Source organism: Lepidochelys olivacea (genome assembly GCF_965140295.1).
Source record: "Lepidochelys olivacea isolate rLepOli2 genome assembly, chromosome: 25".
Taxonomy (NCBI): domain Eukaryota; kingdom Metazoa; phylum Chordata; order Testudines; family Cheloniidae; genus Lepidochelys; species Lepidochelys olivacea.
The window spans coordinates 13063871-13204335 of record NC_140435.1 but is presented as its reverse complement, the minus strand read 5'-3'; the positions used below and the strand labels follow the sequence as shown (position 1 = coordinate 13204335).

The following is a 140465-nucleotide window of genomic DNA, read 5'->3' as shown; positions in this document are numbered from 1 at the left end:
GAGGTATGGGTTCCAGTTCTTTCATCATTCTCCTGGATCTTTGGTGCACCATCTTCCGTTGATCAACATCTGTCTTGACTTCTGGACACTATAACTGGACATGGTATTCCAGCAACGATCACACCGGTGCCAAATACTAAGGTAATAACCTCTCTACAAAGACGTGATATTCCCTTGTTTATACACCCAAGGTTTGCATTAGCCCTTTTGGCCACTGGATCGCACTGGGTGCTCATGTTCAGCTGAGTAGCTACCGTGACTCCCACATCTTTTCAAGTCACTGCTTCCCAGGACAGAGTCCCCCATCCTGTAAGTGTGGGTGATGGTCTTTGTTCCTAAGTGTATGATCTTATATTTGGCCATATCAAAACATGCATAGTTCGCCTGCGCCCCTGCTTACAGGGCGATTCAGATTGTCTGTGTCGGTGATCTCACTTCATTATTTCCCACTCCCCTAATCTCTGCAACAGCGATAAACTGGATCAGCAAGGATTTTACGTTTTCTGCCAGGTCATTGACAAAAATAAATAGCAGAGGGCCAAGAACTGGTCCCTGTGGGATCCCACTAGAAATCGACCTGTTCCACAATGGTTCCCCGTTTACGACTACTTTCTGGCATCTGTCAGGAGCCAGACTATAATCCATGTAATGTTGATGATTGAGTGACAGATCGATAACATATCTGTCGATTGTAGACAGATCCAATCCAGCACTTTTCACGAGCATCTTTACTACCGCCCTTCCCACCCCCCAATTTTTAAATCTCTACATTTTTACAACACCGTTTCCTTGGTGAGGTTTTATTCTCAGTTGTCTCATCAGCCGCTCCTTGCTCGGGGAGGTGGGTGGAAACGGAAGCTCCTAGTGCCAAGAGCGGGATTTCCTTGCAAGTTTCCACACCGTGGCTGACATGTTGCACAGCACCAGCGTGGCTTGCGTGAGGCAGAAGCAACTAAGTGGGAACACAGGAGCCCTGGGTTGGCCTTGACATGAGGGGGTTTCCCTTCTCAGAGGTGCAGGGGGCCAGGTGGCACAGCTGTGAGTCAGTAACTGAGAAGAATGAGATGCAAATCAACCTGTATTGAGCAAGCAGCGAGAGAAGGACCCAGCTGAGTTTAGCCCGTTTGCCTGCAGAAAGCCCCAGCAGGAGCGAATGGGTCCCTGATGGGACAGCCCCTTCCACGCCCCCTTGTAATGCTTGGGACTCCTCTCCCGTCAGGCGTGTCATGTTGGAACGGCGCGGAGTGGGAGGGTTTCCTAGGCCTGCTTGCAGGCTCAGGGCCTTGGCAGGAAAGGTGCCAGCAGAGTCAGTCTGGGAAGAGCACAAAGCCGGGTGAGATATGCCTCTCTGCCTTACGGGAGGGCTGCGATTTCGCTGTGGCCAGCGGTACCTGCCGGGGGCAGAAGGTGGCCCCTGTCCTTTCAACGCATGGCCTGCAGCTCCGCCCCAGGCCATCTCCATTCTCCTGCCCAGCTGCTGGTGCCAGCGGGATTCTGCGGCTCTCAGCACTGGGACCGCTCTGCCACTGGGTGAGTTGACTGCAAGCCGGCGAGTGCCCCAGCTGGGCATGACTGAGCAAGGTGCTTGGGCACTGCCTGATTCTCAGCCCATGACCAATCGTCTTATTTGTGGCCAGCGGCCTCCTCAAAGAATCCCCGTTACAGTCAGGGGACCTGGGTCCTGGGTCTCTTCTAGCTCATGGCAGACCCCCCCATGCCTCTTACTACTTGTGACAGGCCTGATCCCGCAGGCATTACTCTGGAAGAACTCCCCTGACACGGGGAGAGACCCCCCTGCTGGTACCGGGACACTTCTGCCTTTCAGCCCATGCCGAGAACCTCGATCTTCCCTGGGCCATGCAGACACCGGAGCAGCCCCGCCCCACGGCCCTATCCGAATCCAGCTCTAGAACGGCATGGGGTGAACTTCCTAACTGCCCTGCCCCATGCTTGGGCTCAGCTCCACCTCCTGGTCTCTTGTCCATATACGGACTGGCGAGAGGGTGTGGTGTTGGTGGGGGAGATGCATTGTGAGGGTGGGGTGGGAATGGGACGTCTGCAGGGAGGCAGGAGGGCGATGCAGGTGCCTAAGGCATAAATTGATTCATAAATGATCTGGAGGATGGTGTGGATTGCACTCTCAGCAAATTTGCGGATGATACTAAACTGGGAGGAGTGGTAGATACGCTGGAGGGGAGGGATAGGATACAGAAGGACCTAGACAAATTGGAGGATTGGGCCAAAAGAAATCTGATGAGGTTCAATAAGGATAAGTGCAGGGTCCTGCACTTAGGACGGAAGAACCCAATGCACAGCTACAGACTAGGGACCGAATGGCTAGGCAGCAGTTCTGCGGAAAAGGACCTAGGGGTGACAGTGGACGAGAAGCTGGATATGAGTCAGCAGTGTGCCCTTGTTGCCAAGAAGGCCAATGGCATTTTGGGATGTATAAGTAGGGGCATAGCGAGCAGATCGAGGGACGTGATCGTTCCCCTCTATTCAACATTGGTGAAGCCTCATCTGGAGTACTGTGTCCAGTTTTGGGCCCCACACTTCAAGAAGGATGTGGATAAATTGGAGAGAGTCCAGTGAAGGGCAACAAAAATGATTAGGGGACTGGAACACGTGAGTTATGAGGAGAGGCTGAGGGAGCTGGGATTGTTTAGCCTGCAGAAGAGAAGAATGAGGGGGGATTTGATAGCTGCTTTCAACTACCTGAAAGGGGGTTCCGAAGAGGATGGCTCTAGACTGTTCTCAATGGTAGCAGATGACAGAACGAGGAGTAATGGTCTCAAGTTGCAGTGGGAGAGGTTTAGATTGGATATTAGGAAAAACTTTTTCACTAAGAGGGTGGTGAAACACTGGAATGTGTTACCTAGGGAGGTGGTAGAATCTCCTTCCTTAGAGGTTTTTAAGGTCAGGCTTGACAAAGCCCTGGCTGGGATGATTTAACTGGGAATTGGTCCTGCTTCGAGCAGGGGGTTGGACTAGATGACCTTCTGGGGTCCCTTCCAACCCTGATATTCTATGATTCTATGATTCAAGGGCAGGGAGAAGGGAGTGCAGAGAACCAGACAGGGCCTGTAACTTTGCACTGGACCCTGCAAAAGCCACTGCCATCCCTGCAGCATGGGGAGCTTTGTATTCTCCTCTTGTGCCCAGGATGTCTCCCGCCGTGGGTGCGTCTCCGCCAACAGCCTTTGCACCTCGGTCCGTGGCTTGCTGGCAAGAGCGGCCCTTGCTGTCCGTGGGGAAATGCTGCTGCTCTTCACCTGGAGCCTGCAGAGCAGCTAACCCCGCCCCCGGCCTGTCGCGAAGAGCTCCAGGACCATGAGCATCAGGGGAGAGCAGGGAGGCCTGCCGCTGAACTCGAAGATGCCCTCGGTTGTTTTGCGCTTCCTCCACCCACCTCTCAGCTGCGCTGGGTGGGTCCATCCTGCTAAAAATGCGGTTAGTTCTCGGCGTGTTGCAACTTCCCCTTTTCTTTCTCTTCTGCTAGGTACAAGTGCCACGCACCCTGCACGAGCAGCCCTCACTGCCACCTCTGCCAGGACCTCCTGCTGAGAGCCAGCCTCGCATCCAGGCTCGGCAGCAGAGCCTCCAGACCCTGCCTTCCAGGTGAGTCCAGCCAGAGCTTCATGGGGGTAGTGGGTGGTGAGGGGTGGGGGGCTGTTCCCAATCCAGACCTTCCTTGGTTTCAAAAGCAGGTCACGCATTAATACCAGCATTGCAATGTGGCCAGGACTCCTGGGTTCTATTCGTGGCTCCCTGTGGGTCCTCGGGCAAGCCACAGCCCCTTTCTGTTCCTCAGTTTCCCTGCCTGTGAAATGCGGGTGATGTGACTCATCTTTGTAAGGTGCTTTCAGAGCCTCCTATGGCAGAAGCAATGTCCGTGCTCAGTATTAATGCAAGGTTTTCCAGCAGACTCTGGGCTCCATCCTCGCCTTAGACCTGCAGGTACCCACGGCTAGTGCACCTTGAAAGGGTTCTGTACCTTAGGATGCCCAGACAGCAAATGTGAAAAATCGGGAGAGGGGGTGGGGGGTAATAGGAGCCTATATAAGAAAAAGACCCAAATATTGGGACTGTTCCTACAAAATCGGGACATCTGGTCACCCCACTGCACCTCTACGTGTCCGTGCACAAAGAAGCACGTTGCGCCAAGCACCCCCAGAAATGAGCTAATGTATCTGAGACCATACGGAGACTGGAGGGCTTCTCCTTGATGGATGCAAGGAGGGTGTCTGGGCACTGGTGGCCGAGGGAGGCTGGAGATTAGGGAACAAGCTCTCCATGCAAGGCCAGGCATTGGGAACACTTTAACAGAAACGCTGAGATCCCAAAGTAGAGGACTTTGTGTAGGTGCAGGAATGGCAGTGCCCCCTTGCCCCCTTGGCTAAGGAGCTTTCCCTCAGCCCGGAGCGACACCATCCAACCAGGTTAGCTAGAGTCACCATCAAGCCAGCTGTGGGAGCAGAAAAGCCGGGCTATTGCTACATCCATGTTCTATCCGCACGTGTTCCCGTTTACCAATGAACCGGCGGACAGTAGCTCAGCCCTCACTGCTGAGAAATGATTTCAGCTGAACTGGGCAGTGGTGATGCTTTCACTCACAACAGGAAACCCTCTTGAACAACAGGAAGCCTTCACTATCATGCCCATACAACTGTGAGCATTTCAAAACATCTCACGTTTACTCTCTTGCAGAATCCCGGGCTGCCAGACGGGGGCGCCGGCTCTGACCTCTGCTCCATCGGCTGGACGCGGGGCCAGCTCCTGTCCTGTTTTCATGCCTTCTCTAGCTCTGGGCTTTGTCCTTCCCCAGGGCTTGCCGGTTCCTCAGAAGATGCCTGCTCCAGGGCTAAGCCGTTCAGTAGATCCCTCTTTTCCTCCTCTCCTAACTGTCAGTCCCGAGGCCAGGGTGAGCCTGCTGTACAGCGTGGACTCCTGTCTGCAGCTGGCAGCCAGGCAGAACATCAACCTCATCCTGCAGCACTACAATTACACGGGGAAGCTGGGCAGCCGGCGGCCCCAGGAGGACAGGATGGGCCTCCTCAAGGTGGCCTTCATCACCATTAGCTGCCTCATCGTGGTGGAGAACTTGCTGGTGCTGATGGCCATCGTGAGGGGCCTGCATGTCCGCCGGTGGGTCTACTCCTGCATTGCTAGCATCACGGTGAGCGACCTGCTGGCCGGGGTGGCCTATATCTGCAACATCTGCCTGTCGGGCAGCAGAACCTTCCAGCTGACGCCTGAGCTGTGGTTCCTCCGGGAGGGCGTCCTCTTCATCGCCCTGGCCGCCTCCACCTTCAGCCTGCTGGTGACGGCCATCGAGCGCTACAGCACCATGGTGAGACCCATTGCCGAGAGCGAGGCCAGTAAGACCATACGCCTGCGTGGTCTCATCGTGTCCTGCTGGGCCTTGGCCATCCTCATTGGGATGCTGCCTTTGCTGGGCTGGAACTGCCTGTGCGACTTCCGCAGCTGCTCCACCCTGCTGCCCCTCTACTCCAAGAACTACATCCTCTTCTGCGTGGTCATGTTCAGTATGATCCTTCTGGGCATCACCGGCCTCTACGCCTCCATCTACCACCTGGTCCGGGCCAGCTCCCAGCAGGTCATCACCCGCCACAGCCGCAAGAGGTCCCTGCGGCTGCTCAAGACCGTCCTGATGATCCTGGGGGCCTTCATTCTCTGCTGGAGCCCGCTCTTCGCCTTGCTGCTCCTCGACGTCTTCTGCGAGTCCCAGACCTGCAAGCTCCTGAAGGGCATGGACTGGGCCCTGGCCCTGGCCTTGCTCAACTCAGCCATCAACCCCCTCATCTACTCCTTCCGCAGCCTGGAGGTGCGCCGGGCCGTGCTGTGCTTCGTCTGCTGCTGCTGCATCCGCCTCGGGCTCCGTGGGCCCGGGGACTGCTTGCTCATGGCCGATATCAACTCGGGATCCTCGACTGAGAGCTCCCTGCGGGCTCGCGAGAGCTTCCACCGCTCCATGGTGCTCAAACCCCAGACCCGGTCTAGGGAACCTCTCTCCAGCAACTCCAGCATGGTGAGCAACCTTACCAGTAACTGAGGGGACAGCGGCAGGCTCCAGGAGGGGGCCTGCCCCTGGGGACGTGCCCTCTTGGCCAGGACTGGGTGTCAGGAATAAGGCCCGGCAGCTGCTCCTGCTCAGGTTCCTCATGGGAACAGCTGGGCTGCATGACCGCCCCACCTGACTGGCTGAAGCAGCTGGCAGGCTTGCTCTTAAGCCCAGAAGCAGCAGCAGAAATTATGCTGGCTGCTCAAAGCATTTGCAACGGCTTCTGACCTGCCGCCCTCACTCCAGATAACCTGGTTCTGACCCTCGGCTCTGATTCCCGACTTCTGACTCTAGTTCCGATCCTGGGCTCTGACTCCAGCTGTGATCCTTGGTTCTGCCCTCTGGCCTCTGACTTCAGCTGATCTAACCACTAGACATGGCTGCCCATATCCTGGTCCCTGACACTGGGCACCTGCTTTCAGAAGGGGTGGGGGGAGGCATAAATGAGACGACTGCAGAGAACTAGATGTCGGTGGATCCGGTGCCGGAAGGAGTATGACACCCCTAAGACTTGGGCTCCGCACAGCCTAAGGCTGTCAGCAAGAACCGGCTGAGCTATAGTTTCAGTGTGTCTGGACTGTGCATGTAATTATGGGCTGGACACTGCGTCTAGGTGTAGGCTGTGCCCACAGTTATAGGGTGGGCACTGCTCCAGGCTCTGGTGCACCCAGGGCTGAGGGCAGCTTGCTTGCTCACAGATTATGGCGAGCAGTGACTCTCCCTCCCTGCGATGCAGCTGATAAATTGGGGAGCGAAGCCATCCAGCGATTTCCCATCTGTCTCGCCAGGCCGATGCAGCCCCGCAGTGAGAACCCGGCCGCCTGGCAGGGCGCTTGAATGCAATGGATCAGCCATGTAGGTGCAGCCCTCAGATTCATGGCGAGCAGCCAGTGAATCTGCGAGTGTGATGGGGTTAACCACCCCTGGCGGGGGCATAGCTGCAGCTGCTGGCCTGATTCCACGCCTGTGGGCCTGGGGCTGTGCCAGGGCATACGGTGCATGTGTCACAGTCTTGGCAGCAGTGACTTACAGGCCTGCAGCGCCTCTGTCCCACGGCGTATGGTGCATCTGCAGTTAGGGGCCAGACAGTGTTCCAGGCTGGATGGGCTGCCCACCACACTGGATGGGAGACCAGTGACAGCCCTGGCACCGATCCGGGGGGTGGGTGCAGCTGTCACTTGAAAGGTCCAGCTCGGGACGTGCCCCTTTAGCGAGGTCGGGCGCTCTTCCAGCACACCTGCCAGCCTGGCACCCGCTCAGCTATACCCAACTATACTCAGCTAGGCAAAGGACTAGCCCTGGTCACAGCAGAGGAGCTGGCTCCGGGTGCTGAACTGCGGATGTGTGAGCTGCAATGGACGAGCAGGGCACTTATTCCCCGGGAGTTCCGTGGGCTTTGGGTTGGGCCCTTAGGGACGTGGCTCCATTTCCCCTTCCTCTCCAACCTGGAATGGAAATGACAGCGAGTGCCACGCTGCGTCTTTCCAGGAACCTTTTGCAAACAGGGTTTTGCAACAGGCAACTTACAAGACTCGGTGCAATGGCCTGGAGCAGAGTTCGCCGCACCATTGCACCAAGGGACCGTGTGCGTGTGTGTGTGTGTGTGTGTGTGTGTGTGTGTGTGTGAGAGAATCTGTGCCCCAAACGTTGCGATACATTGTGTAGGGCGAAAGAGAGAGGCATTTATGGGCCCAATCCTGAGGACTTTACTCAACCCTCTGCCTCCCCTGAAGTCAATGGGAATTTGCCTGAAAGAAGCAGTACAAGATTTGCTCAGGTAATGAAGGCCAGTCCCCAACCTACAGAGGGGAAACTGAGGCTCCAGGGCAGGGGTGGGCAAACAATGGCCCGCATGCCGGATCCGGCCCACCAGCCATTTTAAGCCAGCTCTGGAGCTCCCGCTGGGGAGCGGGATCTGGGGCTTGTTCCGCTCTGGTGCTCCAGTTGGGGAGCAAGGTCGGAGGCTGCTCCACGTAGCTCCTGGAAGCCTCAACATGGCCCCCCTCCGGCGCTTCAATGAGAGCTGCAGGGCAGCGCCTACAGATGGGGCAGCGCGCAGAGTTGCCTGGCCACGCCTCCATGTAGGAGCCAGAGGGGAGACATGCCGCTGCTTCTGGGAGCCGCTTGAGATAAGCCCTGCCTGGAGCCAGCACCCCTGAGCCCCTCCCCATGCCCCAAACCTCTGCCCCAGCCCTGATCCCCCTCCTGCCCTCTGAACCCCTCGGTCCCAGCCTAGAGCACCCTTCTGCACCCCCAACCCCCTCATCCCCAGCCCCACGCCAGGGTCCACACCCCCAGCTGGAGCCCTCACCCCGCCCCTGCACGCCATTCCCCCGCCCCAGCCCGGAGCCCCCTCCCACACTCTGGCTGCTTGCAGCAGGGGTCCATCATGCCAAGCGGACATGCTGAAGGACACCACAGGGGGTGTTTCCCCCCTGTTGGCAGCTGAGCATGGTGGTGTCGGTGGTGCTGATGGGGGAGAGGGTTCTGGGGTAGGAAAGCAAGTCTCTGGTGTGGTACTAGTGGGCAGAGAGCTCTGTTCTGCATTGCTCCAGCAAAGCAAGGTGGGACTGTGCCTTCTTGTAGCTACTATGAGAAGCAATGTGCGGAGGGTGGGGGGGATGCATTTCTTCGGGGGAGACCTGTCTTTCTTACTTTCCATTCCCTGTTGCAAATGAAAGAGGAACCAGCCAACCTTGTTCGACCGTAGAGGCTGAGAGCATCCCCGCTGCCAAAGAAGGACAAGTTCCTGCAGCATGAAAACCAGGGTCTCCTCCTTGCGTGTGACTTGATACACTGCTCTGAGGGCTGCTCTCAAGAGACTCCAGCTGGCCTGAGCAGCCTCTAATGAAAGCGGGGCAGGGGTTTTGTAAGTCCACTTCTTCTGCAATAAACTTTTTTACAAGAAAGTCACTCATTTGGCAACACCTCCTTCTGTTCTCCTCCCATCAATTGAGCAGCACATCCCACAGGAGAGGTTCTGACCTAGGAGGGGGAAGTGAACTTGGTGCTGGTGAAAGGTGCCACTGACTTCCCGTGTCACCATGGGCAAGTCACCGAAGGGGGGGGCATTTCCAAAGAGTTCCTGGGCAGATTTTCAAGTGCCCTCAGGAGGGACTGGGTTTTCAACCCCCCTCCACTACCACCTCCAGGCTCCCCCTGTGATGTCCATGGGCAGTTTTTCAAAGAGTTTGGTGCTCAGCTTGCTTTTGAAAATTTGGTCACTTATTTTGGTGCCTAAATGAGAGCTGAGCCCATCTGAAAATTGAGGCCCCTACGGGCTATCTTCAGAAATACTTCGCATCAATCTAATTCAGGCGAGTGCTGGGCCCTTTGGAAAACACACTCCTGACTCTCTCTGGGTCTCAGTTTCCCATCTGTAAAATGGGGATCAGACTCCTTCCTTTTTCCCACCCTTTGTTTGCCTTCTCTATTTCGGCTGCAAGCTGTTTTTGGCTGACACCATTCCTTCTTATGTGTCTGCACAGGCTCAAGGAGGAGTAATGGTCTCAAGTTGCAGTGGGGGAGGTTTAGGTTGGATATTAGAAAAAACTTTTTCACTAGGAGGGTGGTGAAACACTGGAATGCGTTACCTAGGGAGGTGGTGGAATCTCTTTCCTTAGAAGTTTTTAAGGTCAGGCTTGACAAAGCCCTGGCTGGGATGATTTAGTTGGGGATTGGTCCTGCTTTGAGCAGGGGGTTGGACTAGATGACCTCCTGAGGTCCCTTCCATCTCTAATATTCCATGATTCTATGATTCTTAGGGGACCCTGATCTCCACTGGACTCTAGAGGTGCTACTGTGATGCAAAGAATAATCCCTCCTGCAATAACACATTCATGTATCTATGAAGCATCCCCGATGCAGAACATGAAGGAGCTACCCTACCCTACCTTTCCCTAATGTCTTTCATCTGAGGCATCAGTTAAGCCTCACAAGCCCCCTGCACTGCAGGGAAGTATTAAACCCCATTCTACAGAGAAACCGAGGCAGAGAGAGAGGCGCGAAATTTACGGTCACACAGAGAATCAGTGGCAGAACCCAGGACTCCTGACAGCCTCTCACTAAGCATTAGACGAGATGGCCTCTCATGGGACAAATCCTCCAGTGCCCTGGGCTATAGAAGGACGAGGGATTATCCTATTGCTAATTGAGCTGGGAAAGGCCTTGGGTCTGGTCCTGAGCTAACACAATGTTCCCAGCCAAACCACCTAAAACTCACCTGGTTCTGGCTTCTGTTGCAAACTTGGAGCTCTGGAAAGAGTCACCAAAGCCCAGGGATCATTCGGGGAAATCTGGGGTGGTTTTACGGCTTCCCGTGCAAACCACATGATGGCTTCGTGAGTTTCGCTTTGAAAAACCAGCACCTGAAACGTCGAAGGGTGGGACGCCAACCTGGCAGCACTGCTGTTCCCACCCCACCTCCCTTGAGGTGCTGCTCAGATCTGGCCTTTGGCTGAGGAGTCAAACACACCATGTGGATTGTAAGGGCAGGAGAGGAACCACCGTCCGTACATCATATTCCTCAGCATGTTGGAGAGCCTAAATTTTCAACTTTGAGGCTCAGTGGCCTTTGGTGCCCCCTTGTGGGTTTGGTATGGAATCATCGAACTGTCGGGCTGGACGGGACCGTGAGAAGTCATCACCCCCAGTCCCCTGTGCTGAGGCAGGACCAAGTAAACCTAGACCGTCCCTGACAGGTGTTTGTCCAACCTGCTCTTAAAAACCTCCCATGACGGGGATTCCTCAACCGCCCTGCTCCAGAGCTTAACTACCCTAAAATAGAGCTAGAAAGCTTTTCCTAAGATCTAACCTAAATCTCCCTTGCTGCAGAATCAGATTAAGCCCATTACTTCTTGTCCTACCTTCAGACATGGAGAATAATTGATCACCAGCCTTCTAACAATCTTTAACATCTGAAGACTGTTAGCAGCTGCCCTCTCATTCTTCTTTTCTCAAGACTAAACGTGCCCACTTTTAACCTTTCCTTATAGGTAGGGTGACCAGATAGCAACTGTGAAAAAACGGGACAGGGGGTGGGGTGTATATAAGAAAAAGTCCCAAACAATGGGACTGTCCCTTTAAAAACGGGACGGATGGTCACCCTACTTATAGGTCCGGTTTTCTAAACCTTTGATCACTTTCGTAGCTCTCCTCTGGACACTCTCCAATTTGTCCACATCTTTCTTAAAGTGCGGTGTCCAGAACAGGATAACTCCCCCTCGTGTCTTATATGCAGCCCTTTTCATAACCACATCACATTGTTGACTCATCTGCTTTTTGCGATCCACCGTAACCCCCAGATCCTTTTCAGCAGCAGGATCACGTGGACAGTTATTTCCCATTTCGTAGGTGTGCATTTGATTTTTTTTCCCCTTTTTTTCTCCATTGCGGGTTAGGTTGGCAGAGCTGTTTCTCTCAGGGCTGTGCATTTTTCACACCTCTGAGCGACGTAGTTAAGCCAATGTAATTTTCTAATGGAGACCAGGCCTCATATAGTCCCTCTGGAAGCTCCCTAAACTCTCTTCTGGTTCTAAAGCTCTGTGGAGTGGCAGTTCTGGGGCCCGGGCACCTGCAAGGCTGGTGGCCCCCCAGCTGCATAGCCACACTCAGTCTGCTCTTTCAGAGGACAAAGGACTGGGAGGGTCACTGAGCCCAGTCCCAGTTATTGCAGGCAACCCCTTCGTATAATCCCGTTCAAAAACGTATCAAGCTCCACTTTTAAACTACGCAGGTTGTTTGCCCCCACTACCCTACTGGAAGGCTATGCCAAAGCCTCCCTCCTCTGATGGGTGGAAATCTTCTTCGCACACACACCTGGGCAGGAATAGAGCTCAGATTCTCTTTTTCCAACTGACATTCCCCCTCCCCAGCTTGCAGTAAAGGAGAGAATCTCCATTCAGCCCTTAGCAGTCTAGGGCACGTGGCATGCAGTTGGGCAGTTCTGATCCCACCCAGTAGTGGGCTGGTGCTGGGGGGGTCTGTGTCCCAGAAGCGAGAGGGGAAGGTCTGGTTACTCTTGGTTGTCTGATGCTCTGAGTTATTTTCTGTGCCATGGTAAGTGGTGTCATTCTGAATCACTGGCAAAGCCAGCAGGTGAAAACTGAATGAGCATCAAGGCTAGCCATGTTTGTATGACAGGGTGTCTCAGGAACAGCTCTGGATCTGGATCAGGGCCGTGAGAACGGAACTCTCAGTTTCACTTCAAAAGGATCTGTAAGTGGGAGCCCTGCAATGGAAACAGAGGGGGCCTCAATAATAATACAGACTCTCTCTGCCTGTCTGATGCACCACTGCCCTCTACAGGGTAGAATCAGAACTGCCTTCCTGTGTTTCATAGGCTCTACACTGCTACAGCTGAGGGAGATTTTCTATTTGCTCAGGTGGAGGGCTGTCTTTTGCAGAAGGGGGCTTTGGAGTTCCATCTGTGGTGTCACTGGTATGTTCTCAGAGGTTGGGGCACACAGCGTAGTCACAGCCATGGACTCAAGGCATGGCAATGAACTTGTACCACATTACACAGCGATGAAACCATTCATTGCTCATCCATCTTATTAACCGGAAAAATAACAAAACAGCAACCACTCTGTGAAGACCGAGTGTGGGTCTGTTTCGATGCCCTGGGTGGCTCTCACCCATTTCCTAGTGGACAGGCACAAAGACCCTCACCACTGTTGGCCTCTTTGGTGGTATTATAGGCAGAGTAGCCAACATGTGATAATAACAGTTACCTCTTTTTGCCATAGACTCCAAAGCACTTTACAAAGGCCAATCCCATTATCCCCATTTCACAGATGGGGAAAGTAAGGCACTGAGAGGGAAAGCAACTTGTCCAAGTTTAGGGTGGAAGCAGAGTCAGGAATAGAATCCAGATCTCCTCAATCCCAACCTGCTGCCCTATCCACTAGGTCACACTACCAATGGGTCATTGAAACTGAGCTCCCCACTTACACGAGAGTTGGGAGGGTCCCTCCAGATCAGGACTGGAGCAGGCAGGCAGTGTGTGTGGGAAGTCTTCCCTGGATTTGGCACCCTTTCTCAGTCATACTTTCTATTAGGGTTCCATATATAAAGGACTATGAAATGATCAATAGCTGTTACAAGCATGTGCAGGTCATATGTATTCTAGATAATAAGCCCATCAGCAGAAGGTGTTAAAGATGCTTCTAAACTGTGCTTGTAAGTAACCTATTGGACTCTATAACAATCTATAACAGTGGATTAACCATTTATGAAAGCTGCTATTAATCCTCCATTAACTATTTATAAAGTGTGACTTATTCCTCCAGCTGCAAATGCACACGAGAAAGTGACCAATAAATAAATAAAGCTGTTTCCTTTCTTCCCGTCTCAATGCACAGAGGTCACCTCTGCCGCTTGGATGGATCAAGCTCCACAACACGAGATACCCACAGTAGGCACAATTACAGCAGCCGGATTGTTGAGCTAGTCAGTACTGTGGCTGGCTGAGCTGACCCCCAGGGCTTTATCATACCCATTGTATGGCTGGTGCATGAGAAGTGGTCTCCTGTTGCTTTATATACCTTGGACCCCTTACAAACCCAGATTATCTTGTCACCTATTGCTGTTTTAGATTCCCCCTCTTTAAAATGGGGACCTCTCACAGGGATGTTGGGAGACTAAATTCATTAAAGGGGTCAAGTCTTGAGTTTTTGACTCAGACAAACTACAGTTGACTTTCACCTAGGCTAAGAATTAGTAACTGGTGATCTGTTTTGTTTTTCTAATCAGATTACATTAGCAGCTGGGATCCCCAGAAAGAAACTACAGCAAAATCTGATTTGAGTGACTACTCAACGGACTGACAAAAATCAGCTGTTTAAATAAAATTGGCCAGTTAAATCTCTCTCTGTCGCAGGGTTTTGTATTTAATACCCATCGCGATCTGATCATTACTTTAAAGGGGGGTGGCAGAATGATCCTTAGTGTGTTTTGGAACTACTCTTTAGACAGGTGGCAGTTTACTGAGTGTTTTCTTTCATGAGTTTCACTGTGTATAACCTCCACGAATTATCATAGGCACAGCTGCCCAAACAGAGGATGGGATGACTCAGGGGACTGGGAGACAGAGCCCTTCCCTGTTGGGTCACTGGTCAAAACCGGCCCAGCTTGTAAATGGACAATCCCTGCCATCTGATGGCTGTTTGCCACTTGTGTGAAATGAGTATTTAGTGGGTACTAGTGTGATGGACTGGTGCTCCCATTGCTAAAAACACACCTCCACTAACTAGTCCTCATTGTAAGCTGCCACTAACTGGTCCATGCGGACTAATGATTCAGCCTTGGCCCTGGAGCTGGTCTCTGTGAAAGAGAGGTGAGGCCTAGAGATAGACAGGCCATTTGTCCGGTTTGAAACTGGACAGTTCTGCTGTTTGTCCCCTGTCTGATACTCAGCCAAAACTGGCTGTAGTTTTGTCCGGTGTCAAATGGGGGACGCCATAGTGAAGAGCATCCCTCCGCCGGTGTGACCTTGCACATGCCATCCATGCCAGGTCATTCCAGCAGGGCTGTCTTCAAAAGGGCACCCCTTCCGTGTGGCGTGACCTCATACACACCCTGTGTGAGATCAGAACAATGAGGTGGGGTCAGGCCGAGGCTGTTCCTGGAGATACTGGAATGTGTGAGTGGCCACCCTCCCTATTGGCAAGTTGGTGCATTGTGCGTGTCATGCAACTGAGGCGGGGTGACTGAGTGGTTGAGGCACTTGACTATGCTCCTGAAGGTTGTGAGTTTAACAATCTCATACTGAAAGGCCACCTCAGTCCACCCCGCTGTGAAACGGGTACCCGATCCATTGGGTTAGGGCAGCCAAAGGGGGACGGATGGGATGCTGACCACATCACACTCTCCTGTGCTGTTGGCTATGAACTGATGGTGGCTTAATGAACTGAGCCAGTGGGTGGGGGGAAACTTTGATCGCATAGAAACTAGAGAAGAACATTAAACAGAGAAGGTTGTGAGAGGACTCAGCGGCCCTTGCAACAGATCCTGGAAATACTACAACTCCCAGCAGCCTTTGCAGCTCTCTATAAATATTTTATTAAAGCTAATGTTAAAAAATTAAGAAGCAGACAAGTTAAGAAACGAGTGTCTGTACATCTGGGTAGAGTGCTTAGATTATCCACAAATACAAAGTTCATTTTTAAAATCATAAGATGCATATAGTGAATAATCAGCAATAACTCAAATTTAGGTGAATACATTTAAGAATACAGTTTGGATATGAGCATCCAAGTTTTCGGGTACATCACTCATGAAAAGTGATATGGAGAGTTGGTTGTTGGAAAGCAAATATAGCAACGAGTGGAGATTGTCCCTCAGGGATTGCGACGTTATGGCAGGTTTCAGAGCAGCAGCCATGTTAGTCTGTATTCGCAAAAAGAACAGGAGGACTTGTGGCACCTGAGAGACTAACAAATGTATTTGAGCATGAGCTTTCGAATAAATGTGTTAGTCTCTAAGGTGCCACAAGTCCTCCCGTTCTTTTGGCGTTATGGTAGCTTGTCCCTTCAGAAAATACAATCCATGAGGGAAGTATTTCAGCTACAGGTTTCAGAGTAGCAGCCGCAAAAAGGACAGGAGTACTTGGGGCTCTGAATTTGTTCGTCCCTAAATAATGACAGGTTTCAGAGTAACAGCCGTGTTAGTCTGTATTCGCAAAAAGAAAAGGAGTACTTGTGGCACCTTAGAGACTAACCAATTTATTAGAGCATAAGCTTTCGTGAGCTACAGCTCACTTCATCAGATGCATATCGTGGAAACTGCAGCAGACTTTATATATACACAGAGAATATGAAACAATACCTCCTCCCACCCCACTGTCCTGCTGGTAATAGCTTATCTAAAGTGATCATCAGGTGGGCCATTTCCAGCACAAATCCAGGTTTTCTCACATCCCCCCCACCCCCATACACACACAAACTCACTCTCCTGCTGGTAATAGCTCATCCAAACTGACCACTCTTCAAGTTTAAATCCAAGTTAAACCAGAACATCTCGGGGGGGGGGGGGTAGGAAAAAACAAGAGGAAACAGGCTACCTTGCATAAAAGGTACCATGCAAGGTAGCCTGTTTCCTCTTGTTTTTTCCTACCCCCCCCCCCCAGATGTTCTGGTTTAACTTGGATTTAAACTTGAAGAGTGGTCAGTTTGGATGAGCTATTACCAGCAGGAGAGTGAGTTTGTGTGTGTATGGGGGTGGGGGGGATGTGAGAAAACCTGGATTTGTGCTGGAAATGGCCCAACTTGATTGTCATGCACATTGTGTAAAGAGTTGTCACTTTGGATGGGCTATCACCAGCAGGAGAGTGAATTTGTGTGTGGGGGGGGGTGGAGGGTGAGAAAACCTGGATTTGTGCTGGAAATGGCCCACCTGATGATCACTTTAGATAAGCTATTACCAGCAGGACAGTGGGGTGGGAGGAGGTATTGTTTCATATTCTCTGTGTATATATAAAGTCTGCTGCAGTTTCCACAATATGCATCCGATGAAGTGGGCTGTAGCTCACGAAAGCTTATGCTCAAATAAATTGGTTAGTCTCTAAGGTGCCACAAGTCCTCCTTTTCTTCGTCCCTAAAGGTGCCCCAAGTACTCCTGCTCTTATTTCAACTACAACTCCCAGCAGCCCTGGCAACGAACGCGCCTCCAGAGGACTACACCTCCCAGCAGCCCCCGGGGCGAGGCCTCCAGCCCCCCCCATCCGGGCCCCGCCCCCCTGGCAGGACTCCATCTCCCGTGAGCGCTTGCGGGCGAGGCCCCCCCCCGCCCCGTGCCGGGCTGTCCGAGCGGTGCCTGCAGGCTGCGGCGGGTGGCCGGGTGCGAGGCAGCCGGGGCGATGCTGGAAGAGGCGGGCGAGGTGCTGGAGTCGGTGCTGAAGGCCTCGTGCCTGCCGCTCAGCTTCCTGCTCTTCCTGCCGGCCGTGCTGCTGCTGCTGGGGCCGCCGCCCGCCGCCGAGGCCGCCCACGAGTTCACGGTCTATCGCATGCAGCAGTACGAGCTGGGCGGGCAGCCCTACGGTGAGTGGGTGGCTGAGCCCCGGGCCGGGCCGGGCCTGGCTTCCCCCCCCTCCCCCCCACAGCCCCGGGGCAGCCCTACGGTGAGTGGGTGGCTGAGCGCCGGGCCGGGCCTGGCTTCCCCCCCCTCCCTCCCCGCCACAGCCCCGGGGCAGCCCTACGGTGAGTGGGTGGCTGAGCCCCGGGCCGAGCCGGGCCTGGCGTCCCTCTCCCGGGCCCGGCCTGGCTCCCCCCTCAACCTGCCTGGCCTGGCTTAACCCCCTTCCCCTCCCGCAGCCCCGGGGCGGCCCTACGGTGAGTGAGCGAGCGAGCGCCGGGCCGGGCCGGGCCTGGCCTGGCTTCGACCGCTTTCCCCCGGGCCGGGCCTGGCCTGGCTTCGCGCCCCCTCCCCCAGCCTCGGGGCGGCCCTGTGGTGAGTGAGCGTCAGTTCCGCCCCCCTCCCCCCCCCACGGGGCCCGGCTTGCGGGGTTCTCTGCGCCCCCAGCCCGCCCTAGGGTGAATCTGGCCCGGCCTCCGTCCACCCAAGGCTGCGCTTCCCACTGATCTCCGAGGCCCCCCCGCCAGACTGACTGGGGGCTGGCGTCTCCCATCCCCAGGCCTGTCCAGGTTGTGCAAGTGGGGTGGCCTGCGCTCCCCGCCAGGGGCCGGACCCAGCTCTGCTCCCTGCACCGGGCCGGTGGGTGCAGGGCCTGGGGCGGGCGACACCCCACCAGGTGCTGGGCGACGCTGGCCCGGACCTACATCTCAGAGACAGTGCTGTGGCCTGCACCCCCGCTGCCTGCGTGCTCCTTGTCAGGGCACCTTGGCCTGCGGCTCCCTGGAGCCCTGCCCCGCCTCCTCACTGCCCCCTGATCTGTCTGTCCTAGCCGTGCCCCGAGGCCCACCCGGCCTGTCACCATGGTATCTGCCTTGGCACATCCTGCTGCTCCCCAGGCTGGGGATCCAGAGCCAGGTCTCATCCCATGGCAGCCTTGCTGCACCTGGAGCTCCGTCACTTTTTCAGTTGACTGCATTGGCCTAATGAAACGAACAGGTGTCCCTGGGCATAGAGGGCTCTGTCAGAGGACGGGGCAGTACTTCAAGCACCAGCTTCTGGACATGGCTTTGCGTTCTAGTGGCTGTGGCCCAGGCAGGAAACCCCTTGTTTGGCAATATTCTCTCCAGTGAGCACATGTGGGGGCTTCTCTCTTCCCTGCATCCACCACCCATGGGCTTTAATCGCTGTCGCACATCAGCTGACGTCCTGTCTGTGCTGCTAACTTTATTTAGCTGAGGAACCCAGCTTAGATTTAGCATCTGGTTTCCAGTGAGGTTTTTACTTTTCACTCAGATTTATAACTGCTTTCACAGAAGCCGGGAGAAGGGTTAAGGGCATCTCCGGAGGTCACCGAGAAAGTGAGCGCAGGCTGCATGGCCACAACTGAAGTTTCCTGTAATGCTGCACCAGGGTGCTTCTTGCACAACACTTCAGTGTTGCAGTTAGCTCAGTTCTGTGATTACAAAGTTCTTCTCCCGCTCCTAGGGCTAAATCCAGCCCGGATCTGGCTTCAGTAGAGTTGCAGTCTCTTACGTTGGAGAATTTGGCATCTAAATTGTTCTGTTCATGTATGCCTTTGACTTTTCCTCTCCTTTCTGTTCAGAGGTCAACTTTCCTCCTTCCTGAGCTATTCCGTTTTCACTTTTTCCTTCCTCCTGACATATGCATCACTGCTCCCTGGTCTGAAAGTTCTAGTCCCTTCTCCAATCTATTCCCCAGCCCTTTCTTCACATTACATTTCCCTCATCTTTCTCTTAGTCCTGATGTTCTTGAACTTTACGTTCTTATTGGTTGCTCAACATCTTGTCTTGAGTCAGAAATATAATATCCGGCATGAATTTCTTAAATGTTATAACCTTTCCCCTTCTCATATGCTTATTAACACGGCACCAAGTATGGTTTCTAAGGGCTCTGTTCCTAGCCAAATTAGGGTTTATATTCTGCTCCTGTGTGGATCTTACAATTTTTTGTCATTGTGCAGTAGTCTTCACTGGCAGGTTTAATAATTGCCAGTGTTCAAACCTCCATTCTTGAGAACTTCATTAGCTCGTAGCTGTATTCTCTCATGGAGTTACCGAGCTAGATCTCTTCAGACTGCAGTAGTCTTCACTGGCAGGTTTAATAGGAGGCACTGTGCACAAATTTCAGTTGGCCTTGACTTCAGCTATAAGAATATTAAATCCAAGCAAGTGTTCACAACAGCTCTCTCTGATTCCAAGTTCTTGGACTCTTAGAAAAGCAGCATATTGATTTTTTAGATGCTTGCGATTAACTTTTAATGCTGTTTCTTTTTCTGGTTACCTAAGTGAATTGTGTATTCTCTTTATCCCTTGCTAAATGCTTTGGGTAGCTAATGTTCCCATTCTGTGTGTGTTCTGAGGCCAGATGTCCTTTGGGGCAAAAGCTTTTTGTTGTTCCAAACTCTCAAATTCCTTTCCAATGGGATCAATTAGGTTTTTTAAAAGATGGAGCCTGAAGCAGGTTAAGAACAGAGTTTGATTTGTTTCTAATTCTATTAAAATAGAGTCCTTCAGATTATGAATAACGATATACATATTTAATTTGTCTGAGAAATTATAAAAAGTAGCTCTTTCTTGTAGTATCAACAGAAAACAATGTTGAGCTCACTCTCCAGCAGCATCTAAATTGAGGTCCATGCTGGGAACAGAATATGCTAGTTACAAGCCTGTAAACAGTCATTGCTCTTGGGATTGTTGCATGGTTTTCCCGATGAGTGTAGGCAGATGTTTGTCTGGGAGGTATATTCTAGATATAGGCCCCTCTGATCATGCAATCTGATCCACTGGTGTAGATCCCTGTGTCTGTGTAGGGGCAGAGATCTGTACTAGTTGGGCTCAAGCAGGGGTAACTTGTGTTATATGGAAGCCCAAACTAGATGATCCTTCTGACCATAAACTCTATGGATCTGATTGCGGGACTGAGGCTGCATTACACACTACACTGCGTACCTTCATGCAGTGGGGCACGAAGTGCAGCTCTCGGGAAGAATGAAAATTCGTGTTCCCGCTGCTCAGGGAAACTGTGGCAGAACTCCACTAACAAAGACCATGTTTAAACACTGTTGTGTAAAGGTCTAATGTGGTTCCTGGATGTGCTGCTGTCATTGGGGCCTAAACAGTAAAAAACAAAAAACCCTGTGCTTACATTGTAAAGAGGTTTGGCCTTTCCTCTGTAAACAAGTAACCATGTAAGCCGGGCTAGCCCTGACCTTCATGATCCATGCAGGCAAGACTAATGTGAATTGGGGTACTGCCACGTTCAAGCATGTTGACTGACTTAAAAATACATTCTCCCATCCTATAAGAATGGCCTACATTCTTTGTTCTTAGATGTATACATTTACCCATACTAAAACCCATTGTTTGCTTGCACCCAGTGTACCAGATGATCCAGATAGCTTTGAATCAGTTAACTGTCCTCTTTGTTATTTACCACTTCTCCAATTTTTGTGTCGTTTGTAAATTTTATCAGTGATGATTTTTTTTTCCTTCCAGGCCACTGATAAAAATGTTAAATAGCATAGGGACAAGAAATGGTCCCTGTTGGACCCCACTGGAAACACACCCACTTGATGGCAATTCCCTGTTTACAATTAATTTTGAAACCTATTTGTTAGCCAGTTTTTAATCCATTTAATGTGTGTCACGTTAATTTTATATCGTTCTAGTTTTTTAATCAAAATGTAATGTGGTACCAAGTCAAATGCCTTAGAGAAGTCTAGATATATTATATCAACACTGTTATCTTTGTCAATCAAAACACTGTCAATCAAACTTGTAATCACATCAAGAAAAGATATCAGGTCAGTTTGACAGGATCTGTTTTCCTAAACCTATGTTGATTTGCATTAATGATATTATCCTCCTTTAATTCTTCATTACTCAAGTCCCATATTAGCCACTCCATTATCTTTGTCTAGGATCAAAGTCAGGCTGACAGGCCTATAATTTCCTGGGTCATCTCGTTTACCCTTTTTAAAAATTGGCACATTAGCTTTCTTCCAGTTTTCTTGAACTTCCCCAGTGCATCGAGACTTATTGAAAATCAACATTAATGGCCCCACGAGCTCTTCAGACAGCTTTTTAAAAAACTTTTGGATGCAGTTTATCTGGACCTGCTGCTTTAAAAATGTCTCACTTTAGTAGCTTCTGTTTAACATCCTCCAGAGATACTAATGGAATGGAAAGTGCTATCATTTCCATATGATGAGACTGGATTATGTTTTTCCCCAAATACAGAATAGAAATATTTATTGAACACTTCTGCCTTCCTGTATTTTTATTGACAATTCTATCAATTCCATCTAGTAATGGACCAACGCCACTGTCAGGATTCTTTTTGTTCCTACTACAGTTAAAGAACTCCGTTTTGTCCTTAACTCTGCTGGCCATATATTTCTCCTTGTGTCCCTTTGTTTCGCTTATCAATTTTCCACAATTTCAAATTTCTGATTTTATATTCTGAATAAGTTATGCATGTATAACCAACACCTTTTCATATATTATCTCAGACTGCTGTCTATTAGCATTTCAGTTCAGCTTGAGCCCTGTGCTCTCAGGGAAGCTATTTGCAAAGCCAGAGGATGCAGCTGCCTGAACAACCTGCTGCCCAGATTTTCCCAGAAAGCACTGATACAGACATAGGTGGTAGATGCAGAGTAGCAAACAGATCTCATGTATCGTTGTGCTGTGTGGGTTTGACTGTACTATATCAGTAATGGGGTCAGGTGAGCATGTCAGAATATGGTTCCACAAATGTGGTTGTAACCGATGTAGATGAGTGCACAGTGACTGTCTCTAACGTGCCCATCATGGGCTTAGGAACCCAGGGGCAGATGATTAGTGTATCCCACAGGGGAAAGGGGGGAAAACTGAGGGTGCCCAAAAGGAATGGGAAGGGAGAAAGGAATAACTTAAGTGATTACAAATACCTGTCTCTGCTGATGACTGTGGAAATAGTCAAGGCTGTTTAGCATGGAGAGTGTTCTGGGAACCGGATGCTGGTATTGACGAGATCTAGCCGATGGTCTTGTCCTCTCCTTCCCTGCAGGCACCAGGAATGCAGTGTTAAACACAGAGGCCCGCACTGTAGAGGCGGACGTGTTGAGCCGCCGCTGCGTGATGATGCGGCTAGTGGATTTCTCGTATGAGCAGTACCAGAAGGCTCTCCGCCAGTCAGCTGGGGCCGTGGTGATCATCTTGCCCAAGGCCATGTCAGCAGTGCCGCAGGATGTTGTCAGGGTAAATATCGCTCCAGACAGAGAGATGATGTTATTGGAGAAAGGGAGCAAAGATTCAGGTACAATATAGTGACTGAAACTCCCAGTTGTGGTTTGATGGGGTTTTTACTCTGTCAAGGTTAAGTTTAAAACTTTGATTTATGCCCCTCTGCTTTGGCCATTAGTATGCCTGTCTTCTTGCAAGTTCAATGGAGCCTAAGTGTGCCCCTCTCCTTCTAAATTCTCAGCAATTCATGGAGATAGAGCCAGAAATGCTGGCCATGGAAACCATTGTGCCGGTCTATTTTGCAGTAGAGGATGAAGAGCTGCTCTCCATCTATGAACAAACACGGGTTGCTTCTACATCACAGGGTTCGGCTTCAGCTGCTGAAGGTGAGTTGCAGCAAAAGGGGGGTTTAAAAGGAAGAAAACTAGCCATAATAATGTTCCTCAGTCAGGTGTCTCTAAGAATGGTAGGCAAAGGTTTCCACAAAATTCTGGAGATGCAGTGTGATCTAGTGGCTAGGGTGGTAGACCCCAGGAGTCCTGAGTTTTCTGCCCAAGTGACACATTAGGTGAGCTGGGAACATCACTTAATCTTTCCTTGCCTCACTTTCCCCATCTGCAAATTGGAGATAATGATCTGTGGACGAACAGGCTATATAAGGGCTAAGTTATTATTTTACTTGGAGTGACATGATTTAGGAATATAGTTCCATAGAAATCCTTATTTCTGTTTCATCTCATTTGCAACAGCCTAGGGGCCAAATTCAGTAAAATTTGGTGGAAAGTTGTTTTTTCTAAGTGGTTATAGCGGGTTACTGAGTCTCACAACTCTTTGGCCCTATTCCTGGCTCGGCCACTAATCACTGTGTTTGGGCAAGTAACTTAAACACTTAGTGCCTCAGTTTACTCCACTGTAAATGGCTTTAATATTTACCTATCTGTCAAGAGTGTTGGGCTTAGTAGTTTGTAACATCTTTTGGATCCTGGGGTGAAAGTTTCTGTAGAAGTTCAAAGTATTCAGATTTTTGTACAAAATTAAAATGCTTTGTCACTAGATGTGGAAATTTAAACAGTGAGGCAGAGAAGTTATGGGCTTATTTGACAAAGCTAGACTCTTTGTGAATCAGCTATCAAGGGAATTAAAGGGACAAGATTTTTTTCCTCCCAGTATATTTCTTTTTTTCTAGTTCTGCTGCACACAGCGACTGCCAACGGCTTCCAGATGGTTACGAGTGGGGCTCAGAGCAAAGCTGTCAGTGACTGGCTCATAACCAGCCTGGAGGTGAGTTCTAGATGGATCAGAACTGGGATCTGGGCTGGTAATGTTTATAGGAAAGCCCAGGAATTCACTGAGTGGTGCGTTGCTAAAGACTGGAAGTTAAAGCCTCTTCAGAGGAAATCAGAGATTTTTCAGCCATGTTGGAGAGGCAGCTTTTCTACCTTTCTGGATTCAGAAACCAGAAAGCAGGTTAAGGGCTCAATACTGGAAGTCAGTGGGAGTATGATTCAGCACTGGGGCTGTTAGAAATTGACTGGGTGATGGTTAGGAGTGGTCTGTTGTGCTCCTGTACTCCAGGCAATAGAGTGATGCAGGAGGGGATGCTAGGTAATGCTCCTGTGTGTTCCATCCCTAGGGGAGGCTGACTGGTCTGGGAGGAGAGGATCTGCCCACCATTGTAATAGTTGCCCATTATGATTCTTTCGGTGTGGCCCCAGTAAGTATTATTTTTTCCTGCAGCTCTCTGTTTCTGTTAATGGGTTACTTCCTGGGACCTGTATCCCTGTCTCTTCTCCACCCTCTTGCTAGTGGGGTGCTTTCCACAGGAGCCTGTAAAGTCAGTGTGTTGCAACGGAAGTTGTTCTCTGTGGGGTGGGCGAGCGCTGTCACGTAGGCTTGTCTTTACATCTCCCGTTCTCTTCCTGCAGTGGCTGTCTCATGGTGCAGACTCCAACGGCAGTGGCATCTCTGGGCTACTGGAGCTAGCCAGGCTCTTTTCTCGACTCTACACCTACAAACGTACCCATGCTGGGTAAGAAGCTGCTCTCTCCACTGGAGAGCATGGGCGGGAGTGGGCACGTGGAAGGGGTTTTGGCTGTAAGAGGGACTCGTGAACAATCCTGCACCTGTGAAGTGTTATACGTGCAAAGTCCCTTAGCACAGTGACAGGGCTGGCAGGGTGAAACCAGGCTGCCTGTATGCTGTTGTCACAAGCTCTGTTATGAAATAAAACTAAAATTTCATCTTTTTTCCTACACATCTGCTGTTCATGAATTATCATGCTTTTTCCTTTCTTCTCCTTGGAGTGGCTTATCAGTTTATGCTTTGTGCAAGGCAGAGGCTGCATGATCTAGTGGACCTGAGGGTAGGATAAGAGCCAGGAATTCTTGTGCTCTGATCCCTGCTCTGCCACTGTCTTACTGCATGGCCCGTGGCAAGTTCCTTAACTTGTGTGTCTGGGTTTCCCCATCAGCAAAGTGAGGCTAGAGATACAAGGCGATTGGGAGAAGGGATTGGTTAATGTGTGTAGAGTGCCTTGGAAATGTAAAGTACAGAAGTGCCAAATATTCAGTAAGAACTGTGTGTTCCAGCAGGCATTTCCTTGCCTTCTGTTAGTATGTGGATTCTGTCATATTCCTGTATAGATGTTGCAGTCAAGTGCATATGGTATATAAAGGAAAAGCGCTCATGATTTTACTGAGGGATACAGCTCATAGTAACGAGCAAAAGTTAGTCTTTGGGCAGAGTTCGACTTGGATTCTATGCTCTGTCCTTCTTTACTTCTCCCAAGGCTGGGCATGCTGCCGCCACAGCCAAGGAGTCAATTCTGCTAACTATATTTTCCCTGTTTCTTGGTGGGCAGGTATAATATGTTGTTCTTTGCATCTGGAGGCGGTAAATTTAACTATCAAGGAACCAAGAGGTGGTTAGAAGACAACTTGGATCACACAGGTGAGACAGACACCTAGGATGGGAACAGTTTACTGCAAGCTTAGCTGGGTGGAGCAACTTCAGCCGTGAAAACATCCGCTATCTGTGTTGTGATAAGTTAGGATAGGGAGTGGGGTGGTAAACTAACTTCAGTGGCTGTGATGCCATTTGCAGGCCAAAGATTAGATCACTGTATGTGTTCTGTGCTCTCTGGAGGGAATGTGATTCTCTTGGGGCTGTTTGGTTGAGGAACATGTCGGGGACATGAGAAGTATGTGCGTCAGGACTAGGAAAATGGACCTGCAGTGAACTCCTCCAGCAAATGTACATTCCAGAGAGAAACTGTTATCTTCTGTGCGTATGCACAAAGGAATCCCAGACTAGTGTTTAGAGCATGACTTGGGACTGGGAGATCATTCTCTTCCTGACTGTCACTGACTCGCTGTGTGACGTTGGATGGGTCACTTAACTTCTCTGCTTCCGTTTTCCCCTCTAAAATCAAGATAATGTTACTGATGTATCCCTACAGGATTATGGGGATTAATATTTGGGTAAGGTACTTTGAGATCCTCAGACGGAAGATATCCGTTATTGCCTGTGTGCATGTTCTGTTTGGTTGGATGGGCTTTTAATATCAGCTGAATCCATACTGACCCACTATAATAAGGTATATATTGTAAAGTGTCTTCCATGCTATTTGTATTGCAGCTGTTGTAAGAGGAGTTATAGGGTGCATACTGGCCTCCTTACTGTGCATCTGTCATATCTGACCATGCTGGGAGATCTCCTCTCCATATGTCCTGCACATGTGTCTAGCCCCGAAAGCGTGGGGTGGAGTTTCATGGGTTTGGATGCATCTGTTTCAGATTCCAGTTTGCTGCAGGATAATGTGGCGTTTGTTCTGTGCCTTGACACCCTGGGCAGAGGGAACAGTCTTCACCTCCACGTCTCAAAACCTCCTAAGGAGGGGACCCTGCAGCATGCTTTTCTGAGGGAGCTGGAAATGGTAATGAAAAACGTCAACTTCATTGGGCATGTTGGGGAGGGTGGGTCGTGCACGTGCTCATGGATGGGCATTTGGGGGTGAGTTGCTATGGGGAGCTCTTCTGCTTCTATAAAGGATAGAGGGTGTGAAATTAACGTGGCTAAAAGTGATGAGGGGAGGAAGCCCTGATATCATCCAAGCCTCATTTCTGGTGGCCTTGATTTGGTGCAAGGAGTTATCTATCATTTGGGAATCCCCCTTTCCTTAAAACAATGGCTTCTTTTAGAGCTTCTTGCTTGTACCAACTGACTAGCCAGCTCCTGCCGCAGACGGCTGCCTTGGCAGCTTGGGGACTGTAGAATGTTGCTTTAATATTGTAAGCCAGGTTTTCAGGGTTGCTACATATTTTCTGGATGCATCTGACTTAACCAGCCCTTCCTGAAGGACGTTGGCAGAAACATACCCTTGCTGGAATACGCCCGGGGGAGGGAAGGTGTGACCATCTATAACACTAGAACTCCAGCCTGGGTTTTGAGAAGGAAGGATGGGGAATGTGTTCTAAAGTGATGGGATCTGTTCCGTGACCTCCGGGTCACCCTTTTCCTGGGCTGCTTGGCTTCTCCCACAGGTGGTCGCAAGCCAGTTTCCAGAAGTGAAATTCTCCATGGTGCACAAGAAGATAAACCTGGCTGAGGATATGCTCGCATGGGAGCATGAACGCTTTGCAATCCGCCGCCTGCCTGCATTCACCATTTCCCACCTGGAGAGCCACCGGGATGGCCCACGCAACAGCATCATGGACATGAGGTCAGTGGCTCTGAGGGGAAGGCGCCAGCAGATCAGTTGTCGAATGGACATGTGGGCTAGAGACACTTACAAACATGGTTGTTCCGGTGTCTTAACTTTTTCAAGTCGTTAACACCACATCAGGAACACTGAGAAATCAAGACCAAGAGCTGGGAGTGTTGGGTCTATAACTGTGTCTTGATTGGGCAGCCTCTTCTTCCTCCTTTATGGATGAAGTTTCACCATAGTTGTATGCAGTGAAAAGGGCTTTCCTGAGAGAAAGCTGTTACCATAGCCAGATTTACACCTCCCTTCTCTTGTAGGTCACGAGTTGACTCTAAGACTCTAACCCGTAACACCAGGATCATTGCTGAGGCATTGACTCGGGTCATCTACAACCTAACTGAGAAGGTAAGACTGTCCCCCCACGTGCACCCGCTGCCCGTTGTCCAGGCTTTTCGGTTCTCCTACACCACCATGCCTACTTTTGCAACTGCGTCCCTTTTCTCTCTTCACAGGGAGCGCCTGCTGACCTGCAGATCTTCACAGAGCAGATGGTAAGGGAGCAGGGGGGCATAGATGTAGCCTGGGGGGAGAGGGCTCTGGAGACCTTTGATCAGCAGCATAAGTTTGTCATCTTCTCTCTCTGGCGTCCTCTTTCTGCAGCAGATTCAGCAGGAGCAGCTGGAGTCTGTGATGGACTGGCTGACCAGTCAGCCCAGAGCAGCCCAGCTTGTAGATAAAGACAGCACCTTCCTCAACACCTTAGAATATTACATGAGCCGCTATCTGAAGGATGTCAAGCAGCATCATGTGAAGGCAGATAAACGGTAAGCGAGGCAGGTGAATGGGGAGAGGGAGAAAATGTGGTATGTTCCTGACATGCTTAAACTGACTTCCCCCTTATTGCGTTCCTGTCTCCAAGAGTAACAGTTTCTCAGATGTTCTCCTCAGTGTGTGAGGTGCCTAAACCCCCCATTTCCTGCTGCACCTGTACAGTCTGGTCACATGTTTTTTACACTCTTAACAGGACGTTCTGCCTTCTTTAAGGAACTCCCAAGAATTCCAGTGGGCATAATTACAAGTCGTATCTTCATCAGTGAGAAGAGGGAGGGCTTGTTTTTTCACTGTTCAGCCCCCTCCTTCCCCAGAAGTCCACCTTGTTAAATACTGCGGTACCCTGTCTGAAGGCAGTGAGAGAGGAGCAGCAGTCTTCTGGCACCAGGAGAGCATTGCCTGCTTTTAAAACAAAGGCAGTCTCTCATCCTGATTTAGCTGCTTGGCATGAAGATGCTTGTGAGCCCAGTGAGGTGTCTCCAGGGCACCGGCTCTTTGAGACAGCTGAACATTTGTGTGGAAATGGAGGACAAATGGTCTTGTTCTTGTGTGTAAATAAACAGCATTTTGCCCCACCCCGGGAATGGGGTTCAGCTTTCCAAGGTTTCCTCTCTGGTTGGGATAGGAGATGAGTACTAGTTTATCCGGGTACCTGCTGAGAGCTGTAAACTGGTTTAAAGGGGTATGTGAGGCTGTCAAGCTTGCCTGTCGCTGGTTGATTGCTTGTGTGACGAGGGGGACAGGAGATGAGTGAGTTCTGGGGCTGTTTTTATTTCCTCTGGAACCAGCGCCCGGAAATGTTGCACCATCTGAAGAGCTCATTCTTTCCACAGGGACCCTGAGTTTGTTTTCTATGACCAGTTGAAGCAGGTGATGAACGCATACAGGTATATATTAAGGCAGGGGTTGGATATTTCATCTTTCTCTAGGGTTGTAACTCCTTTGGTGACCTCACCCTTTGTTGATCCATTTCAGGGTGAAGCCAGCAATCTTTGACCTGCTCCTGGCTCTCTGTATAGCAGTCTACCTCGGAGTTGCCTATGTTGCAGTCCAGGTGAGGAAAAAAGGAGCGATCCTTCTATTCCTTCACTTCCTCTTTAAGCTATAAGAATGTATGAGCCAATTATGCTCTGCTGGCATTCATGTCAAATTCAGAGTGTGAGAGAGAGAGACTCTTCTCTGGATGAGAGAGGACCCATGATTTTTGAGACCCATTAACTCTTCTGGTGCTGGTGTTTTCACCTCCATGGGTGTCTTCACAGTGTTATCAGGCTCATAATTCAGCCCCCTCCCGCAATGTGGAGAGGAATATACAACAGCTTTCTGCCCCGAGTTATGACTCCCACAGACGGAGTGGGAAAACAAGTTTTTTAACTACAAAAGTCAGATTTTAAGTGATTATAAGGCATAGCAAACGCATCAAAGCAGATTACCTAGCATATAAACGAAACATGCAAACTGAGCTTAACATACTACGTAGATCCAATATGAATAGCAAATCCTCACCCTAAGTGATGATACAAGCAGGCTGCAGATTCTGAAGGGGCAAGCTGCACTTGTTTATAGCTTGGAATCCCCAGGTGTTCAATTCACAGGCTAAAAATCCCTTTAGTGGGTCCAGCACCCCCCCCCCCCCAGTCCAGTCTTTGTTCCTCAGGTGTTTCCAGGGGTCTCTTTGGGTGAGGAGTCAGCAAAGAACCAAGATGATATCACTTCCCTGCCTTAAATAGTTTTTGCATATGGCAGGAACCCTTTGTTTCAAAGCTTGGTTCCTACACCAGTCAGTGGAAAAGCACTGATACCCCAAGATGGAGTTCAGCACCAGGTGACCTGGTCAAATGTCCCTGTAGGGTCACAGCAGCCATGAGTCGGAGTCTGTCTGCAGCGTCCTCAGGAAGGCTCCCAGGTGGGAGATAAGCTTCTTCTAAGGCCTGTTGTTTTCGCTAATGGCCCTTCCCCACTCAGGTTTTCAGAATGAAAGCATCTTGACTAGTGGGCATTCCCCAGGTGTAAACACATTTGTAATACTGATACATAGTCAGTATTTCTAGCTTCAGATACAAAAATGATACGTGCATGCAAATAAGATAATCATATTCAGTAAATCATAACCTTTCCAATATCTCACATGACCTATCTTGCATAAAATACATCATAATTATGCCATAATCGTATAATATCACCATGAAGAATATGTGGTGCTGTGTCACAGAGACCATTGTGAGTCTGGCTCCTGATCTTGGGTTAAATGCTCAATAAAAGGTAACCATGTTGGGTCACAGTCCTCTTGTTTCATAACAAGCTTTTTCTTTTTTTAAGTTAGATGCTTCAGGAAATGCCCACCATTTGATGAATGTCTTTTATATATTAACAATAATATTAAATAGAAAGAAAAGCACAAAATACTGTTGTATAATTTAAATGGTCCTGTCCACCCATTTATTTCTTATTAGTTAGCTAGATTGATGAGGGGTCATTTGGAGGCTGCTGTTAAGGTTGGGGTTTGTAACCAGGGTTTGTTGAATATCTGCAGAGATCATTTAAAAGAAAATAGGAATCACATGGGTTTTTCAATGATTTTAAAACAGCAAAAAATAAGACCAGTGTTAAAGGATTAGCGGTTGGCCTTAATCTGTGGTTTTACCTGTTTTGCAATCCCCAAATCACTACAAGCCAAATGTTACTATCAGTGGGCCAGATCATGTGCACTGAAGTCAGTGGGAGTTTTGCCATCCATTTCAATTGGAGCAGGTTCCAAAAGTACTGATTGCAGATCAACAGCAAATACTTATGGCAATTCTCCATGAAAACAGGAGTTGATAATGGTACTGCGGGCAGGCCCAGTGAGTGTTTCTGTAGGTAATTCATTGTTCTTTCCTCATAACCCTGGCTTCACTTGCTGTACTGTAACAACTGAGCCTAGTTTGCCAAGCCCCAGAAGGAGGCAGAGTTCTCCTTAGGGTAGGGATATGAGTGTGAACTCAGCCCTGAGTCAGATATTGCATTTATATGCTAGCACTGCCTCCAGCCTCCTAATGAGCTGCTTCTTCCCTGTGAGCAGAGAAGAACACACATTGCCAGTTTGCTAGCACTGTCATGGACTCACTACTCTTTCCCCCCTCCCTTTTCTAGCACTTTGGTATCCTTTACAAGACGGTACAGAGATTATCCCTTAAATCCAAGCAGCAGTGAAGTGGCAAATCACCAACCCATCGAGCAGCACTGAGCCATCGGTGAGCCCGGCAGGAGCTTCTGCCTTCCACCGGCTCCTGCCATTTCTCCCTCTCTCCTCTAACCATCCTGGAGGAAAGCAGAGATTAACTGAACTTTCAACTCTTGTGCACTGTTTTTTGGGTCTCCCCCCAACTTGTCCATTTTCCTTCATTTTGTGGCGAGGGAGATGCGCAGAGACTCAGTCAATCCCTGCAGATTGTTTAAACACTGAATGGCTGATGCAAAGTTCCCTCCGAACAAGAAGTTTCTGTAAGTGTGAAGGTGCTGAACCTGGTTTCACAGGCATGTGCCATACAGCCAACTTGGAGGCTGAATCCACGGGGCAAGCGGATGGACAGCTCGGCCCAGCCAACTGGACTCAGAGCACTCGTTTTTTAAAAAATGTGCACATGTAAATTAAAAGATAATTATTAGCGCGTTTCATACTGCACCTCTTCCTTCTGCTCCCTCCCTGGAACCAGGAAGGGAGCACTCAGCAAGCAGTGTCTCCAGCAAACCGCTTATTGTATTTTCTTTGGACAGTGCAATAACCGGTTCTCCTTTTGGAAGTGCACTGTAAACGATCTTGACTGTTAATCTGATTGGGAAATGAGAAAGGATCATTAACTGGTTGCCACAGTAGGATTCCTTCCATAGCATGTTTTGCTCCCTCAGCTGGAGGCTGCATTCCGCTGTGCCCAGGTTCCTTTGAGGTTGATATCCCTCAGTTTGATGCTGTTGCCACGCTGTGCTTAACTCTCACTGGTGTGTGCAGGTGTGTGGTGTTCGTTTTTTTTTTTTAAGGGGTTCCTAAGTTTATAGTTGCTGCCGGATCAGGTCTCAAGCCATTCTGTATATTTAAACACTTCGATGGTTAGATTAATAATATAAGCAGGAGCGACCTAGTTCCTGCCATGATCTCTGGTCAGTAATCCATTTGCTTCCATTCCTGTCTCTTTCCACTTGCAGTTGGGCAGATTTTAGTCCTGTTCACTTTCATCTCAGGGTCTTGTTTAGCATTTCTCATCACTATTCTTTATAAAACACTGGTCCTAGCCTAATAGTATTGGTAACTTGCCAAGGCTCTGTTGTTGCTTCCTTTACATGCACCCTGTGGTGTGTTTGGAGGGAGGTGGGATGTTAGTAGTGATTTTTAAGAAGGTTTTATGAAAATGTCATTAAACGTTACTGTTTTCAGATTGTAGCTAAGAGCACGTGTTACAGCTGGAGCTCACCTGTTCTCCAGTACTTTTTTTCTCAAGCAAGATCTTACTTCTTCTGTTTGCTAATACATTACGTTGGGGAAATTACACTGTTGCCCAAAACTGTTGTTAATGCATGTGCAGAGGCCTGGGAATTTTCCAGTCTAGACAGACAAATGCCAAAGTGTGCTCTCTCTCCATTTTTAAACCCCTCTGAATTTCACAGCCTCAGGTAAGTGGAACACTGTGTCTTGCAATCATTTTCTGATGATTCCCCAGGCTGCTTAGCAGAGTAGGTGCATCAGTGTGGTAACCACCATGTTCCTACATGGAAACCTCTCAAGACCTTTCCCAAAAGTTGTAAGTTAATGGCATCTGTAGATGGCACTTTAAAGACCCAAATCTCCTGCAGGCAACAGCAATCTAACATTTAAAATACTTTCTGTAGTTACTGACTTCCATGCATAGATCTGGTACTTCTACAAGCCAAGATGACTCTCTTTATTTAAAATACCACTTTCCATTTGAGGCTGAATTTCGATCTTTTGTGGCTTGGAGTTGAACTATCCACCTTCCTGTAAGCAAGAAAAACATTAGCTGAGTGTCCTCATTTGCATTATTCACTGAACATGGATTAGCTAGGAAAAAGTGGTGGATTGTGGCCAGGTGCCCTTAGTAGTATTGTCCTTTGGATAGGGATTGAAACCCTTATTTTTCAACCATCTTTTTTTTAAAAAGCAAGAGAAAATGCACCTTGCCCAAGGCTCTTCATGCTATTGCCAAGCTTTCCAATCCACAATGGCTCACTCTGACGGGCCTGATTAGCAGAAGCGCTTGCTGAGTTACTGCAGCTCCCAGTGACATTCGATTGGTATCATAGGTGCCCAGTGCTTCTGAAAATCAGGCCCTCGAGAGACGTGCCTTTTGCTAGCTCTTGGGTGCTTCCTTAAAATAGGTTCCACTGTGCGTTTGGTGGTTTTAGCATCACCTCTGGACAAGCCCTTCCTAATGGATTTGAAGCCTGTTTCCTTCTTGCTTTGGAATAGTTGGAGGAAAAATTTGCCTGCCCTTAGCTTTTATGCCTTGTAACATTTTATGCCCTGCGTGCAGCAGCTGGGAGGAGCAATTGCACGGAGAGTCCTGCTCAGCCTTAGGATGGAGCATGCCCATTACAGATAGTCTGACAGGTAGATGCTCCTAAGATTGTAAACCCTTACTGAGCATGTGCAAACGAAGACGGTTCAGAGGCTTATAACTGTGTTGCAACTTGCTAGTGCTCTACACCCCAAGGAATGTCTCCTTTAACCCATCCCAGCTCATTACTGAACCAGGCTTGCTGGGACACCGTTACTCCATTTAGAACAGCTAATACGAAGTAAGTTATGAGCAATCCTGCTTTAATTCACTTTAATATAAGTAATATTTACTAATAGTGGGCAGAAGCGAACAGAGCCAGCGTACTCGCATACGCACTGAAAAGCCCATTCTGGCGTCTTCAAGACAAGAAGAGACTGAAGCTCATAGGTGCTGGAATTAGGAGTACGGGGGTGCCACAGCTTGAAGTGGTTTCCATCATATTCAGGGTTTACAGTTCGGTTCAGTGGCGCTCAGCAGCCTGCCTATACAAGTTGTTCCAGCATCTGCTGAAGCCTGAGAGTAACAAACATCTCCTCCACCAGCGTGAACAATTGATTGCAGCTCTGATCCCTTCAAGGTTGTAGTATTAAACCAACTGTTTACAGCTCCTTACATGGTGGGAAATCAATACCAGAAGTTCCTGATAATGTGAAATAACATAGTGGCAGTTATCTTAAACCAAGGAGGGTAGGGCCACATGGTTACAATGCATATTCAAAGGCGTTGGTGGAACAATGACCTGTTCTCTCCAGAGTCAAAGCAATTTACCCTGTTATCTCATTTAGGCATGCCTAGCCCTATCCTGTCACTATAGAAAGTAAGTTCAGCTCATGGTAATTATTGCAGCTAGGGGCATTGCATTGCTGATCAAAGTGTTCCTGCTGATACCAAAGCATTCATATATTCCTCAATGTGCGATAGCAGAATTACAGCCTCCTCACAGCTGAAGCAGAAAGTGGCTGCCACTTATTGATCTATTTAAATCAGGTGTAAACGTTTAACAGAGAGGGTAATGAACCCCTGGAACAATTTACCAAGGGTTGTGGTGGATTTCCCATGACCACTTTAAAATCAAGATGGGATGTTTGTCTAAAGATCTGCTCTAGGAATTATTTTGGGGACGTTCTCCGGCTGTATACAGAAGATCAGGTTAGGTGATTGCGGTGGTCCCATCTGGCCTTGGAATCTATCAGTGTATGAATGCAGTCTTGTACTCTCATCCCACTATTGCAGGTCGCTGAAATTAGAATGTCTTATTGCTGGGAATTGTCAGTTTTGCTGGGTTCCCCTTGCAAAGTCAAACTGGAAACTTCCAGCCAATCCGTGTGCCGTCCCTTGCGTTGTTTTGTAACAACGAAAAGTGATGATGCTGCACCAGGCAGTTTCAGATTTCACAGTATCTGCTTAATCTTCCCAACCATAAAATACCATACAGGAAGAAATCCAGCCAGCGTTTGTCTGAACGTAATAGATTCCAAGGCCGGAAGGGACCACTGTGATCTCTCAGGTATTTCTGCAGGGCATGGGCCATGGCTTACCCTTAGCCTGCCCATGTGCCCTGTCTCTGCTTTTGGTTTGCAAGGATTTTGGTTTGCCTGGCAGAAGTAATAATTAAAATAGGTAACCAAGTTCATGCATGTGGGACAAGATTATGCCTTAGCTAAAATGCAGCTATGGGACAGTGCTGCTAGCATCCTTCTCAACCTTCCCTGCTATCGTAAGGCTATGAAACTCAGCACTTACTTACGCTTTCCAAACAGGCTTTGTCTATTGCCACCATTTTTCAGTCTCTCCACTCACACAGACTGCTGGGGAGGCTATACGCATGTAACTTGCTCCCGTGCAGCCTGTGTTACTACATTTAAGAATTTTTTTATTTTAACTTCCCTATTTTGCACACAAGAGAATCAGTCCAGAGTGATTAGGTTTGAGGAGGATAGATTCCTTGAACAATAGTGATTGATTTTTGCCAGTAGAATTAGTAATCCCCACACTGTTTTTGAGTTTATAATCTCTGCAAGAAGGGAAGAAACTCTAGAAGTTATCACCGCAGCTCTGTCCTGTGGAGTCTGGTGTATAATAATTGCGGTAGAAAAGGTTTACATATAATGGGCCAAATTTTGCAATCTTGAATTGAAACTCAGACAGCAATGCATTAAGATTTAACTAATCCCTTTAAGCAAACTCCCCTTGAATTCAGTAAGAATTTTGCTTGACTTAAGGATGGCAGAATTTGGCCAGGCAAGAGAGTTTACTGTGCTGAAAAGCTGGCTATCTTGAGAACCTGCCACATACACACTACCTCCAATACTTAATCCTATGCTTGTTCCTTCTAGTGTTACCAAACTTAATACTCTGCACGTGCAAAAAGGACTTTTCAAACACTGAGCTTGGTTATATTTAGGTGCAAATTGAAAGGGGGTTCTATTCATTGAGGATGAGCCAGTATGAACATTTTAAATTGTAGATTTCTGCTACTTTTTAGGGAGAGGGGGTGAGCAAAACAACCCAAACAAACCACCAACAAAAAACAAACAGAAAATCGATAACACGCACCAAAACAAATGGGCTTAAAATGAGCAGTGCATGCTTTTTTTTCAGCTACCCATAACACAAAAGAATCTGGATACATTTTTGCTTATAAATTCCAAAACGGTCTCATCTGTGTTGTGATGAAGAATGGATAATTTCAGCTGAATTTATCTTTTGAGCATGTAAAAATGAGGTTTAAATTAAAGTCTTGATGGTTGCCTCAACTTACTTGGCTCATTACTATAATTCTTTTTTAGGCTTTGAGCAATTCACTGGCTTTTCTGGCTTCCTAAATGAAGCCCCCAGAACTCATTCATTTAGGATAACCCAACTACTGGCCGAGTCATCAATTGCATAAAGACTTCTTCCATCTAGCAGATCCAGCACATTACCTGAAAGGCCAAAAAGAATGCTTAAAGGTGTTAGTTAAATCTTAATGCCGTTCTGTTTGAGTCCTGGGGCTAGCCACAATGTATTTTGAGTGCTTAACTTTCTGTTGTGGCTTTGCCGGTTGCTTTTAAAAGTAAGCCTCTCAGCTACCCGTTGGACGTGGGTCTTCCAGCCTCCAACCGAAAGCTGCATGTTGTTTGCCCCATATAATTCAGTAATTGAAGATCCTGTCCCTGCTTGTGAAAACCCTGAGCAACACCCTGATTTTTCTAACATCCTACATCTATTAACGCTTAATCTGTATCTACCAATTTGCCAGTTCAGGAGTAACCAACATAACCTTCCACCACCTCACCTTGGCTGTCTTGGAGCAGCTGTCAGTGTGCCACGGGAGGCATTGCTCTCTTCCTGTCAAGGCATGATTAGAGGCACACTAACATTCTTAGCCCCCTATAACCTGCAAACCCAAATCTGGATTTCTTTGCACATAAATGGAAAAGGTGCTAGGCCACCGGCCTGCTTCTCTGCAAGTGCAGAGCACTAGCTCTAGTTCATCAGACTATTCCTGTGCTACCACTACTAGGCTACAGAGCTGTTCCACAGTAACACTAATCCTGCATTTTTTGTGTGAGCCGGTTTTCATGATAACGGTTCTTCTAGACTTGTGCATCTGTTGTTGGTTGGCAGGTACCACTCAGTTCTGGCCATTCTCCATTGGAGGAAGGAGTACAATCAATACACATAGGCACAATGGTGAATTTTTATTTTCACTGCCAGAGATGTTTTTTAATTTACTGCAGAGACTTGTTGGGTTTTTTGTGTCTCTTTCCGGAATCACTCAATGCATTTAATTAGGGGACATGCATTATGGAGAGAAAATGTTCTGGAAAAGAAAAATAAAATCATTATCAGTAGACATGTCTGTTTACTCTTTGTGTGCCTAAGGGGTGAGCCTGTTGCCTGTGGCAATGTCTGGTATGGTGAAACAACCAACGAGCAGGAGGTGGTTGTAACCAAAATGGATAGCAGACCAGTGCAGTCAGCATATGAAACTTTTTGCCAAAAGGCTACAAAGAGGAGCAGCTGCAACTTTCCATTTCTGCTGCTGTAGTGTGTATATGAGCTGAGGACTTTAACTCTGCTACAGCAGCAAGCCTCTGAGTTTATATGGCAATAAGGCTTCTGGGGTTCATTGAAGTCAATGTGAGTCTTTCTATTGACTTTAGTGAGCTTGTGTGTTTTGGGCACTATAGGAGTGCTAGATGTCTTTAACCACCAGTTTACTTTTTAATATAGTGGAGAAACAGAGACCATGCAGCTGGAGTAGAAGCAGTGCAGTCCCTGAGGTTAATTCTCCTTCCTCCTAAGGCCCATCGGTCATGCATCTGGGTACCCAGTACAAAAAATATTTTACAGCATGGCCCTCCCTGGGCTTCCACTGTAAGGAGACACACACATAAACACCCGCCGCCAGCAATATGCTGCTCTAGTAAGATGGGCTGTGCACCATGTGCTGAAGATCAGTATAAACTGGTTTACTGGGCCCAGTATAAACTGGGGGTTAGTGGGTACTGGTTTTGCATAGAAAGACTGAGCAAAAGTGTCTTAATTGTCCTGATGATGCCTGGTTTGTTAGGTTAGGAACTCCCTGAGTTGTGTTTCCAGTTCTGCCACTTTCTTATTCTCTAGTTTTGGGCAAGTCATGTAAGTGTGTGAATGCCTCCGTTTCCCCCTTTGTAAAACAGGGATGTTAAAACCTTCTTGGGAGATTCTCTACATGAGATTATTATTTATATTCCCCTAGCACCCCTAATGTCACAGGCACAGTCCAGAGAGAATCAGACTGTCCTTGCCCTGAGAAGCTTATAATTGGATGTCCCCAAACTGCTATATAACTAGCAGATATTACAATGGTGGGACCCAAAGGGTGTCTGTATAGTCTGCCAATCTTAGTTTCTTTTGGATTGGGGCCACAATCTACACTTCCAGCTGTAGAGAATGTGCCACAAACAGGAATGCTTATCACCTGTGTTTGAGACAATTTTTCAACCCACAAACTTTTACCACTGGTGCCAGTGGATATTTGCAGATTTCTACCTACCTGATTTTAACATTGGCACTGAACACTGCAGCTACATGAGCCAAAAATCTTCAGTGTGGAACTTTCAGAGCAATCTTTGTCAAGCCAAATATTTTTTATAAGTCTTAAACATATAACCTCCCTGGTGGTTATAGACTTTGGTCACCTGGGGTGTTGTAACATCTTCCATTGCTATAGTGTCTTACACACCAAATATTTGAGAGAGAAGGTGGGTGAAGTAATATTTTATTGGACCAACTTCTGTTGGTGAAAGACACAAGCTTTTGAGTTTACAAACTTGAAAGCTCATCTCTTTCACCAACAGAGGTTGGTCCAATAAAAGATACTACCTCACCCACCTTGTCTCTCTAATATCCTGGGACCACCACAGCAACCCTGCAATACCAAATAGCTGTATGTTGTTTACATACAGCGTTCCTGAAATGCAACCCCTTCTGGGGTGACAGCCAGCTGTCACATGGACAAACACTGCACAAATCAGAGTGGGGATTACAGATGCTTGTCTATACAAGGAAATTAATTTGGGTTAAAATAGGGTGTGAAAAGGAGCACCTTATTCCAAATCCACAAAGCTAATTTGTCATAAAACATTCTTATTCCAGAATAAAAGCATCCACACAAGGAGTTAATCAGGAACAGCTATTCTGGAATAACTCTCCATGTAGACAAGCTCTTCCTCATGAAAAATACCATGGGAGCTTTGATGTCCATGTGGAGTGGAGGTCCTTGGTTTTGAAGGCCTCACCCTACAGCTTTACCCTACCGGATTTATCTATCATCAGGGCCCTACCAAATTCATGGCCATGAAAAACACGTCACAGATCATGAAATCTGGTGTCCCCACGTGAAATCTGGTCTTTTGTGTGCTTTTACTCTGTACTATACAGATTTCACAACGGACACCAGCATTTCTCTTACTGGGGGTCCTAACTCAAAAGGGAGTTGCAGGAGGGTCACAAAGTTATTTTAGGGGGGTTGCAGTACTGCCACCCTTGCCTCTGCGCTGCCTTCAGATCTGGCTGGCTGTAGAGCAGTGGATGTGAGCGGGGCGCCCAGCTCTGAAGGCAAAACCCCATCAGGCCACCATGACTTCTGTGCTGCTGCTGGCAGCAGCTCTGTCTTCAGAGCTGGGCTCCTGGCCAGCAGCCGCCGCTCTCCGGCTGCCCAGCTCTGAATGCCACAACCTCCCCCCCCAACTCCTTTTTGGGTCAGGACCCCTACAATTACACCACCATGAAATTTCAGATTTAAATAGCCGAAATCATGAAATTTACCATTCTTTATACCCTACAACCGTGGAATTGACCAGAATGGACCCTGAATTTGGTAGGGCCCTACCTAGCATGGCTGCAGGGCGGTGCTGACCCAGGGCCTGCAGGCCACCCAGGAGTTTCACCCCCGAGTCAGCCGTCCCCTCCAGTCAGGCTGGCCAGGAGCCCTGGTCTCTAATCCCCGGACTCTGCCCCTCGACTGGAAGGAGAAATGGGTCCCAGGGATGCTGTAGCCCACCCGGGGGCTCCCCCCTCGCTGGAAATGGAACCCAGGAGTCCTGGGTCTGCTGCTCTGATCCTCTGGGCAGGTGCCCCTCCCAGGGAAGGGGAGGAACCCAGGAGTCCGAGCTTTTCCTGCTTCTATCAGCTCATGCCCACCCCTTGCCCAGCTGGGGGGGGGGGGGGGGACCTGACCGACGTCCCAGCGATTGGCTCGGTTGTGGGCGGGACGGGTTTGGTGGAATCGGGCCCAGCGATTGGCTCGCGGGGCGCGGTGATTGGCAGGAGCCGGCGCTAGGAGGGAGTCGCGGGCGCCGTGGGCGGGGCCCAGCGCTCGGAGTCGGAGAGTCTCGCTCGCGCCGTTCCCCGCCAGGTACGGGGGGGGCTCGTGCCTCTGACCCCCCCCCTCCCGGCCTCGGCTCTCGTGCCTCTGACCCCCCTCCCCACAGCCCCTATCTCCCTCACCCCCCCACAGCCCCTCGTGCCTCTGACCCCCCCACAGCCCCTCGTGCCTCTGACCCCCCCATCCCCATTTCCCCCAGACCCCCCCAACAGCCCCGCGTGCCTCTGACCCCCCGACAGCCCCTATCTCCCTCAGACCCCCCCAGCCCCTCGTGCCTCTGACCCCCCCATCCCCATCTCCCCCAGTCCCCCCCCACAGCCCCGCGTGCCTCTGACCCCCCCACAGCCCCTCGTGCCTCTGACCCCCCCATCCCCATCTCCCCCAGACACCCCCCCACAGCCCCGCGTGCCTCTGACCCCCCCCAGCCCCTATCTCCCTCAACCCCCCCAGCCCCTCGTGCCTCTGACCCCCCCCACATCCCCATCTCCCCCAGACCCCCCCCAACAGCCCTGCGTGCCTCTGACCCCCCCACAGCCCCTATGTCCCTCAACCCCCCCAGCCCCTCGTGCCTCTGGACCCCCCCCACAGCCCCTGTCTTCCCCCAGACCCTTCCCACAGTCCCTCGTGCCTCTGGACCCCCCCCCCAACAGTCCCTATCTCCCCAGACCCCCCCCCAACAGCCCCTCATGCCTCTGACCCCCCCAACAGCCACTATCTCCCCTAGAGCCCCCCCCAACAGCCCCTCATGCCTCCCCACAGCCCCATCTCCCCCAGACCCTCCCCACAGCCCTCGTGCCTGTGACCCCCCCGCAACGGCCCCTCGTGCCTCTGACCCCCCCAACAGCCCTAGCTCCCCCAGACCCTCCCACAGCCCCTCGTGCCTCTGACCCCCCCCAACAGCCTTGGCCCTCCTGCCTCTGACCCCTCCCCAACAGTCCCTATCTCCCCCAGACATGCCCCCCCAACAGCCCCTCCTGCCTCTGACCCTCTCCCACAGCCTTGGCCCTCATGCCTCTGACCCCCCTCCCAACAGCCCCTCGTGCCTCTGACCCTCCCCCACGGCCTTGGCCCTCATGCCTCTGATCCCCCCCAACAGCCCCTCGTGCCTCTGACCCCCCCAACAGTCCCTATCTCCCCCAGACACCCCCCCACAGCCCCTCGTGCCTCTGACCCTCCCCCACGGCCTTGGCCCTCGTGCCTCTGATCCCCCCCAACAGCCCCTCGTGCCTCTGACCCCCCCAACAGTCCCTATCTCCCCCAGACACCCCCCCACAGCCCCTCGTGCCTCTGACCCCCCCCACGGCCTTGGCCCTTGTGCCTCTGACCCCCCCTAACAGCCCCTATCTCCCCCAGACCCCTCCCCAACAACCCCTCGTGCCTCTGACTCCCCTCAACAGCCCCCGTCTCCATATCTCCCCCAGATCCACCCCAACAACCTCCCGCCCCTCGTGCTTCTGACCCCCTCCCAACAGCCCCTCGTGCTTCTGACCCCCTCCCAACAGCCCCTCGTGCCTCTGACCCTCCTCCACAGCCTTGGCCCTCTTGCCTCTGACCCCCCCCCACAGCCCTATCTCCCCCAGATGCCGGGGCCCTCCTGCCTCTGAACCCCCCTCCCCCCAACAGCCCCTCGTGCATCTGACCCCCCACCATGGCCTCGGCCCTCCTGACTCTGACCCTCCCCAACAGCCCCCTCCCCTTGGGTCTCCTGCCTCTGACCCCCCCCAACAGCCCCAGCCCCCATCTCCCCAGCCCCCAACCCTCCTGCCTCTGACCCCCCTCAACAGCACCCCAACTCCCCTGCCCTGGACCCCTCCATGTCTGCCCACCTCCCTCAGTGCTCCCACTGTGTCCCCTGTCTCTTCTGCCTCAGACCCCCCAATATTCCTCCCCTGGCCCACAATCCCTCGAGGCTGAGATGCTGCCTGTCATGCCCCAGGCTCCTGGGGATCGCTAGGCGTTGTGTAGGAAGGGGCTGTGTGCCCTACCCCTCATACAGGGACCTCCTCCCAATGCTAACATGGTCCCTTCTGGGGACCCCTGGCCTTTTGGGATCCCAGCCTCTGTCCTTTTCTGCTGCTTGCTCCCTTTGGGAGGATGGGCAAGGCTTGCTGAAGGGCAGCAGAGTTTTCAGTCCCCACCTTCTCCTCCTGCTGCCTCTCTCCTTTCTGGGGGTGCTCCCATGGTTGTCCCATCCACCTTGTACCCTGAAGCGACCATTTGGTCGCTGCTGCTCACAGCTTCGGAGACAGTGTTCACCCCCTCAAAGAGCAGCTTTGGGGACCTGCTTTAATATCCCCCTCCCAATGAAACCACACTGCTCATCCTCTTACTTACTGGATCTGATTTGGGCATGGGGATTTCAGACTGCCAGTTCCCCTGGGCTTGTACACAGCACCTGGAGTTTTCCAACCCTTCTCCCTCGTTTTCTCTCCTCTCTCCATTTCCTTCTGTCTAGTTCTGTAATGAGTGTCCATTAGCACAGGGCACCAAAGTTTCTTTCACCCCAGCTAGCCTCAGTTCAGTCGTCCTTGTGGTAAGGAGCCTGGGCAAAAATCCCTGGAATTATTCCTTGCACTCTGTGATGACTGCAGAGTTCTTACTCTGCGTCTCAGAGTAGGTGACTGGTGCACTGCTGGGCACCTTCCTTCAAAAGTTATTTTTCCTCTCTTGGTATCCTGCTGTTAATTGATTTAACTCGTTAGACTGACCTCACACTTGGTAAAGCAACCGCCCATCCTTTCATGTATTTATACCTGCTCCTGTATTTTCACTCCATGCATTCGATGAAGTGGGTTCTAGCCCATGAAAGCTTATGCCCAAATAAATTTGTTAGTCTCTAAGGTGCCACAAGGACTCCTTGTGGTTTTTTTAGAAATATTTGAGAGATGCTGAAATGTTGGGGAGATCAAAGGAGTGTTGTATTTTCGTATCCCTCTTTTTCTTGCCCATCTTCCATGTTATGTGGCTTTACAACACGACATCTGATTTAATCATCGTTCCGAGACAACTGCTGAAGACTGAATTGCCCATTTAGATTACTGGAACTGGAGCATTGTTATGACTCTGTGTCATTTACTCCACATGAAGTGAAGCCTAGTGACTCTGCCATTAGAGGGAGGAGCGAGCTATCTGTGCTAGCAGCTAATGATCTGTAGTGTGAGGAGGGGGTTATTTTGCTATAAATGTTGTGTGGGGTTGCAAGTGAAGGGTTCAGTGTTTCTTCTTTGGTGTTTGTCTTCCAGAATGCCCAAGTCCAAGGAGCTTGTGGAAACAACCACTTCAGACAGTGGATCTGATGCTGAGAATGAAAAGGTATCAATATACAGTAGTTGGGGAATGAGTCTGACTTTGCTTCCACATATCGGGTATTCCCCTCCTATACATACACCCCTCCCGTGGAAAAAAAGGAGCAATGTTCTAGGTGCTTTAGTTAATCCTCTAAGGGCACGCAAATAATAACCTGAATTTCAGGGTACTCACTTAGTGGGCATCATTGTCATGAGTGAACTCTGGGGTGAAAGTCAGCAACTAAGTGTCCTTCCCATGTCATACCACTGTGCAAGTTAGGGTGCTCGTTGGCACTGAAGCAAACCCTATGCTTACAACAAGTGGATCATTTTTTTGCATCCATGCCAAGCAGAAGAGGCTTTGGGGGTTTTCTAATGTTACTTGAAAAGTCACAGCAGGTGAAGGGAGAGCAGTTTCCGCCCTTGCTTTCCGGATCTGGATGGCGTTCAGCCTTGTAGAGCCATGTAAAGGCTATATCATAATGCAGTGAGTGACGGTTGCACAAACAACTTTAATTCTAGCACTTCCTAAATTTTGAGGGCTTGACTTTACATCCTGAATGTTCCTTTAGTGTAGTTTTTAATGTAATTATTCATAGTTTTGTCCCACTCTACTGGCTGCAGTCTAGTTTTAAGAGGTTGCAGACACGTTTAGCCCAAGCACTGCTGGTTGCTAGTGTAGTTAACAGTAGAGTGCCATGTTAGTATTATTGCAGTTTGTATGTCTTGCTGAAGAGGCTGTGAGTGACTTATCAGATCCCATCTGATGAAATGTATGTAAGTCCCATCATTTGAACTATCTAGAAGCCCCATAGACTTGAGAACTAGATTAATCACAAGGGGAAGGGGGAACTGTCCAATTGTGACCTCTTCTTTACAGAAAAGAAAAAAGGAGATGCCGTCCAAGCCGGAGAAAAGGCCAAAAACTGAGGCCAAAACTTCCAAGGTGGCAACCAAAAGTCAAGGGCAAGACAGTGAAGAGGAGGGCATGTTCCAGGTATTGGTGGGAGGGGAGAGGATCTGGTATTACAAACAAATCTACCTCTGTCACTTCCTTCAAATCCCCCCGCCACATGCACACACATATTTCTATTTGTTAATTTTCTAGCCAAATCGGAATTCTTTCCTGGTTTCTTGCATAGGTTTGTCCTTTCTCTCTCCAGTTAAATACAATTTGTGTCGACCCAATGGAGTTTTAAGTAATGAGATGAAGTAATATGGATGATATTCATGTATATGAAGCTGGTTGCAGCGTTCCTCAACTCAAATCCAGACCTTTCTTTAACTGTGGTTTAATATCTTTGCAGATTGGGAAGATGCGCTATGTCCGAGTGTCCTGCTTTAAGGGGAAAGTCCTTGTGGATATCCGAGAATTCTACATAGATAAGGAGGGGGACACTAAACCTGGGAGAAAAGGTAACCAGACATCTCCACTAGGTGGCAGTAATGCATCATATCCATCTCCTTTCCAATACAATTAAAATCATGAATGAGTCTAGGGCAGTCTTGTATCCAGGAGTTGGAAACTTTACATTATTCTTTTTAAATAACTGACTTCAGCAACTTCTGAAAGTCTCCAATATTCCCACTGCCATTTGATGCTGGAAAGTGAGCTGCACGGCCCCATGATGGGCTATTAATGAAAGAGCAACCAGCACAGTGACCTTAGTCTATGAAGCTTGGCTCCCTGCCCATTTCTGAAGGGGGACTTCAACTGAGGAAGGACATGAACAATAGGTAAACTGAATATCAGATAAAAGACAGGAGATGGAACATGATCGAAGATGGGGTTATTCTGATAGCCAGCATAAGGCTCCACTATGCAGGGATGTAGTACCTTAATTTGACCAGACTTCACCCTTCCTGCTCCCTTTTTCTCCCATCCAACTATTTCTCTTATAAACAGCACCTCTGTGGGTGTAAAATAAGACAGGCCAAAGGAAAGTAGAAAATTGTAACTCGCACATTGCTATCCAGCATCTGGCTATTGACAGACAAAACTAAATATATATTGAAGCAGCATACATTGGCACATGGGTCTGTTAGAACTCTGGGGTTGTAAAGTGTAACGTGCATTCACCCTAATCTTTTAACAGTGGAAGTGCAGTCAGCAGGGACTGCAGGATCCCAGAATATGATATTCCATCTCAATCTGAACGGAAACTGGAATTCTATAATCCCTCCAGGCTATACCTCCATATTAAAGCCAGGATGACTGCAATGTGCCACATAAGGTGCATATCTGAGGCTCCTGGCAAGTTGCCCAGTGTGACCCTCAGTGGAACAGAGTTCGGGTGGCCCTTTATTAAAGAGCCATGCGGTCCTTGGAATAACATGATCTGACGTAATTTTTATATGACACAAAGGAAAGAGGAAAACAGCACAGCAAGTAATTTAAAGGCTGCTGTGGAACAGGGGCATCATTCACTCCAGAACTTCTCTCCCACTACTGAGTTAATGTTCGTTCATGGCCCTTTACGTTGCAACTTTCCGGCTGACAGTGATTTGCTTAGTTGACTCACTTGACTCTAAGTTCCCAGGCCACGTCTGTAAGTTATTCCCCTCTTCTGCCCTATGTGTTGGGGTATTCAGCAGAGATTCAGTTACATGAAATTTCCCAGGAACCGTTCAGTTCTCATTATTGATTTTGTGTCTGTGCAGATGAATTTCTTTCAGCTTGATTTGCCCCTCGAACACTAAGCATGGTTTACCCTCCAGAAATTAATTTCCTTCAAAGAAGTTACCACTGTACATAAGTCACTTAAAGCAAACAGCTTATCCTATAATGAAAGGCAGGAACAGATCCCTTTGAAACCTTTCTGTGCCAGTCTAGGGGGAGTGGGAGACAGAAGGGGGATTAAACTCTTTTGGCACATGTGGGAAACTTGCCCAGAATACAATATCTGATGAGGTTCAACAAGGACAAGTGCAGAGTCCTGCACTTAGGACGGAAGAATCCAATGCACCGCTACAGACTAGGGACCGAATGGCTAGGCAGCAGTTCTGCAGAGAAAGACCTAGGGGTGACAGTGGACGAGAAGCTGGATATGAGTCAACAGTGTGCCCTTGTTGCCAAGAAGGCCAATGGCATTTTTGGGTGTATAAGTAGGGGCATTGCCAGCAGATCGAGGGACGTGATCGTTCCCCTCTATTCGACATTGGTGAGGCCTCATCTGGAGTACTGTGTCCAGTTTTGGGCCCCACACTACAAGAAGGATGTGGAGAAATTGGAGAGAGTCCAGCGAAGGGCAACAAAAATGATTAGGGGACTGGAACACATGAGTTATGAGGAGAGGCTGAGGGAACTGGGATTGTTTAGTCTACGGAAGAGAAGAATGAGGGAGGATTTGATAGCTGCTTTTAACTACTTGAAAGGTGGATCCAAAGAGGATGGATCTAGACTATTCTCAGTGATAGCAGATGACAGGACAAGGAGTAATGGTCTCAAGTTGCAGTGGGGGAGGTTTAGGTTGGATATTAGGAAAAACTTTTTTACTAGGAGGGTGGTGAAACACTGGAATGCGTTACCTAGGGAGGTGGTGGAATCCCCTTCCTTAGAAGTTTTTAAGGTCAGGCTTGACAAAGCCCTGGCTGGGATGATTTAGTTGGGATTGGCCCTGCTCTGGGCAGGGGGTTGGACTAGACGGCCTCCAGAGGTCCCTTCCAACCCTGATATTCTATGATTCTAAGACAGAAGATCTGTTCATCTGCTACTTAGAACTTGGGTCTGTAGAGGAATGTTCATATGAATGCGGTCTCTTCTTTTTCGATGTACTGTCTCTAGCCACTGATGTTTGTCTAAAACTTAATAAAATTTGTGACTAAGTGTCAGGACATGTTACTTTTGGTTTTGCTCAGGAAACAAGTGGACAGCATCTGGGTGGAACCAAGTTGGCATGCCCATTACCATGTTTCTTTTCCATGGAAAAGGCCAGTTACATCAAGTTGGCTTTTTCTCTGCGGGTGGCTTAGCTCCTGCCTAAGGAGCTAAAAAGAAGCCAATTCCTCCAAGTTTAAGCCATCATAGTGAATGTTAGCGGTAGATTTTGTAATTGAAATTACAATTGCTGGGATGGGAGTTGGCATTACCCATTTGGCCAGGACAAAGGACGGTACTCTAATTGCTGGACTGGGAGTGAGGGCTCCTAGGGTTTATTTACAGCTTTGTTATGACCTTGGACCATTTAGCAGTTTCCTCCTCTTTACTTCCTTTTCCCCATCTGTAAAATGTGGGATACTGTCTCACAGGAGCATTAAAGCTTTCCATATTTCTATAGTACTAGAGGAGGACCACAGAAGCACACATTTCATATTTGCTAGAGTGTTAACATGGAGACGCTTTGCTTAAAAGGCTGCCTCAGTTTCTGTTCTGGGATCTGATTCAGATCATAAATTTCCCTTCTATAACTGCCCTTATGGAGCCACCTTGGCTGTGGAACTTGCTGATTATGCTATGCCTGGCTCTGCAGGCATGTCTCTGTAATCCTTCTCCTTTGCTGTTTCCAGGGATTGCCCTATCTGCCGAACAGTGGAACCACTTGAAGGAGATCATTCCAGACATTGATGCTGCAGTCAAGAAATTCTAAGATGTTGTTTATTTAAAATCCTGTATTTTTCCTTTTTTTTTCTTTTCTTAATTGCTATTCTGCATTGGATCCCATCCAAGGGAAAGGTTCATTTGTTTTTAGATTGTGATAATGCTCAAGGGGCTAGAGATTGCTTTAAGGTTTTAAAATATAATGTGGAACAAATTCATGAACCTAGATTCAGTTTTGCTAAAAGAACCTTTAGCATCTTCAGCCCCTGCCTGTCCCTAAATCTTTGTATAGCGAGTGATCCCATCAGTGATCTGCTGCATGTAAGAGTCTGACTTCTAACTGGCATTTCCTGAGCTAAATGGCTATTGACTATCACGCAGAGCTGTCTAGCCGCTCCACATCTGTTGCGATCTTCCACTTGGCTGAATATTTAGTAAGGAGTTTAGTCTAGCTACCTGCTTGCCACGCTTCCACCTCATCTAGGCTCTGGAAACTCTGCATACAGCATTCTGGCTATTTCAAGTAGCTTTTGTGTTTGGAGCTCTTCCTGTCTCTCCCTCCCCGCCCCCCCCTTGAAGAAGGGGATTGCAGCACTTCAGCAGGGAAAATAGCATGTAGAGGATGAATATGCCCAATAAATTTGTTTGCATTACAACAAAAAAAAAAGTGTAGTCTTCCCTGTTGGTGGTAACTTAACTCCCTGTTTTGTCCTCCCTGTTTTGTGTACTGGTGTCAGATTTCCTTCTACAGGGAAAATAAGTGGTTGAGCAGTGGCCCTGCCTTAAAGTGTAACCTCTCTTTCTTTTAAACGCAAAAAAACCAACAACTTTTTTGCTCTATAGAATTGATGAGATACCTGTCTTGGCAGAATATAATAAATCGTGCAGGCCACAGGAGGCCCTCAACTAGATCATATATTCTGTCAGAGGGGCAGTAATTACTTAATAAGCGTACAGATTACTAAAGAGGGAAATTAAAAGCCTAAGAAGGGAGAACCTTCCTTCCTCTTGTGGAGGAAAATCACAGTAAAACTACCTGGGCCCAACACTGAACGGATATCCTGAGTATTTCCATTATTTAAGGCTAAACAAACTTGAATACTGTTAATCAACAGGGGGACAAGCAAAGCCTCTCAGCATCTAGTGCTCACATTCTATTTCAGGTACTTATCTAGCCCTGGTTGCCATAGTATCTGAGCACCTCCCACTCTTGAATATATTTATCCTCACAACCCCCCTGTGAAATACTATCTGTATTTTACAGATGGGGAACAAGGGTCAAATGTACTGAAGCTGCTAACTTCCATGAGTTCAATGGGAGACATGGTTCTAGACACTGACCTGGGTCTAAGTGACTGCCCCAGGCCACACAGGAAGGCTCTGGTAGAGCAGGGAATTGAACCTGGCTCTCTCAAAGCCTAAACTAGCCTCCTACCTACTGGACCATCTTTCCTCCGGCCAGATATTAGCCCCGCTCAACACTTTTGTGTTCTAGCAATCAAGAGAATGCACCTTGGTACCAGACTCAATTTACAGCATATTCAACAGCCACCATGTCTTATGCTGCAATCTGACTTCTGCAGCCATTGCTAATACTGTACATGATGTCATAAACCACTCTTCAGTCAGCAGCCAAAGGTAAAAGAAGAGATGGAGGAGGAGCGGGAAAAGAAAATTGCCGAGAGAATGATGGGAAGGGAACCGAGAATGCTCAGAGTAGAGCAGGGAAGTGAGTGTCTAAAAGAAAAAAATGACTAGTAGCTGGAGTGAGTCTGGGTGATTTTGAGAGTAGTCATGGCAGTTGAATTGGATAGGGAGATGAACAGGAAAGTGCGGGTGGAGGCGGGTGGGTGCAGCACTTGCAGAAGTTTCATTATATGGCACCCACCGTGTGCTAGGTACTTGACAAAATGGTGTGCTCTTCGCCTCAAGGATCTTACCATCTAAATGGGCAGTATGCTGATGCTTTGCTGTGTCCCTTAGAAGGTGCTGCACAAAAGTCAGAGTCCAGGTTGGGGTAGGGTCAAGGTGACTTTAATCCATTTTTCTACCTCCCTAACACTGGCCTGCTCAGATGGCTGATGTAGCTCTCAGCAAAAGTTAGTGGCCCTGGGGCATCCTGCCCCAGAGTGATCCTGTATTTGGGGCAGTGCAGAAAGACACTAATTGGAGGTGTTGGTTGACTGCCTTCCAAACAAGGACCTGTGGGAGGCAAGAATTTGGGAGACGCTTTGTGTATATGAATACAGGCATCAGCGTTGTCTATAGGTTAGAGCAGCAGGGCCAAGGCACAAGTGTCATACAGCAAAGTAGTAGCAGTTAGGAACAGAACCCAGCTCTCTTGCTGCTTCAAAATGTGTCTTGACCAAAAGACCATCCTTCCTCCCTGTACTTCCTGTAGGAATTTTATTGTAGTCAGAGAGAGGAAATAAGCAAAACCAGATAAGTATGGTTTAAAATTTAACTCAGTAAAATGGCCCCAAACTAAACTTTGTTAGCAAAAGAAATGCTGAAGAGCACTGAAATTCACAGTTCTGAAAGCATGGAAGGTTTATCTTTTTTTGGAGGGGTGTTTGATGGATCTGAGATTGTTTTGGTTTTTGTTGGCTGGCTTTTTCCTCAATCCAAAACTGAAAGGAGCACTAAAAAAGTAGTGAATTACTGAAGTCCATGAACAGCCCAGTACTTTTAGTTTATAATGTAACAACGTTTGGATTTTTTAAAAATCCTCAAGGAACAGCTGCTTCTGGTCAGAAAGATGCCCAAGAGTTATTGACGGATGTTTGTTTCCAATCCACCCACTGTAAAAATACAATTTATGCTTATAACCTCATAGGATTTAAAACTGGCTTGTTTTTGGTTTGTGGCATAGATAAAAATATTTAAAAGCCCATTTAAAATTGGTCAGAATAAATAATAGAGACCAGAAATAAATAAACAGTAGACCTTTGAAAAAAGAACGAGGAGTACTTCTGGCACTTTAGAGACTAACAAATTTATTTGGGCATAAGCTTTCATGGGCCACGAAAGCTTATGCCAGATAAATTTGTTAGTCTCTAAGGTGCCACAAGGACTCGTTCTTTTTGCTGATACAGACTAACATGCTACCACTCTGAAACCAGTAGACCTTCGGTAAATAAGCCAAGATATAAGCATATTTGTATTTCCTATTCTCTCCTCCACAAAGATGTTTTCTAAGCTATCAGCTTGGCGGTTCTTGATCAATTTCCCTGCAGTACCTTTGCTCCGGAATAGATACAGTTGTTTTGTGTGAATGAGCTGGTATTTTACTGAGATACAACAACCCTGCTTGGATGTCTTCTGCCAGGAGTACATACTTTCTTCCTACCACCTCTTTCATTCGGAACTGGTGGATGAGGGAAGATGGCCTGTTTGTCTGTCTTGAAAGATATGGGGGATGTTTGTAGGATTTTCTAATGTAAAGTGCATCTTACAAATCTAGAACCTGATCTCCAAAGTCTCAATGACTAATGGCACAGGGTAGGGCCTCTAGATCTATTGGCTTAAGCTCACCTGTAAATCAAAGTAACTGGATGCTTTCTTACCCTCACATTGCTGGCACATGCTGAAAAGAACTTGGGATCAAAGCTGGGTTTCGATCATCTGCACATGTCCCTCTATTAGCTGTGAAACTTTTCACCTGCACTGTGCGGGGTTTCCTTTCCTTTAACAACTTTTTAAAGGGCTGCCTTTCCTTTTGGGATCTGCTTTGTCCTCCTCAGCACACAATCATCCACATGTATTTGTTAGCCTCCTTTTCTGTCTCTCTCTGCAACCTTGCCGCTGTCTGGTATGAGAGACTTGCCCTCTGTAACTCCTGGCACCTATACGAGTCTTCTGAATCTCCTTGTCTTGTTGATTTTCCAAATTCATTTGAAAACCAACCATACCTTGTCTCTTTTTGTAGATGCCTACTAATTTCCTGTCTCCCTCTGATACTCCTAGAAACTTCACAACTGTTATCTTTTATTATTTCTTCTTTAATCCTGTTGCTTTGGTATATAATTCTGTACCTTATTCCGTGAACTGTTTCAGGGCACTGCTACATTTTATTATTTACCTGCACTATTCTCATTCCTGTCTTACTCTGCGGTCAGGGATGATTGTAAATATTTCCATCTTTGGGCAGAGTGACCCCAAAAGACACTAGGTACAGTCTTCCTATGGATACCACTGCTTGGATTAGTGGCAAGGCTTGTGATGGCAGATCTCTGGTGGCCTATGCAACAAAGGACTGAAGAGAAGTGGATGATGTGTGTGCAGGGTGTTGCTTTTCATTTTTACTCCAATTTTTAAGGATGATGTTGGCTTCTGAAGTCAAAGTGCCTTTATGGAGGCTGTCCTGATTGCTGCTCTGTTACTAAACATCATTGAGAGATGGCCCATGAACTCTGGTCAGGTTAAGTATGGTAGTACTGCCTGGCTCCATTTGATAATATATAAGCTGCAAACTCCCCAGTTACTATGCGAGGTTCTCACACCTGCCAACCCAGGAGATAGGAGATTCATGTGGCGAGGGGCAGCCAGGGCTGAAAGGAAAACGTTCAGACCTGCAGCATGTGTCTGTGCTGGGAGCTAGCGGAATAGTAGATGGAGGTTTCCTGTTAAGCATGCGGAGAGGGCAATCTGTAGTGTGCTCCGGCCAACGTTGAAATAACAGGTGACTCAAGTAATGATCCTCACCATGCTCTCAGCCCATGCTGTGTCTTCCTGGGTACTGCACATCACATTAGCATTTCACCCTCTACCTGGTGGGGTGGCACCTCCTGCCGCGGCAGGTTTGACAGCACTGAATCAGCCCTGAGGCTAGGCCACAACAGAGGTAGGGGCCTGTGCCTCTTGCTTTCTGGGTTAAATCAGACTTGAAAGTGTTGGCAGTGTTTGATCCTGCCTGCACTTGGGGAGGGTATCTCAGGATGAGTGGGCAGGTGTGTGTTTGTGTGTGTGTACGTACACGGGACGGGAGGCTGCTGAGCAAGCTGCTGCGTTTCCTAGTGTGAAGATGTGTTGCATTTGCTACATGTTGGATAATGTGCTCCCCTCCTCCCCTCTTCAAATCGTTGCTTCGGTTTATCTGCAGGATTCAGGTGAGAGTCCTGGAAGGTGACAAAAAGCTGCTAAGAGAGCCACAAAGCAGGGTTTTTTGGTGCCAGCCTCACACTCCTTCTGCCAAGCCTTTTCGACTGATATTTTCAGCACCTCCAGCCCCTGCTGAAGTCCATGGGAGCTCAGCACCTCTGCAAATCATTCCATTTGTGTGTAAAACAATCAGGCTCCCTCCCTCCTTCCCAACCCTAGGGTAGATAAGCCATTTATCTTCTGCAATGCTATGGAAGAATGCCAGGCTGGAACGCATGGGTATGGAGATATGAGCCATGCAGTGCCGCAGAAGCAATGCATATGGGTGCTGTCCTGTGGTAATGGGGCTGTATCCACAGGTAATGGGGAAGCACACCAGGCCAGGTCCCCAGGGGACTGAGGATGTGTGCTGGGCTGCACACTAGGGCTAGCAGATACATTTGCCAGGCTGAAGGTAGATCTGTATCCCTTAGGTAGTCTACCATGTGAGTCTGATAACACAGTTATATTTTTAAAAAAATCCCTGTTCACATTGGTCAGGGGAACCCATCTTGCTAGTGAAACTGCATTTAAACATGGTTAGCGCTACCAGCTTCAACCGGTCAGGTGCAGTCTGGTCAGGGCCTAGCAGGGGCAGACCAATGCTATAAAGAGAATCAAATGTCCCCAGGGAAACTATATCCCATATTGCACAGAGCAAGTTGGTTTCCAGCCCCCTTCAGCCTGAACGTAACGCACCGAAGCTGCTCTGTGTCACAGGGCATGATTCCACTGTATTACCGCCTGCTTCCTCCTTTGGGCAGGGACTTGGTAAATAAACCTTCTAGCCTGACTTACCGCTCCACCTACAGACTGGGGCTACAGTGGCGGTGGGGAGGGTATGAACAATCAATTTCAGATAGGGATTCAGTAGGAAGATATTTCTCTCCTCTGTCTTTATCTCACAGCTCCTCTACAAATTGTGATTGGACCTTTATTTTGTAGAAGACGCTGGTGTCTGCTGTGTCACCTACAGCTGGAGCATAGACACTGTGGTTCTAGGAACCTTAGAAACACCAGACACAGCAGCCCCTCTCACAATCTAAGAACTGTGGGCTTGATTTTTCATTGGGGCTGAGCACTCTCAACTCCCAACTGGCTCTGTCTGGGGCTTGGTGCCTCTGAAAATTAAGCTCTCCATTTTCAATATATACTTGCTTTCCACTGACAAAAAAAAATCTTTAGGTTTCCTACTTGTCCAGGAGGAGGCAGTTGAATATGTTTTGTGCCAGGTTGCCTGCTTTTCTGTGTCCCTCTTACCCAAGCTGCAGGTGTCCAGATTACATAAGGTGGTCCTCTTTTCCCATTTGCATGGGTCTGGCTTGTGGGGCTTCAATCCAGTCTGAATTGTGTTGTGGTGTAAATTGTTGTCCAGTATTTTGCAGAGTTGTGGGCTGGGCCCATCCCTGAAGTACATGGTTCCTCTTTCCAGTCTGAATAGGCCTGGATGGTTTCAGTGCAGTCGGCATGGCACTGTTCTAGATTTTGTCTCTCTGGCCCAGGCTGAGATGATTCTGACAGCATTCCCTTCCCAGGCTGAAAGGTTCTGGACTCTCTTTCCCATCCAGTCAGCATGATTCTGGGCTGTGCTCCTTCTCAGCATAGTACTAGATCTTTCCCGCCCTTCACTGTCCCCAGCCTATCTGATTTTCCAGGGTGCGTCTGGACTCCATCCTCTTCCTGGACTGCATCTTCCTCCTCCAGTCTGAAAAATTCTAGACTGGCTATGCAACTCTCCAGCCTGTTCTGGATTGTGCCCTTCCTCCAGTCAGTATAAGGTTTGGGCATCTCTGTTCTGCCCAATGTACCTGGGTTTTCCGAGACCTCTTTTCCAGCACTAGCCATCTGTCTTTCTCTAGAATGGCATGAAATGGACTGCGCTTTACAGATCTCTGTTCCTTGCTGCCGTACCATGAGTTCCTCTCCCCAGTTTGTGAGGGGCAGGACTTGGCCCCCCAACTCCCCCCATCTTCAGTATTGTTCCCTGCCCGGGAGACTGGATGGAGTGTTTGGGTCCTAAGAGGCATTGTGCCAGTTCTTCTCTCCTAGGAAGTGGGAGCGGGTTTTATTCTCCCTGGGGGTACAATGCTTCTCAGTCTGGGGGAGCGAAGACGCAGTCATCTTCCGTCATCCCCATCCCATAGGTTGCAGGGATTGCATCGTTGGCAGCCTGGTGCTCCCAGGCAGCCTTGCCCCTCTCCCCACCCCCCCTTGGCTGGGGCATGGTCCCTGCCTCCCTCCCTCCACAGCGTGCGCTGACTGCAGGGTTTGCAGCACTGGCCGCCCCTGGGGCATGGTCCCTGCCTGGTTTGCAGCCCCAGGCAGGCTTGGCCTCCCCAGGGACGGGGGCATGCCTCCCAGAGGCTGCAGCTCCGCTCCGCGCCCGGCAGGTGTCCCTGTGGAGCGGCTCTTTGTGGTCCTGATGCTGCCGCCGCTGGCGGCGGAGCCCTTTCCAGCTGAGAGCTCTTTCCTCCCCCGTCCGCTCCTTCCGTCGGCATCCTGCGCCGGGCGCGGGGAATGGCCAGACTCACCGAGGGCGAGGCGAGGAGGCAGCAGCAGCTCCTGCAGCCCAGAGCCTCCCCCATGAGCAGCAGCAGCAGCAGCTCGGACCCCCCCGCGCAGCCGGACAGCATGAAGGACCTGGATGCCATCAAGCTGTTCGTGGGGCAGATCCCCCGCAACCTGGAGGAGAAGGACCTCAAGCCCCTCTTCGAGCAGTTCGGCAAGATCTACGAGCTCACCGTGCTCAAGGACCGCTACACCGGCATGCACAAGGGTGAGCCCCCCCCCCGCAGCATCCTCCTGCCTCATGTCTCCCTTCTCTTTTCTACCCTCCCTCCTTCCAGCCTCCCCCAGCTTCTCCTGCCTACCCGCCTCTCGCCTGTCTCCCTCTGCCCCCCCCCAACTCCTAGAGCCCCCTCTTCCCCCCTGCGTCCCCAGCCCCTTTCCACTCCCCATCTCCTCTCCTTTCTGGGGCACTGGCAGATTTCAGCCGGTTCCTTTCATTCATTTAGGCTTTTGACAGGAGCCGCCCGGGAACTTTTAATCCTCCCTAACAGAATTACATTTGTAATGTTCACAAAGGGGCCCTGGTGGCTTCGACCCTCCTCTTGCTGCCAGGCTAAGACTATCAGACTCTCCCTCTCTGCTCTAGGCAAGGTTGGAGCCACAAAGAAATGGGGTCTGGAGAAATCTGTGACATCTCGTTAATACTTCTTCAAATGCCTTCTGGGCCCGATGCCTTTCCTTGTTTATCTTGCTCCTTTCCCCAGGTCCTATTCTGGCCAAAGATCTCCTCTGAAAGAAGAGGAATATCCCCCTCCCCCTTTATACTCAAGTTAATTTAGGGTGAACCATTGGATGATTTCATAGATGAACCTCATTCCAATCCCCCCCTCAATATTATTGATCCAAGATGCTGCAGTAACATTTCTGTGAGCTGTAGTTTTTTGGTCCACTACTGTAGAATATAGTAGTATAACAAGAGGAAGGAGGAGGGTGTGTGAAAGACCCCTCATAATCTTAAAACTTATAGAAAATAGCAGCCACATTATAGCTTTGAAATCATGTTATCTAGCTAGGCAATATTTATATAGTGCTAAAAATGACTCTCTTTATACATAGACGGTTATAGACATTTACTGTACAGCACCATGCGTATAATGGGAATTCTGTCTGAGTACATTCAATAGATACCAGTAAAACTGTTTATTGTCAAACTTATGTCTGCAATTATAGCCTTCTGATTGCTCATGTGTGGGGCTTTCCTAGACAATGATATTTCAGTGTACATGAATGATATACACAGTCATCTTCTTACAATAGGGTAAATGGAGAAGTTGGATTCTCACCCCACTTCCCCTTTCCGGATTTGTGGGAATTTGATTTAGGGAGTTGGAAATGAAGGAATGATAGTGCTGGGGACAGCCAAGTGGTGGTTGTGTGGGAGGTACCCAGGGCTCCCCTTGTCCCCCTGCTCTGCCCATCCACCTCAGCCCCAGCCCGCCAAACCCTTATTCTAGTCCCAGCCTCCCCTGACTGAGGGTAGCAAGGAAAAGCTGTGTCACATAAATAATCCAACACCCCTTGGTTCCAACCTGCAGCATCCTCTGCTCTCCTAGCCCCCCATCCTCTTTATAGCTGTGCCAGTCCCTTCAGTCCTGATATGCAGCACCCTCTGTGTTTTGCTACCAGGCCTGGTGACAAGCAATCATGACAAATGGCATGGGTGGGATGTTTTATGTGGACAGATGTACAGGACAGACTAGGCTGAGATCACAAAAACTCATTGCAGTTAAGGCCTGGAGCAGATGTGGAAACAGGTCTCCAAAGGGGAAGATCAGCAGTCCCTAGACTATGGGACTGAACCTCCTACCAGGCTATAATGCTGCAGTTTTAAAATCTGCACCACAAAGATTATAAACTGCAAATCTATTCTTCATAGCAGTATCTAGAGTGGATGAAAGGCCATCCTGAGCTTCTGATTATCCTAGAAGCTTTAGGATGCCAACAAGTTTTGGAAAGCATGTTTAGGCTGTAATTATTATTATTTTTTAAATCTGATGTTTTAAAAGCTTGTTGTTTTAAAGTATCAGGTCTGTGGCTTGAATTCATGTCCACCCTAAGCCTGGCCCTGGGTAGATGTTTCCAAGTTTAGAATACTTGGATCACCACAACTAAAGGGATGGTAGAGAAATCAAAGAGCCTGTTTGTTGAAAGACCTGACACAGGTTTGTGGTGTAATCATATGGGGGTTTTCATTGGAGGGAAGGGGAGCCCAGATCGGTTCTGATGCAGCTGGTTTAGAGTTTATGGTGTAGCTCTGAAAAGCAAAACACCCTATAGCTGCAAGTGCCAACATTCCTTCAGGGACATCTGATTTTTGCAAGCCCTACAGAGGAAAGGGTGACAAAAGGAAGTGTTATTAACAGAAGACAAGTATCTGTCCAAACAAAGGGCCAAATTCAGCTCCAGTGTAAAGGGGGAATCATCTCCCATTGAAGCCAATAGGAGCTGCGATGGCTGACTTTAGCCCAGGGAGTGTTTCTGTCTTCAATCAGGATTTCAGAATAAACCTGTCATATGTCTGTGTGCGCGCGCGCGAGTGCCTCTGAACAAACCTGTTACCATCTGACAGCAACCTGCCTTTAAAACACAGCGAGGAGGTGGATGGGGTGGGGGCACGACTCAAACGCACATTTCATTACAATCGACATGTTAAATATAGTCTGTGTTTGTAGGCTGAGGTCAGGCTAAAGGCAGAAGGCAGATTCCAGGGATCTGCCACTCAGATATGGAAATTAGAGGGGGGCAGCACTGGTATTAGCCAAAGCCTTGTGACATTAACTTGCTGCTAAACACAGGATTTGAGTAGCCAAAAAAAAAAAAAAAATCCCCCTGGCTTTGACATTTTTGAGAGGATGCAGGCGTTGCCGGGATGTTGTTTAGCTCTCGATTCTTCTTTCCAGGGAAAGACATTTGAAAGTTCAGGTTATCATTGTGGTTGTTTCCAGAGCTTCTAGTTCTTCCTCCTTCCCTGTTTTATACAAATAGAAAGTTTTGGTTGATTTCCTTGTATCAGGTTTCACTGTCACTCATTTTTCTGTTATTATTGATACATTTGCTTATAAGGTCGCCATAAGCGTGGGATGTGAGTGGACTTCACATGGCTTAAGTTGGGTCATTCATCTCCCCAAATAATAACAGGGCTATCCCTCAAATTGCTGAACCTCCACCCCCATCAACTTCAGTGGGAATTGAGGACAGTCAGAATCTCATAGGATTGGGCCCAGCAGGAACTGCAGCTGCAAAGAAAGGTAGGGGCAGGAGGCTAGGTGCCCAAGATTTCATAGCTCACAATCAGTGGAAGGCCTGGGCCATCACCCATCCTTATAGCAGCAGGGTACCTTACCTTTCTTGTGGGCTCATATTCAGCACTCTCCTCACCTTCCTTTACTGTTGAGAACTGACAAATTCACTGGTCTAGGAGGGTCTTTCATTCCTGTATAAGAATTAGTGCCTTAAAGTCAATGCAATTATGAAATGGTTATATATTCATGTTAGTGGCTAAATATTAATGCCTCAGCAACCTATTCGGTAGTTGATATTGCTCCAGTTCCCCCTTATATTATTCATGATGCAGTTTTTCTATTTATGTTAATGATGGCAGATATATTTGCATATTAATGGCAATATTTGTCATCAAGCTGCTATTTCCATGGGAAGAGCAGGGAAGTGTTTTCACATACGCTGGGGGAGGTGAACGAGGAGGGGGAGTCCGATGAAAATCGTTGGCCTTAAATTCCAGAACTGGGCTCACGAAGGTTTCTGTGAGAGCATCTGCTGCGTGCTTTCCTGGGTGGATTTCATGAAAGAGTCTATGGGAGGGGAAGGAGAGAGGCTGTGAAGCATGAGATACTGAACCGGACCCCAGGGAGGAAATGGCAGAGGAACAGTCTAAACCTGGGAGTGTGAACAGGCAGACGGTGCCATGGTTTGGCCATGGGCAGAGGAGGCAGCAACACCCTGCCTACCAGCCCCTCCCACCGCTGTGTTCTCAGCCCATGTTCCGTGTGTTGGTAGGAGCGGGCTGCTCTAATAAACCTGACCCCTTATGCCAGGTTTACATGCTTAAGAGCTTTAAAGAAATCAGTGGGATTGATTATGCAGCAATGGAGGTATGAATACTCTCTTTCCTTGAGCAAACCAAAGATCTGGAGATCTGACTCTCACACATGCCATTAGCCTTTATTAATACAGGCATTAGGCTATCGGTGACAGCAGTAGCAGTTAGGATGTAGCCGGGGATCGTCATTCCAGTAGCCAGTGCGGGAGGAGCCAGCCATCCTTTGCTGTGATCCAGACAGAGCTCGCAAGCTAGACAAGGTTAGATCGAGTTGGGATGCAGCCGTCCCTGGAAGACCTCAGCACTACAGGAAGTGTTGATGGTGTCACACAGTCTGGGCCACTGTTCCCCTCTATCAGTACTGAGCCTCTGTCTACAGTTGAGATTCTGACCACTTGTCATCATTAAAGATCCCATGCCACGCTTTATAAACGCCAGGCAGGTAACCTCTCTGGGCTGGCCGCATTCCAATGTCCTGCCTGCGTAGCCCCCAGCCCGCTGTTTCAGGCCTATGCCCCATTCCTCACCTGCTGCCCCAAACTTCTGTGTACTGCTGCAGGCTGTCCAACAGTTGCTGCGTTTCACTGGCTGGTGACATTTTCTCCCCTTCTCTTGCTGTGAGGTTTAACTAACGAACATTTGTAACGTGCTCTGAGGATCTTAGCCAGTGGGTGCTGTAGGGCAGCCGGGTCCAGTACCCTTATTCATAAGCACTCCTACAGTAGCATCTAGTGGACTCCTTAACATTTCAGCATTAGCACCACCCAGCGATGTACCATCTCTGTTCATCTCAGTGGGCGCTGATAGCCTGGACTGGGATTTCCTGTTGGATGCTCTGAGAGCGTTTGGCTACCGGGGGCGGGAACGGGGAGCATTGCTGTATTCTTTTCCTAGGGCCATCATAACAACTAGCAGCAAGACCAGAATAGTTCCTGCATCCTAGGGGCAGGGTTTCTTGGTCTCGCCACTCCTCACTTGCTTGGGGTATTTGAGCCGCTGGTGGTTGCTGTTATGGCTGGTGGGTGGTGCTAAGGGCAAATACAGAGCGTGCCGTGTTCCACACGTGAAGTGCTGTTCTATTTATTACACCCACAAGCTAGCCCTGAACCAAAGAGTGGAAGGAGTTTGGGCAAGCTGTCTGGTTTGAAGGTTAATTTAGGAAAATCAGAGACTTACCTATACAATCTCCAGGTCAAATTCGGAGGTGGGTCTAAGGCAGTGTAATGTCTCTTTTTCCCACTGCAGCCTGGTCTACATGAGGCCACTTACTGGCGGATCCTCCAGTGTTTCAGCTAGTGGTAGCAGAATGGGAGAAAAGCGTAGAAACCATGTACAGCAACGGCTTCCGTGGCCAACAGCATTTTTAGCACCACATCCTGTGGCCCATGGCTGAGCACGGTTAGCTGACACACTGTTAAAACCGCCTTCAGCCGCGTGAGCCCTACCCTTGATTGGGGTGGCGGGGGAGGGGGAGTGGTGGTATTGGCCTTAGCAATGGTAGGAAATGTTATCTGAGAAAACCTAACACCAGTTGGCTTAGACTTAGACTCACCCCCACGGATACCGCTTTACACATCACCTCCGACTCTGGCTTTTTAGTGGGTCCAGGGACGGGGGGTGGTTCCCTCCTCAAATCCAAGGTGGTCATCTCAGACTGAAGTTTTAGGAGCCAGAGACTCCTGCCTTCCACAAGGAAACTGGGATCCCTGACTTGGGCAGAGGAACTTCCCTGTTCCAGATGTCTGTTTTCCTAAGGCTTTGTTGCGTTCCCAAAGCTCTCCTGAACTCTGAGACCAAACAGAGGGATACAACGCAGCTGGAGTTTTACTGGGGATGGCATTGAAGGTGTAGCTCAAGAATCGGTTTGCAATAGGCAATGTCTCTCTAGGGACAAGGGGCGATTCTCATTCCCCTAATATTTACATAATTGAGCAGCAAGGAATATAACATCCTGGCAAGATCCCCTTCGGTGTTCCTGACCAGGACTTAGGTGCAACCGAAGTAGAGTTAGCTCCTGAACCTCAGAAGTCAATCCTGCCTCCACATGTTGGGGCAAAATGATCAGGGACTCCTAGGGGCCCTGGGTGTGGAAGGTATGGTAAGGATAGCCTTTTGAAAAGGATGCTGCTGAGCTAGTGCCCCCCAAAAGGCAAGGGTGCCCCCCCCACTTTGGAGCACAAGAGCATGTAAATGGTTACAACAGGCAGCCCCAAATCTGTTCCAGCTGTGAGTAGGGAGCAACAATAAGTGGGCAGCCCTGGCGGGATGTGACCATCTGTGTAGGAAAATTCACTATTTAGTATTATAATACACATGTATAAAGTACCTCTCACCTAGGTATCTGGGCTTAATCCTGCTCCCACTGAAGCCCTTGGCAAAACTCCCAGTGACCTCAGTACCTTCAGTCCTCTGCTTGCAGTGCCTCACTTGCCATTTCCTACAAATCAAATTACCAAGGGGCTGATTGGATTGCAAACATGTTTAGAAAATGTTTTCATTGCTGCTTTTTAAAATCTCCTTTATCCTAAGTTTAAAATAGTCACCAGGCCTGAGCCGGCAAAGTTGGGGCTGCAGATCCTGAAGTAGGTTCTGAACTTAGCCAGAGTCTGGGGGCTGGTTCTGTCTAGAGATGAGAGGGAGAAAGGGTTGGTGCAGCACCTTTAGTTTAAAAAGTGCATGGGTGTGGGGGGAGTGGTCGGGAGGGGAGGGGAAGGAAAGGAAGCAAATTAAGTCATCGCTGCAGAGAAACATTGTCCAACAATGTGATTTGCACATCCAACACACAGTTATAACAGAAACCCCTTATCTGTGTCTGATCCGCTCACACATACTTATTCAGATAAGAGAGAGCTTATTTTTGGAGAGAGATTGATCTATATGTTGCAGTTCAAATAAATACAAAAAGGTGACCAAATCTGCCTATATAAATTCCAGTGAACTCCTGTGATTTGTGGGTGGTGGAGGGAGAGATGAACAGCTGGTATTTTACCTTACAAACAGAGGTAGAGGGGGAAAGGCTTTTTAATACTGGTTCAGAGAACTGAGTACTTTAAGAGGCAAGCAACAAAATCTAATGTCTATTTGGAATTAGAGGAGGCGGGGGAAGAAGACTGCATGACAATAGTCTATCCAACACCTCCATACTGCTGTGACAGGTTGGTTAAAATTTTAGCAGGGTAGCTAATTAACCATTGGAACAATTTACCCAGAGTCATGGTGGCGGGCAATTTTTCAATCAAGATGGGATGTTTTTCTGAAGGATCTGCTGTAGGAACCATTTTGGGGAAGGTCTCAAGGAGGTCAGACTAGATGATCTTATTGTTCCCTTCTGGCCCTGGAATCTAAGACTCTATGAAAATGTTCCAGATCAATAGACATTTTAAGTATAACAAGAGGCTAGTTTCAGTGCTAATTTGAACAAAGTGTTTTGCTTAGAAAGTCCAGTTAGCTTTGAAGGCAGCACTGTCCAGGAGAGAGGGCACTAGACATGGATGCAGGAGACCTGGGTTCTATACCACATCCATTGATAAGCTTGGCCAAATCACTTCTCTGCTTGGTGCCTCAGTTTCCCACTCTGTAAATAATGATACCAGCTTTCCTTTATGAAAGTACTTTGATATCTATGGATCTAGCTAATAGGGCTATTGTGTGATAGAAGAGGAGGTCAATGCTATTTGCCCCGCAACATGAGTATAAGGGGGCATATATGTTCATAATCAGATTGGGTGTTGGCCAGCATGCAGCTGCAGATGCACCAGTGTGTCCGTGAAATCGTTGGATGAGGATTGCTCAGGGAGTTGGCAACAGACTGTTGAGTCTTTTGCCACTTGGTTGGCAGTTCAAATCCAGCCCCAGCCGGCAGATGCTGGAAATTGCTACGCACCATATGATTGCTGTTCGGGGGTTTATGTGAAATGAATTTGATCTCAGTCCAGTTCTCATTGAACAAATACTCATGTTGCAAAAACCACCACAGAAGTTGGGCCATGGTGATTGTACTTCCTTTTCTCCAAGGCACCTCTAGCTTGGGGTTGGGGCATGGTGATTGGCTAGTTTGTGGAAGACTCATGTGGTCCCTGCCCATACTGTACCCATTCTGTAGAGAAAGAGGGCTTCAGTCTCCAGACACCTATCACTAGTGCTAATTCCATACACAGATCCCTGAAACGTTTAAGATAGAATAAATAGCCGGCTGTAAGGCACATGTGCAATGCGGGAGACGTAAGAACCCGAATCTGAAGTCAATGGGAGTTGTGGGTGCTCACCACCTCTCAGGATTAGGATTAGGGTTAGGATGTGCAACTGGGCTTTGCAAATCCCGTATTTTAGCTGCATCCAGTGCTGCAGTTGTGCCCCTAGAAATAAGTTTCTGGCTTTGCGCGTGGAATTCTGTGTGTTATCACTGCTAAACTGGGCACCGAGGCCCAAATCCTTGACTTATAGCCGTTAGTTCCCTATTGACTTCACTGGGATCAGGACTTAGGCCTTTAAAATGCACTTGGAAAATCTAGTTTTACAGCTGCTGGCACTTTCCATAATTCTCGCTCTGCCTCTGTCTCCAGAGCTTCCTAGTAGTCCAATGTGGGTAGGGGCACTGAACTGGGAGTCAGGAGATGTAGGTTCAGTTCCCAATCCTCCCACCAATCTGCTGGGTGACCTTGGGCAAGTCACTTGCCCTCTGGTTTCCCTCCCACCCTTTGTCTTGTCTTGCTCGATTGTAAACACTTCGGGGAAGTCGCTATATGTGTGTAGAGCACCTGCTCAATGGGAGCCCAAACTCAGCTGGGGCCACAGGTTGCTACAGCAATACAAATAATTATAATACCGTCAGACACAAGCGGACGCAGGGTCTCTTTGAACACGCAGGTTGAACAGGCCTTCACCCATAAACTTGGGGGGAGGGTTTCAAAAGCATCTAAATGACTTTAGCAATCTAAGTCCATGTGATTTAAGTGCTTAGGAGCCTACATATGTAGGATTTAGGCTCCCAAGTGTCTATGTTACTTTTAAAAATGGAACTTAATGCCTAGTCACTCAGACACTTTTGATTATTTCACCTTTGGTCCACATTACAGCTGTCAGGGGAACGGGTGGATTCAAAAACCTTGGGATACTTGTCAGCCTGTGTTTTCACTAAGGATCCCACCAGATACTGCATTTGGCATAGGAAGCGAGAGAGAGAGAGTGTGTGTGTGTGTGTTTTTCCTAGTCCTATGTCCCTTAGTTAAATTAGTTGGTAATCTTGAGACCAAGCCTGGCACAATGCAGCCTCAATTCGAAGGCTGGGCAAGGAGTCTTAATTACCTGTCAGATATGTTTAATATTCATATGCTGTTTTTCTAGCAAGTGCTACGGAGCCAGGTATAATTTGTTTAGCAGAGGCAATTTATTGGATGCAGAATGCAAGGAGGGCAGCTTACTCTTGTTGCCATATGTGGGATAAAGACACTCAAGAGTGGGGATTGTCCTGCAGAGTTTGCTTCCGCCTGGTAGAAAAATCATCTGAGTCAATGTGGGACTCTGGGGTGGCTGCCAGAAGACACAGTCCTGCAGCTCTTACTCACCTGAGTTTGAATCATTTCCGACTAGGCTGGGCAAAGCATGGGAGAATAGATCGATGCTGGGGTGTATAGAAGCTTGTTGAGATTGGATTGCAAGATCAGGCCTCTTATCTAGGCCAAAGCCATGTGAGTGGAGATCTGTGATATTGACTGGCGCTGCAGGTTAACCCTGAAGACATTTTGTAGCAATCTTAGTTAGGGCTCTCACACAGGAATGAATTCTGCCTTCGTTTAGGACAAAAATTAAATGCCAGTGGGACTGGGATGGGTGGGGGGATATGCATTCCTGTATTGGAGTCTATTCTTCAGTCCGTTGCCCAGCTTTGTCTGAAATGACTCAAGTGACAGGGCTTCCAGCTCTTCCCTGGGGAGATTATTCCACAGTCTAATAAATCTCTCTGATAGGAAACGTTTCTTGATAACCAGCCAAATTTTTCCTTTGCTCAGCTTCATCCCGTTTTTCTGAGCATTGCCACCTCAGAGCACCCTAAAACAATTCCTCTCTCTCCTGGGGCGTGACACCTTTTTACTAAGTGTAGGTGGCTAGCCTCTCTCCCCCTTTCGTCATGATTTTAGCCAAAGATGCTGGGTCAAATCTGGAGTAAGGACTTTAGGCTCGGATCCTTATTTGGCCCTTTTAATCTTTCTTCATAAATCAATCCCTGCAAGAATTGTAGTGCTTGCTTTTCTCTGAATTTCCATCAGTGTGTAGAGTACACAGATGTGTATATGGTACCGAAAGCCAGGACTGCTCTTGCTACGTCGACTCATTGCTGCCATATATTCCCTTCCTGCTCCAGGACAAGGTACTTCTGCACAGACAGCCTAAAATCGCATTCCACTCCCATACACCATGGCATGCTGGTCTCTAAACTGCTGCCTGCTCTGACCCCTTAGGTATTTTTTGGAATTGCTGATCCAAGCCTCACCCTCCCATTGAATATCTGTGTTTCAGGTTATTTCTTCCACTGGCTGTGTCAGCTTGTGTTTCTCCTGCCTGCGATGTTAATCCATCTGATCCAAAGCCCATAGAGCCTTTCTCTTGACTCCAATGGGCTTTGGATGAAGGCCCAGATTTTTAAAGGTATTTAGGCATGCCAAACAGATTTAGGAGCCTGTCTCATTTTCAAAAGGGATTTAGCCAAATCCCTTTTAAAAATGAGACTTGAGTTCCTAAATCAGTTAGGAATTACAACACTGAGTTAAATAGCTTTAAAAATCTGGCCCAGGCCACTCTGCCCCTTTATATTATTTATCTAGTTTCGTTCCTGGTGTTTTGTGACACCTCTCAATTTAGTAATATCTGCACCTTTAATTAACAAGTCTTCACTCTTCTTGCAGGTAATTAATAAAGAAGTTAAATAAAAACTTGGGCCTACCAGGGCTGCCTGCACCATGCTTGACACCTCCTCTCTGAACTCAGTGCAGGAAAGTTAGATCAGGGTGCTGGGTGGGGGGATGGTAAGGCACATAGTCCATGAACCCATGGAACATGTTGTTATTGTGGATATTTGGGGTGAGGGATTTTATGTTGTTACATGTAGGCAATTGTGTCTAATTTGGCATTTGCTGTCTCCACCGCAGGTTGTGCATTTCTCACATACTGTGCCAGAGATTCTGCCATCAAAGCCCAGACTGCGCTACACGAACAGAAGACTTTGCCAGGGGTAAGTCCCGGTGGTTGCTGAATTATGATCTGTGGGTTTCTTGGCTTGAGCTGGGCTGCGAACTGGAGGGAGCATTGGCTTTGATTCCTTTTTCTCTCTCTCAAAGAGGAGCTTGATCTGGTGGTTACAACAGGGAGCTGGGAGGCAAACCTTCTGGGTTGGATTCCTGACCCTACTAGAGACTTATTGTATGACCTCAAGCAAGTCGCTTCGCTACTCTGTGCCTCGGTTTCCCCATCTGTAAAACAGGGTCTAATGCTGCTTACCCACATCACCAGGAAATGGTCATGTTACAGGGTGGAAGATGTGACACAGGAAGTTAGTACTTTCTTTATATGGGCAGCCTGTGAGGAGGAGTCAGGTGGGGAAGGAGATAAGATACGGCATGTGATGCTGGACCCTTTTCCTAAATCCCCAAGGCTCATTTGCACATCAGCTACAGCTCCTCGTACGTTTCCTCTGCCAGAGCGACTGGCCTGGTTGTTCAGGGTCACGGTGTAGAGCCTGACATGACATTGAGTTCAATTACCGATGCTGACTAGACAGTGGAGGAAACATGTCCCTGCTTATACACAGACCCATCCCACCGTTCAGAAGAGAAATCCACTGAACGGGTGAGACTGGGAATTCTGGACTCCTATAGGTAGCCGTCCATACCCTGTGCCTTTTCTGCTGTCTATGGTCAGTATGAAACCTCTATGGAGAGACTGGAGAGATTTTTCAACATGGATACACTCTGAGGTGTGGGGGGATCAGCCCTCAGCTCACCCATATTCATGCACAGATTGCCACTCTCTGTTGCAAGGTGATGCTATTGGGGTTTTTTAAAAATTTTGCCATCCCCATTTTCTGATGGTAGAAGAACCTGGCTAGGCGGGGCTTGTTTTCTTCCTGCTCTGGGGTTTGAACAAGTGCGCTGAAAAGATTCCTTTGTAGGTGAGTAGGCGGAGGACTCGGGTACTTATAGACAGAAGCTCATCGGAGACCCTGAGTGCTTAAGGCAGCAGGATAATTAATGTAAACCAGGGATCTCTGGAGAGGGGTTAGGAATTCTTAACCATAACATTTCCCCTTTAACTCCTGCAGGACCAAAAAGCTCCCCTCACCTCTCCCAGCCCCTAGAGCCATCCATAGTTTTTACTGTTCGCTTTCTGCATGGATCTGTGTTTGCAATAGGCAGGAAAGCTCACATGGCTTAATTACAGCTTAATGGAGTCTTTTTTGGAAGCTGTCATTGCTGTTATTGGCTGTGGGTGTTCCAGGTTATTTTAGGGCACAGATGAGAGCCGAAGAGAAATACATTCTTAAATATTATTTGACTTAATTTTCTTCGGGGGATAAGTTAGCATTTCAGGATAAGGCATAATAACCTTCCACAAGCATTAGACCAGCATGGGATCTAGAGAGTGAGGGAGCATTATACCAGTATAGAAATTATACAGGTCATGGTTTAGTGCGGTAACTCAACATGCAATGGACAAGAACTTCATCAGTACAGTAGCTGCAGCACCATACAGTATAATCAAGGCTCAATGTCTGGGCTTAGCTCTGGCAGCAAGACCTCTGGATTCTGCTTCAGCTTTCTTTACACTCAAAATGGAGATTCCTAGTGAATTAAAGCTAAAAAGAACAGGATGAGCTGTAGCCCCTGTGTTGTTTAGTGTGAAAGTAAGTGCAACTTATTTGATACTATCCCCGTGCTTTGACAGAACTGCGGATTTTATTTGGAATTGACAAGGCAAAACTGCTTTGACAGAGAAGCTGAAGGTTGTTGGCATCTGGATGTGAGGATATTTCAATCTTTTGGTACTCGGGAGGCATAGGGAGCTGCTAGGGATTGTGGGAAATGCACACTTGCTGGCTGTCCCTAAACTGATCAATATCAAAATGGTTAACAATTACAATGTCATCATTGGGCTTCAGGGTTAACGCTGGGATGAACTGGCATCAGTGCAGGGTTCCTCTAACCTTAGCCAAAATCCAGAGTCAAAGGGCTTCAGCTTCAGAATGAAAAGGGAGAGGTAGCTGAGGACAGAATATGGAACCTTTCACCTCCTGGTCCATGGTTCTAATATAGTCCATGTTGTGGTTGAATTTTTTTGTTGTCTGGTGGCTGTTTAGTAGCCTGCCTAAAATGCATTTAGTTGGTTTCCATCCACCTCCCTGAGGACAGCTGTCCACGTCTCACCACAGCTGGCACAAATTGGCCCCCTGATTGGCTCTCTCAACACAGAGAACAATGATAGATCTTGACCGTTAGGAATCACGAGTAATAATCTGTGGATTTCTCAGCCTGAGCTAGGGTTATAAGGTTGGAATCAAAGAGGAATGGCCTTGATTTGTTTTCTTGTAGCTCTCTGGAATGCGGTGTGGCTAGAGTGGTGAACTGGGAACCAGGACTCCTGAGTTCTATTCCAAGCTCTGTTGCTGGTTGGCTCTGTGCCCTTGGTCAAGCTACTTAACCCCCTCTGGGCTTTATTCTGACTTACACTAAAGCCCCTTTGCACAGCTCTGGCAGTGTAAGGCATTCCTGGTGTAAATGGGAATCCAGCCCATGGTATCTCATCTTATCCATAAGTAAAATCTATCTATTGGGGGTTTATTCTGCTGGCCATCACTGTAGTATCTGAGCAGCTTCCATTTTAAAATCAATAGCAAAGTCCACAGAGGACTTCCTGGAGTCTCTGGCAGTCCTTTCCTTTTGGGGTGGCAACTCTGCTCGCAGTAAGGTTTTTGATTTTTTCTGTGTGACTAGCTGGGGACAGAAGGCGGGGGAAGCCAGTGTTCTGAGTGTCATTCGTATGGTGGCAAGTTGAAGAGGAAGGCTTTGCAGCATTCTTTAAAGATGGTCAGCCTGTGGGTTCACGTGGTCTCCTCTGGGGGTTTATTCCATAGCTGGATCCCCCTCGACTGAATGCTCTCGCGAGCATTGATCTGAGCTCTGTGGTCTGCATTGTCCCAGAGGGGTGCAGCTGTCGCAGTGGTTCATGATCAACATGCAGTCTTTAATGTAGCCGAGGCTTGATCAATGAATGGCTTTGAAAATTAAACCCAAAGCCTTAAACTGGATTCAGGAGCTGACTGGGAGCCAGTGGAGGGCCTGGAGCATGGGTCTGACGTCCTCAGGCCAGCACTAAGCCATGGAGAAGGCCGGCAGCCACATTCTGTATCAGCTGGAGCCTGGGCATCATCTGCACATTCCATTTCAGATCCAGTGATTCACAGTAATCCAGCCTGGAGGTGACCAGTGCGTGGATCCCTGTGGCCAGATCCTGGTCTGGGAAGAAGGGGTGGAGATCCCTAGCGAGCTGGAGGGGAAAGAAGGCATTTTTAGCTACTGGTGCTGCCTGGTCATCCAAGCTTAGTGAGGAGTCAAATGGGACCTCGAGATTTTCACCCCACTTTGATGAATGGGGGCGATGTGCGTTCCTTGGAAAATGGAGACAACAGGCTGTCTCCAGTACAGATGCTGCAGCGGCACAGTTACAGGGCTGCAGCTATGCCGCTGTAGCACTGTAGTGTAGACACTTGCTATAGCAACGGACGGGGTTTTTCCAGTGCTGTAGTTAGTCCACCCCTCCAAGAGGCGGGGAGAGTTCTCCTGTCAACCTAGCAGTGTCTACGCCAGGGCTTAGGTCAGCTTAACTCTCTCAGCGGGGTGAATTTTTCACACTCCTGAGCAACGTAGCTAGGTCAGCCTAAGTTTTAGGTGTAAACCAGTTCAACATCTCGGCCAGTTCTTTTGCTTTTCTGAATGGCATCACTTCGGTTTTGGCTGGATTCTGCTTGAGCCAGCTGTTCTCCATCCAACAGCTAATTTCTAGTCGACATTCTGACACATTAGTTGTGGTGTTTGCATCAGCTCAGAATGAGATCAAGAGTAGAATCTCATCGGCATATTGTTGGTAGCTGAGTGCATGCATCTCACTAGCTCTCCCAGTGGTGATATTGAAGAGAAGAGGGGATAGTATGGATCCCAGTGGGACGCCACAGAATAGGGGCTTTTGACTATCTGTTGCCTCTCTCTGAGCACCATTGGAGAGGAAGGATTGGAGCCACTGTAGTGCGGGGGGTGATAATACTTGCCTGGCTTGCAAGGAAAAGTGCTTTGAGATCCTTAGAAGAAAAGTGTTATACAAGGGCAAAATATTCTGTTATTTCCAACATAAAAATGTTTTCTTCATCCCCATAGTTGAACCCTTTCACATGTACCATTTCAGAGAGATGCTGTATTAGATGCTCCCGGGAAATACAATGCACTGTGACAGCCTAAATTTCACCCTGGTATAACACCCTGCTGGTCAACTTTATTGCACCAGGAATGATTTTAGCTCATTCTACATGGAAAAAGTTCAAAACTGTCCCCTGGCATGGCCATGATCCAAACTGGCAATATCTCAAAGACCCTTATGCTTTGAGAATCCCAACCAAGATGGCTTTCCAGAGCCTTCTGTAGTATTTAGAAGCCAGTCTCATCTCTCACTGCTGTACAGTTTTTTCAATTCTGTGCCATAGAGTCACATCTAGTCACCCTTGGTACCAGGGTTCTCAATTTTCCTCTTAGGCTCTTGAAATCTCAAATCAACCAGAGATGATTTCAAACTCCTTTAGCTAGGTGAGACTAGATCACCTTAAACAAATACAGGAGTACTTGTGGCACCTTAGAGACTAACCAATGTATTAGAGCATAAGCTTTCATGGGCTACAGCCCACTTCATCGGATGCATAGAATGGAACCTATTGTAAGATATATATATATATATACACACATACAGATATATGGGAACTTCCACCTTATCTGTATGTGTGTGTATATATATATTACTATATGTTCCATTCTATACATCCGATGAAGTGAGCTGTAGCTCACGAAAGCTTATGCTCTAATAAATTGGTTAGTCTCTAAGGTGCCACAAGTCCTCCTGTTCTTTTTGCGGATACAGACTAACATGGCTGCTACTCTGAAATCTGTCATTAAACAAATACGTGCTTAGTTCTTCCTAAACAAGTGGAACACGATTCAACCAGTCAAGATCCTGGTGGCATGGCACTGAATATAGAGAGAGGTCCATCTTCCAGCTAGTGGAAGGTTTTGGAGGATCTGGGTTTATTTTTAAGGCATCACAGGGCTTGACTATGTGGAATTCAAAGCAACACTTGGTACTCAGGGAACAGCATTGGGCAGGCTAGCTCAGATAGGAAGAGTAAGTTCAAATAATACCAGGATGGGCTAAGTGGGCCCTCTTTGATTGTGTTTGGGATCTAGAGTGAGTGGAGCATCACAAATACCGAAGACATCTAAACAGCTCATCCTGGCCCCAACGCCCCACAGGCACTTCAGCTTCTGACCTATAATGTTCCATGTTCCTTGGCTTAGTAGCCAAGGCGGATGTCCCATAAGGCATCCATCTATGCCAGGCACAGAGCTGTAGGGCACTCCAAAACTCTGCCCGTTATTCCAGATGTGGAGTTGGCCTCTGGATTCCACAGCTGCTCTGCAAACCTCCCACTTAGAATTCCCCAGCCCTCGTTCCTGCATACTGACTGGGGAACCTCTGAGCCAAGATGGAATCTTTTCCATAAGGCAAGTCCCATGAGCCCTGGGGACTCTGCCCCAACCCCGGTGGGAGCGGATCATCCTGAGAAGAAATTGATATAGCTAAACTCCTTTCCCAAGATCATGCTGTTGAGGGTTACATGTTGCTCAGAAATGTATCTCTAGGAGGTCTGGATGGAGGCAGGATCTTTGGTTCTAAACAGCAGAGCACCAGGTCCTTGGCCTTCTACTTAATCTATTGTACTTACAGGGTGCCAATCAGTATGTAGGTGCAGTGTCCATTGCCCTCTCTTTGCTCCCCAGTGCACTTATCCTTGGCTGGTTGAAGAGATATTATATCTCAATAACCCATGCCTTTGATTCGTGATTGTGCCTTCACTTACAGACTTCTGAAAGGAACCGAAGAGGTTATTAATGACATGCAGTGATCACACGCGCCAAAGTTAAAGCTTCTCGCTAAGTGAAATTTGAGGGAAAAGCAGCCAGCTTTTCAATATTTCGGAGAAACGCTTTGTGTCACTTTTCATTTGCAGCCAGACAGTTGCAAATTGCATAAAATTGCTCCTGAAGAAGAAGGGGGGAAGGGGGAAAAAAAGCGTGATTCTTCTGGCAAGGTACAGTTACAGTTTTATATCTATGCAGAACAAAGAAGGGCTTGCTGAAAGGTAGGCAAATAAGTGGCAGAAATTGGTATTGATCCAAGCTGGGAATAGGGGCAGGTTGAAGATCAGCAGTGGGGGTATTGAGATGGTGCTAGATTGGGGAGCAACGCATGGACGTGGTGAGAGCCTGGGAACGCAGGGACACGAGAACGGAAAATTACAGGGAAGCAGCCACACTAGAGCAGAGAGACGCTGGGAATGCACCAGGGGTTGAGATGCAGCAGAACTGGCTCCTGTGGATGGTGCACAAGGATTAATGCAGAGATGCAGCAGCACTAGACCGTAAGGACACAGCATCTGGTTTGCCTCTCACTCCTGATCTTGCGCTGATGCGAAGCAGAGCTGAATCAGGCCCACCCAGGAGGAAGGCAATGCACCGGGGTTAACAGAGATACGGTGGGACTGGCTGGCTTGAAGGGAGCTAATCATGGGGTCACCAGACTTTCACCTCTAATGCTGGGGGTGAATCTGGCCTCGGCCAAGATCTCCAGAGCTGCCTCTCCATGCATGACCTACCAAGCCCGCTGTGTTCATCCAGGATGCTGCAACTGACAGTGCCTGCTGGGGAGACTTCCAGGAGCGAGGTTTAGGGCCTGAAGATTGAATGGAGATGAAGGCTGGACTCCAATCTTCCATTCCGGAGGCGGTCACAGCAGGTCATAGTTTGGGCCCAGCATCGGTGCAGGGTGAGGGAAGCTTGCATGGCCACCGCCTGTGCTGTCCCCTCTTTGTGGGGTTTTTAGGCAGAAATCCTCAGCCTGCCGTACATTTCACCAGCCCCGAGTCCACCAGAGTGGGGGCTAATCACAGATATGCAAGCACTAGAATATAGCAATGCAGGGAACACACCAGGGCTGGCCCAGTGAAACAGTGCCACAGCATGAAGACATAGGCCAGATTCAGCCCTGGCTACGAAGGGATTGCAATTCAGAGTCACTTCAGTGGGAATTCCATCAGCTTATTCCACTGGTGCATCTGGCCCAAGGGAGTGCAGGGGAATAGAGGGGCTTAATTGAAGGATGCAGCAGAAGCCTGCATAGAACGGGCATTGGGAGAATGGGCTGCCGGGACACACATTGGGAATTGGAGAGCTCATAAGACTGAAGGTCGACACCAGCTTCCACATGCTGCCTAAAAGGGCATGGCTGCGCTCTCTTCCTGCGCGCCAGTGTGTGCCCTCCCCAAGCGGAAATGCACAAGTACGTATGCCGTGCCTATGGCCGAGAGTAGGCACATTGCTCAGCTGGAGGTATCGTTCTCTGAGCAGGCTCACACCCACGCATGTGAACGAAGACACCCACCCCCACACGTACACACACTTCTTCCCAAACACGCCCACACTCCCAAATGCGATGGCACGTATGCTCTCCCCAAATACACGGACATGAGTACATGCATTCTCCAGGCATGCACAGATGTGGGCCCTCCCCAGCCTCACGTATACACACGTATGTGCGGGGACACACCAGCCTTCACACGTGCTCAGCCCACTGCAAATTTCCCCACTCAAACCCTGGCCCCTCATCATTGCTCTGCTGAGGATTTCCAGCCAGGCCTGGTTTTTCCATGTGTGCGTTGTTGTTGTAGGAGGGTTTTCTATCTCTCTCTATTTGCATCATTCGGAAAGAGGAGCTGCAGCAGCCTGGCTGTCAGGAAGTGAGCGGCACCGTTAGTGGTTGCCATGGGAACTGGGAGTTAATTAAGGCCTGTACGCAGAGGCCTGGGTGGAGAGGTCCCCATCACAGCCTAGTTCTGAAGCACAGAACCACCGGCCTCCTGTTTCTTGACAACAAAAGAACATTAAATTAGCAGGGACCCATCTCTCCCAAATCACTGTAATTAAGCTGCAGTGGGGGAGGGGTGACTGCGTAACAGGTGCTGCCGTGTCCCGCAGCCATTCGGGTTTGAACTCTTTGGAGAACAGCAGATACCTACAAACAGGAGCCAAGTTTTGCTTCACAGGTCTGAATGATGTTGTTCTGGAGGGGGATGCTATGGGTCCCACTCCTCTCCCAGCCTTAGTAAAAATCCTCTAACCATTCCTGCCTGATCTCAGCCTCTTGGCCTGAGACTAAAGCTTCTGGGGAATTTCTCAGGCCCTTGGGCCCATCTCTGAGGTCTCAGGACCTTCAGCATCACTCCAGGGGCTGCGGGTGGAATGTCTAAGGGCATCTCGACACTTGGCAGTGATGCTGAATAGGCTAGAGGAGCAGTGGAGAGCTGGGTCCTGTCCAGTCAGTTCCTAGCCCTGCTGTCATCCAGGCTCCTTCCAGGAAGGAGGGAATCAATGTATCTGATTGGCTAATTCTTTTGCAAGGGTCAGAGAGAAAATGGGGCAGGTGGTGGATGATGGAGTTAGCCAAGAGGGAAGTATCAGGGTTCTCCCATTACGCATCATTGGCAGGACTGCCCCTAACACATCTGGAGGAATGCCCCGCCCCCTCTTGGGTACCAGTAAGACCAGAAGGGGTGATGACCCTTCTTATGCAAATGGAAAGCATCCAAGAGGGGAGGACTAGGAGTGGGTGAGAGGAGGAAAGGGTGCTGTTGGTAAGAGTACAGAGGAAAACTTCATACAGGAGGCTGCTTTGATGTTCATATTCCTCACTAGGGAAGATCCCTTGCCGGATGTCCCCCAACAGGCTCAGACAACTTTATTCGTTACCAGTAGGATTGGGTGAGTTTAATACATTTGAGCAGCACAGGTACTGTGGTTTCTCATCGCCACACCCAATCCATCCTTGTGCAGCAACATGGAACATCTTGGGTTTCAGACGAAGTTGGCACGAGAACTCTTTCTTGTTCTGTTTCTGCTAAATGGGGGCAGTATCCTGGATTTGAGCGGAGGTGACCTAGTGATACCCCGAAAAATAGGAGATGGGGGAATGGCCGGGCTGCTGCCCCCCAGAGCCTCAGTTGGGGTGAAGGGGTAGTTTGGTTCCCCTTACTAAGCTGTCAAGACCAGAAGGGCATGGAGTAGAAGACCACCTGAAAATACTTGGGGTGAGTTACCCGACTGGGGTGTGTCTCCCCAGGCCTAGGGGAGCCTGGGATCCTGGTCAGGGGGGATGGACAAACTTTCTTGGTGCACCTGTGCCAGTGGCAGGTGAAGGCTTGAGCTGGAGTTGCCTGCCGCTGCCCATCTAGCTGTAGGTGCCTTAGTCTACTTGGCATTGTGGGCAGCTCCCAGGCATGAGGTGGGAGCTTTTAGAAGCCTGGTGATAAGGATCTTCCAGATCCTGGAGTAGTGTGAAGTTGGGCTCACTAGACGATGGGGCTCCGGTGCACCAGCTCAAGTGAGGCTGAGCACTAAGTGTATATGATACACAGAGCAGCAGTGAGTCTCAGGTCCCTCGCATGCCTGCTCCCTTACAATGCACAGGGTAGGGCAGAGGTGGAGATCGCACCATTCTCATTGTGTTACCAACACGCTTAGCTATGCGCCCAAGCCCCCCCCTTCCGCCTCGTTTCTGTTGTGTGTTGGGAGTAACGGGGTGACTGCACCACAGTGTTTTGTGAATGCAGTTCGCCTGCTCTTCCTCCGGTCCTGCCAGACGTGTTTCATTTTGCTCTGAGCAGCGATCTAGACCTGTGGGTTAGAGCATGGCCTGTCAAATAGGAGAGGGGGCAACAAGTGGCCAGGAGCCCAGCACAGAGGCTGGGACCATTAGATCATCTAGTCTGGCCTCCTGTGTATCACAGGCCATGAAATTTCACCCAAATACCCCTATATTAAGCCCAGGGACTTAAACCAGAGCATTTCCTCAGAAGACCTTTCCACAGGCAGAGAGCAGGAGAGACAGAGGTGCCACTCAAGTAAGATTGGGTGGGGGTGGTCTAAGGGATGTCATGGCAATGGGTGCTGTAGATATGCATGTAGAATAATAATAAAATCCCAACCACAAAAGCAAAACAAAAACCCTGAAGGACAGGGTCTTGGGAACTCCGCTGAAGCTAGATACAGACGCTCCCCGGGTTACGCAAGACCCGACTTATGCAAATTCGCACTTATGGAAAAAGTTCCATAATCCAGAAACAGGATTTTCGAGTTGCGGAAATTTTTGTGTAACGTATGGGTATACATTTCCGACTTAAGCAAAATTCGAGTTATACAAGGCTTTCCGGAACAGAACGATTATGTAAGTTGGGGGGCGACTGTAAATTGAGACTAGAAATAAGGTGCACGTTTGTAACAGAAAGGATAATTGACCATTGGTACACCTCACCTAGGGATGGAGTAGCTTCTCCATTAACTGAAGTCTTTGAATCAAGATGGGATGTCTTTGTAAAAGAGAGGCTATAGCTCAAGCAGAAGTTCTGGGCTTGATGCTGAGATCAGTGGATGACGTTCTCTGGCTTGTGCTATGCAGGAGGTCAGGTTAGAGGGTCACAGTGGATCCTTTTGGCCTTCAAATCAATGAATCTGCTCTAGAAAAGCTTTCAGTGTGTTTAGTTACATCAGTGCAGGCTTGGACGAGAGGTTATGGGCCAGCTTCCACTCTTATTTAGCCCAGCGTAAATCCAGACTGACTCCTGCTGAAGTCAGTGGCGTTACTTCAACACCCATGTCAACTGGATCTGGTCCTGGATTTTTCTTTCCGTGAGTTAGATTTCTTTTGGGAAATGTGATTTAGATTTCTTTTGCAGCATGTGGAAAGGACTCCAGGAGAGTTGGCGCACTCCTCTTACCAGCTTTCAGACCCTCACCTCCAACAAGACCAATCGTAAAGGGCAAGGAATGACCAGAATGATTGGGGAGCTCATTTGATGTCCGTGGTCTCAGCTGTGCTGCCCTCAGGCATGCTAAAGGAGAGGGTCAAGTGAGGGCAGAATGGCCAGTGCCTCATCCCATCAAACAGCCCACTTCAAGATGTGTCTGCCCAAGAGCCTGCTGTGCGAAGAGGCTCGTAATTGCTGCGATGGGATGGACTCCCCTGTTGGTTATCTGATGATAATGCACAGTAATGGTGCTGTCACTTCCACAGGGATATCAAGGAGAGCCAAAGACTTTCCCAGTCATAGTGATAAGGAGCTCGCCTTGCTGGCGGAGTAGCAGGAACAGGAGTGAAGACGGGGGTGACTGATTGCGTTAAGGAAAAAGTAAGAAGCTGCAGAGCACCAGAGGAGGCGAAGCGACTGATCTTGTATGTCATTGTCCTTCACTCTGCCTGGATGTCTGCACGCTGCTGTCTGTCATCACTCAGTGCTCGTCTTCCCGAGGCATGGGGACAGCTTCCCTCTCCACCTGCCTGTCACTCGCAGCCGGCTGGGCCAGGAAAAGGAAGACACTGGTCCTGCTCTGCTTGAAACGATGGCCTTCAGAAGGGGCTCGTGTGAAATGAGTTGGGGATTCTCAGTCCGGTTCTCAAAGCACAGTCTATTCCACAAAGGTTGGGTCTAGCAGTTACAGCAGGAGACATGGAGTCAGGACCCCTGGGTTCTTTTCCTGGCTCTGCTACAGACTTCCTGTGTGACTGAGAAGGAGAGTTGGGAGAGTAAATTCTTTAACATTCTTAAAGTGCTTTGAGATACTCAGCTGGATGGTGCCAGAGCAGCGTTCGGTTAGTACCATCTTAATGGCCAACCTTACTGATGCTCTCAACGGAAACCACCAAGGACTAAAAAGATCAATGAAGACTAAACTTCCCTTTCTCCCCTTTCATCCGCCAGGTCAGGACTGAGCCCCGTTGATAGAGTAGCATGTGGGGACATGCAGAAAGATACATACTCTGCCACTGTTCACCCTTCATGTTCCAGGGCATTGATCCATCATCACCTGCCCAGGTATAGGAGCTGAACGTGCCAGTCAGGTTCCGGACCCTGGTGCTTTGAATGGATGTTTAGTGGCTGTGATCCAGGAGGCAGGGAGTTCTAAACTGGCCAGCAGTGAACCAATGAGTCAATGCTGAAGACTCATGCCCTGATCCTGGCAAGTGCCTGAGTGCCCCTGTTTCTAGTGAGGGCCCTACGGAGCCAGCACACACTGTGTTTGTTTCATGGTCTCTGCCTCTGACCCACTTAACGCCACTAGGTTACCCTGTGTTGCACCTGAGGGGCTATTTTACATCACTTACACTTAATTAATAGAGAGCGAGTCCAGCTCCTCCCTTGGGACTCTCGCCCTCTTTGCAGCACATGGTTTGCTAGCATTGCAGCCTAACATCCCGGGAAGCAGGAGGGGATGGTCTCTCCCTCTCCTGGAGGAGATGGCTGCGGGATGGGGGCTGGGCTGTTGGGTCACTGGGGTGGCCGCTCACTCTGTGCATCAGTGTGGCCATGTGGGGGCTGCTCATCCCCAGGAATGTTCTGGGGAAAATGGTTCATTTTGTGGAGCAAATTGTAATCAGCTGGAATCAAAGCCCAGAGGCTTTACTCACTCCTTGCTCACTAGAAAACCTCCCATTGATTTGTGCTCCTTAGTCCCATTGACTTCAACAGGAGTTTTGCCTGGTTTGGCTCAGGATTTGGCCCTTGGACGGGCAGCAGGTAGGGGGACTCCAGGGGTGAAATCCTGGCCCCATTGAAATCTATGGGAAAACTCCCACTGCCTTCATGTGGCAGAATTTCATCCCAGGCATCCTCACTCCCAGCAATTGCATCAGAAAACAGGAGCAGGAATGTCACAGTAAAGGAGCTGGAGTAGCCACCAAATCCCTCTCCCAACTGGGCTTCATGTTCCAAGCCCCACAGGAGCATGGAGCGGGGTGCAATTTATATTGTAATTTATACAGAATCGCATCGTAAAGGCCTCTTACTGTCTCCCTCGCTGGGAAAGGAATTGGCTGCTCTGGGCTGTCCTTCTGCTCCTCCCACAAGGCAGCTCCTGACCACTTGGGGATCGGCATGAATTCTGAAGGACGAGCTTTCTAACGTCCGAATGCAGATAGCCTGCTAATGCACCTGCGGTCAGTGCACCCCTCAATCCTAGCCAGGCCAGCTGGGCGCTGCCCGGTGGGAGCCCAGGGGAGAGAAATGCTTAGGCACTCTGTGTGTGTGTGTGTGTGTGTGTGAGAGAGAGAGACACACACACACACGCACAGATAGATTGGTATGTGTGCATGTGACAGAGAAGGAGGTAGTGCTGGAGAGAGAGACAGTGTGAGAAAGAAGGTGGGGGAAAGAAAGCAAGAGATGCATGCACAGATTGGTGTGTGTATGTGAGAGGTAGGGTGAGGGGACAGACACACACACAGAGCGTGTGTGTAAGAGAGAGAGGAGGGTAAGGGAGAGATACACACTCAGTGGGTGTGTCGGGGGGGTGGTGTGACAGAGAGAGGGAGGGATTGCTTAACCAGGTGATGTTCCCTTGCTGGTGTGTCTGGCCACACCACCACCATGTCGCTGGGACCGCTTTGCAAGGCCATTGGTCCCCTGCCCGGTGGGTCACAGAGCTGACAACGCTGCCTATCATTAGCGGCAGGTAGGAAGCGCTGCAAGGCACCGGCGGTGAGGGGCGGGGGAGCGTGGCCCTTGCTGGCCCAGCAGCGTGTGCTAAATGTTAATGTGATATTCTTCAGAAATGAATAAATAGGTTAATTTTTAATGCTCATCTAAATAATTTAATGAGGAAAATCAAGCTCAGTCTGCAAAGTAGGCTCAGCCTCTTAAATCACTAGCAAAAACCCTCTGAGCCACATGGGTGTGGGTGTGTGTAGTGCATGCATGTGTCTGGTTGGGGGGGTCCGGTACATGCATGCATATGTCCGTGCATGTGGGAGATAAGAACGGCCATCCAGGGCCAGACCAGTGGTCAGATGCTTCAGAGGATTCACACGTCCGTGTGTGGTAGACGCATGCATGCCTGTGTAAGGGCATGTGTGTGCATAATACACACGTCTGCAGGGGTGCCTGGCTCTGTATGTTTGTGTGTGTGCGCACGCATGTGTCTGGACTGCATGTGGTCATGGTGGGTCTCTGTGTTCATTTGGGCACCGTGAACATAGATGTACATAGATGTGCCCGTTGGTCTGTACGTGTGTGGATGTATATGACACATCATGTCTAATGCAGTGTGACAGGGCAGCTAACGCCAGGCATGAGGAGCACGAGATTTTGGTTGTATCTCCAGCTCTGCCACTGACTCACTGGGTGACCCTGGACAAGTCACTTCCCCTCCTCATGCCTCTCTCGGTCCCTCTGGAAAATGGGAGGAGCAAATGCTCACCTGTCAGCGTAAGGTGCTGGGACCTGAGACCCTGTATGAAGAGTAAGTCACTTATTCTAGATTGCTCATTGTTCTGGTCACCCCTCCTAGTGGAGTGTCTCTGGGCTATGCAGCTTGATCACACACCTGGGCCAAGATAAAGCTGCTATAGAATTTCCTGGCATTTGTGTGTTTAGGTCTCTGCTTGTGCGGCCTTTTTTGGTTTGTTTGCCATTATAGCCGTGGTGGTGCTGGAATTAAGGTCATGTCGCCTCCTTAGATCTGTGCTGCCATTGCCCGAAAATGTGATAAGCATGATGCCTCCTCCATGGCTGGGCCAGTGGTGGAGACCTCTCGCTGCAAACGTTAAGCAGAGGAGTCTGAATTTCTTCTCCAAACATAAATGCCTTTCGCTGCTTTGAGAGGTTTCTGTATCTCGCCTTCTTCGTCTCTACCCACGTCTCCCTGAGCAGGTGAGAACAAGCCAAGCCGCCCCTTCACGGCTCTGCCATGGAGCCAGGCTTGGCTGACAACAGATCAACTGGAGGGAGTGGAAGCGGTAAATGGGGCTTGTTAGAACTCACTAGGGATTGTGAGCTACATGGGGACGCTCAGCCTGGCCAGAACCTCGTCATCTCGTGGTCAGGCTGGTTCTGGTTGCAGCCCCGAGCCACTGTGAGTGAGTCTGAGGAGTGCTTGGGTCAGCTTCCCAGGGATGAGCGAGAGCAGAGGAGAGACCTCAGTGTGGCTTAGAGGGCAGGATGAGAGCGAGCTGGGGTCTGCAGCGCGGCTCAGGGAGCCCCCCAGGCCATCTTGGTCACAATCCCAGAGCCAGATGCTGCTCCTAGTTATCCTGGTGCAACTCCATTGAAACCGGCTCTGGATGCACCCCAGGGCTTACTCGCAGGCCTTAGTACATCTCACCCCGTTCCCCTATTACAGGTGTCTTTAGTGAGCGATGGGCTCAGAGGGCTTTGTTTGCCACAGCTCTGCAGTTCCCACCAGGCGCTGGTTCTGGAGAGGGGCCTGGCCAAGCTCTGCCCCACTGGGGCTCCCATACGGAGCAGCTGGGGCCTCGGAGGCATTGCAATAAAAAGGGACCTGTTTAGAGAGACGCCAGTTTATCCTGCCGATCCCGCGAGGGTCGCGTCCCGCTGGCAGAGCCCAGAGAGTCACTGGGCGCAATGGCGGGGAGGGGGGACTCTCCTCCTTCTCCCTCCTGCCAGCCCCCTCTCTGAAGATCATATCAAAATGTCTCTTTTGTGCAAAGCGGAGGGAATGCCCCTAAGAGCTGGTTACCATGGCAACCACAAATGTCAGGTTCCATGTGGTGAATAACCGTTTCCATGACGACAACTCCTTTACCCAAGGTGCCACGAGCTGGAGTGACAGGCCTGTGGGGGGATGGGCGGGTGGGGACTGGGGGGGGGGGGAGCAGGATGTTCTCAGGTGCTGAATTCCCCTTGGGGTTGTTCCTGAACCTCTCCCGCTCCTCCCTTCCCCCTCCCACTGCTGCCGTTAAAGATTCTGGATTCTCCCATATGCAGGCATAAAGCCACAAGCTTCAATGAAGCCTCCCCGCCATGCTGGATTTGCACTGGTGGGGCTGAGCTCAGAGTCCAGTCCCTGCATCTCCCTCCCCATCTGTTTATCTTAATCCCAGGTTTTCTTCCTGGCGAGAAATAAAGCTGGTTCTTGAGGCTGCAGCGGGGGCAGGAGGGGTGTGTGTGTGAGACTAGTACAGCTGTTGCCCTTCCCCCTGAGCCTGTTCCTGAGCGCACATCTGGACTGTGCTGCCCAACCATGCTCCGGGTCGGCACACAGCTTCCCACGCCACCGCCCACGCTGCACGGATTATTGATGTGGACGGGCACGCAGCAGCCACTGCCTTGCTCAGGTCTCTCAGTGGGGTGTATGGGGGGACTGTCTGGATGAGAGTCCTACTCTGGGAATCCTGCTTACATCTGCGCCTACCCGAAGAGACACCCAAGAGACACCTAGCAGGCTGGCTATGGCCAGAGGCGCTCCATAAATCAATACAATCAATCCATCGCAATAAGGGGATGAGTGAATCACAGGCCAAGCTAAGGGAAGGAGCTTTGCGCTAAAGTCTCCTTGGAATGACAAAGCAGCATGAGGCAGATGGCGAACGGGGTCTTGGGAAAGAAACAGCCTCTGAAGGGTGGGTTGGGTTTGGTGCCCAGTCACTGGTTTAGTGCAAAGACCAGCCAACAAAGTCCTGGGATGCCACATGGGACTGCACCAGTCAGCTGGCACAGGGGGCATTTGGGGTTTGATGGTAGTGCTGCCTGCGGAGGGAAAAGCACCGTTCCAAGTTGGCGTGCTGAAGCACTGGGAGCTGGCGCATGGTATGGAGGAGGCAACACAAGTCTGTGCATCTGTCTCTCCGTCAGTCAGCAGGTCGAATCCCCATTCCTGGAGAAAGGGCCCAATAGCTCCCCTCTGTGTGGTCTCCATCTCCAAATATCACCCCTTTGGTCAGAGGCAGATTCTTCATTCCCCGATTTGACCAGGTGCCGGAAAGAGAGGTGCACGTGTCTAGCTGAAACCACTAATCTCAGGGGTGCTGGCTGGGAACAGTGGTTTCCACTACTGGCCCCAGCAGGTTCGCCTGCATAAATGCGTGCAGCCTTTGTGCAGACAGATCAGATTTGTGCATGCATACTGGATGACTGGACACAATCCTGCAGCCAGGCGCTCCGTTTCTCTGCTCAGGTAAGGGAGGTCTTCTGCAGTTACATCCGGGACATTGACACAGCTGGAAATGTGACCCAGGAGCAGAAGCACCAGAACACTGAATTCTTGGGAGTCACGAAGGACGCCGTCAGTCAGTCACTTGGAGCTGGAATCTCTCAGCAAAGGGGGGGTGTGAGTGGGGGGAATCTCGCGCATCTACTTTATAAAAAGTTCATAACTTTTTATCACTCGACTTCATTCTACGTTTCTCATCATGCTTGTGCCTTAAACCACCGAACTTAGTTGAGGACCCGATCCTCTAGGATGTGAGTGGGTCTTGCTCAGGCAAAAAAACGTTACCGACTCAAGTCAATGGGAGCTTTTCCTGAGTGAGGACTGGGGCGGCTGAATTTTTTTCATGTAGTTATGGAAATGAGCCTCTTGTGCAAGAGATCCCAACACCGGAGGCCATTGGACTCCGATTTGGGGCTCCTTGAAGGAGGAGAAGGTATATTGCTTGTGAATTCACTTTCAGTGAGGCGCAGACTCCCAATCACAAGATGTGCTTTTGAAAAAGGGACTCGGGCTCCCTAGTCACTTAGGTGCTTTGAAAATTTCCACCCTGGTGCCCATAATAACCTAATTGTCCTCTCATCCTGTTGACTTTGGGGGTTGGGAGGGGGTCACTCCAGGTTAGATCAGCATTAGCGAGATGAGTGCAGAGCCCAAATGCCATTTGGAGCTGGAGGGGTTTGTGACACTAGGTAACCACCTCCTCTCCTGTGCGGATGATGCTTTGAGGTGTCGCTACCGTCTTTAAAAGAAGTTCATAATCATCCTGCTCTAGAGCTTTCCCTCATGGATCTCTATTCCCTGAAGGAGCATTAATGAAACACCGCCCCTGTCTGATACGAACGTCTTATTTCCCCACATTTTACAGTAAGAGAGAGAGAGAAATGGAAACACAATTAAGTGACTTGCCCAAGGCCATGCTGAGTCAGTGGCAGAGTTAGGAATAGCTCACAGGTCCCCAGGCTTGTTCTTCAACCACTGGACCACACTGTCCCCTGGGTATTAGATTCTGAAATGCTGAAGTGTTTGCTCCAGGGGCCTGAGTCTTTCTCAGCCAGCAATCCGCTGCCTGGAAGATGCAGGGTTCCTTGGTACAGACTGTATGTATTTAAAGGAGGTGTGTTCTTTGCACTGCCAGGATAGGAAGGGGTGGGGGCTGCATTCCTCCCAGAAGATCTGAAAGAAGCTGCTTTGGCTCCTTTCTGCAGGTGCTGGCTTGCAATCATGTCATGGGTCTTGGCTTGCAGTCATGCCATCTCCACATCCCCAGGACACCCCTCCACACTGACGTGAGAGGCATTTACTGGCAGAGCGGGAAGAGGGGCTCCTAATGGGAGAGTACTTGGGCAATGGGTGCCCAAGGGCTTATTCCGCTGCGCAGGTCCGAGAGCATCACTAAGGGGAGGAGGTAATATTCCTAGCTGCATCTCTCCACCCTCGGGCAGTGCTGCTGAATTCCCTGGTGCTGCTGGCGCCACCATGTGACTGGCGGGCGGGCAGCGATATCTCATTCCCTGTCTTTCTCTCTCGTTGCAGATGGCCCGTCCAATCCAGGTGAAGCCGGCGGACAGTGAGAGCCGTGGAGGTAGTTGTCATCTCTCCTTGTTATTCCTCCTTGTCGTTTTGCTGGCAGCTGGTCTGTTGTGAGGTGCCCTCCTGGCCCGCTCTTGCTAGGCAGAGAGACCCAGTGTTTCGGGCCTGCCCTTGCTGTTCACCTGCGGGTGATTGTGGCCTGGGTTTGGGTTGTGGATAGAACAAAGAGGCTACTGTTGGGAGCTGCTGGTTATGGTGAAACACTCCATGTTCGAGTACGCCACTGCAAGGCTCAGCCAAGCTCACCGCTTCTCTGCTGGGCCCAGGCTGAGGTTACCTGTGCTACACTTGGGCACTGTGCAGAGCATCAGCCCTGGGGCCTAGCAGGAGGATCCTGGAGGAACAGGAAGCATGATGGGGCATTTGGGGGAGGCTCAGGCATAGCACCTGGCCAATTTTTTCATCAGAACCTTTTTTTCAATGAAAAATGCAGATTTGCGTTGACCAAACCACTTCGCGAATTTGAGTCAAATTTGCCAAATTGTTCAGTCCAAAAAAAATAAAAAAATCGAAGTATAAAAGCTGAAAAAAATCAAAACGTTTCAATTTTTCCATTCAAAATGATTTTTTGTTTAGAAATTGGTTTTGCTTTTATTTTTTTTTAAAAAGTAAAAAACACTCAGAAATGAAATGAAACGGGTTTTTCGGTACGGCCGAGAGCTATTTGCACAGCTCTCCTCAGCGATGCAGGTCAGCCCCTTGGCCTAGCGAGCATTAACATGACAGCAGTAACATATGCTAAGCGGTTATGAGCTGGAATATGCGGCGAGCTGCGTTAATTTACACTGGAGATCACGCCCCTGTCAGATGCCATTCTTCAGATAGAGCAAGTGTAACCCCCTGGTGTCGCAAATGAACACATCCTTTTTGTTGCCTTTCCCTGCCTTAACCGGGCATTTCTTCTTCCTCCTACACTCCTGCATCTATCCTTTCTTCTCTTCATTTGCTTGTGCTGCCTTATCAAGAAATTTAGTAGGCCTGGTGGAATTTGGGTGGGGCTGTTTTCCCCTTTAGAATAGAACATTGCATGTACTGTGTCTGGGATTGAAAGGAGTTGATTTTTGTTTTCAAGGATTATTTCCAAGTATTTTGTCTGAATTCATTTCAATGTTCGCATCAGCAGAAAATCAAAATTAAAAAGTCCGCTATTAATAGTCATTTATTCCAACCGGAGGCTGGGATTTTCAGATGAGCCTAAGGGAGTTAGATTTCCAAATTTCAATGGGAATCAGGCATCTAACTTCCTTAGGCCGCTCTGAAAATCTAAGCCCTGTAGGAAGCAAGGTGTGGGATAAGTGACCTAAGTCACTTAGGCCCAGATCTTCAAAGGGCTTTAGGTGCCTAACTCCCATTGGTTTTGGCTATGAAAGTCTTTGCTACACACTAATACACACTAGTAAACATGTGTAGATGCTCACAGACACCACACACAAATTCTGGTACACAGTTAATATATAGCAATACTCAGATACACATGCTTATGGACACCCAAACAGACACTACAGGGATACATCAAAACATCCACATACACCACTGGTAGGCATGAGTGCATTCACATAGCTACGTTCACAAGTCCATCCATACACATGCACAAATATAGAGAAAGATAAACTCATACCCATTTATTAAGCCCTCAAGCCATATTAAAAAAAAAAATAACTTCCCTGCTCTGTAAATGTCCCTTATCAGTGATGGAAATTCCTCCTGAGAGAAGGAAAAAGATTGTTTCTTCTAGGCTGCACTGCCTAGAACCATGTACCTGCGCTACTGAGCTCACATGGATTTAGGCAGCTAGAGAGCTGTTTGCTGGTGTGTTGGGAAGGGTGGAGTTAATATTCAGCCAGCTCTTCCTCTCAAGCTGCCCAGGGATCTCTGCCAAGTACCGCAACACATGAGTAGGGAGAGAAGCTGACAATGATCGCTGACATTTACCGATCGAAAATCGAATCCTGCCGTGCCTAATTAAGGCCCCGATGGTGCAATCTGAGACTTACTGCTGCCCTCCCATGCAGGGCCCCATCAGTGCAGGAATCCACCTGGATGGATCCGAGTGCAGGATCAGGGCCTATCTGTGCCTCAGCTTGTTGCATCTGTGCTGGACCATAACTTCCTCTGGGCAGGGACCGTGCATCTGTCTGTGTTTGTAAAAGCACTAAGTACGCTGTGGTGGCTGGTCAAAATAATAATAATAATAATTAATGTCCCCACTTTGCTCCTTGGGGGCAAAAGGAGACGTGCTGCTTCTTAGACCATTTAATTGAGTTCAAAGCTGTCAGTGGTGTTTGCAGAAGACATTTCTTTCTGTGTGCAGGACCAGATATGATCCTGTTATAACCCATAGCCTATTACTCCACAAGTAGAAGACTGACTTTGGTGGGCCAGTGCTCATGGCGAAAGCACTATTCAAATGGAGTCAGAGTATCACAATCGGGTGCTTAATTATTTTTGCCTTCCCTACAGCAATATCTTTATTACTTTAAAAATATCCTAGTGACTGTTTTATTAAATATTAATATTATCTAACATTTCTATAGCAACTTCCATCCCAAAGCATCTTCGTCCCTGTTAGAGAAGAGAGAAAGGAGTTAAAAATGTTTATTTAATTTGTGTATTTTTAAAAAAAGTTTATTTCCATTTCACAGCTCTGAAACAGAGGAGGATTCCCCCCCCCATGATATTGGTGCCAAAATGGCCATTTTTCATATTTTAAGAAAAATGCAACATAAAAAGATTTCACATTTTTAAATGCAAATTGATTTTCAGCCCAAAGGATTTTGCGTTTCAAAACTGCTGGAAGTTGTTTTGCATTGGAAACAAGATCCGTTTTTTGGGTGTGGGACCTATTTCCATTCCAAAAGGCTTCAGTTTTTCCAAGATGAAACCTGAGAAAGAAATTCACTAGCATTTTTTTCCTGTTCTTTTTTTTATTATTGTTGAAAATTTGAACCATTTTTGGAAATTCAAAGCCAGAAAGCAGAAGTCTTGATTTTCAAGGTCTCTGAATTTTGTTTCAAATTTTCTGCAATAAATCTACAAATGATATACACATGACACCACAGAAACACAGCCACTTCTGGGGCGGAGCTGATGGAGGCCTAGAACTAGCCTGCAGCTTTTCGCTGGGACAAGGAGAATTTGCTATCAAGGTTTAAGAGGTAATGAGGAGTTTGCAATGAAGTGTGTGTATGTGACATGGGAGAAGAATAGTGATTCTCATTTAGGTTCCACTTAGATCCATCCTACAAGACTATGGCCGTTTAATCCAAGGTCCTGTTTTCATTTAGGAGTTCCATACTGACCCCTGGCTGTATTCCACAACGTAGAGGGCATAGTGTTGGTATAAAGCCACCTTTTTCTTCCCCTTTTCCAGCACAGCACTACTTCCTTTCTTGATGTTTTCCTTTATTACCACCCCCCAGCCCCGCCAGGGAGGCTCTCATCCCTTCTGAGTCTCACATTTGTCTGGGGTGTTCCCTGAGTCCAACAGTCCACTCTGTCCTGAGTTTTATCCGTTAATGCCAATGGGCTTGCAAGGGAGGCGGAGAAATGTCCCCTCCTTTCCTCTTCCTCCCTGTATTTACGTTGCAAATCTTCCTTCCTGTCTGGGAATGACAGTGCAGGAATAAATGAGGAGTCGGGAGCAAGTTCCCATCAGCCCAGGGGCAGCAGAGCTCCCATCTGTCTGAGATGCCCCCAGCTCCTTTCGTGCAGACGGCAGGAGGAGATGGACTTCATTGTTTCCCTGTCAGGTTTCAAGCAAAGGAGTTTACTACCAAGTCTGCAGGGAGTGGGGGGCGGGGGAGGGGTGGGAATACTAAGCAGCCCCCCAATATAAATGCAAATCCTCTGCAAAAAGTCACTGCAGCTTGTCATAACCTACCGTGGCCCTGGCCTTTTAAACAAAGCTAATGCTCTTAGAATGAAATCCCAGCTGCCTCACACTTGTTGTCAGGCTCCAGCCTCCCACCTGGGCACAGTCCCATTGAGGTTGCTTCTCCAGTGATCATGCATCATATGATTACAGCAGGAACTGGGTTCAAAGGATACTGTCTGTTGTCCTCATGGACACAGGGACCAGAGAAACTCCATCCCCCAGCGAAAGGACTGAAACAGCAACCCCCAGATATGCCTGGCCTCCTGCAAGAGACCTTGATGGAGAGGAGGATGAAGGCTGGGGAACCAGAACTGAAACAGGGAACTGGGCTGCTTCTCTCTCAGCTGCAGAGTAGGGATAATAACTTGCATTTCCATAGCAAGGAGCTCAAAACATTATGATGATGTCCTGGGATCGCTTCACTCACCACTGAAATGCAGCCACCTCTGGAACTCAGCAGCTGTTTAAGAGCCACACTGCAGTGTAGGGCAGGGAGATGAATATTGTACCTAACTGAAATGGCGTGGGAAATCTAGGGAGGCAGGATGTAGATTCTGCTACAAGGATTTGGCCGTGATATTGCGGCTAAGAGCCCTGAGCTTCTGAAGAACGCCAGGGGATCATTAATGACCACAAGTGATCTGGACATTAGCTTTGATTCTCATTCTAAACAGGGTGTCTCCCAGCAACAGGGCATCCCCAAGCATCATGCTGGGGCAGCTCCTGGGGTCATTGTTGGACCCCAGCTTGTTCTTTCTCGTTCCAAGGCTGCATCTCATCTCTGTGGTTTCTAACCATGTTAACACCCCAGGCGTGGGTGCCCCTTGACATCCTCACAGCTTGCTCCTTGTGCAAATCTGGGGCAACATGGATTCAGCCAGTTGGCAGAGTTAAAGCTGCACCTCAGACCCTTTCCCACCGGGCCACACTCTTGGATTCATCCCAGCTAGGAACTGGCGATCAGAGCACCAAGTCTTCTGAGGGAACCCCATTCTTGGAGAAGACACAACAAGGTCTGCAGATCGGGATAGAGCGATCTTACACAGTGATGGAGAAACGCTGCCCCTTGGAGAGGCAAAGATCTGCGGCAACACGGAGTGTGGGCCAGGCAGTCGTTTCATTTATTACCATCGGTTGGAAAGAAACCCCAGAAAACCTTTCCTGGGGTCACACCAAAGCCGACTTGCCCCATGGGATTCCAGGGATTGGCCTTTTCATGGCTGAATTGTGGCAGGCACCATGTTTCAGTATATTCTGCCTCCCACTAGCCTGGTGCCCTCGGACTGCATATTTTCGACTCAGCCGTAACTTCCCACATCCCATGCAAGCCTAGGGTTATCTCACATTGTCTCTTGTAAACTAGTGACATCACCAGTGCAGAACCGGGGGCCTGCAAAACAGGGAGCTCTATGCTCTGAATCTTCCCCAGCTGTTTATTTTCCTTGTGACTATCAGTTTGGGCCTTTGTCCCAGGTTTCCAGCCATCCTTGGTCACTGAGAGCTCCCTGCATACATCTGATACAGATGTGTGCATGAATCCTCCATTCAGAGGTGTGGTGTAAACGGTGCGAGTTCTAGACTAGGAGCTAGGAACTTCTGAGTTACTGGTAGGTGTATTATGATAGCACCTAGGAACCCCAGTCATGAACTAAGACCCTGTTGTGCACTGCTACAAACACCACAAACTGATTCCTACCCCAAACAGCACTTACCTCTAATTAATCCCAGCTCTTCAGTGGCTTTAGACCAGTCACTTAAAGTGCAAATCTCAGGTTATGTTTTATGTTTGTTTCTTTGAACACCGTAGATTATTAAAGCTGGGGAGGGGGAACTAATTCAAATCTAATGAGGTTTTCATTATTTAAGACTTTTAGCCTTTCATTCACTTTCTGCAAACGGACTAGTCCAGGAGTGTCAGACGCTTGGCCCGTCTGGTGAATATGGGTGACGCTCAGGACATTTTCAGATTCTGCAGAATCCCGGTTTTCATGGGGAAAAAAAAAAGTTTCTAGTCTTCATGATTGCAGAAGTACCCTTCCCAGTGTGGACCGGGTATAACCTGATGCAGTGCTTCCTGCCTGAGTCTGCCGAGAGCCTGAACCACCATCTCTGGCATTCAGCCCTTCCTGCGCAAAGGGTCTGGCACCTCTGGGCTTGTCCATTTTACTTTTGTCTTAGTCAGTTTCTTTGGTGCTCTCCCAATATTGATAGGGTCTGAGCCTCTGACACAAGGGCGGGGGGGGAATGTTGTTATTTTTTAAAAAAAGTTTCCCCCTGGAAGTTTAAAAAAAAAATTTCAAAATGTTTCTATGGGTGTTCTACTTTTTTTGCCCATGTTGTCCTGACGCTGCCCCTTTAATAAATCACTCTGTACCTCAGTTTCCCCAGCTGTTAAAAAAATGGAAGATAAGAATACTTACCTCTCTGACTGAGGGGTTGTAGATAAAAAGTGCTTGAAGAAGTGCTAAGTGTTATTGTTATATTCCTGACTCCAACGGGCCGCAGCCATGAGTGACATACTGAGCATATGTGCACTGTTAAACATACAGCCATGCCCCCAGAACATTACATAACTAGTTAGGTGCAGTCTGACTGGGAGAGGAATCTTTCCCCTACTCTCGCCATGACAGAAAGCAGGACGCTGGGGTTGATTGACTAGCGGTGTGATTGGATATGGCACATCCAATGCCCTAGGATCCTTCTGTGCTGCAGAGCATACCCAAGCCCTCCAGGTTAACTGAGGACACCTTTTGTCCACTGGTGGAACTGAATTCACTCCTGGCCACCCATCCGTCCCACGCTGAGTGATTTGTATGGGTTAGATTAGTGTATTCGGATGGGAGTTACTGCAAAGATGATGTTATTAAACCTCTACAGAACACATCTTCCAGGCAGTCACTTGGAGCTTGAGAAAGGAAAGGCACTTTTCCAGAGTTGCAAGGGCTAGTGCAGGGGGGAAGCTTGTCGTCGGGGCAGGAGGCAGGGCTTTCTTGGGAAGCAGTCCAAAGCTGTGGCATGAATTCCCCAGGAATTAGGGGTCATCATAAACCTCCCCACCTTGCACTCCACGTGGCCAGCACCGCATGCCTCTCTGACCTGCCTGCTCTGACATTCAGCAGCACCCTGTGCATTTCAAAACAACCCCCTGCCCCTGCCCCCGCCCCCACCCCTAAAGCAAGCCATCCTCTGCACACCCAGTTCTCCCCCTGGGGAGAGGATGAGAGAGAGAGAACAAACCACATGTGACAGATGTGAGTCATGGTGCTTAATGCACTGCTGGAAGGTGCTCCAATGCCGCGGTGGTGATGAGGGCGGCATAAAAACCTGTACAGAATGGCGTGGCTGGGGAGGGGTTAAAGGGGGCTGGGTGAGAAATTGAGCTGGGTGAAATCAAGCTGCTGATAATCTGTCTGGGGAAGTTGGAAAGGAACGCTGTCTAGGGAGAGATGAGAAAGATTGGGAGCGAAGGATGAGCTAGAGCAGAGCTAGAAGGGGAGAAGAGAGAATAAATTGCAGGACCAGGAAAAAATAAATGAAAAAGGGAAGGAATAAAATGGGAAGAGTGAGAAGAAGGGAGCAAGAGGAAGAGGAAAGAAACGGTAAAGGGAAAGAGGGTCAGAGGAGAAGGGAAATGCTAATGGGACCGAGACAGGGAGGCCGGAGCAGGGGAAAAATAATCAGCAATTTACATGAGTTTGAGGGATTTTAGAAAATAATAGTAATGATGATGATGATGATGAAGAAGAAAAGGACAAAAGCCAGGCCTGGGGCAGCTTTAAAACCATCATCGCAGTAAATTAACCACCCGGATGGAGCTGGGGAAGGAACGCCCTGTTCTCTGCCTCATGTGGCTCAGAGACTGCCGCCCCCCGTGGCCTGCGGGGGATACCTGGGATTAGGCCTGTCCCCTGAATCCCACCGCTGCTGGGGGCAAGGAGCTGAGAGGAGGGCCCTGAATGAGAGGGGGCACCCTGGTCCCTCTTTGGCAACTGCCATCACCTGGTCCTTTGCAAGGCAGGGATTGTGGGTTTTCACTTCCCAGCCCCTTCCCCACCCGCCTCCGCTCCCAGCCCAGCGGAAGGGGCCGGCTTGATTTCCCATGAGCCACCGAACGCTCTGCTGCTCTGAGCTGATAGTGATTGCTCACCCGAGCCCATTAGCACTGTATTAGTGATGAGGAAGCTCCCTGCGTTCCCAATGAGATTTATCGTGGGAACCATCCCATCCGTAACGGGCTGCACAAGGGGGTCGCCTCCTTCTCCCACAGCCATCCTTGCTCTTCTCCCCCCCCCCGCCCCCGCCAACAGCTGTTTGGCCAGATGACCTAATTCCACTGGGTTTTAAACAGGAGCAGCATCCCCTGCTGTTTCTCCCTCTAATGGCTGAACCGTTCAGCCTTAAAACCCTCCAGTGTTCCTCATCATCGCTCCATCAGAAATCCACTCCGTGCTAGGCCCCTCCTCGTGCCCTCCCTTCCCCAACCTGCCTGAACGACGGCCTGCCCGAGAATGGGTTTCCATGGGAACTCAAACTCCAACAGTCGGGGATAAGAGACAATTTTCGTGGTTGCTGGACAACCTGGGAAATTACTGATCAGAGGGTGAAAAAGAAGAGCTGGAAAGAAGGTGGAGAAAGTGAGGGGGGGAGCCCTATGTGGCTGAGAAAGAGGGAGACCTGCAGCTTGGCTTGCAATAGCTCCACAGGCCAGGGCAATAATGCAGCAGCCTCAATGCTTCAGATCCAGGGGACTGTTCTAACCACTGCAAGATGCCAGGGGCTCCTGGTGGCTTGGCCAGCTGTAGAACTGTGGGCGGTGCAAGCTCAGCCACTGATGCTCAGCTTCAAAGTGCTTGCTGACGCCCCCATAATAGGAAGGGACTAGGAGCCAGGTGAGGAGTTTGGGGGACGAGCTGCAGCTTTTACCAGGAAAATGCAATCACGAACATTAGCTGCGACTTTGGGGCTGGGCGTTGGGCAGCAAGGGGGAGTGAGAGGTTTGCTTTAATCATTAAAATATTTTTAATTAAAGCGACGGCATCGAAATAAAAGTCTTCCATGTTGTTAACCTACCATTGTTAACAGAAAAGGATTAAAGGGGGAAAATATTTATTTCTCTCTCCTTCCCCAAGTTTGCGTATTGGACAGCACTGAGTGAAAATGACTATAAAATTTCCCATGTATCGTCCTTTGTCAGTTTCCCCTGTTGCAATATTGCCAATTCCCAGCATTCATAAGTTAGGCTCCAAAAAAAAAAAAAAAGAAGTTGAGATTGTTTTATTTGCTTTCTGATGTTTGGGTCTTTAAGGGTTCATGTTTTCAAGCTTTATGCCACAACTAGGAGGGATAGAAGCTTACATTAAAAAAAAAATGAAAGCAAGATTCACACATAATCACAGGACTCCAAGAGCTGGAGATTTCAGAAATGCCCCCAGCAAATATTGCAAGACTTGTGATAAAATTGAGAGAGAGGGAAACATTCGGTGTTGTTTGTGTGGGACTTTTCTGCAGTGACAAGAGAAAGAGGAACATTTATTTAAAGAAAACAACAGGAAATTGTGATAGTGAAAACATAACAAAATATCCAGGGGGCTCAAGGGGCTGGTGGAGAACCTGAAACGACTTGCAATTGATTTTTAAAACTGACCGCTTTCAAGTTGATGGTGTTCCCTTTTGACACACGTCCAACGCTAGTTAGTGCCTCATGGTTCCAAAGGAATATCGCTTTGCCCAGGATCATTCTCGCTGGGACAATTGCAACCAACAGGCATTTGTATTGAAATATGGGACAGGCCCAAAAGGGAACAGTTTATCTGAAATCCTCACTCCCCTTCCCCATTCGTTCCCCGCTCCCTGGACAAACAGAATCCCACTTTGGATAAAATTAGATTCAGTTCCAAACGGCCAATCATCTTGCAAAAGCAAATCCCAACCCAATTCTCCTTCGCCGGCAATTTTTAAATCACAATTGGATGTTTTTCTGGAAGATCTGCTCTCGTTCAACAGGAAGTATTGGGGGACGTGTTATACGGGGGGGAGAGGGGCGGGGGGTGTCAGACTAGATGATCACAATGGTCCCTTCTGGCCTGGGAATCTATGAACCTAACACATTTAAAAAAAATATATAAATCTCCTCCCCAGTTGCTGCCCCATCCCATTCTGACCATCTCTGGGCACGAAGCATAGCTTGGTGGGCAGGAATTGGGACTGGTCAGTAGTCTGCTGTACTGGGTGTCTGAGGAATGTATTGAAAGGGATTCCAGCAGGTCAATTTTGTCTCAAAGTTTAGGTGTTTTACACCCAGACTTTTTATAGTGTCTCAGATCAATAGAAATATTTCCCTGATATTTTCCCCCGGTCGATCCAGCACGGATGTGTTTTTAAAGAAGATCTGCCCTGCAGTGTTTGCAACCTGGACACTGCAGCGTTAATACACGTGCATGAGACCCTGAACATTTCCATTGTTTGTTAAACTCTGTTCATTTTATTACCTCATCCTCAACACCCCACTTGTTTGTTTTGTCCACCTGTTGCTTCCTGACTAGCACCTAGCTTGTGAGCTGTCTGGGGCAGGGGCTGTCTTCCTTCTTAGTTGGCTGTACAGCACCTTGCACCATGGGGTCCTGATTCTGGACTAGGGTTGCTAGGAGTTGCTGTGATACAAATAATAAATACTCACAATAAGATGAACTTGACTAGCCACTCCAAAGTGAAACTGTCCCATTTATTTTCATTGTCCAAGGGCAGAGAGGAGGGTAAAACGGTGACAAGCAAATGGAAATGTTTAAAACTCCGTGCAGATCTAAGAAGCTGGAGCGTTGCAAACAGCATTAGTCAGGAACCTTTGTCTTAAAAAAAATGGGGCTGTCTTAGAATCATAGAATCATAGAATATCAGGGTTGGAAGGGACCCCTGAAGGTCATCTAGTCCAACCCCCTGCTCGAAGCAGGACCAATTCCCAGTTAAATCATCCCAGCCAGGGCTTTGTCAAGCCTGACCTTAAAAACCTCTAAGGAAGGAGATTCTACCACCTCCCTAGGTAACGCATTCCAGTGTTTCACCACCCTCTTAGTGAAAAAGTTTTTCCTAATATCCAATCTAAACCTCCCCCACTGCAACTTGAGACCATTACTCCTCGTTCTGTCATCTGCTACCATTGAAAACAGTCTAGAGCCATCCTCTTTGGAACCCCCTTTCAGGTAGTTGAAAGCAGCTATCAAATCCCCCCTCATTCTTCTCTTCTGCAGGCTAAACAATCCCAGCTCCCTCAGCCTCTCCTCATAAGTCATGTGTTCTAGACCCCTAATCATTTTTGTTGCCCTTCGCTGGACTCTCTCCAATTTATCCACATCCTTCTTGTAGTGTGGGGCCCAAAACTGGACACAGTACTCCAGATGAGGCCTCACCAATGTTGAATGTCTTCTCTGGTCATCCACCCTGTTGCAAATCAAGAGCCAGACCCGTGACTTTTAACCCTTTCAATCAAGTTGATCAGAGGGCAGCTTGTCCCATGAAAATACCTTGACGTTGAATGAGACCTGTGTGTTTGTGTGAGTGAATGCATTTGTGTGCCCACAGCTGTACATCTGTCTCCGTACGGCAGGAGTGCGTATCTGTCTGCACGTCTCTCTCTCTGGAAACGTGGCTCTGAGAGCATCCGCGGAGTCACCGTGCGACGCATGTTGCCGGGCATGCATGAGCCTGTGTGTGGTCACGTCCATTATTTATGGGTGTGCGCATGTGTCTCCCAATGCGCTCTTGTGTAAGTGTGTGCCGGCACGTGTGGGCCCTCCCCTCACGTGTCCCCATGTGTGCGCATGAGTGTGTGGTGGGGGGGAACAGAGCACTGGGTTACCTAGATGGGGAGCCACTTTCTAAGCCGGTGGGTGCTGCCCACAGCGTGAAAGCCTCCCCCACCCTTGCCCCCCTGTGCTATTGTAGCTTGCAGACCCGTTGTTTTTCAGGTCACTGCACTCTCAAGCAGATAGCAGCCTCCTCGCTATTTTCCCTGACACACGTCACATTCAATTGGTTTGGTTTGAAGCCAGCCCCTCTGATCCTGTCACTAACAATAAGGAACCCTCCCTCGCTGCTCCTCCTAAACCTCATCCTGACACAGTCATTCCCTGCGGGGTGTTTCTCCTATGCATGTTCCAGGGGCCGTATTTAGCCGTTTCGGTGACACGACCCCTCTGCGGGATGGGGGTCAGGATCATCTCTGGGGTCAGGCCCTGTGAGTAACCAGCTGGTGTGATCCAGAGACCAGAGCTCCACGCTGCCAACGCAACCAGATGCCATGTTTCTCGCCGGCCTAATGACACCCGGCTGTAAGACGTTAACATCGGCGCCTGGACTTCGGGCCGGATCGGGGGCCGTTTTGTGGGGGGTGATGGAGAAGGGAGTAGGGCGGGGTGGGAGCAGGAAGAAGGCACCCCGTTGTTGTCATCACTTCTGCTCCCCCCACGTCCACATACACTCTCCCAGAGTAAACTTGAATTGAGCTTTTCCCTTACAATTAAATAATCTAAAGCGACTAGCTGCCTAACGTGAATGTAGCCATGTGCCTTTCATCCGCCCTGGGCCAGAGTGTGCTAAGCTCTCAAGCCATGCCCTGTGGACAGTGGGAGGGAGGGAGGGGAGCGGATCTTCATACTCCCTCTGCCCCCGCCATCTTCCTGGCATGAGTGCCAACCCTTTGGCAACATTTCTAGAGTGCGGGAGACTGGGAGCCAGGACACCTGGGTTCTTTTTCTGTCTCAAGATGCAGGAGAGGGGTCTAGTGGTTAAAGTCTGTGTGGGCTGGGAGCTACAGCTAGTCCCTCCCTCATCGTGAGAGCCAGGAAACTAGAAGTCAGGGCTCCTGGGTTCCATTCCCTACCTCTGCCATAGACCCGCTGGGCAAATCATGTTTCCTCACCTGTCATGTGGGGAGGATAATTCGTACCTTGCAGGGGGTGGGCCTGTGAGGTTTCACTCTTTAACATCCGCAGTGTGCTTTGAGATCCTCCGATGGAAGGAGCTAAGGAAACGCAAAGAGTTATTAACCCTTAGGGGACTGGATCCCTGCTTGGTGTAACAGGAACCTCATTGGATTGATGTCCGGGATGAATTGTGGCCCAAAGAAAGTAACTTACCTGCCCGTGTGGTACATGCCCAAGGCCAGATGCCCCGTGTCCTTGTCCTCGGAGCCGCGAGACTCACAGAAGGTTGATGTTTCTGTGTTTGCCCCTAGGGGACAGGAAGCTGTTTGTGGGGATGTTAAATAAGCAGCAGTCTGAGGATGACGTGCTCCGGCTCTTTGAACCATTTGGGGTCATTGACGAATGTACCGTGCTCCGGGGACCTGATGGCAACAGTAAAGGTGCGAGCCTCCTCTGTCTGTCATGCCTGCTCCACAGGTAGGACTCTGCCCTGCTGTCTCTGCGCGCTGGGGTGTGCCCAACTCAACCCCTGAGCTGGGCGGGTCTGTATGTCAGGGCTGTTTCCCTGCCAAAGACGGAGGGTGGCAGGCAGGAGGAGAGGCCTGCTTTGGAGAGGGGGAACATGGCTTGAGGCGAGTCCCGGGGTCGGCAGACATTGATGTGCCCAGCTGTCTGCCTGAATCAGCTGGAGCACCTGCCAAGCCATCCTGCCTGCTTCCATCTGTCCTCCTGGCCCTGGCCCTGGAATGCTTTGTAGGGATCAGCCTGAGCAGCAGGATCCGGATCTCAGATTCTGGGACTGTTCAGATCCAGCCTCGGGCCCGCTCCCCAGTACGCAGGTGGCGCCTGGCTCCCGGCCTCCCTCGCGGGTTTGCTCTCACCTGCAGTCTCCCTTGCTCTCTGTCCCTCTCCAGGCTGTGCCTTTGTAAAGTTCTCGTCTCACACAGAGGCTCAAGCAGCAATCCACGCACTGCACGGCAGCCAGACGATGCCTGTGAGTATGAGTCCAAGGTACCCGTCACACCCCCTGCTCCCCATCTCTGTTCAAGTGACCACTCCCCATCCATCTGTGGCTGGGAACCCCCATCACCGCGCAGCAGAGCAACAAGCACGTGCGTGTGTTGTGTCCTGTGTGGCTGGGACTGCATGGGAGTGTGTGTTACTGCTCTGCCTACACGTTCAGTTGTGTGTGCCCAGTGCATCCCGTCATCCTGACTATCTTAGGCAGGGGTGGCGGTCGTGGTGCGTGTTTGCCGCGGTAGGTCTGACTGTGAGCAGACAGGGCAGGGCGTGTGTGTGTATTTGGGCTCCTATAGGCATGTGGCTGTGTGTGACCCGATGTGCCGCCTCGTTACCCGGATGTTAGAGTTTGCAATTGTGTATCTGTGATTGGTTTGGGGTTGGTGTGATTAGGGGTGCCCGGGGACAGAGTACATCTGTATCTACCTACCTCTACATATGGCGGTGTGCTTGCCCTGTTGTCTGCCTTTCCGTCACCCGGGGGTGGGGGGAGGGGTGTAGAAAGGAGTGTGCGATTGTGTCCAGAGTGGGTGTGACTGTGAGTATTCTGGGGTGTGGTGTGCATGGGTGTACATGCTTTGTACATGCTTGGGGGTGGGAAGCAACATCTGTCCTGAGTGCCGGAGCGATGGCTGCCGTAAAGTTGTGCATTCTCTCTCCGTGTCACCCCGGGTATTGTGGGACTTTGCATTGCTATTCTAGGATGCATGTGTCACTTACTTGCCTGCATACACAGTTGTGTGTATGTGCCTTGTACGTCAGTGCTGTACCGGTGCCTTCCTGTCACCTCACTGCCAGTGCCTGCGGCCGTGTGTCGTGTAGGTGTGAGGACAGCCGGATGCTCAGCGCTGCACCTGCAGCTGGGCGCCCTTGTACACCCCTCCTGCAGCCACTGTGTTTTCTTGTGTGCATGTCTGTAGCTGTGTCCACCAGCTTGTGTGTCTGGGCAGGGCTCCCCCTAGCTCTTGGGTTCAGATCTCAGCCTGAGCCTTTCACTCTGACATTTGCTGCTCTGCTGACACTCCTCCTCTCTTCCGCTCTGTCCTGCCTCTCCCGCCAACGCCGCCCGATGCCCTCACTGCTGTGCTCTTCTCTCTCTCTCTGTCTCTGTCTCTCTCTCTGTCTCCTCTCTCTGTGCCTAGGGTGCCTCCTCCAGTCTAGTCGTGAAGTTTGCTGACACCGATAAGGAGAGGACTCTACGTCGGATGCAGCAAATGGTGGGGCAGCTGGGGATTTTCACTCCGTCTCTCACCTTGCCGTTCAGCCCATACAGCGCGTACGCGCAGGCTGTGAGTATCGCGGGGCCCTATCGCCGTGGCGTGACACGACGGAGACCAGGGCTGGCGGAGACCAACCAGCTCCCGGAGCGGTCAGCTGTGGTCTCCTGGGTTCCCTTCCTAGCCTGTCGTGCTAGGTGTGCTGCAGGGCCTGAGAGAGACACACAATCCAGCCCTGGTGCGTTTCTCCTAGTGGGTGTGACTGGTTGGCCGACGGGCCCCCGGGAGAGGTCTGGTCTCATTTCTGAGCGGAGACGTGTTGCTTCGGTACGGTGCTGGCTGCAGCTAGTGGACCGGTTGAAGTGTCTGGGAGTCCTGAGAGACAGTCCAAGCGTGCCCTGGTGTAGTTCTCTCGTAGGGTCTGTCTATGCTGCAGTTCCAGGCTACCCCGCGCTGACGGGCGTGCTGTCGCTTCACTGCTCCGGGACCCAGCCTAGCTAGATTAAATCTTATCCTGGAGAAGTCAGCTCAAGCTGCAATCACACCCCGGGGTTGCAGTGTAGACATTCCCTAGGTTTGCGGGGCTGTTTGGATGCCTGGGACTTGTCCCCTGGATATGCAGTCTTCGAGTTGTGATGTATTTCTCTAGTATCCGGTAGTGTCCCTGGGTTGGGTGTATTGCTCTCTTAGCCCTTGGGAATGATTGTGCCCCAGTGCATTGTGAGTCCTAGCAATCCGGGTCTTCGCGGGTTTCTCTCTTAGCTTTTGCTGCAGTGCTCAGGAAAATCCTAGCATCTAGTCCAACACAGTTGGATCTGGAGTGTTTCTCTCTTTGCTGGCGTGATCACGTGGCCTAACATGACTAGGAGAGTCCTCAGATTGAGGAGCACATACCTGGCTCTGCTATATTTCTCTCCTTGCTGGTTGTGCCTGGGATAGACTCATAAGAACATAAGAACAGCCCTACGGGGTCAGACGAAGGGTCAGTCTAGCCCAGTATCCTGTCTTCCAACAGTGGCCAGGGCCAGGTGCCCCAGAGGGAATGAACAGAACAGATAATCATCAAGTAATCCATCCCCTGTCTCTCATTCCCAGCTTCTGGCAAACAGAGGCTAGGGACACCATTCCTGCCCATCCTGGCTAATAGTCATTGATGGACCTATCCTCCATGAACTTATCTAGTTCTTTTTTGAACCCTGTTATGGTCTTGGCCTTCACAACATCCTCTGGCAAGGAGTTCCACAGGTTGACTGTGCATTGGGTGAAGAAATACTTCCTTTTGTTTGTTTTAAACCTGCTGCCTATTAATTTCATTTAGTGACCCCTAGTTCTTGTGTTATGAGAAGTAGTAAACAACACTTCCTCATCTACTTTCTCTACACCAGTCATGATTTTATAGACCTCAATCATATCTCCCCTGAGCCGTCTCTTTTCCAAGCTGAAAAGTCCCAGTCTTATTAATCTCTCCTCATACAGAAGCCGTTCTATACCCCTAATAATTTTTGTTGTCCTTTTCTGAACCTTTTCCAATTCCAATACCTCTTTTTTGAGATGGGACGACCACATCTGCATGCAGAATTCAAGATGTGGGTGTACCATTGATTTATATAGAGGCAACATGATATTTTTTGTCCTACTGTCTATATCTTTCTTAATGATTCCCAGCATGCTGTTCGCTTTTGTGATTGCCACTGCACATTGAGTGGATGTTTTCAGACTCAAGACCTAATACTGTACGGGGTCTCAGGTCTTTGGCTGCAGACCAGGGCTACCAGAGCAAAAGGCTGTTGTCCAAGAGCTGCGTGATGGCGGTACTGTTATTTTCAGTGGGATCTGGGCCATTCTCAGAGGCAGGATTTGAAGCCTGAGGGACCAATGGTCCCATCTGATGATGCAAATCCTACCTTCCTGTGAAGCATCCAACTCTGGTTGGTTATTTTCATCTTCAGGTCAGCTGACCACCTCATGTAAGATAGAAAGGCCCAGAGAGACTACATATGTCTCCACTGTCATAAAAAACCCACAGCGCCACGTCTCAGAGCCCGGCACAATTGACTGAGGCTTGTGGAGTTTGGGCTGCCGGACTACAAATTGCAGTGCAGATGTTTGGTCTTAGGTTGGAGCCTGGGCTCTGGAACCCAGCCCCCCCGTGGGGTTTCAAATCCAAGCCCAAATGTCCACCCTGCCCTGCAGCCCGAGTCCCATGAGCCTGAGTCAGCTGACCCAGGTCTTCTACTGCAGTGTAGATGTCCCCTCCGTGACTTGCTCAAGGCTACGCTGGAGCAAAAAATTTAACCCAGGCCTCCTGAATCCCAGGGTAGAGTCATCCTTCTGACTGCCCACTTGGGAGCGGAGTGAGAGAGTTTGTACCCACGGGTGCCCCTTTCACTTTGGACTTAGGTGCAACCTTCATTCAGTCTCCTTTGACCCATGGATCCCTCCCTGCCATGCACACGAGGGAAGAACACTGTCTGAGTTTGGAGGGAGGAAAAGCTGCCTAGACCTAACCCCAATTGATGTCAGTCGTTTACGTGGATCTCATGTCAAAGGATCCCAAATTGTACCCGCGTGGGACTCACTCCTCCCCCTCCCCCAAACGCAGCCACCTGTGCCCGGGAATACGGCAGCCGTTGAATGGGGCGCCCAAGGAGGCGGGGCAGGATGCGAGGAAGAACACCATCCGTGTCAAACTGGATCTGCAGTGGGGAGTTCAGGGAGCCAGCACGTGAGTGAGCTGGGCCTTGGCCAGGATTGGCTCATGGACGATTCTCATGGAAAACGATTGCAGGACCTATAACGACCTTGGTGTTACGTGCCATTCAAATGACGACTCCTCCTCCTCTCACCAGCACCCTGCTGCTGGGACACGGGTTCAGTAAGGACCTGGACGGGACAGTGCCTTGTCCTGAGCTACCAGCATCGCCTTCTCCAGCACCCTAGAGTTTGCTTCAAGCTCCCACATCCAACTACTGGCCACCCTTGTTCTAGTTTAGCTGTAACAAGATCCTAGCCAAGGGGCCAGCATTGGCGCAGTGCGGCTTTTGTCCATGCTAGTTTCTGGTTTGTGTGTTAGGCTGTGGGGCAGGCAGGGGCGGGGGTGGAGGGAGGTCATGGTGTGAGAGGTCTTTGACTTTAGTCTTGGCCTTCATCTTCTCTTTCACTCTTGACTGGCCCTGCCTCCCACTCCTTCTCCTTGACTTCATTCCTGGCCTTTTCCTCCTTGACTCTTGGCTTGGCCTGCTTTCCTTCCCTTTGGCTTTACACTCATCCTTCCCCTTTCTCTTCTCTTTGACTGTGGCCCAGCCCTGGGCCTTTAATCTTGGATTGCTGCTTGCCTTGGACCTTAGGCTTGTCCTGATCTTTGGCTTTTCCTCTCTCTGGAGGTTTGGGTCCTGGCCTGTTCTCGCCCTCACTGCATCAGGGTGTCGCGAGTCTCTGCAGTGGTCACCCTTTGAAGCACCCCGCATCGTATGCGGAAGGGGTGGTAGTGGGGAGGGATTTGCTAGCAGGGTCCTTGTAGAAGTATTCCGAATGTTAATCCAGTGGGCAGCCTCAAGTGGCAGGGCTTGTGCTGAGTTAGAGCTCGGCTGATCTCTGGAATGGCTACAGGTTTTTCCAGGGCAGCCCTGATGTGGAAGACTTGACACTTGCAGCTGCCCCTGGCCAAGTGGACGCCGTTATTAGAATGTATCAGTGCGGCAAGTGATGGGGGCACTGCATGATCCCAAGGGAACCTCTTTTGATCTGTTTGCTCCATAATACGCTGGCAGTCTGTTGCCAGCTTGTGACTCGCTGGGTCTCTGGGCCGAAGCGATCAGACGGGTTAGAACAATGGGGATGGGAATCCCCTACATAGGGCAGAGAAGGAAAACAGTTGTGACCCTGCGTAAGGACCATGAGTGGTTAAGACTTTGGCTTAACATCGCCTCCCAAAGACAGCAGCGCCACATAGCACCAACCTGGGGTATTGGTTTGATACCCTCTCTTGTTCTACCTACTGAGATAGCCACGACACTCCCAACCCTGACTTGCCTGGCCTAGGAGGTCTCCCAGTCCAGTAACCACAAGGCTTATCCCTACTTTGCTTAGAAGTGGGAGCCACTGGAAGAACCACACGTGTGGGAATAGTGACAACCCAGACTCATAGGCAGACAAGCAGCTTCTTCCAGGGAGTGTCCATGTGGCGTTCCAGACAGCGGCTCGGTGGTCTTTCCATTAGCATGTCAAGGGATCTGCACAGAGGTCCTGGGGTGGTAGCCATGGTGCAGGAGTTCGCTCTCCTCACCTGTGGCATTCCCTTTGGGGTGGGAGGGTGTGGCAATCAAATGACACCCTCTTTCCCACTAATACTGCGCCCTGCACGGATAAGCGACACGGGTGATGTGACTCCCACTGCGGGGTGCAGGCACCTTCAGGGAAGAGAATTTTCTGCCCAGAAGCCAAAACACTTTATTGATTCCCCTTCCACCCTCCGTAGATCTCATGGGAGCTACAAAGCTAGGTTTACTTGGTCCAACCTGAGCACAGGGGCTGGGTTAGATGACCCTCGAGGTCCCTTCCAGCCCAACATGTCTGTGATTCCATGATTCTCCCACCCATCCCACTGCTGCCCTGCTGAGCTGAAAACTGCTCCAGCATGCCTTGCTCGTGCCACCATAAAGAGACATTAACGCCACAACTTTGCCAACTCCTATTTTGACTCAACAGCAGTGATTGGATGAAGTGCCCAAGCTAGATTTATCTGTCTAGGAGCTACCAGTCCCTTGACTCTAGAACTCACTGCTTCGGTCCCCTGTGTTTGCTGATCTCTGGGCCACATTGGTTGCAAAGGCCCTGTATATGCTCAGTCTTATTAAGGGGTGAGTTAATTTGATGCAGTATCCATTAGAGTTGAGAAGAGACAGGAGGGGAGTGCATATAAGGGGATTCTCTATTGAGGCTTCTGGACACAGACAGACCTTGGGGTTCTCTCTGGCTCATTAGCACCCAGCCTGGGCACCTTGGATCGTCACAAAAAGGTCTTCCTCCCTGCAAATGTCACACAATTTACTCACTGTCATTCTTGCCTGTGCGAAACGATGGTGTCCGTTGCTATCACAGGGTTATAAAGGGGCTGGATAATTTGGTGGTCATTAATAACTTTTGCAGCTATTTGCGCTAAGATCTACGTAATCAAATCTCATGCTTCAGAGCATCAACAGATGCTGGTTGTAGGCCGCTGGGGTCAGGAAGAATTTTCCCTTCCTCCCCCTCCCCTCCCCCAATGTGCATCACTGCCTAGTTATCCAGGTGCATTATCAGGGCAAGGCGGTTTGCCTTCCTCTGAGGCACCAGGTGGAGGCTGCTTCTGGAGGCAAAATTGCTCTGATTTTGTATGGCAAAGTCTGTGATGTGATCTTAGCACCAGCGAGTACTGTGTGGTGTTAGTGTGGAGTCTAAAAGGGATTGCATGTGTCTGAGAAAAATACCAATGTATAACAGCCAGCTCCTGGCAATGGGCAGGGTGTGAGGGGAGCGATCACACAGAGCTGCCTAGTGGAATTCCCATCCTTTGAGCTATTGAAAACCATACTGGACCCTACACTAAGGAATACTTCCTAGAGAGCAGTCTTGCACTGGTCCACTGGTGGGAGAGGGCTGGGAGGAAATGCCTTACTAGTCCTTTAGTATCTCTAACTTGTCTGGTTCATTTATAAGGTCTCCCTTCATGAGTAGAAGACAAGGTTGGGAGGAGGAGCATGGGGTGGAGGCAGTTCTGTTGCCACAACGCATCGAAGTGCCTGTGGGCTTCTCTTGTAATGAGCTGGCGAATATGTATGCGGTACCGCTGCCCTTTGTGGAACAGAATCAGAGCTTTTCAACTGTGTGTCATTGACCCCATACTGCTAACAGTGATTCTCCTTTAGCTCAAACTCTAGGAACCCATGTTTTCAGAACAGGAGGATCCTCAAGTTCTAGCCTTGCTGCTGCCATGAGGGGTCATGGTGTGCAGCCCAGAAATGGCCCAGGAGGCCGTGGATTTGTTACAGTACTAGAGAGATGGGCTGGGGCGGTGATGGGGGCGTTGTTATGAGCTGGGTCTGGCTGAGACTGAAGTTTGGGAGCTCAGTCGAGGCCAGGGTTTGGGTCAGACATTGACATAAACCTCTTCGGAGCGGCTCTTCCCAGGAGCTTGTCCGGCCACGTCCCAGCCCAGCTGCAGGGAATCGGCTCCTTCCTCTGTTGAATCAGACCCACGAACAAATCCACTGGTGCCAATTTGGGGTTGAAGCTCAGAGGGGTTTGGCTGCGAGGTTGTGTTTGTGGTGCCTTGCTGGCCTGGAGCTGTCCCTGCAGGAGCCGTCGCCCAGGTGAGTATCCGGGGTGCAAGGATGGCCAGTGCTCCCTTTGCTGCTCCTCGCCCCATCGCAAGGGAGGGCCTCGCCAGCCAGGCTGCTCCCACCCTTAGCAACCCTCTGAGCTCGAGAATTTGGGGTGGATTGTTGGAATCTGGCGCCCCCTCGTGGCTGGTGGGAGATGAAACCTGCCTATCAGATCCTGTGGCTGAGTTAGTAGCTGGGGTGGGGTTAGCATGTGGGCGCTGTGTGAACGGGTCGGGGTCTGGCCCTGGAGCCCGGGGCTGAGTAACTTACTAGCACCAAGGACCCTGGCACCAAGGCTGAAAGGACATCTCTTTGCTTCATTTCACAGCTGATGCAGCAGCAGACAACGGTTCTCTCCACGTCTCATGGCAGCTACCTGAGTCCAGGCGTCACCTTTTCCCCATGCCATATCCAGCAGATCGGCGCGGTCAGTCTAAACGGGCTACCAGCCACCCCTATTGCCCCAACCTCAGGTAGGTGCCCATCACACTCAGCTCTGAGTAGAGCAGAGTTACTATTATTATTATTTACCCACGTAGTGTTTAGGTAACAACCAAGAACGGTGCCCCATTGGGCTAGGCAACAGAGCAGTAGCCTATGCCTGGCTTGCAGAGCTCCAGGGCTGCGAGCTTCTTTACAGCAGTGCCCTACCAATGCTATTTAGGCCTGTGGCATTGTGTACCTATTCCCCATGGCACTGCCCTGTCTAGTGCAGCTGAGGCTCCAGCAGGGGACTGGGAGACCTCTCAAGGTCTCTCCTGGTCCGGTGGTTCTAGGGCTGTGAGCTTCTTTGCAGCAGTGCCAGCCGGAAGAGGATAATGAATCGCTGTGCAGAGTCATTGGTGGGTTGTGGAGGCCAAGCTAATGTGGGATTTGTTTGCCTTTTCCCTCAGGGTTACACTCACCTCCTCTCCTGGGCACAGCTGCAGTTCCAGGGCTGGTAGCGCCAATCACAAACGGGTTCACTGGGGTGGTGCCTTTCCCAAGTAGCCACCCCACCTTGGAGACAGTTTACGCCAACGGCCTTGTGCCCTACCCAGGTACGGTGGAAGGGGAGGACCTTTGATTGCCATCTTCCTGGCTCGTACGGCCAGATGATCCGATCAACTCCACCATCTCCCCAATGAAATGCTGTGGCTCTTGTTCCGTTATGTGTTCTCTCTCCCCCCGCTACCCATCCCTGCTTGTTCTAGGTCTCTCTCTCTCACCCTCTCTGTGTCCGGGCTTAGCCACACGTCACAAGCCAGAGACCTCGGGGAGCCAGAACTAGTAACCTTCCCTGGCTTCCCAAACAAGGAGTTTCTCATAGCTCCTGGCAGCAGCTCTGGGTCCCTTGGGCTTGCGGCAGAGTCAGGGAGCGCATATGTAGCTCTCCCAGGATTCCCTTTTCATTCCTTTCTCTTTCTCTCCCTCGCTCCAGCTCAGAGCCCCTCGGTGGCAGAGACCTTGCACCCAGCCTTTACCGGGGTTCAGCAGTATGCAGGTACCTGTCCCCTTTCACGGCCCTCCCCTAGACTTCCCTTGTGTTCACGTTCCGTTGGATAACTGGTTTGTTACGTCTCGTTGACCACAGCCATGTATCCGACCACGACCATCACCCCGATAGCCCAGACCATCCCCCAGCCACATCCCATCCTGCAGCAGCAGCAGCGAGAAGGTGAGGACTTGGGAGAACGGGAAGCTCCGGTCTGGGGGCTGATGCTCTGACGCTCGTGAGATTCCCTTGGGGGAGCTGAGCCTTGTGGGCTCTGATCTCCCCCGTGGAGGGTGAACAGGCACCACACAGTGCTCTGGAGAGGCCCAGCACATGAGCCATGGCTTGGCTTCAAAGCTGGCAGCGTTGGTGCCGCCAAACCATGTCAGTTGCACAAGCCCCCTTCTGGGGTCGTCCCCAGTCACACAGGGCCTGATCCACAGCCTGTGGAAGTCAGCAGAAAGCCTGGATCAGGTCCTTGATGAGTGGGGAGAGAGAGGGAAGAGGAGTTTAACCCTTTGCACTCCATCGGTCATCGAACACCCCCAAAGAAGACTCCCAAAGCAGTCTCTGCACTTCTTGGACTTTCCGGGCCCCCAGCCTGGGGATTTGTTTCTCATCCTGTCACTTGCAATCATGTGACCCGAAAGGGATGGGGATATCGTTATCACCCCGCACTGGGTGCACAGTTAGTGGTCTGCCCTGCCGTGCCAAGGTTTGATGCCTGAGACTGGCATGCATAGCTGGCCCAGCATGTGGGGAGAGCCCCGGCATCGCTCTGCAGTGGCTCCTCCTGGCTGGTCTGGGAGGAGCGTTGGTGGATTCCCTTGGCCATCCCTGCTCAGTGCAGCAGGCTCCATCGAGGGCCTGGCTCACGGCTTTAATCAGCAGGTTTGTAATCTGTAGGCTGCCTGGGACCAGTGGCTGAGTTGGCAGTGCCGGCTCAGCCCTTCCCTGGGTGTATTCAGCGCAATCTTTGAGGTTTACCATGTGGTCATCTTTCAGCTGGGACTTCAAATCCAAGGTCCAGACCGCGACGATGAATCCCCAGGGCTCTCAACCCAGCGGCTTCCACCAGTGCTAAGTTCATGCAAATGGAACAAACCCATCAGTGCCCAGGCTCTGGCACATCACTGAAGGGGACTGTCCAGTGTCACTGGGGAGAACCGGGGGCTGTGATACCTAAAGTTGCTCTACACAATCCTGCAGTCATATGTTGTTCCCAGGGCCCTGCTGGGATAAGTAGTTCTCAAACTGTGGCTGTGGGGGCAGCCCTCTGAGCGCCCCCCCCCGCCCACCCTTCTGATCCAGAGCTTAGCAGACAGTGAGAACCGAGCTGTAGGGACGTTTGGGAGGGGGAGGTGGCCTATCAGAGGTTCTCTTACAAAGCTGTTCTCTGAGCTGAGCCCGTTTCTTTCCCCTTTTCCTCGGGGGCTTTGCACACTTGTGTGTCCCGTCCTCCCCTCCCCGTCCCTGACTGCAGGTCCGGAAGGCTGCAACCTCTTCATCTACCACCTTCCTCAGGAGTTTGGAGACAACGAGCTGATGCAAATGTTCCTGCCCTTTGGCAACATTATCTCCTCCAAGGTGTTCATGGACCGAGCCACCAACCAGAGCAAGTGCTTTGGTGAGCAAGCCCCTTTCCTGCAGCCACAGGGTGCGCTGGGGGGGCGGAGCGGGGCAAGGCTGGGTGAGCCAGCAGTCACCTGGGGGACAAGGTGGGAAGGGGATGAACTCCCCTGGGGCCCGGCACGTGGTGATCCAGAGGCGTTTGGGGCCCCCGAAGTCTCTGCCCCTGGCTCTGGGTGGAGTGGAGGCCACAGCGGAAGTGTGAGAGAGTAGCTCAGCAACGTGTGTGTGTGCATGTGTGCACGCCAATGCGGACTGGGGCTGTGTATAGACTGGCTGTGTGTGTGTACACACCAAGGGATATATGTGTATGGCCTTGTGGATGTGTCTGTGTATATGCAAGGTGATATGGGAGTGCAGGTGTGTATCTATAAGGAGTCAATGTGGGGGGGGGTGTCCATGCTATCAGTGTAGGTACTTACATGCCCCCCGCCCCCCCCAGCAATATGTCAGCACACCAGCCTAGAGGAGACAGGGCACGGTTAGTTTATAGGGGCTTGTTTCGGTCGCTATGTTTATCGGTGTTTGTGTGTGAGTGTGAACTGGCCGGGGCCGGGGGGGCGTTCTGCTGCTGTGCGTGCGCAGAATTTATGGCGGGGAGGCTGGGACTCGCCCTGACTGTGGCTCGGCGTATGGTGACATCTGGGGGTTTCTCTCCTCTCTGCTGGGGGCAGATGTCACCGTCTAGGCCCAGCTCCTGCGCCCGTTGGGTCTGCTGCCCTCACCAGCCTCCTGCTTCTGCTCAGCAGCGTCCGTGGAACTCGGGGATCATGGCTGCCGGGTGTGAGGTTTCTCTCGGCCAGCAGAGGCTGAGCCTATGGACTAGCAGGGCAGAAACCTGGACCTGGACTCTGTAGTCAATGGGGAGCCCATGCAGAGTGGAACCCGGGGTGCGCACCAGGCAGGCTGCTGCCTTTTTCCCCAGCTGAAGCCTTTTCTCAAGGCATGCGGCCTCATTCCTAGATAGCCTGAATTTCAACAGTCAGGCCTGGAGCGCGCAAAGGTGCCGATCACTGTGGCAGAGCCTAAATCTAGTAGCCCGGGATGCAGCCTTTCAGCCAGGCGCAGCTGGAAGGGGGATGTTTTCCACTGGCCGGGCTACCCTAGGGTGGATGGATTTGGGCCAGCGCACCCCACCAGTTCTGGTCAGACGCGGGGGCATTAGATCTGTGGGAAACTGCGACACTCTCCATCCCCCCGGTCTTTGTCCTGCAGGTTTTGTGAGCTTCGACAACCCGTCCAGTGCCCAGACTGCCATCCAGGCCATGAACGGCTTCCAGGTTGGAATGAAGAGGTTGAAGGTTCAATTAAAACGGCCCAAGGACGCCAGCCACCCCTACTGACAGCGTTCGAAGCCAGGAGTCAGTGCTGCAGCACAGGTAAAGCATCAGACCTCCCAGCTCCTGCTCCTCCACCCAGGTCCACCTCCACCGCGGCCCTGTGATTCTGCTGCTGAGAGATCGGTGCCAGAAGCATGTGAACCAGCTCTCAGTTGTTCGGCAGCCCCAGTTCATCCTGACTGCCCTGCCATAGAGCTGGGTATGAACCCCGAGAGATTGTTTTCAGGTGGTGCGCGTGACATGGGCTTAGACTACGGCACAGTCTCCCCAGGTAAGTGGTGGAAGCCACAACACTTGGGTCATTTAAAAATGGCCTGAAGCATTGACTGAAGGGAACAATCCAGCTGTGTGGAGTAGACGGGACCAAGGGTTCTTATGTCCTAATACAGCCAGCAAGACAAAGAGCTTCACAGAATCATAGAATATCAGGGTTGGAAGGGACCTCAGGAGGTCATCTAGTCCAACCCCCTGCTCAAAGCAGGACCAATCCCCAACTAAATCATCCATCTCTGCTTTCTGTGGACACTGGGGCAATACACTGGGTTAGGAACAGGGAGCTGGGGTGAAGCACCATTTCTGCTGTTTAGTTTGGACGTGGTTTGAACGTCTGTGGTGACAGCTTGTTTTTCTCTTTTGGCTACCCTAGGATGGAGGGGTTTTGCTAGCTAGGGCCCCGGTGGGAGGGTTTGGAGCGCTGTGGAGTTTGCTTGGCATCAGGGACCCAGCGAATGCTGGTTTTTGCAGCCGTTCCCATGTGAGAAACCCTTCTCCCCTGGGACGCTGCAGTAGGAACTCGAGGGACGCCGCAGCTTCAGCAGGGACATGATTAGCGGATGATGGACGTCAGCCACCACTCACGCCTGGCCGTCCTCTCATACTGGGTTTGGTAATTGCTTCGGCTGCCAGCACAGAGGCGTCCACTTGCACTAGTGTTACTGCACCATGCGGGGCTGTCCCTCTCCAACACTCGAGCCATATGTGTCTACTAGGTTGGGGCGATCGGTTTAACCCCCATCACAGAGCATGTTCCGGGCACTTCGTGCTGCCACAGGACTGAAGGCAATGGAGCCCTGTCTATGCTGGCAGCCAAACCGGTTCTCAGCCCGGCGTCAGCCGTACTCCCTCAGTGTGGGTCTAGACCATGTATGAAGGCTTATGAGTCCGGTACAGCCTTTCAGCTAATGAAGCTGTCCCTTCACAGGGATCCAGTGGTGTTGGGTTCAGTGCCTTCAGAGGGCGCTGAGCTGAGGGAAGGCTGGAGGGGTGGGGAGATCTGCAGCTGACCCCTAATAACATGGGGTCACGTTCCTCCAATGGAGAGGAAGGATACATTTGAGCAAGGGCAACGAGAAGCCTTGGTGTTAACCTAGCGCCTCCTAACCTCCCACCCTCTTTTCATGCAGGCAAAGGAACCGTCCAGAGGAAGAAGAATTTCTGCTTCAAACTGATTTCAGGAGAGGCCAGTAAATTTAAGAACTCTTTTGACACCGCCCCTTTCCGTCCCACCCCGCCCCCTACCCCGAAAACATGATGCTCCGAAGAGAAGAGACACTTTGGAAGGCTTGACATCGGCCCAGCTGCTGCCGCCACCACCATTACTGGGGGAGGAAGGGGCCAGAGAAGTAGACACTCCTGGGGACCAGGCTGCCTTCTGCTCGGGATAGGCGTGGAGTGCCGTGGACCAAGAAAACACAATTGTTGCGTCTCTAGGTCACCACAGCAACTCACGGGATTTTGGCTTTCACCCTTTCATATATAAATATAAATATATATATAATATATATATATATACAGTCTCTATTTTTTTTTAACGTAAATCACAGGACCAAACTTTTCCATTCAGAGACTCCCTCCTCCTCACCTCCAGAGGGGTTAGGGTTACTGCTGGGACAGCGCCTCCTCTACGGGGACTGCACAAGGGCCTGGACACTGTCAGAGAATGTGGCCACGGGGAGATCCTCTCTCCACTTGGTATTAGCAAGCGGTGAGGAGAGAGCGAACTATATACCTCCAGGAATGGGGCAAGGCCAACTCAAGATTCACTCACCCATCAACCTTAGCACCAGCTTGGTTAAGGATATTGAGAGCTCTCAGTCTTACTCCTTAGAGGGCTTCTGCAGACCAGGCCACTGGAATTTGGCTCTGAAGCCCGTCTTGAGCACTCCTGGAATGGGAAATAAGCTACCTTTACCCTTCATCTCCGGCAACAGCAGACCTTCCCCGTGCTCAGCAAAGAACCCTTGACTTTCATCGTTCTCCATGGCAACAGGGAATTTTCCCAACCTATCAAAGGCGAGCGCTGTAATCCTACAGCAGAGAGATGGAAGCCTGAAATGGCCTCCACGTTCCGGCTAGAACATAGAGCTGTTTATCAAGCGTTAGCATTTCCAAACCAAACATTCCATTGGCGATGATGTTTACTCCAGTTGATGACCTCTTAGCCCCTCCGCAAGGCTTTTCAGAGCAAATGCACGGAGGATAACATTGTAAAAGAGGTTGTTTTGTTTTTTTCAGCATTCCCCCCCACCACCATCCAAGGACAAATTATACAGTATGCAGCATATATAGATAGATATAGATATAGATATAGATACACTTAAGCACAGAACCCAGGTCCGAGTTTGGTTAATTGGAGCTCCCCTAAAGTAGGGATCGTACGGACAAGCAGCATCCATTTAACAACTTGAAACAGTCCCTTTAAGGTTCTACCAAAATAAGTTTAAGCAAAAGAAAAAAACAACTTCTGAACAACTATTCCAGAGTTTGATAATGTGCGAAGAACATTCCTGTGCGTGTCTGCGTGTGTTTGTGTGTGTCTGCGTGTGTTTAAACAACATCAGCAGAGGGTTGGTGGGGAAAGACCGATGTAGCAGTTTTAGAGGAGAGCTCTGAGGACTAAGTTTCTCTTGGGACCTTTATAATCTGTCGTCATTCTCCAGATTCCCATGTGCCGAAGTTCCCCATGCTCTTTAAGAAGGTACGTTTGTGGCTCTTCACCAACCCGCGCTGTCTGATTCTGAGAGCACATGAGAGAAAGGATGAAGTGTTGAAAGCTTGTGCGTTTCTATCGTCCATGTTTACTGATTGTAAATACCATTTTTATACTTAACATCTATTATGTACGTGATTTGTACGATGTTCTTTATTTCTGCTACAAGTGATTTCATGAAGTTTGAACTTTAATCAAATTTTGAACAAAAAAAATTACCAACAAACAACAAAACGGAAAAAAAAAAAAAAGGACTTTGGAAATTTTAGGTTGAGCTGGTTTGAACTAAGTGTCTAAGATCAGTTTCTTCCCTCACAGTTACCAATGTGACCGATCCGGTGTTGCAGGTGAGATTCAAGCTATGTCTTAATGTCAAACTCCTCGCTCTGGTTGAAAGAATCTGAAATTTATTTAATAAAAGTTTTACTTGTTAAGTAACTGGTTTTTGGCTGTTGGTTGTGTCCAAATGGTTTGACGACAGACAGGATGGCACCAGATTAATAAAGCATTTAAATACAGGCTTAAGTCCATCCCGATGCAGCAAATCAGTTGGGATACATCTGCACTGCAGCTGGGAGATGTGATTCCCTCAGCTCAGGTAGATGTACCCACGTTAGCTTTAATTGAGCTAGTGCACTAAAGACAGCAGCATGGCCATGGCAGCAGGAGTGTTGTGATGTGGGCAAGCCACCAAAGCACCTACCTAGGACCTCAGACAGGCTCACACTTGAGCTGCTAGCCCAAGCCACCAGGGCCACTCTGCTGTTTTTAGCACATTCACTTGATCAAAGCTAGCGCATGTGTGTCGCCCCAAGCTGGGTTTTATGTCAGCCAGCTGCAGGGGCACGATACCCTTAAGCACCCGGCTACAGTCAAGCATGTACTTAAGGTCCCTCTCTATTCAGCAAGACCTGGAGAATTGGAAATGAACAGAAAGTAGGGTCCAACTTGGGCTGTATGCCAGCAAATTTCCTTATAAACAGGCATCCCTAAAGGGCAGTAGCTCTCTAGGATGTTCGATGGCACCATCCCCATAATGTCTGCATGCTGCCCCAGCACCTCTCACTGTATTGGTGCCCCCAGCCCTGGTGAATGCTGGAGGACCGGGAGTGGCAGCATTTGTGTTTCAGAGCTGGGGACATGGAGAAAAGGACCTGAACTGCCTCTGAAACCCAACCGCATCACACATGCCCCAGTGAAGCAGAACCGGGCCAGGCTCAGTGACCTACACAATTAGCTACATCAGCTAAAAGGCTAATGGGCTGTTCTTTAAGCCACTGTCTTCTCTCACTCATTTAATTTGTTAGTTACAAAGTAAGGCTGTTTTATTTTTAACTGTGATTATTTCCCAGAGCAGTTCTGTACATAAAATGGACCAGCCCTTTAGGACTCAAACTCGAAGATGGCCCATCTATTAACTTAGACCAGAATATCTGAGCATGGCAAGAGAGAGAGAGAGAGGGGAAAAAAGCAATTTCAACCCTCCTCTGATCTGTAGCGTAAGGTAAGCGGGCCTGTGGTCAGACCAGGGCAGCAGGATCTTGTGTTCGCTATTAGTTCAGCCCGGTGTGTTGCATGTTTGTTTCAATTTCCTCTTCTGAAAATGGAGTTGACATTTATTTTCCAGGCAGGCCTTGTTTATAAAGTGCTTTGAGATACTCAAATGAAAGGTGTGCAAGGAAAGCAAAGGATGATGGGAAAATAAGGGCTCTATAAGGCTAGCTTTTAATGTTTTCCCCTCAAAGTCATGGTGCTCCTGGCCGAGGCTTCCTACGTGCACTTATTGTTCTAGTTTATGTTTAAACAGCAAAAGCAACAGTATGGAGACCGTTTTTCCAATCGCCGTGTGATGCACTCAAAGGATGATTACAGTTTTGTGGGGCCCTGGGCCAGAGCAAGTGGGACCCCCTCCCTACCCCTTCTGTCTGCAGTCCCATTCCCGCCCCCCGCCCCGCCATGTTCCTGCCAGGGAAATGGGGTCAGGGAGTAGGGGCTTGCCCTGCCCCCCCCACCCCCCCAGACTCGGCACTCCTGCCGGGGTGCATGGTTGGGAGAGGGGAGACTGGAGCCCTACCATGCAGCCTGGTACAATACTCCACCCACTGGCTCGGGCAAGATGTCCTCACACAGCAACACGGGCACAGCTCTAGGGCTGCAGCCACCGGCCTAGGACAGAGGAAAAGGGGCTGCAAGGGGAGGCAAGAACGTGCAAGCAACACGCTGCCTGCTGCAGCATTCATTCCAAGACCAGCTCACCTAGCAAAACGTTTTGCTACCCTCGGCTGGAGGTGGGGTAGCAAGGGAGAGCCCAGTGCAGTGGCGGGGGGGCCACCCCCCCATCCGATCCTGCCAGAGACCATAGGTACGGACACAGGGCGGGCAGCCCCTCTCGCCACCACTGCTCTTTTTGGTCCACCCGCTTGTGCAGAGCTACTTCAGGCATGTTGCAAAAATGCAGCTTGAGCCCGGGCACCTGCTTAGCCTGGCCTAGATCACGCTGCAGGGTACAGAGTGACATGGCGGCAGAGGGGAAAACTGGGCTAGGGGCTGGTGAAGGCCTCCGATGAATGACCAGGCTCCAAGCGTGGAGGCTGCTTCCTGCTGAGAAGGGAAGCTCTCACTCTGCCTTTCTTCTTATGCCATTTGTTGCAGAGGGCATTACATCTATGCCTTTATATTGTGGGACCAGCAGCCCTTGTACCTGAGCACATCGGGGATCAGGCTGCAGGCTCAGGCCATTTGACTCCTTCCCTGCATACAGGCAAAAGACCACTGACCCTTTAAAAAACAGCGGTTTAATGACAATTGAGGTTAAAATGCTATTAACAGCTGGTTGGGGGGAGGTTTATGAAGTCCACAAAGAACAGCTGCGTGGAGGAACACCAGTTGTACAGACATTTACAGGCTGGAGAGCACAAATCTACACATCTTAGCAGTGATAATAAGAGAAGCTGCTTCTTCAGGGTCAGCAGCTCCCAAACCCACAAAGGGCTCTATCTGGGCTTGGGCTAGCTGAAGCCACGGAGCGTGTGTCTGGGGTGGAGCAGGCTACGGGCATGAGCCATCGTGACCATTTCACAGGCTAGACAGTTCTGCGGGAGGAACAGCGCGAGAGTTCCCCCTGCCCCTTCCTACCCCAACCGGCAGCTTTCCTCAGGGGCACTGGAAAGCAGCCAGGTTTCAGGGCGTAGTTTCCTGAGGCACGTGGCTACCTGCAGAGAGGGCTTCTTAGTTTGCTTTGTTTCTACAGCCATCGCTCTGGATTTGGAGCGCAGAGGAAACAAGGGGCCACTCCCAGTAACAGCCCCAGCCGTGTAGTATCCCCGCCCAATTTGCTCATCATGGCACAGGGAAGCTGAGCACTTGGTAAGAACACCAAGTCAGCATGGGGTCAACCTAGGAGCACGGCAGCCATGAGATGGCAGAGAAATCCCTCGAAGGGCCAGCAGTAGGGAAAGCTGGAGGAGGTTCTATCTGGAGGACGGGGTGGGGAAGGAATGAGGGGCCTTCTGCTCGCACATCAGTGACGGAGAAGGGGTCGGTAAGCAGGTGCTATGGATGGGGGCAGCATTTCCCTCGGAGCTGGCCAGTTGAGAGTCTGGCCAACCTCCTAAGCAGCAGCCCTGGCAAAGCAAGAGCCAATGCTGGTCCCCAACTCTTGCTCACAAGGCAGGGGGGGCAGCTGTGGCTTATGGGCTTCAGTGGAGACCAGAATATCTGAGCAAGCCGCACTTCGCCTTCAGTTAGCAACGGAGAGTGGGAGTCAGCTGGACCAAGCAGGCCGGCTTGGTGGGAGGAGAATTTGGACCCTCCACTCTGCTCCAAGGCTGGGAGGTACCAGGGGCTTCTCTCTTCCTATACTGGGGCCCAATATTGGCAAAAGATCCACACTCATTAGCAGCACCAGAGCAGCTTTAGGAAGGCAAGACTGCACCAGACTAACGAGGCAGCAGGCTGCCCAGGCTCTGGAGCACCAGTGGCCACGTTAATAGCCTTGGACACAGTATGCAACTTGAGTCTGCTGGGGTACAGCGCCTTCAAGTCTTCCAAGGCCCCGTAAGCAGCCATGGAGAACTCGGGGTCCCCCGTGGTGAGCAGGTCAAAGACACAGGACTGGAAATACACATCCTCCACCTGCAGGATGTGGCGACACTGCTCGGTGGCCATCTCCACCGTGTAGGCCCGTCGGGAGCTGGGCCAGAGCGGGCTAGAGCTCGCCAGGCTCAGCCTGTGCTCCTGGATCAACTCGTTCTTCGGGCAGCCATGCAGACAGAGCTGGAGGCCGGCGCTCTCCTCCGAGAGGTTCAGGGTCTCCTCCGGCACACGGATGGCGAAGGTGAGGTAGCGGCCCACTTGGCGGATGATGACGGTGCTGCCAATGTAGTTGGCCTGGATTTCTACCTGGCCGGCGTCCGGCTTCTCCAGGATGCGCAGGCTGCTGGCTCCCTCCTGCCACCCTCCGGTTCTTGTGCCATCACTGAACGCCAGCGGTAGGTCCTCTGTGGTTGCCTGATAAACCTTCTGCTCCGTGCAGCCCTGGTAACTCTTAAAGATCAGCGTGATCTGCAGAGGAGATGGAAAGCAATGAGATCAGCCTAGTGAAAACGCAGCCTGGTCCCCACCTCCCACTGCAGCTATGTCCACTAGGGAAAGGCACCGGGCGATGTGGCAGCTCATAATAAGGCTTCGGGCATATGCACTGACTCCATGGGTGCTCCGGGGCTGGAGCACCCACGGGGAAAACATAGTGGGTGCTCAGCCCCCACCGGTGGGCCCCATCAATCAGCTCCTCCCTCTCCCCCACCCCAGTGCCTCCCACCCGACGAGGATCAGGGAGCTGGGGCCAGGAGCAGGGTCACGGCTCTGGGAAGGGGGTACGTGGACAGGGGTAAGGGGGCCGAGGCTGGGCGCAGAGCCCTGGGTGCAGCGCTATTAGGGGGGACACTGGGCACGGGGCTGGCAGCAGGAGCCAGCAGCTGGGGCCGGGGCCAGGAGTGGACCTGGGTGGCACTCCCTTCCCGCCCCCCCATGGGGCCTGGCCTGGTCCCCAGCTGTGCGGCGCCCCGCACTTTGGGGACCTCTGCCCTAAGCCATCTGTTCTCTACTTCCCAGTGACACATTCCACTAGAGCTGAAGCTTGCCCCCCCCCCACTGTGCTCTAAAAGCCATAGGGGTGGATCGTGAGGAACCCAGGGCCTCCAGAATACCTATTCTGCTCGAGACACCTTGGCTCAAGTCGCTTCAAACCTGGCGGCCGGATTGCTGAGGCCACTGGGCCCAGAACTACTTATTTCCGCACACAACCTTAAAGACCCGCTCGTAGCTGCAGCTCTCCTCCGGGCACCACAACCCTCCGCTGGCACATCCAGCTGCCAGGACAGGGTTCTACCGAGCATAGCGAGTGCTAATAAATCACAAAGTTCATCGTTGCTTCTAACTCCGACCTCGTCTGCCGTCAGAGCCGACGTCACTTTTGGTAACCGGCGGGATGTCAACCTGGCGAGTCTCTGGGCCGGCAGATGTCCCCACGGCCTCAAGCGTGTTCACAACGGCTCACTCAGCAGAAGGGCTAAGTGCGGACGGAGGCTGACCCGAGCTGAGCTATCCCAGCCAACGTTGAGGTGTGGGGAGGGGAAGCTTCCCAGACTCTGCTGTGCCTCTTCTATGGTTAGAGACCGTCAGTGTCCAGTGAGGCCAGCCCCGAACTCACTAGGGACAGCAGTTGTTTCAAGGCTCCAGAACAGGTTTAAACTTAGGCAACAAGAGGCCATCAGCACCGTGCCCTTGTCTGGCGGCAAGGGAAGCCAGGTGCCAGCCGGATACCTGCTACAGGACAGGATATTTGCCTTCATCTCTGAACAAGGCCTAGCACATGGGTAGGGCCCTTCATTTTCCGTTTTTATTTTATTTAATTTTTCTCGGGAATGGATCAGTGTTTATTATAAAACAGGTGAAAATCGGGGCAAAAAATATTAATAATTTTTTCTGGGTAAATATTGGGGTTTATTTTAGATTAAAGCTTTGAATTCTGTTCATCAATGTGGTTTGCCACCTCTGTGTTTAAGAAAACAGTATTTCTCTAACCCCCAACTAAAACTTTTCATTTGAATAAACAGTTTACTGCAGTAGACTTAGGCCATGTCTACACTACAAAGTTAAGTTGACTTTATGGAAGTCGACATTAAGCCTCCGACTGAAGCAAGTCGATCTTGCTTGTCTACACCATGCTCATTGTGGCGGCGGAGTGCATCCTCACTAGCAGGGCCTGCATCAACGCCCGGAGCAGTGCACTGTGGGTAGCTATCCCTCAGGGCACGTAGCCAAGGGGAATTTTGGGTTGGGCTTGCAATGCCTTATGGGACCAAAACATTGGCACGGGTGGTTAGGGGAACAGGGCGTTAACCTCCCGTGACGCACTTACCTCCCTCCCTCCCTGAAATCAATGGCAAACAATCGAGCCTTTTTCATAAGGCTGGGTTAGCTGTGTGGACGCCCTAGCACGAGAAACATGGACCCCGCTGAGCTGTACTCCGTTGTTCTGAGCATTACAAACATCTCGCGCCTTATCCTGCAGTATTTACACAGCTGATACAAGAGTTGCCACATGGCACAATGTGATGCCACCCTGCTGGAAGACACAGAGCAAAGCAATTCACAGTTGCTGGTGACAGTCAAGCATCACCTTGACATGGTTGAGCACCGTTTCTGGGCCTGGGAAACGAGCACTGACTGGTGGGACTGCATCGTTATGCAGCTATGGGATGACGAGCACTGGCTGCAGAACTTTTGAATGCGTAAGGCCACTTTCCAGGAACCGGGTGAAGAGCGTTCCCCGGCCCTGAAGTGCAGCAATAGTAAAATAAAAGCTGCTCTGACAGTGGAGAAGCGCGTGGTGATAGCTCTGGGGTAGCAGTCTGGCCTTGCAAGCTTCCAGTCAGTGGGGAACCAATTTGGAGTGAGTAAATCTAACATGGGATCTGTTGTGATCCAAGCTTGCAGGGCCATTAACAGACTTCTTCTAAGAAGGGTAGTGATTCTGGGCAACGTGCAGGACATAGTGGATGGTTTTGTCTCGCTGGGGTTCCCTAACTGCGGTGGGGCAATAGAATGCATATCCCTATCTTGGCACCAGACCACCTTGCCAAAGAGTACATAAACTAAAAGGGGTACTTCTCAAGGGTATTGCAAGCGCTAGTGGATCACAGGGGCTGTTTCACCGACATCAACATGGGAACTCAGGTCTGTTCAGAAAGCTGCAAGCAGGGACTTTCTTTCCAGACTGAAAAATAACCATTGGTGATGTTGAAATGCCAATCATGATCCTGGGAGACCCAGCCTGCTCCTTGCTTCCATGGCTCACAAAGCTGTACTGTACTGTTCAGCAGCCTGAACAGCAGTAAGGACCAGTTCGACCATAGGCTGAGCAAGTGCAGAATGGTGGTGGAATGTACCTTTGGACGTTTAAAAGGTCGCTGGTGCTGTTTGCTTACTAGGTTAGACCTCAGTGAAAGCAGTATCCCCATTGTTATTGCTGTCTGCTCCACAATATCTGTGAAACAAAGGGAGAAAAGTTTCTGCTGGGGTGGGGGGGTTGAGACAGATCACCTGGCAGCCAATTTTGAACAGCCAGAAACCAGGGCAATAAGAACACATTGAGGAGCTCTGTGTCTCCAAGAGGCTTTGAAAACTAGTTTCAGCAATGAGCCAGAGTAATGTGACACTTATCTGTGTTGTTCCCTACCAAGCTGTCCCCTTCCTTGCATTTTCTCCCCTGTAAACTCCACCCTCACCAACCATCATGTGTTGAATGAATAAAGAGCCTTTTCTCCTCCATCTGTTAAGTTTTATTATGCACACAAGCACACAGAGACAGCAAAGAAAAGTAAGATAACCTGGGGGCAAAAGGGCTGATAACACTGTGGGGGGAGAAACAAGGAAAGCTTGCTTACAGATGCACTGCAATAACAATTAAAGGTGTAGGAATGGGCACCTTCTGGTCCTTGTACCCTCTGGTGTTGAGTGCAAGGGATACAGAACACACCCTGTCTCCCCCCCCCGCACACACACACACACCTAATAGGACTTTTGGGGGAGGAGGATGTAGAACTGGGCGATGATGGCAGCAGGTTCAGCATTGGCTGCAGCAGGACTCTTGCATCCAGCTGCCTTTCATGAACCTCAACCAGACGCCTCAACATGTCTGACTGCTCATTCTTAATCCGCAGCATCTCTTCCTGCATCCTCTCCTGTCCTCCCTGTCCAGCTCCATGTTCTCGGACAGTGCAACCCTCCATGCTCTAAGTGCCATCTTCTCACTCTCAGAGGCACGCGTTAACGCATTGAACACGTCCTCCTGAGTTTTTTTCCGCCTTCTAATCTGGGAAAGTCTCTGTCCCAGTGTGGACGATGTGCCGACGGACTAGGTTTCTGCTGCAAAGCACAAGGGTAGCATTGACGGTGCTTACATAGTTTCTGGTGCAAGGTAAACTTTTTTGGTTTTGTTTTTAAATAAAAAACCACCCCTCAATGCACTTCACTGCAAGCCACAACGTAATCGCAACCGCTGGCTATTGCAAGTGTTGGTTCGCTGCTCCAGCTAGGGTGAGTAAGGCCACGAGGCACAGGCGAGAGGCTTTGTGCTACTGCTTTTGTGAAGATATCCTTGGAATCACAGGTTGGAACTTGAGAAAAGCCCCCTTTCCCTTAGCAACCTGGATGGTGCTTGAGGACAGGCACCAGGGTAAAGCCCCCCCAAATAGTTTGTTTTTTTTTTTTTTTTTTTTTTTACAAAAGCAGCACCCGGTTGGGGGGGGAAGGGAGACAAACAAGAAGCTGCCACCCCTACCCCCTTCCTTTTTCCGCCCCAATTCTGCTTGTGATACACGGTGATCCCTTCCAATCACAACCACGGCACGTTTGGGAAAGTGTGGTGGTGTGACCCATATTTCACCAAACGGTGTGGATTACTTGCTGAATTATTTGCGGTTTAAGGGCTAGCATTGAAAGCTTCCCTTGTTTCCCATAGGTGACCCTATGCAATATCCCTCTCCTGAGGGTAACAGAGGCAGCAAGGGAGCAGATGCTGCAAACGTCTGGGTACAGACCTGGTCCGTATGTTGCAATGCTCTGTGTTGCAATGATGCCATCAGAGTGAATACTGGAGTGGCGCGGGAAAGCGTCCTACTGGGGTGAACAAAAAAAGGCAGCCCTTCCCAGAAACCTTCTGCAAAGGATTGCAGGGTACCTCTATGAAAGCTTCCTGGAGATCTCCATGGAGGATTCCCGGGCCATCCCCATGCACATAAACAGTCTGTTTCAGGGAGCACCCTCTGCGTAGCTGGAGTGGCCATTGATACCCATTACACCTACGTTTTTGTTCAGATTAAACATAAAATATAATAGCATGTAACCCCTACAGTTTGACTGGAAATGTGGTCTCACCAGAAATGCCTTTCCCAGCATCACACTCCACCGCCAACTGGTCCTGTGTAGGGTTGGGCTCCAGGGTTAAAAACAATTCTTGGCTGTCGGAGAGAATGGATCCTCTGCTTGCCTGCCTCACATTCTCCTCCTCATCATCAACAATGTCCTCCTCGTTGTTGCTTGAGGTCACCCAGGAGGTCTCCATGGGGCGTTTTGGGGTAGTGATGGGGTCGTTGCCGATTATCGCATACAGCTCCTCATAGAAGTGGCATGTCTGTGGGGCAGAACCAGAATGGTTGTTCGCCTCCCTTGTCTTCTGGCATGCTTGCCGAAGGTCCTTTATTTTCACACGGTACTGCTGCCTGTCCCTGGTGTAGCCCTTCTCCCGCATGCCCCGCGTGATCTTGGCATAGACGTCAGCGTTTCTTCTGCTGGATCGGAGCTCTGCCTCCATGGACTCTTCTCCCCACACAGCGATAAGATCCACCACCTCCTGTGTGCTCCATGCTGGAGCGTGTTTGGGGCCTTGAGTCTCCATGATCAGCTGGGCTGGCGAGCTCTCCACACTGATCAAACAGGAAATGAACATTCAAAAGTTCCCGGGGCTTTAACAGGGGAGTGACTGTTTCCTGTGTAACGTGCAGTGGAGTTGAAAGTGCTCTCCACAGTGGTCGCAGCGGAGCACTGTGGGACACCTCCTGGATGCCAATTAATTTGAATTACACAATGCCTTGTCTACACTATCCCCATGTCGACGTGTGGATGTCAAATCAAGCACTACGCCTCTCATGGAGGTGGAGTACAGAAGTCGACTTTACAGGCCACTTAGGTGGGCGGAAGGGACTCGGTAGTGTAGACACGTACATTATCAGATCCACTTAATGCGGCTTATGTCGACCTAAGTTTGTAGTGTAGACCTGATGTGTACTATTAGCCTATAAATATTTACATTTAATAATTTAATAATTGGGCCACACAATTTGCAGCGCATACACTCAACTTCATTCTTTTCCCATTTTTGTTTTTTTTTAAACTTTTGAATACTTCCTTGTGTTCTGAAATGTATTCTGAGACAGATTTTCATTTTCTTCCCATTTTAGTGTGTCAAATCTTTAAACCGTTATCTGCTAACAGCTTGAAATGTGTACATGGCGGGTGTGAGATTCATCAGTACATTCAGATGCGCACGCGCTGCAGAGCTTGCGTGCGGGCCTGTTTATTGTGTGTATCTTCCAGACTAATACAGAGCCTCATTTCAACAGGCAGCTTTGCGTATACACACAGACTAATGTATTATCGTAATACAGATATCTCATGCAATGTATTGTATGTTCCTAATAAAACCAGTTATTTTTTATATTTAAAAGATACAAAAGTAGGGTGAAAATCAGAAAGAAAAAAGAATACTTTCTGTAAAGCCCGGATAAAAATCGCTTTAAACTGAAAACGAAGGGGCTTACACATGGGGAAGGCAGGTAAGGACAACAAGTGCCCTAAAGGCTTCAGCACGGCACACTGTTATCAAACTCCAGTCTACGCTAGTCGTTCTCAAGCTGGGGTGTGCCAAGCTGCTGCCCCCACCTCTTATTATTTGTGTCTCCGTAGCACCTAGGAACGCCAGCCATGGGCCAGGACCTTTCTGTGCTAGGTGCTGCATAAACAGAACAAACTGCCAGTCCTGTTCTGTTCATTCCCTCTGGGGCACCTGGCATTGGTCACTGCCGGAAGTCAGGATACTGGGCTGGATGGACCTTTGGTCTGATCCATTATGGCCGTTCTTATGTTCTTACAGTCCTGTCCCAAGGTGCTTACAATCTACCCCAAGCCACTCTTCCTCCTGGTTCTAGACCCATCCACGCCTCATGGTTTCCAGGGACTTTGACCAACTAAACTAGAGAGAATCCTTCCTTCCTGCTACTCCAAGCAGCATTTTCTCTCTCCCTTTGTGGGGGGTGGAGGGCTTCTTTGGTGTCTGTTCATTCACCCATTACCAGCTGGGCAGCTGAAACAATCAGCAGAGGAGGGGATGTCAACCCACAGGAGGGCAGAAATAAGCAGTCTAGGAGATCGTGGGTGGGGGAGGTAGGTGGGGGCCTCAGTCATCCACAAAGGGAAATCAGTCCTTAAGGAACGGAAAGCCCTACCAGCACCATGAAGAACTGAGCAGCTGACATACAAAGATGGTGACTGTAATTAAGCCCTGCCCTGTAACTGGTTTATTTTCCCCCCTCACCTCCTTGCTACTGCCCCGAAGTGCCCGTTCCCGGGAGCCACGCCCTGCAGACATGGCAGGGAAGATGGAGACTCAAGACTGAAGGGAAGGTGAGTTGGAAAGACGCAGTCCTCAGTGAGGCACCGAGCACCACAGCCTTCCCCCAGCCTGACCACCTATCTAGCTGCCTGCCTCCAACAGCATTTGCTATGGAGCATGCCCTGACCTCCCCTCCTGTCCTACAACACCCAAGCGATTGTCTCCGACACTCCCCCGCTCGGCTGCTGGGTAAGCATTAACCTCGACGATTAAGACTCATCCTTTCTTCGTTGTGGTAGCCACAAGGAGACCGAACGTATCAGGGTCCACGCAGGGTGCTCTGCCCGTTAAAGCTGGACCCAGAATGCAGGCGGACGGCCCAGAGTCTAAATCAACAACCAAGAAGCTGAAGCACAGAAGGGGAAAAAAAATGGAAAGAAAAAAAACACCTCCCAGCTTCCCTCAACTGGAGAAGACCCAGGAGGAAACAGGAGGGTTGCCCCTCTGAGCGGGTGCCCGACACCAACTCTTCAATGTTGCGGCACTGGCAGGAGCCCCTGCAATGAGGCGGGTGGAGAAGCAGCTGAGGTGGTGCCCAGGTGAGAGGTCGGAGCTGCAAAACAGAACAGAGGCCCCCAGGCTCTCAAGCTCAGCTGGGTAGCAGACGCCTTCCTGAGACCAAAACACACCTCACCCCGGCAGCAGGAGACCCAAAGGGAGGTCAGGACGGAGGATGTGGGGGAGGCAGAGCAGAGTGGGACAAACAGAAGGCGGAAGCATCTGCAGAGTTCGCCTTTAATGAGTGCCAAAGAAGTAGCAGCAGTGGTCGTGGGCCGCAGCAGCAACAGGAAAGCAGGATGGGGCTGGAAGGGAATACAAACAGGAGAAGATCTGCTGAAAGGGAGGGAGAAACCAACCTGGGGTCGGTAGAGGTAAAGCACCCAGGAGAACTATAAAGCAGCAGTGGCCAAGAAAAGCCAATGCCCTGAAAGAAGGGAAGGAAAGTGAGGGAAGTGGGCACGAGGGACTGAACAAGGAGGTGGTATCACACAGATAGCCACTGCGAGTGTCTCCGTGGCCAGGAGTCAGGGAGTTCTATGGTGGGACCAAAGGCACGCGAACAGGGGAGAGAAGCTCTTGGTTTGCTCTGTATGGCCAACAGAGGGGGGAAAATGGTGCACAAGCAGGATCAAACAGCTTGTTTTCCTGTCAGACAGGAGACCCCGAAAGGTAGCGCGGCCTAGCAGACTGATCAAGGGGCTGGGAGCCAGGAGAGCTCCCCAGCTGTGTCTTGAGCTCTGCCCTGACCATCTCATTCCCCAGCTGGCTAGTGACAGCTATTGCACTTCCAAAGATACAACCCTCTCTAATGCTTCACTCTGCTCAACCCAGCTACTGAAAACAGCTGGTCACCGACCAAACAGAGAACACCACAGAAGGGGCGGATAATGGCCTCCCTGCAAGTGCAGAGCAAAGGGAGCTGGAGAGGCCAGAAAGCTATGAAGCCCACAGATGCAGAGGAGCACAATTCCTAGGCTGCTGGTCTAGTCTGTGCAAAAGGCGACCCTTCCTGCATAAAGCTACCGACTCCTGACACACTAATGCAAGAAGGGGTAGAATGGCGCAGGGCCTCGGTGGATTGGAGATGGGGTATGGAGCCTTTAGGCCAGTGGTTCTCAACCAGATGTTCGGGGTCCCAGGGGGACCGTGAGCAGGTTCCAGGGGGTCCGCCAAGCAGGGACAGAGTTAGACTCACTGGGGCCCAGGATAGAAAGCCAAAGCCCTGCCACCCAAGGCTGAAGCCCAGGGCCCTGAGCCTTGCCATGGGCTAAAGCAGAAGGCTGAGCAACTTAGCTTCATCAGACGCCCTGTGGCATGGAGCCACGGGCCACTGCCCTGCTTGCTGCCCCTTAATGCCAGCCCTGGCTTTTTATATGCAGAAAACCAGCTGCGGCACAGGTGGGCCGTGGAGTATTTAATCACATGTTGGGGCGGGGGCGCGGGTGGCCTCAGAAAGAAAAAGGTCGAGAACCCCATAGGTTCTAATCCCAAACTGGGGAGCAGAGTTTAGGTCGTTTCCATCAGAAGTGTGCAGGGAACATGACCCAAGTGAATGGCTTTATTCCTAGAAAGCGGATTTGTCCATCACAAAACCCGCCGCTTCCCACACCCCGGTATTCACCATGGCCACAGCCCCTGGTGCTCGTTCCTTAGATCATGCAGCAAGGCAGAGAAGCCTGCACGGCCAGGGAAAGATGCTTGCATGGCTAATGTTGGTGCTGTGCCCTTCCATCAGATCAAAGAGGGAACCTGTGGTGTGCCGTGTTGTCAGGCCCATGCTACCCACATGCACGAGTTAACACTTCCAGAAGCAAGACAGAAGAATGTGGTTGTTGGGATTTTCATACTGAAGCTACGTTATCCCAGAGCAACAAGCAGAAACTGTTGTCGAAGCAGCTAGACAATCGCAGCAGTCACACACAGCGCTGGAGATGAAAGCCAGTTTTGATCAAGAAGAGATGTTAGCTGGGACACTGGAGTGAATCATACTTTGCCCTGAGCCCATCTCTCCTCTGGGGATCTCAAAGAGCTTCACAGAAGGAGTGTCTCAGATTAACTAGCCCACATTCACACCCCAAGTCAGGGCCCAAGCTGAGAACCGAGTCCTGCTCCACAGCATGACCCGAAAGAGGGTCCTGGCAGGGGTTTTATTCTAGTCCAGTTCTGCTACTGTGCTCATCAGTGCAGCATCTGAACACCTGCCCGTGGTACACTAAGAAATACGAGCAACATCTGTCACAAATCACAATTCCTCTGCCATCCAGTAGGTCCTTGACTGTCTTTCTGTAGGCGGGGAGAAGGATGTAGGACAAGGGGTTTTTAAACAACGATTTTTAATCTTCCACTTGGAGAATTTCCAAAGCCACCCACCTCCGACCAGGCTGGAAGAAAAGCTTTTCACCCTCAAGACTTGAACTGTACAGAGGGTTTGGGGCTACACAAAGCCACCCAATTCCTTAGCTCCAGCTGGCAGGAGTTCAAAGATGCACTGCCTCTCCTCCCTACGCTTTGTCCAACTCTAGAGATCTCAAAACAAAACTCAGTTGCAATCAGATTCACTTTTCCCATCCGTCACTTAAAACCCTGAAGTGAAGCCAGGCTTGCCTGAAGGTTTGGGAACCAGTCCTGAGTTTGTCGCAAAACTCGGCAGGTTTGGGGCGCTTACATACGGAAGGTTTGCACAGCTCTGTTATGGAGGCAGGCCCTCACCATCCCACGGGGCCCAAGGACACCAGCTGAACCTTTAATGCAGTCCTGTAATTACGGAAGACCATGGTAACATGACAGACCTGCGAGAAAGGTACAGAACAAACACACAATTCTAAGCCCCCATCTAGCAGAGGCTGTTTCTCAAGTACACGCTCTGAAATTCACTTCCTCCGATGACCACAAGGGGGTAGCAGATGACCACAGCAACTTAGTCCCTCCTAACAGAAGCTAAAGGAGAAGGGTGGGGAGTTGGGGGGCTGGTTGGTTGGTTTGTTTGTTCGTTTGTTAAAAAAGTGGTCTGATTACCTTGCTGGTGGCAGTGGCACTGGATCCCAGAACAACTGGGACGTTGGTGACCTGGACTGACAGGTACTGATTGTCTATTAGCGGCCAAGCTCCCTCCACTTTACACGTCTGAAACTCATCTTTAAAGGTCCTTAAATGGGGATCCCCAAATAATCCACAGTGGGCAAATTTCTTCTGAAAGCCAGATCTGCTCTCATAGCTGCAGAGCTCTGAAACCAGAGGGTCCGGTGTGCCGGGGGCGTTCGCTGAGGAGGTCGGCCCGTCGCTGGAGCAGTTGTACTGCGTAAAGAGTTCCTTGATCCGGAAGACGGCCGAGTGATACACCAGGTCTCCCCGGCAGGATTTGGCTGTCTTTCTGGTGCACACCGAATACGCCCGCAAGGCAATGCAATAATCCACGTCCAGCGGCGTCTCCTCTGGCAAGGCATGGTTAGGAGATGTGGAAGCCACGTAGTCTGCATTACAGCGCTGGATTCGGCACTGCTGGCAACGCACTGCAAGGAGAAAAGGTCATTCTGATCAACAGCAAGCAGCTGATGGGTGTCAACGATCCACCCGCTAACTAGCGACTAGAGATCTAAGGTCTGCCCTAAGCACAAGTCATATAAAGACGGATCCTTCCCTCCTCCCGACACTGCAATGAAAGCTCCTATCCAGGGGCTTAAAACAGAAGTCCTATAGGTAGAGAAAACACAGAAGCCAAACTCTTCATGACAGCTTTACGGAGATATAGATGCTGCCTACCGGCTCTTGTGACCCATCAATGCCGGTACTGCTTTGCACTTAAGACAGCGCGCCATCTCCAAAGCACTTTACCAACCTCAGCCATCACAGTACTCCTGAGACAGACAAGGACTAAGTCAAGAGTTAAGTGTCACCAGCATTTTCTTATGTTTTTTATTAAATAACCTCCCCCGCCCCAAGGTGGGACAGAGCAAAAAACATACTACAAACATACATAAGACAGCATCAGGCAATGCAATGCAATGACTTGCATTCACTTTTCATATACATACTATACAAAAGTGGCAAAACTATCACTGAAATTTACCAGCCAAGTCACAAGATTGACTGCCTGCTTTTGCCATTGTGAAGAGAAAGAAAATAAATCAGGATTTACTTGCTATTCAAAATAAAGTTCCACGCCTCAAGTGAAGAGAATTTTGAAAGGCTGGTTTATATCCACCCACATTTCGTCAAGCCTGTAACGATCTGCAAGGCGGCTAGACTACTGTTATTCTTCCTACATATATTCAGAAATATCACTGCACTGTGTGTGTGTTGTGTTCTTATACACACAATGCTACGCTGTTTGCTACCCTGAATCAGCACTCAAATGTTAAAGGACAAAATGTGAGTTATTAAATTCATCCAGTATCCTCCCTGGAGGCAGATATCAGCAATGCAGCAATTTTAGACCCAGCATGCAAATCTGTACTGATTAGCTGCAGATCTTAAACATACAATATCCACCTCCCTGGAAGCATCTCACAGCCGTGTGTGAACACACTGCTGTCACAGATTTAGCTAAGTTTTACATTAAGGCACAAAACAGCTCTCCCTCCAACTCAGGGAAAAGAAGAAAAGTTACTTTCTTTAGCTATACTTTCTATACTCTCAGGGAAAAGTTACTTTCTATAGACTTCTCGGCAATTAGAATCAAGAACTGTGGATGGAATATGGGAGTTCAGATTCCTGAGTTCTGTTCCCAATTCTGCCACCATCTTCTCTGCTTGGGGGGGAAGGAATCACTCAGGCTGAAGTTTTTAAAATCACCCACTCATTTTGGATGCCCAATTGGAGCCTGACTTTCCAAAATGCTGAGCACCCATAACTTCCAACAAACTCAGTAACAGCACTGGGTGCTCAGCATCTCAGCATCTCACGTCAGGCCCTAGGCATCTCCATCGGAGCACCCAAGAACTGATGCACCCAAAATTAGTGCACATTTGATATTTTTGACCTTTGCCTCCATCTGTAAAATAGGGATAATTATCCACCTTCCTAAGGGCTCTGAGCCACATGCGAAGTCTGCTAGGAGCCAACGTGCGTCATTCACTGCATTCCCCACCTAAGTCTGCCTCATTTGCACTTTGATGGCTTCGCGCAAGCACAATTAATTGTATTTTAAAGACTCTGCTCAGCATATTGTGCTGTTTTTGGCTTAAAAGCCAATATTAAAGAGAGACGCTTCATTCCAATGGCCTAGGGATTTTCATAGGTACAGCAATGGGTGAAACAGCTGACATCTATTAAAACTACAAGTTCATAGATAGAACCACAAAGATACAATGACCTCTGTTTCCCCCTCTCACTTTAGGTTTAAACCACATCTTAATGCTTTGTAAAGAACAAAGTTAGTACATCTTACACATACACAGCCCCTTTGTGGGGTAAATTCACTGCAGGGTGGAGGGCTCAAATGAAGCCCCAGCTCTCTTTCCGCATCATTAGTCTTCACGCAGGGTGCAAGAGTGTCTTGTGCAAACCCTCTACCTACTGGGCTGTATTTCATGTTTAGTTAGCAGAAATCCCCTGCGACAGCAGGAGCTATCAGGCGGATCACTCCTCTGCCCACCAGGAATGGCAGTGCCCACACGCCCATGGGCAACAGAATTGGGCCCAGAAGCAGGGAGGGCTGGGAAAGTCCTGGCCTCCCAGTTGGACCTTCAAGCCCCAGGAGGTTTTATTGGTTAGTGCCTTGGGGTCCGGAGAAGCAGGCGGTGGCGAGGACAGCGCTGTGCAGCCCCTGCCAGGGAAGGGGGTCCCCAGCCCAGGGGATGGAGAGGGAGCTGACCCAGCCCTCCTTGGGCCGCTGTCCCTGGCTGGCCCACCGGCAGCAGAAAGGCGCCTCTGTGCTCCAGGCAGCCGCCTTGTTTGCTTTGGCAGGAGCTGCACGTTCGCGCCTCATAGAAAAACAAACCTCCCAGAAAAGGCTCATCCACCCCCACAACACGCCCCCCAACTAAGCTGAGCATCCAGGCTTCTCCTCAGCACACCCCACAGAGGGGTCCCCAACTCAGGCACACCCTGAAGCCCCCCCATACTGTCCCCCCATAAGGCATGTGTTTTGGTACCGCGCTCCCCCTTCCAACCATGTTCCACCACCAAGAGGGGCCCGGAAGAGATCCCAGCTCCCAGACAGCAGGGTCCCCAAAAGAGGCACCTCTCCCACCAGGCATGTGCTCTGGGCTCTCCCTTTCCCCCATGGGGGCCCCTCAGCCAAGGCACGTGTTCGGGTGCTCCCTGCAGCCCCTCAAATGAGACACCTGCCTGGGTACCCCCTGACCCAAGGCATGAGCACCCCCAGTTCCCAGGAACACCCCCAGTCCATCTCCAGCTGCTCCCGTCAGCTGACTCTCCCCAGCCCCTCCCCTGAGTTTCCATTCCAGTTCCGACCCCCTCCTTCCTAGCTCAGCTCCCCTCCAGTTACCCAGCCCCTTCCCCTCGCTGCCCCAGTCCCGCTCCCCCCTTCCCTCCAGCATCCCCAGTCCGGCTCCCCCTTTCTCTCCTCCACCTGCTCCAGTCCAGCTCCCAGCATCTCCAGTCCAACCCCACAACCAGCTTCCCTGGTCCGTCTCCCCCATTCCCCCAACCCAGCTCCCCTCAGTCCAGCTCCCCCCACCCCCCACCCCAGCATCCCCTGCCCGGGTCCCGCTTTCCCTCCCTCCACCTGCCCCAGTCCAGCTCCCCGCCAGCATCCCCAGTCCAGCCCCCCACCGCCCCGCAGCATCCCCGGTCTGGCTGCCCCCTCCCCAGGCCGGGTCCCCCAGCTCCCCTCAGTCCAGCTCCCCCCACCCCAGCATCCCCTGCCCGGGTCCCGCTTTCCCTCCCTCCACCTGCCCCAGTCCAGCTCCCCGCCAGCATCCCCAGTTCAGCCCCCCACCGCCCCGCAGCATCCCCGGTCTGGCTGCCCCCTCCCCAGGCCGGGTCCCCCAGCATCCCCAGTCCAGCTCCCCGCACCATCCCCAGCCCGGGGCCCCCTTCCCACCTGCCCCAGTCCAGCATCCCCCAGCCCCGGTCCCGCTCCCCAGCTTCTCCAGCCCGGGTCCCCCCAGTATCCCCGGTCCGGCTCGGCTCGGCTCGGCTCCCCTCCCACTGGCCCCGATCCAGCCCTGCTCCCCGGCCCGGCTCCCCTGCTACCTGCGGCCGGCGAGGCCAGGCACACGGACACCAGCAGCACCATGCTGAGCAGAGGCCGCCGCCGCGGCCCCCGGAGCCGCTCCACAGCCGCCGGGGGGAGGCTGCCTGGCCCCATAACCATCCAGCCATCGGCCCGGGAGCCTCCAGCTCCGAGCAGAGCTGCCCCGTCCGCCGGCCGGGGAGAGACTGCGGGGTCCGGCCGCCTCCCTCACCCCAGCGCCGCCAAGGGAGCCGCAGAGGGAGACCGGCGATCTGCATCTTAATAAGGCTGCAGCCAATGGGAAGGCAGCCAGACCAGGCTAATCTGCATATTCATTATCCTGCCACCAATGGGCCCGAAAGCTCAGCCCCCAAATTCGTATAGTCAATTGCCTCCAACCGAGAGGGCAGCTCCAAATGTGAAGCTCCAGCAAATAGGGAAAGAGCCAGACCAAGCTAATCTGCATAACCATTAGCCTTTCACCAATGGGACAGTACCTAGGCCCAGCTGATCTGCATATTTATTACCATCCAGCCAATCCGATTCCACCTTGGCGGTCTTGTTTCACTCCGCTGTCCTTCAAGACACAGGGAGCTGGTATTGAGGGCAATGGGGAGGGGGCAGCTGCTGCAAGCCAGGTCTGATGAAGCTGGGGGGGGGAGGGGGAAAGGGATACACTTGGGGATGGGGCAAATATTTGCCCTAGGAGTTCACCAGGTGGCACCACATGGCATGTATTATAGTATTTTATCTGTGGGGTGAGGGACGGATACCTCCACATACAGGGGGCCTATTCCCCCATGACCCCTTACAGGGGCTTTCTCTCTCTCCCTCCCTCCCCACAACCCCCTCAGAAGGCTTTAGCCCATCCGAGTGGCACCCTACAAAACACAAGCCCCAAGGCCATGGTCCACTTACCCCAAGGTCCCATATGGCCCAGTGATCGCTAAACTGGGAGTCAGGACTTTTGGGTTCTCTTCCGGACTCTGCCTGACTTGATGAAGCACTTAACCATTCTGTGCTTCAGTTTCCCCATTTTGTGGAAGCCACCACCAAGCTTGATTCATTTCTGTTTGTAAAAGTCCTGTGAGATTTACAAGGGACAGGTGCGGCAGACGGTCAGTGTTATTACCGTTCTTCTTTTAAAAAAGAATGGATTCCAAACCTCCCTCATCCTGTTCCCTGCCTCCCGCCCAAAAAGCTATTGCCAGCAACAAATCACGAACATGATCCAGGCGAATATAATTCTTTCCCCTTTGCCTACAGCTTCAGATCTCACTATGACCTTTCTGTCACCTCCAGGAGCAATTACAGGAACTCCCTGCATTGGAGCAGTAGTGAAGCGGCTGGATGATTCCGATTATATTTTGCAGTGCTGCACAGTGGACTCACTGCCGATTCCAAGGCTAGGCAGGGGGAAAACCCACTCTCTGCGCTAGGGTCCCCCTTTGTGCTGCGTTTCACTTAGTGGTGGGGTTGTCTGGAGAGTTTCCATTTCTCTGTATTGCGGAAAGGAAGAAAACAGCCACATTTGAAGGCATTATGTTTAAGGTGGGAACGCAGGGAGCTTTCATTTCAGAGACAGCGGCCAATTAGAAATCTGGTCTCTAGGATCACCCACTCTGTTTCCACTCCAAGCTGTTAGGAAACCTGCTATAAATCGTGAGCATTCAGGTAGAATATGGTGTGTTTGTATATGCAGGTGTATGCAGTCAAACCTGCCCATGTAAAACTGTGCGATGTGTACAGAGGAAGCTGCTAAATACCTGCATGCACTTACACCCATGCAACCCCCACCCCCGCCACACACACACACAGCAAACCTGCATATAAACACACATGGAAACCCACTTGCACAGTCAGATTTGCATGTACAAACACCAGTAGACATGTCCTGTACCCACAAACCTACATGTGTGAGCACACATGTGCAGATGGACATGCCCACCCGTCCAGACATGTGTAAACGTATACAGACACGCAGACATAGAGACCAGCCTGCACTGCTCCACTACAGGACCTCCCTCTTCAAAAACTACACGTTTCTTTAAATCCAGACAAGTTTTCCAAAGCTCCACAAGGGGAGCTTGGCAGATAAAGCCCCCTAAAGCTGCTCTTTGTTCTTGTGAAGTCAGGCTGATCCCCTGGCCCATCAGCTTTGCAGGCAAAGGAGGCCCTGCACCTTAGCTGGATCCCAGAGCCAACCCACAAACCCCAGCTCCCAAAGCTTGGATTGATTTTCACTTCAGATGGCTTTAGGTTGCGGGCTGCCCTTCTGACAACAAAGGGCTCCTGTTTTTATAAACTCTCTTTAAACATTTGGGATGGTAACATTAGGGGGGTTGGAGGGTAGGAGATGGGTAAGGGCGGACAGGCAAGGAGGCAACTTGACGCTAAATTGGAAGCTTCCTCTCTCTAAGACAGGGTGGGACAGAGAACGTCTGTACCAGGATAGTTCATGGGTTAATCCGGTTTAAATCAATGCATGGACCTGCGGGAGCTAGCAAGCAATTCATGGTTATTATTTGCATTACCATAAAGTCTCCAACCAAGATCAGGGCCCCATTGTGCTGTATGCTTTAGAAACCCAGAGAGACAGCCCTGGCCCCAAAGAGATTACAATCTAAATCGAAAGGAAAGACAAAGGGTGGGAGAAGACACAGAGGTCAGAGCCTTGCTCGAGGTCACACAGCGTGTCAGAGCCAGGAGGAGAACCCCAGTACCCACTAGGCCAAATCGCATGTGATCTTTCTGGACACTTGACAAAGTCTGGAGCCAGCTCTGCTCTCATTCATACTCATGAAAATCTGGAGCAACTGCAGGTATAGTTGCTCCAGATTTACACCTGAGTAAGTACGAGCAGAATTTAGCCAACGAACGAATTAATTAATTCTAACAAACTCATGTGTGGTACGCAGTACTGTAACATTCAGGGCCCCCTCGAATTTCCCATCTGTTGCTATGTTGCACGCTGTGGCCACACACAACCTCATGGCACGACCAGAGGGAGAACTCAATTCCTGCCCTTCGAAAACCACAGGCCTTGAGGCAAAAGAGAATCTCTGTTAGTGGCACGGGGCCTGTGATAGAGCTGAACGGCTCTGATCCCAACTGGGATTGGGAAGAGGTGCCACTGACGTATCAGGTAGCCAGTTTGTTACAGTCTCCGCATCATTCCCGTGTTACAGATGGTGAAGGAGGAGGAGTGAGTTGCCCAAAGCCTTAAGTAAGTCAGTGGAAGAGCAGCAGGGATTAGAATTCAGGAGCTCCTGGCTCCCAGGTCTGGTCTCAGTCCACTAGCCCAGTAGTTCTCATCCAGGGGTCTGGGACCCCCTGGGGGGGCCACAAGCAGGTTTCAGGGGGTCCACCAAGCAGGGCAGGCATTAGACTTGCTGGGGCCCAGGGCAGAAAGCCAAGGCCCCACTGCATGGGGCTGAAGACTGGGGCCCTGAGCCTCGCCACCCAGGGCTGAAGCTGAAGCCAGAGCAATTTAGCTTTGCAGGACCCCCTGTGGCGTGGGGCCCGGGGCAATGGCCCTGCTTGCTGCCTCCTCACACTGGCACTGGCTTTTATATACAGAAAAACAGTTATTGTGGTACAAGTGGGCTGTGGAGTTTTTGTAGCATATTGGGAGGGGCCTCAGAAAGAACGAGGTTGAGAACCTCTACACTAGCCCACACCACTCCCTTCTTCACCTCAAACACCTGTTTTGTGTTAGTCATTGTAAATCCCCAGCCACTGGATGACTACCTTCCCCAGCTCCCTCAGAGACGCTCCGGATCTGAACCTCCCAGAAACCCTGCAGTTCTGACTTGCACACAGACCCCCCCACGAGCTGACCTCAACCCAGCTGTCTTTTGGGTGAGACATAAAATTGAAACCCTGAGCACTTGTGGTCATTCAAGGTCTCATGGCACTTCAGGCAAGACCAGGTGTTAACGCTGCCAGATTCCGGGTCGCATAATTACATTCCACCGTCTAAAATCCGCCCACCTTCTCCTTCACTCCTTATCCTAAAGTGTTATTGTTCCATCCCAGTGCCATGTTCCATCCCAGAGGTGACTGCATTTTAGTGTTTGGCTAAGTGACGACTGTGCATATTGGGCCAAATCCTGAAATCCTTACTCAGTCATCACTCAGGTGCAACTCCCGCTGAAGTCAATGGGAAGATGAGCTATTACCCTGCCCTTCGTAGTTCTATGTTACTTTGGACTCCATTGTACTGACTTGCCTGTTCATTGGGGGTCTGTTTCACCATTGCCCTGAAGCTCCTTTACACCAGCCAGGCTGACACAAGGGGGCCAGAAGGAGGCGTATCAACCACCAGGGATTATCCCTGGCAAAGGAGGCCTCTGTGCCTTTTCTGAGGATTGATTTTGGGGCAAGTTTCTCCCGTCAGGCCATGCCATACAGGGACCACTGAAGGATCAGATTTACCTCCTCCCTACATTGCATTAGCTGCTGTGAATCAAAGCGCTTACCAAGACCCCTTTGTCTCCCGCTGGGTGGATACAAAGAAGCAGCGTCAGGGGATCCGATCTCCGCGCTCTCCCTGCAAAGAGATGTTGAGTTCACATCTTCATTCGGAGCAGGCTGAGGTGGGACGTGATGACCAGTCAGGAAGACCCCATACAGGAAGGCTTTGGGGGGAGCGATGCTGCACTATTGGCCTGTGTCCAGGCTGGGACTGATGGACGGACCATTCGTCTTCTCCAGAGCGGCTGGTCTCACATTCTTTCTCTCACTCCATCAGCATTTTAGGGAATAGTTTTAACTCCTCAGGCCAATTTTAGTCCTGGTTCTATGCCTGCTCACGCCAGGGCTGATTTCGGTCCCTTGTCCTCAGGCATCTCTGTAGTGAGAGGATGGTCTCTGTTACCCAAAGACCCGGATTATTGTCTGTGGGGTGCGAAGGGAAGTCGTGCCCTTGCCTAAAAGGGTTAACAAAAGGCACTGGGAGCTGGAGGGTTGCCTTAGTTCTTTTGCGATTACTGGAAACCCTGGGGACAGCAGGAGGATCGGGGCACTCCTGGCCGATGCAGAACCCAGGTAGGGACTGTGACCTGCCCCCTCACCTTACAGGAGGGGAGGGCCGGAAAGTGAGACTCTATCGAGGAAGCCAGTGCGGTCTGGTGGTTAGAGCAGCATCATGAGAGCTGGATTCTAGTCCTCTGGCTTTGAGTAAGTTAGTTTCCCTCTGTGTAAAACAGCGATCACAATTCTCAGCCCATCTTTGTGGATCCCACTCCCCTTTTCTCTATGTAACTCACCCATCCTTTATTACCTGTCTCTAACCTCCCTTCACCACAGAGCCATGTTTGGTCCGTCTCTTCCTAACAGGGAACAACCCTGTATGATGGCAGCTTCTCTCTTGGTGCACCTAGTTGCACCCTAAGCTGAACTGTAAAGGGACAAGCAGGGCATTACATCCATGCGTGGCCCTTGCAGACTTGTCCAGGCCTCTGTTCTCATCTTGTTGACACCATTTTAGACTCAGGCTTGCCTGGGGACCCTTTTGTTTCGCAGATGAAAAGCCTTTCATTAATCTCTGCCTAGTCTTTTAAACAAGCTTTGCTTTAACAGCCAAACTCAGACAAACCGAGCCCCGCCTGGAATTCCTCTGCTTGAGTGGAGTTCCAAAGTACCCATCTATCCACGCATTTATAATACGCTCATCCCACTAGTCTCTGAGCACCTAAGGGCTCCCTAAAATTCAGCTGGGACTGAACGTCTATGCAGGAAACCAGCTGAGAAGCAGCAGCAAAGACCTCACAGAGATTGCTACACAAATGAGCATGGATGTGTGTGCTGGATGAAAGAGAGAGAGGTGCCAGGATGGAGGAGTGAAGGAGGGAGAGAGATAAAGGAGGAAACCTCTGATTATTTCCTGTGCTGGGCCAGCATGGTGATCAGACAGACAGGATAGGTGTGAGTCTCTCCCATCTACAAGGACGTGCTGCAGAAAAGTGGACAGAGAGAGGGAAATAGACCAATCTGTCACCGTCAGCAAGGGGCACTGAAGTCAAGAATGGGGGGCGGAAGGCACAGGAGTCAACCAAGTTCTGCCTCATTGTGCTTTTGGTCATTAGTGTCTTAAAGCCCCTACATAGACCCTCTCCAACTTACCCCTTGGACTTCATCTCGCATCACGTTCTCCCTAACCTGAACCCTCCAACATGCCAGCTCCACTGCCTTGTTCATTTCCTGCTCCTACTCCCTTCTCCAGGCCTTTTACCAGACAACATTTTGGTTCTATGCAGGGAGATCCTTCCGCATCCTCCAAACCATCACTCTCCTAGTTATTCAAGCCTTAGACTGTGAACAATGTGGGGCAGAGACCATACATTTTGAGTTATGTGCAGCAGTGAGCACAATATCTGTGTAACT

General features: G+C 50.2%; 5 protein-coding genes across 8 annotated transcripts; 4 read left to right on the top strand and 1 right to left on the bottom strand.

Annotated features, from left to right (window-relative positions):
• Positions 1–4789: 4789 nt before the first annotated feature.
• Positions 4790–6073, top strand: S1PR4 (sphingosine-1-phosphate receptor 4; the record flags this gene model as incomplete). The annotated part of the gene is made up of 1 exon (XM_084614827.1): positions 4790–6073. One exon carries the CDS (start codon positions 4790–4792, stop codon positions 6071–6073), a length of 1284 nt encoding a protein of 427 aa, XP_084470953.1.
• Positions 6074–16858: 10785 nt separating this feature from the next.
• NCLN (nicalin) lies at positions 16859–32351 on the top strand. 2 transcript variants are annotated; one of them, XM_084614759.1, is made up of 15 exons: positions 16859–17118; positions 22223–22413; positions 22640–22784; positions 23585–23679; positions 24032–24112; positions 24324–24427; positions 25259–25347; positions 26193–26332; positions 26940–27118; positions 27421–27508; positions 27616–27654; positions 27767–27927; positions 28768–28821; positions 28910–28988; positions 31067–32351. In XM_084614759.1, the coding sequence occupies exons 1-15, from the start codon at positions 16938–16940 to the stop codon at positions 31124–31126; spliced, it is 1686 nt and encodes a 561-aa protein (XP_084470885.1). In that variant the 5' UTR covers positions 16859–16937; the 3' UTR covers positions 31127–32351. The 2 variants fall into 2 exon arrangements, with proteins under 2 accessions (XP_084470885.1, XP_084470884.1); XM_084614758.1 differs by having other exon boundaries at positions 16860–17118; positions 27764–27927.
• A 7942-nt stretch (positions 32352–40293) lies between these two features.
• LOC311512875 (activated RNA polymerase II transcriptional coactivator p15-like) lies at positions 40294–48810 on the top strand. The gene is made up of 5 exons (XM_084614269.1): positions 40294–40372; positions 43585–43654; positions 44510–44626; positions 44937–45045; positions 48136–48810. Exons 2-5 carry the CDS (start codon positions 43586–43588, stop codon positions 48213–48215), a joined length of 375 nt encoding a protein of 124 aa, XP_084470395.1. The 5' UTR covers positions 40294–40372; position 43585; the 3' UTR covers positions 48216–48810.
• A 6982-nt stretch (positions 48811–55792) lies between these two features.
• On the top strand, positions 55793–115143 carry CELF5 (CUGBP Elav-like family member 5). 3 transcript variants are annotated; one of them, XM_084614267.1, is made up of 13 exons: positions 55793–56081; positions 67076–67158; positions 85826–85874; positions 98986–99114; positions 99589–99668; positions 100837–100983; positions 107602–107746; positions 108167–108313; positions 108694–108756; positions 108847–108930; positions 110231–110374; positions 111592–111755; positions 113120–115143. In XM_084614267.1, the coding sequence occupies exons 1-12, from the start codon at positions 55823–55825 to the stop codon at positions 111717–111719; spliced, it is 1458 nt and encodes a 485-aa protein (XP_084470393.1). In that variant the 5' UTR covers positions 55793–55822; the 3' UTR covers positions 111720–111755; positions 113120–115143. The 3 variants fall into 3 exon arrangements, with proteins under 3 accessions (XP_084470393.1, XP_084470392.1, XP_084470394.1); XM_084614266.1 differs by having other exon boundaries at positions 85826–85877; XM_084614268.1 differs by lacking the exon at positions 100837–100983 and having other exon boundaries at positions 85826–85877.
• A 2341-nt stretch (positions 115144–117484) lies between these two features.
• LOC311513123 (repulsive guidance molecule A-like) lies at positions 117485–134320 on the bottom strand. Its single transcript, XM_084614757.1, has 3 exons — positions 134099–134320; positions 129956–130449; positions 117485–119268 (listed from the first exon to the last, which is right to left on the bottom strand). Exons 1-3 carry the CDS (start codon positions 134217–134219, stop codon positions 118600–118602), a joined length of 1284 nt encoding a protein of 427 aa, XP_084470883.1. The 5' UTR covers positions 134220–134320; the 3' UTR covers positions 117485–118599.
• Positions 134321–140465: the final 6145 nt, after the last annotated feature.

What these genes read in the sequence shown, in the direction of transcription:
- LOC311513123 (XM_084614757.1), bottom strand. Translation starts at nt 134,219, where the DNA reads ATGGTTATGGGGCCAGGCAGCCTCCCCCCGGCGGCTGTGGAGCGGCTC. An exon ending in CCTGGCCTCGCCGGCCGCAG is followed by an intron (nt 130,450 to 134,098) that starts GTAGCAGGGGAG and finishes TTCTCCTTGCAG; the next exon opens with TGCGTTGCCAGCAGTGCCGA. An exon ending in GTGCCACTGCCACCAGCAAG is followed by an intron (nt 119,269 to 129,955) that starts GTAATCAGACCA and finishes TCTCCTCTGCAG; the next exon opens with ATCACGCTGATCTTTAAGAG.
- NCLN (XM_084614758.1), top strand. Translation starts at nt 16,938, where the DNA reads ATGCTGGAAGAGGCGGGCGAGGTGCTGGAGTCGGTGCTGAAGGCCTCG. An exon ending in AGACAACTTGGATCACACAG is followed by an intron (nt 25,348 to 26,192) that starts GTGAGACAGACA and finishes CATCTGTTTCAG; the next exon opens with ATTCCAGTTTGCTGCAGGAT. An exon ending in AGATCTTCACAGAGCAGATG is followed by an intron (nt 27,655 to 27,763) that starts GTAAGGGAGCAG and finishes CTCTTTCTGCAG; the next exon opens with CAGATTCAGCAGGAGCAGCT.
- CELF5 (XM_084614266.1), top strand. Translation starts at nt 55,823, where the DNA reads ATGGCCAGACTCACCGAGGGCGAGGCGAGGAGGCAGCAGCAGCTCCTG. An exon ending in ACAGCGCGTACGCGCAGGCT is followed by an intron (nt 100,984 to 107,601) that starts GTGAGTATCGCG and finishes TTCATTTCACAG; the next exon opens with CTGATGCAGCAGCAGACAAC. An exon ending in CGGCCTTGTGCCCTACCCAG is followed by an intron (nt 108,314 to 108,693) that starts GTACGGTGGAAG and finishes CCCTCGCTCCAG; the next exon opens with CTCAGAGCCCCTCGGTGGCA.
- LOC311512875 (XM_084614269.1), top strand. Translation starts at nt 43,586, where the DNA reads ATGCCCAAGTCCAAGGAGCTTGTGGAAACAACCACTTCAGACAGTGGA. An exon ending in AAGAGGAGGGCATGTTCCAG is followed by an intron (nt 44,627 to 44,936) that starts GTATTGGTGGGA and finishes ATATCTTTGCAG; the next exon opens with ATTGGGAAGATGCGCTATGT. An exon ending in CACTAAACCTGGGAGAAAAG is followed by an intron (nt 45,046 to 48,135) that starts GTAACCAGACAT and finishes TGCTGTTTCCAG; the next exon opens with GGATTGCCCTATCTGCCGAA.